The 144179-nt window shown below is 36.9% G+C and overlaps 7 protein-coding genes and 1 long non-coding RNA gene across 23 annotated transcripts; 3 read left to right on the top strand and 5 right to left on the bottom strand.

The window, feature by feature from the left end:
• Positions 1–34562: 34562 nt before the first annotated feature.
• On the bottom strand, positions 34563–37774 carry LOC110907332. The gene is made up of 2 exons (XM_035974065.1): positions 37648–37774; positions 34563–35293 (listed from the first exon to the last, which is right to left on the bottom strand). The coding sequence occupies exons 1-2, from the start codon at positions 37772–37774 to the stop codon at positions 34563–34565; spliced, it is 858 nt and encodes a 285-aa protein (XP_035829958.1).
• Positions 37775–41596: 3822 nt separating this feature from the next.
• Positions 41597–44183, top strand: LOC110907333 (protein FAR-RED IMPAIRED RESPONSE 1-like). Its single transcript, XM_035974064.1, has 5 exons — positions 41597–41746; positions 41861–42309; positions 42468–42663; positions 42878–43114; positions 43581–44183. The coding sequence occupies exons 1-5, from the start codon at positions 41597–41599 to the stop codon at positions 44181–44183; spliced, it is 1635 nt and encodes a 544-aa protein (XP_035829957.1).
• Positions 44184–53393: 9210 nt separating this feature from the next.
• On the bottom strand, positions 53394–65869 carry LOC110909355 (chromatin modification-related protein EAF1 A). 2 transcript variants are annotated; one of them, XM_022154380.2, is made up of 22 exons: positions 65579–65869; positions 63614–63773; positions 63489–63543; positions 63304–63398; positions 61916–62669; positions 61085–61204; positions 60853–61008; positions 59660–59851; positions 59232–59312; positions 58961–59018; positions 58389–58867; positions 58261–58314; positions 58112–58169; positions 57852–57940; positions 57716–57769; positions 57532–57612; positions 57254–57391; positions 57063–57182; positions 55619–55722; positions 55315–55521; positions 53941–55234; positions 53394–53750 (listed from the first exon to the last, which is right to left on the bottom strand). In XM_022154380.2, the coding sequence occupies exons 2-21, from the start codon at positions 63742–63744 to the stop codon at positions 54040–54042; spliced, it is 4221 nt and encodes a 1406-aa protein (XP_022010072.1). In that variant the 5' UTR covers positions 63745–63773; positions 65579–65869; the 3' UTR covers positions 53394–53750; positions 53941–54039. The 2 variants fall into 2 exon arrangements, with proteins under 2 accessions (XP_022010072.1, XP_035830327.1); XM_035974434.1 differs by having other exon boundaries at positions 53958–55234.
• Positions 65870–83112: 17243 nt separating this feature from the next.
• LOC110909356 lies at positions 83113–87849 on the top strand. 15 transcript variants are annotated; one of them, XR_004860274.1, is made up of 9 exons: positions 83194–83320; positions 83409–83738; positions 83941–84081; positions 84159–84197; positions 84323–84396; positions 84626–84745; positions 85367–85450; positions 85546–85625; positions 85728–87849. It is a non-coding gene; the product is annotated as an uncharacterized LOC110909356 (long non-coding RNA). The 15 variants fall into 15 exon arrangements; XR_004860271.1 differs by having other exon boundaries at positions 84482–84745; XR_004860269.1 differs by having other exon boundaries at positions 84323–84745.
• A 14372-nt stretch (positions 87850–102221) lies between these two features.
• LOC110907334 lies at positions 102222–103417 on the bottom strand. The gene is made up of 3 exons (XM_022152329.1): positions 103102–103417; positions 102734–102997; positions 102222–102547 (listed from the first exon to the last, which is right to left on the bottom strand). Exons 1-3 carry the CDS (start codon positions 103415–103417, stop codon positions 102222–102224), a joined length of 906 nt encoding a protein of 301 aa, XP_022008021.1.
• A 23541-nt stretch (positions 103418–126958) lies between these two features.
• Positions 126959–128795, top strand: LOC110909357 (small ubiquitin-related modifier 1). The gene is made up of 3 exons (XM_022154382.2): positions 126959–127223; positions 127820–127969; positions 128531–128795. Exons 1-3 carry the CDS (start codon positions 127128–127130, stop codon positions 128591–128593), a joined length of 309 nt encoding a protein of 102 aa, XP_022010074.1. The 5' UTR covers positions 126959–127127; the 3' UTR covers positions 128594–128795.
• A 3244-nt stretch (positions 128796–132039) lies between these two features.
• LOC110909358 (DNA-directed RNA polymerase subunit 10-like protein) lies at positions 132040–142056 on the bottom strand. The gene is made up of 4 exons (XM_022154383.2): positions 141805–142056; positions 141671–141729; positions 140171–140265; positions 132040–132275 (listed from the first exon to the last, which is right to left on the bottom strand). Exons 1-4 carry the CDS (start codon positions 141838–141840, stop codon positions 132250–132252), a joined length of 216 nt encoding a protein of 71 aa, XP_022010075.1. The 5' UTR covers positions 141841–142056; the 3' UTR covers positions 132040–132249.
• Positions 142057–143291: 1235 nt separating this feature from the next.
• LOC110907335 (uncharacterized mitochondrial protein AtMg00860-like) lies at positions 143292–143654 on the bottom strand. The gene has a single exon (XM_022152330.1). The coding sequence runs from the start codon at positions 143652–143654 to the stop codon at positions 143292–143294; it is 363 nt and encodes a 120-aa protein (XP_022008022.1).
• Positions 143655–144179: the final 525 nt, after the last annotated feature.

Here is a 144179-nt window from a genome sequence, read left to right as displayed (position 1 = left end):
CTGACCTGTAAAGCCGTTAAGTTTGATTGGGGACCTAGACAAGAAGAAGCTTTTAAAATTTTAAAGCACCGATTGACGAATGCTCCAATTTTAGCCTTACCCGAAGGAACAGAAGATTTTGAAGTATATTGTGATTCTTCAAAATTAGGATTTGGATGTGTGTTGATGCAACGCAAAAAGGTAATTGCGTATGCTTCCCGACAGTTGAAAAAGCACGAGGAAAACTATACGACTCATGATTTAGAATTAGGAGCTATAGTTTTTGCCCTTAAGATCTGGAGACACTATCTATACGGAAGTAAGTTTACTGTTTATACAGATCACAAAAGCTTAAGGTACATATTTGGGCAAAAAGAGTTAAATATGAGGCAAAGAAGATGGATGGAAATCCTAAGCGATTACGACTGTGATATTCAATATCACGAAGGAAAGGCAAATGTAGTCGCAAATGCCTTAAGTCGTAAGTATCAGAAGAAGCAAAAGCGAGTCCGTGCTCTTAGATTAAATCTACAAGTAGATTTAATGGAGCAATTGAAGAAAATTCAAGAAACCGCAATTAAGGATGATGCTGAAGAAATGAAAGGATATACGAAGGAACTGGAACAAGGAAATGATGGAATTTGGAGATTCCACAAGAAGAGAATTTGGGTACCTAAGCAAGGAGAATTAAGAAATAAGATTTTAGAAGAAGCTCATAAATCTAGGTATACCGTACATCCAGGAAATAATAAAATGTACCAAGATTTAAGAAATAATTTCTGGTGGATAGGTATGAAAAAGGATATAGCCAGTTATGTATCGAAATGTCTTACCTGTTCACAAGTAAAAGCAGAACATCAGAAACCTTCAGGATTACTACAACAGCTAGAATTGCCTGTATGGAAATGGGAACTCATAACAATGGACTTTGTTACTAAATTACCCAAAACCAGAAAAGGTAATTGTAACAACTGTCAATAAAACCGGTAATTAGGTTAATAATTATCAAATAAGAAAACCTTAATTAAGACACCCAAGTAATTTGGCATAAACCCTGAAATTTCCGGAATAATCGGAAGCAGGATCAGGGCCCCTAAAACTTGAGGGGGGCAAACCCTCGTTGGTAATTATCTTAATAAATTCGTTGCTCAGTTCTGATTTGTTAAAATTGTTGAATCACCTAAGCTACAACCGAACTCAGCTAGGCTAGGAAGTAGGCTGCACCCTTTACGGACCGTAAAGGGATAGCCTTACGGACCGTAAGCAGACCGGGTTCCCTTACGGACCGTAAGGAGTTAGTCATACGGTCCGTAAGCGTGTCGAAATTTCTGCTATAAATAGCCGACCTTGGCATGAAAACTGAGAGGTTACAACGACGTAAATAGCTTCTGTAGACGTCGAGATAGCATTGTTATACTACAATCACACACACACGATCACGAAACACTGCCGCAATCAGGGTAATAACTCGATCGCTATTACGATTCAACGTCCGATCGATTATAACTATCCAACGATAGTCCGGGTGCTGCTCAATTGAGCTTGTACTTTGATTATTCGTCATGATTTCGACTTGAATATTAGAGTGCTGTCCGAATTCGGACTATGCTCTGTTATTCGTTGTGAATCCGATTGAATTATCGAGTATTGCACTGATTAATCGTTGTGAAGGTTTAATCTCGTGAATTGACGTAACTGCTGTATTAGTTACTAACCTGTCTGTGTGTGCATTGTGTTAAACTAGGTATAATCAAGGCAAATCAGTAGGCTTATCTATTTGCTCGTTAATCTGCAAAGTGAGTCATTCTTCTTTTTAAACTGTTTTCTCACAGTTTGTGAGTAAGTATTACAAAACTTCAAAGTTATTTTCAAGGTTATAATTACAGGGATTAAGTCTTTGTAATCACCAAATTACAGTCGGTATGTGGGGTATTGTGCACATTACTATTTTTATCACTCTAGGTGAGTGAGCCTGATATTCGTCACTATTAGGGGCGACGGGACCCAATAGTGGTATGACCACAGTCACAGATCTGGTCGAGTGACAAATACCCATTCTTGATAATTGGTTGATAAAAACATTGTAATCGCCCTTAATACTGTAATTTATAACTAACAGGTCGTTTTGGAAAACTGAATGATTCACTCAGTATTTCCCCGCTGACAAAACCTTTTTCAAACATGTTTCAGGTGATCTGTGTGATCCAAGAAAAGTGCAGTAAAGCACTATCAAGCTCAGAAAAGTGGCTCAGTGTGAATAAATCAACAAAACGTGTTTTGGAAAATAAAGATTTCTGTGTGAAATCAACTTATTGTAAATTATGGGATTTATCCCTTAAACTTTGTGTAATATATTAAAAAACGAGCATTTTCCGGTGAAAAGATCCTGTAATAAAAGACTTCCGCTGTCGCATAATAATACCACGGGTACCATTGAAATCTGGTCCGCGGCCCCCGGCTCTGTCCAGGGTAGGGTCGGGAGCCGTGACAGAAGGTGGTATCAGAGCTAATAATTAATAACTATTGAGCCACTGATCGAGCCGCTGATTAAGCCTAATACTAAATTAAGTATTTGACAAAATACTTAATTCTACTAGTTGTTATTCTGTGATTATATGTTTTATTAACTGATTATTTGATAGTTACAGTATGGGTAAACAAAAGCTGTCTACTATCTACCACAAACTAGATGTTGCGTCTTCTTCTGAAAACCCAGTAAACTTAGAAGAAGGAATCTTTGTCCGCAAGGCAAACTACGAGAATCCTCTTTCCCCAGAGAAAGGGGATTCGATACTTAAAAAGAGTCAGGAGAAAAAGAAACCCTGAACCAAGAGAGTTAGGTTTAACCCAGAAGTCCAAGAATTTGGTAATAGTGTACCTTGGGAAGATAAAATAGACGGGAAATGGGCAAATCTCTATATGCTAGCTACTGTAGCAGAAAATACCAACCTCTAAATTTCCAATGAATCGAGTCTAATAGAAAAATCACTATCGCGTAAATAAATAAAATCCCAGTGTGTTTATTTCCGTTGTTTTCTGTATAAATTGGTATGCAATAAAACTTCAGTGTTGTTTGTTAAACTTTGTTCCAAAGTTTTAACATTGCATTTTGTATTTTGCATATATACTATGCAGCATGAGTGAGATATCGGAAGCATTTCAGAATCTCAACTTATATCCAGTGCCTATCGAAGTCTCTTACGACTTTACTGGTTATGTTGCTGACATAGAAGAACCTGTGGAATTCCAAGCTCCACCGCTGGAAAAAACCAAACCTAAAAAGAAGAGAAGATATGTAGGGTGGAGGAAAGTACGCCGTAGGAAACCAGCAACTAGGAGACTCCCTAAAATAGAAAATCCTGTGATCATGAGCAAGGGAAAAGAAATAGAAACTGGAGAAAGTTCGAAACCACCAGAAAAGGAAATAGGAATAGATCTTAAGCAAAAGGGAATAGAGATTGGCGAAAGCTCTAAACAACCAGAAGAAATTACGTTCCAAGACGAAATAGACCGTCTCTTAGGAAACTGTGAGGTCATAAGCCCAATCTGCACTAATTTGTACCCTTACCCGGCTACAGTCCAATTTCCCTTAAACGTAGCACCAGCTATTCCTGAACCTTTAATCCACACCCGACCACTAGGCGAACTGGAGGAATGGTGGACAAACGACTGGCAATTCCAAAACATAGTCAATAGTCCTTATAGTTTCCTTCCACAATTCGATCCAGAACCAATCCCGAATCCTCCCATGAGTGATGAAAACCTAGCTGAACTCCGTCAGTTCGGCGAAGAACTGATAGGTACGGGTAATAGGATCAGGGAAATGGGAGAGCATCTAACTTGGAAGTACGACGAGAGGGAACATCGTTATTAGAACTGTCAGTCAAACTACAAGAAGCTGTATTATATAATAGTATAAATAAGAAACTTAAAACCTTGTAAAATGGGCAATAAAACTCTGTAAGATACGGTGTGTACGGATACAATAACAAAAATGAAAGTCGAGAAATCGACAATTTTGGTTATACTTGTATGTTGTGATAAATTATGTGTTCATCTGTGTTAATTTTGTTATTACTAAGTTAGACACTAATAATTCCTACTAATTAGCAGATGGAAAACGCTAACAATGAACCAATTAATGAAGTAAATCAATCTGAGCAAGAACAGGAAGATCAATATATAACTCGACAAGATATCGAGCACTTTATCGCCCAAGGGATAGCCCATGCTATTCCAGCAATTGTAGCTGCTGTTCAAAAACCTGCCGAACCACAACAATTAAATCCTAGTAAACGTACTCTGGAAGATAACGGCAGTAACAACATAAATGGAGGCGGCAATCATAACGATCATGATCCGCAACAAGTCCCACTTCTAAAAAGAATAAAAGCTGCAACGTCTGGTTGCACTTACAAAGAGTTTCTTGCTTGCAAACCCGCTGAATTTGCAGGTAACGAAGGGGCAACTGCAACACTGCGTTGGTTAGAGAAAACCGAAGCAGTAATTGCAATAAGCAAATGTGCTGAAGAGGATCAGGTGATGTATGCATCAAATCTATTCAAAGAAGAAGCGCTAGAATGGTGGAACACGGTCCTCCAGGCAAAAGGAAGAAGGATAGCCTATGTCATGAGTTGGGAAGAATTTAAGAGTCTTGTAGAAAGAAAATTATGTCCCGAATATGAAAAAGATCAAATGGCAAACAAATTCCTAAGTCACCATATGACAGGGGTAGATTACCGGGGCTCTACTTCGACATTCTTTGAATACGCAAGGGTGGTGCCAACACTGGCTTCGCCAGAACCGGTACTTATTTCTCGTTACATCTGGGGGTTAATTAGTGAAATCCGAAACATCGTTAAAGCTGCGAGACCTCGTACTATTGACGATGCGGTAGAATTAGCTAATACCCTAACGGATGAGTTGGTACGCACAAGAGAGGAAAATCGCAAGAAGGAATTAGCTCAAAAGATTACCCAAGGATTTCGTGTGGATAATGCCAAGAAAAGAGGAACGGGGCAATCTTCATCATCTCCTTTCTGCAAAATTTGCAAAAAGAAGCATTATGGACAATGCAACATGGTTTGCAATTTTTGCAAGACAAAAGGTCACCGGGAAGAAGACTGCAGGAAGAAAACAAGAATTTGTTATAATTGCAGAGAAATGGGACATTTCCAATTTGAATGTCCTAAATTAGCTAAACCTGTAGCCAACCAAGCCAAACCAGCTGAAGGAGCAACCAAGAGAAATGCGCGTGCATTCCAGCTAACCACTCAAGAAGCCGAACTCATTCCAGATGTGATAGCTGGTACGTTCCTAGTACATGATGTGTTTGCCAAAGTATTATTTGACTCTGGTGCGAACCAAAGTTTTATAAATACTTCATTTTGTCAAGATCTTAAGTTACCTTTAACCACTCTTAGGCAAATCTTCACAGTAGAAACCGCAGAAGGAAATTCTGTGAAAATAAATAAAGTCTGGCAAGAAGGAAAATGTCACGGCCCCCGACCCTACCCTGGACGGAGTCTGGGGCCGCGAGGCAGCTCCCGTGGTATTTAATTAATGCGACAGCGGAAGTCTTTTTACAATAGGATCTTTTCTCCGTGAAATGATCGTTTAATATATTACATAATGTTTTAGGGATAAATCCCATAATTTACAATAAGTTGATTTCACACAGAAATCTTTATTTTCCAAAACACGTTTTATTCGTTTATTTATACTGAGCCACTTCCCTGAGCTTGATAGTGCTTTTACTGCACTTTTCCTGGATCACATAGATCACCTGAAACATGTTTGAAAAAGGTTTTGTCAGCGGGAAATACTGAGTGAATCATTCTGTTTTCTAAAATGACCCGTTAGTTATAATGTACAGTATTAAGAGCGATTACATTGTTTCTATCAACCAATTATCAAGAATAGGTATTTGTCACTCGACCGGATCTGTGACTGTGGTCATATCACTATTGAGTCCCGTTGCCCCAAAAGTGACGGTTAACCCACAAAGGGTAAATTTTAACCCACATAGGGTAATAATAACCCACAAAGGGTAATAGTAACCCACAAAGGGTAATAAAGACAGTAATGTGCACAATACCCCACATACCAGCTTGTAATTTGGTGAATTACAAAGACTTAATCCCTGTATTTATAACCTTGAAAATAATTTGGAGTATTGTAATACTTACTCACAAACGGTGAGAAAACAATTTAAAAAGAAGAATGACTCACATTGCAATTTAACGAGCAATAGATACAATGCCTACTGATTAGCCTTGATTACACCTAGTTTAACACAATGCACACACAGACAGGTTAGTAACTAATACAACAATTACGTCAATTCACGAGATTAAACCTTCACAACGATTAATCAGTGCAATACTCGATAATTCAATCGGATTCACAACGAATAACAGAGCATAGTCCGAATTCGAACAGCACTCAGATATTCAAGTAGAAATCACGACGAATAATCAAAGTACAAGCTCATTTGAGTAGCACCCGGACTATCGTTGGATAGTTAGAATCGATCGGACGTTGAATCGTAATAGCGATTGAGTTATTACCCTGATTGCGGCAGCGTCTCGTGATCGTGCGTGTGTGTTTAGCCTGATTTCGAATTAACAGAACGTCCACAGTGAGTTTGTGAAACGTTTTAACATCACAGTGTGTATGCCAATGTCGGCTATTTATAGTCAAAATTTCACGTCGCTTACGGACCGTATGACCCAACCCTTACGGTCCGTAAAGGGACCGGTTAGCTTACGGTCCGTAAGGACCAACCCTTACGGTCCGTAAAGGGTCTAATCTACTTTCCTAGCCTTGCTGAGCACGGTTGTAGCTTAGATGAATCAACAACTTTATCAAATCAGAATTGTGCAACGAACTAAGAAGGATAATTATTAGTTAGGGTTTGCCCCCCTTGAGTTTTAGGGGCCCTGATTCTGATTCCGATTATTCCGGAAATTTCGGGGTTAGTGCAGAATTACTTGGGTGTCTTAATTAGGGTTTTCTTATTGGATAATTATTATCCTAATTACCGGTTTTAGTGACAGTTGTTACATTCTCCCCACCTTAAGAAAATCTCGTCCTCGAGATTTACTGGAAGAGATGAGGATATTTTCGTTTTATTTCAGATTCCAGTTCCCAAGTGTATTCTGGCCCTCTCTTTGAATTCCACTTGACTTTGACCAACACCAGTCTTTTATGCTTGAGGAATTTGACTTTTCGATCTTCGATCGCTAGTGGTTTCTCTATGAATTTCAAATTTTCATTTACCTCTATATCTTGAAGAGGCACTACCAGGGATTCATCTGCTAAACATTTCTTGAGACTGGACACATGAAATACATCATGTACTCCAGCCAATTCTTCTGGTAGTTGTAAACGATAAGCAACTGATCCGATTCGTTGAATCACTGGGAATGGTCCAACGTACCTTGGACTTAGCTTTCCTTTCTTACCGAATCGTACTACTCCTTTCCAAGGAGATACCTTTAAAAGTACTTTATCACCGATTTGAAATTCTAAGGGTTTGCGACGATTATCTGCATAGCTCTTCTAACGATCTCGAGCTGTTTTCAGTCTTTCCTTGATCTGGGTTATCTTGTCAGTAGTCTCTTGTACTATTTCAGGACCTGATAATTGACTTTCTCCGATTTCTGCCCAGCATACTGGAGTTCTGCATTTGCGTCCATAGAGTGCTTCGAATGGTGCAGCTTCGATGCTTGAATGATAACTATTGTTATAAGAAAATTCAATTAATGGCAAATGGCTATCCCAATTACCACCAAAGTCAATTACACATGCCCGGAGCATGTCTTCTAGAGTTTGTATTGTCCTTTCACTCTGTCCGTCTGTTTGTGGATGATAAGCAGTACTTAGATTTAGTCGAGTTCCCATTGCTTTCTGAAAACTTTTCCAGAAATGTGAAGTGAATCGACTATCTCTATCCGATACTATGGAGAGTGGGACTCCATGTAGGGATACTACTTCGTCCACGTATAGTTGAGCTAACCTTTCCATGCTAAAGGTTTCTTTCATTGGTAAGAAATGAGCTGATTTGGTTAATCGGTCTACAATTACCCAAATTGCATCATTACCTCTTTTGGTTTTGGGTAGCTTAGTAACAAAATCCATGGTTATGAGTTCCCATTTCCATACAGGCATTTCTAATTGTTGAAGTAATCCTGAAGGTTTCTGGTGTTCAGCCTTAACTTGTGAACAAGTTAAACATTTGGATACGTATTCGGCTATATCCTTTTTCATTCCTATCCACCAGAAATTATTCCTTAAATCTTGGTACATCTTATTGTTTCCTAGGTGCATGGTATACCTAGATTTATGAGCTTCTTCTAGAATCTTATTTCTTAATTTTCCTTGCTTAGGTACCCAAATTCGTTTCTTATGGAATCTCCAAATCCCATCATTTCCTTGTTCTAGTTCTTTTAGGTAACCTTTCATTTCTTCAGCATCATCTTTGATTGCTGTTTTCTGAATTTCCTTGATTTGTGTCATTAAATCTACTTGTAGATTTAATCTAAGAGCACGGACTCGTTTCTGGTTTTCATGATACTTACGACTTAAGGCATCGGCAACTACATTTGCCTTTCCTTCGTGATACTGAATATCACAGTCGTAGTCGCTCAGCATCTCCATCCATCTTCTTTGCCTCATGTTTAATTCTTTTTGCCCAAATATATATCTTAAACTCTTATGATCTGTATACACAGTAAACTTACTTCCGTACAGATAATGTCTCCAGATTTTAAGGGCAAAAATTATAGCTCCTAATTCTAGATCATGAGTCGTGTAGTTCTCTTCGTGCTTTTTCAATTGTCTAGAAGCATACGCAATTACCTTCTTGCGTTGCATCAACACACATCCATATCCTAATTTTGAAGCATCACAATATACTTCAAAATCTTCTGTTCCGTCGGGTAAAGCTAAGATTGGAGCATTTGTCAATCTATGCTTTAAAATTTTAAAGGCTTCTTCCTGTCTAGGTTCCCATTCAAACTTTGCAGCTTTACAGGTTAACTTGGTTAGGGGTACAGCTATCTTAGAAAAGTCTTTGATAAATCGTCTATAGTATCCGGCTAAGCCTAGAAAACTTCTTATTTCCGTAGCTGTTTGTGGAGCTTTCCATTTCGTAATGGCTTCTATTTTAGCAGGATCTACATGGATACCTTCGTGATTCACCACATGACCTAAGAATTGTACTTCTTGCAGCCAAAATTCACATTTCGAGAATTTGGCATAAAGCCTTTCTTTTCTTAACAAAGTTAAGAGAACGTGTAGATGCTCACAATGTTCCTCTTGGCTTTTGGAATAAATAAGTATATCGTCTATGAAAACGATCACAAATTTATCCAAGTATGGTTTACAGATTCGATTCATCATGTCCATGAATGCTGCAGGGGCATTCGTTAATCCAAAGGGCATGACTGTAAACTCATAATGACCATACCTAGTTCTGAAGGCAGTTTTCGGTATGTCTTCCTCTTGTACTTTCAACTGATGGTATCCGGATCTTAAATCTATCTTAGAGAAATACCTAGCTCCTTGCAATTGATCAAAAAGATCATCAATCCTAGGTAATGGGTATCGATTCTTAATTGTAACTTTATTCAATTCTCTATAATCGATACACATTCTCATCGATCCATCTTTCTTTTTCACAAACAGCACTGGTGCACCCCAAGGGGATGAACTTGGCTGTATGAATCCTTTGCTTAGCAATTCATCTAATTGCTGTTTCAATTCTAGCATTTCGGTAGGTGCTAATCTATAAGGTGCTTTAGCTATTGGTGCGGTACCTGGAATTAAATGAATTCTAAACTCTACTTCCCTATCGGGTGGTAATCCAGGTAATTCTTCTGGAAAAACGTCTGGGTATTCGGAGACTACGGGGATGTCCTGAAGTTCCTTATCTTTAGTGTTCATGATTACTGAAATCATATACACCATTTCCTGTTTTCTCGAATAATTAGCCAATTTCATTACAGAAATGAATTTCAGTGGCTTTCGAGGTTTATCTCCAGTAATTAAAATCACTTCTCCTGAAGGTGTTTGAATTTCTACAGCATTTTTATCACATAGGATTCGTGCATGGTTGGCTATTAACCAATCCATTCCTAATACTACATCGAATCCTGCCAAATTCATGGGTAACAGGTTTGCAGAAAACTTATGGCCTAATAATTCTATTTTTCCTTCTTGCCAGATTTTATCTATTTTCACAGAATTTCCTTCTGCGGTTTCTACGGTGAAGTTTTGCCTGAGAGTGGTTAATGGTAGCTTAAGATCTTGGCAAAATAAAGTATTTATAAAACTTTGGTTCGCACCAGAGTCAAATAATACTTTGGCAAACACGTTGTGAACTAAGAACGTACCAGCTATCACATCTGGAATGAGTTCGGCCTCTTGAGTGGTTAGCTGGAATGCACGTGCATTTCTCTTGGTTGTTCCTTCAGCTGGTTTAGCTTGATTAACTATTGGTTTGGCTAACTTAGGGCATTCAAATTGGAAATGACCTCTCTCTTTGCAGTTGTAACAAACTCTGGCTTTCTTCCGGCAGTCTTCCTCCCGATGTCCTTTCATTTTGCAAAAATTGCAAACCACATTGCATTGACCATAATGCTTCTTTTTGCAAATTTTACAGAAAGGAGATGATGAGAATTGCCCGATTCCTCTTTTCTTGGTATTACCCACACGAAATCCTTGGGTAATCTTTTGAGCTAGTTCCTTCTTGCGATCTTCTTCCCTTGTGCGTACCAATTCATCTGTTAGGGTATTAGCTAATTCTACAGCATCGTCAATAGTACGAGGTCTCGCAGCTTTAACGATGTTTCGGATTTCACTAATTAAACCCCAGATGTAACGAGAGATAAGTACCGGTTCTGGCGAAGCCAGTGATGGCACTACCCTTGCGTATTCAAAGAATGTAGAAGTATAGCCTCGGCAATCAACTCCAGTCATACGATGACTTAGGAATTTGTTTGCCATTTGTTCCTTCTCGTATTCGGGACAGAATTTTCTTTCAACAAGACTCTTAAATTCTTCCCAACTTATTGCATAGGCTACCCTTCTTCCTTTTGCCTGGAGGATCGTGTTCCACCATTCGAGTGCTCCTTCTTTGAACAGGTTTGATGCATACATCACTTGATCCTCTGTGGCGCATTTGCTTATTGCAATTACTGCCTCGGTTTTCTCTAACCAACGCAGTGTTGCAGTTGCCCCTTCATTACCTGCAAATTCAGCGGGTTTGCAAGCAAGAAATTCTTTGTAAGTGCAACCAGGCGTTGCGGCTTTCATCTTTTTAGGGAGTGGGGCCTGTTGCGGATCATGATTGTCATGATTGCCGCCTCCGTTTATGCTGTTACTGCCGTTATCTTCTGGAATACGTTTACTAAGAATTAATTGTGGTTCGGCAGGTTTCTTAACAGCAGCTACAATTTCTGGAATAGCATGAGCTATCCCTTGGGCGATGAAATGCTCGATATCTTGTCGAGTTATATATTGATCTTCTTGTTCTTGCTCAGATTGATTTTCTTCATTAATTGGTTCATTGTTATTGTTTTCCATCTGCTAATTGGTAAAATTATTAGTGTCTAACTTTAGCAAAGACAAAATTCACATAGATAAACACATAGTTCATCACAACATATAACCAAAATTGTCGATTTTCTTGACTTTTACTTTGTTATGGTATATTGTATATGCATCCGTACACACCATATTTCACAGAGTTTTATTGCCCATTTTACAGATTTTTAAGTTACTATTATACAACACGGCTTTCGGTGGTTAACTAATGGTTCTAATAGCGATGCTCCCTTTCATCGTACTTCCAAGTTAGATGCTCCCCTATTTCCCTGATCCTATTGCCTGTACCTATCAGTTCTTCACCGAACTGACGGAGTTCAGCTAGGTTTTCATTACTCATGGGAGGATTTGGGAGTGGTTCTGGGTCAAACTAGGGAAGGAAGCTATAAGGACTATTGACTATGTTTTGGAATTGCCAGTCGTTCGTCCACCATTCCTCTAGTTCCCCTAGTGGTCGGGTATGAACTAAAGGTTCGGGTATTGCTGGTGCTACGCTTAAAGGAAATTGGACTGTAGCCGGGTAAGGGTACAAATTTTCGCGAATCGGGCTTATGACATCACAGTTTCCTAATAAGCGGTCTATTTCATCTTGGAACGTAAATTCTTCGGTTTGCTTAGAGCTTTCTCCAACCTCTATTCCCTTTTGTTTCAGATCTATTCCTATTTCCTTTTCAGGTGGTTTTAAATTCTCTCCAGTTTCTATTTCCTTTCCCTTGTTCACAATCACAGGATTTTCTATGTCAGCAATGTAACCAGTAAAGTCGTGAGAGACTTCGATAGGCACTGGATATAGGTTGAGATTCTGGAATGCTTCCGACATCTCATTCATGCTGCATAGTATATATGCAAAATACAAAATGCAATGTTAAAACTTTGGAACAAAGTTTAAACAAACAAACACTGATGTTTTATTGCATTTTAGTTTATACAGGAAATAACAGAAATAAACACACTAAAAGTTTATTTATTTACTGGTTGGTGATTTTTTTTTCCTTACTAGCCCTAATTTATCCAATTTCAAAGATTTGCATTTTCTGCCACAGTAGCTAACATATAAAGATTTGCCCATTTCCCGTCTATTTTATCTTCCCATGGTGTACTATTACCCAATTTTTGAACTTCGGGGTTAAACCTAACTTTCTTGGTTCGGGGCTTCTTGTTCCCCTGACTCTTTTTAAGTATCAAATCCCTTTTCTCTGGGGAAAGAGGATTCTCATAGTTTGCTTTGCGGACAAAGATTCCTTTTTCTAGGTTCACTGGGTTTTTAGAAGAAGATGCAACATTTAGTTTGTGGTAGATAGCAGACAGCTTTTGTTTACCCATACTGTAACTAACAAATAATCAGTTAATAAAACATATAATCACAAAATAACAACTGGTAAATTTAAGTATTCTGTCAAATACTTAATTTAGTATTAGGCTTAATCAGCGGCTCGATCAGTGGCTCAATATTTATTAATTCTTAGCTCTGATACCACCTTCGCTGTCACGGCCCCCGACCCTACCCTGGACGGAGTCTGGGGCCGTGAGGCAGCTCCCGTGGTATTTAATTAATGCGACAGCGGAAGTCTTTTTACAATAGGATCTTTTCTCCGTGAAATGATCGTTTAATATATTACATAATGTTTTAGGGATAAATCCCATAATTTACAATAAGTTGATTTCACACAGAAATCTTTATTTTCCAAAACACGTTTTATTCGTTTATTTATACTGAGCCACTTCCCTGAGCTTGATAGTGCTTTTACTGCACTTTTCCTGGATCACATAGATCACCTGAAACATGTTTGAAAAAGGTTTTGTCAGCGGGAAATACTGAGTGAATCATTCTGTTTTCTAAAATGACCCGTTAGTTATAATGTACAGTATTAAGAGCGATTACATTGTTTCTATCAACCAATTATCAAGAATAGGTATTTGTCACTCGACCGGATCTGTGACTGTGGTCATATCACTATTGAGTCCCGTTGCCCCAAAAGTGACGGTTAACCCACAAAGGGTAAATTTTAACCCACATAGGGTAATAATAACCCACAAAGGGTAATAGTAACCCACAAAGGGTAATAAAGACAGTAATGTGCACAATACCCCACATACCAGCTTGTAATTTGGTGAATTACAAAGACTTAATCCCTGTATTTATAACCTTGAAAATAATTTGGAGTATTGTAATACTTACTCACAAACGGTGAGAAAACAATTTAAAAAGAAGAATGACTCACATTGCAATTTAACGAGCAATAGATACAATGCCTACTGATTAGCCTTGATTACACCTAGTTTAACACAATGCACACACAGACAGGTTAGTAACTAATACAACAATTACGTCAATTCACGAGATTAAACCTTCACAACGATTAATCAGTGCAATACTCGATAATTCAATCGGATTCACAACGAATAACAGAGCATAGTCCGAATTCGAACAGCACTCAGATATTCAAGTCGAAATCACGACGAATAATCAAAGTACAAGCTCATTTGAGTAGCACCCGGACTATCGTTGGATAGTTAGAATCGATCGGACGTTGAATCGTAATAGCGATTGAGTTATTACCCTGATTGCGGCAGCGTCTCATGATCGTGCGTGTGTGTTTAGCCTGATTTCGAATTAACAGAACGTCCACAGTGAGTTTGTGAAACGTTTTAACATCACAGTGTGTATGCCAATGTCGGCTATTTATAGTCAAAATTTCACGTCGCTTACGGACCGTATGACCCAACCCTTACGGTCCGTAAAGGGACCGGTTAGCTTACGGTCCGTAAGGACCAACCCTTACGGTCAGTAAAGGGTCTAATCTACTTTCCTAGCCTTGCTGAGCACGGTTGTAGCTTAGATGAATCAACAACTTTATCAAATCAGAATTGTGCAACGAACTAAGAAGGATAATTATTAGTTAGGGTTTGCCCCCCTTGAGTTTTAGGGGCCCTGATTCTGATTCCGATTATTCCGGAAATTTCAGGGTTAGTGCGGAATTACTTGGGTGTCTTAATTAGGGTTTTCTTATTGGATAATTATTATCCTAATTACCGGTTTTAGTGACAGTTGTTACAGAAAAATAGAACTATTAGGCCATAAGTTTTCTGCAAACCTGTTACCAATGAATTTAGCCGGATTCGATGTCGTGTTAGGAATGGATTGGTTAATAGCCAACCATGCTCGAATCCTATGTGATAAAAATGCTGTAGAAATTCAAACACCTTCCGGAGAAGCAATTTTAATTATTGGAGATAAACCCCGAAAGCCACTGAAATTCATTTCCGTAATGAAATTGGTTAATTATTCAAGAAAGCAGGAAATGGTGTACATGATTTCGGTAATCATTAACACTAAAGATAAGGAACTTCAGGACATCCCGGTAGTGTCAGAATACCCAGACGTTTTTCCAGAAGAATTACCTGGGTTACCACCTGATAGAGAAGTAGAGTTTAGAATTCATTTAATTCCAGGTACTGCACCAATAGCCAAAGCACCATATAGATTAGCACCTACCGAAATGCTAGAATTGAAAAAGCAATTAGATGAATTATTAAGCAAAGGATTCATACAACCTAGTTCATCCCCTTGGGGTGCACCAGTGTTGTTTGTGAAAAAGAAAGATGGATCGATGAGAATGTGTATCGATTATAGGGAATTGAATAAAGTTACGATTAAGAATCGATACCCATTACCTAGGATTGATGATCTTTTTGATCAATTACAAGGAGCTAGGTACTTCTCAAAGATAGATTTAAGATCCGGATACCATCAGTTGAAAGTACAAGAAGAAGACATACCTAAAACTGCTTTCAGAACTAGGTATGGTCATTATGAGTTTACCGTCATGCCCTTTGGGTTAACGAATGCCCCAGCAGCATTCATGGACATGATGAACCGCATCTGTAAACCATACTTGGATAAATTTGTAATCGTTTTCATCGACGATATACTTATTTACTCCAAAAGCCAAAAAGAACATTGTGAGCATTTACACGTTCTCTTAACCTTGTTAAGAAAAGAAAGGCTTTATGCCAAATTCTCGAAATGTGAATTTTGGCTGCAAGAAGTACAATTCTTAGGACATGTGGTAAATCAAGAAGATATCCATGTAGATCCTGCTAAGATAGAAGCAATTACTAAATGGAAAGTCCCACAAACAGCAATGGAAATAAGAAGTTTTCTAGGCTTAGCTGGATACTATAGACGATTTATCAAAGATTTTTCTAAGATAGCCGTACCTTTAACCAAGTTAACCTGTAAAGCTGCTAAGTTTGAATGGGGACCTAGACAAAAAGAAGCTTTTAAGATTTTAAAGCATAAGTTGACAAATGCACCAATCTTAGCGTTACCCGAAGGAACAGAAGACTTTGAAGTATATTGTGATGCTTCAAAATTAGGCTATGGATGTGTGTTGATGCAGCGTAAGAAGGTAATTGCGTATGCTTCTAGGCAATTGAAAAAGCACGAAGAAAATTATACGACTCATGATCTAGAATTAGGAGCCATAATTTTTGCCCTTAAGATCTGGAGACATTATCTGTACGGAAGTAAGTTTACTGTCTATACAGATCATAAAAGTTTAAAATATATATTTGGGCAAAAAGAATTAAACATGAGGCAAAGAAGATGGATGGAGATGCTAAGCGACTACGACTGTGATATTCAATATCACGAAGGAAAGGCAAATGTAGTTGCCGATACCTTAAGTCGTAAGTACAATGAGAAGCAGAAACGAGTCCGTGCTCTGAGGTTGAATCTACAAGTAGATTTAATGGCACAAATCAAAGAAGTTCAGAAAACAGCAATCAAAGATGATGCGGAAGGAATGAAAGGTTACCTGAAAGAACTAGAACAAGGAAATGATGGAATTTGGAGGTTCCATAAGAAACGAACTTGGGTACCTAAACAAAGAGAGTTACGAAATAAGATTCTAGAAGAAGCTCATAAATCTAGGTATACCATGCACCCAGGAAACAATAAGATGTACCAAGATTTAAGAAATAATTTCTGGTGGATAGGAATGAAAAAGGATATAGCCGAATACGTATCCAAGTGTTTAACTTGTTCACAAGTTAAGGCTGAACACCAGAAACCATCAGGATTACTTCAACAGTTAGAAATGCCTGTATGGAAATGGGAACTCATAACAATGGATTTTGTTACTAAGTTACCCAAAACCAAAAGAGGTAATGATGCAATTTGGGTAATTGTAGACCGATTAACCAAATCAGCTCATTTCTTACCAATGAAAGAAACCTTTAGCATGGAAAGGTTAGCACAACTGTACGTGGACGAAGTAGTATCCCTGCATGGAGTCCCACTCTCCATCATATCGGATAGAGATAGTCGATTTACTTCTCATTTCTGGAAAAGTTTTCATAAAGCAATGGGAACTCGACTAAATCTAAGTACTGCATATCATCCACAAACAGACGGACAGAGTGAAAGGACAATCCAAACGTTAGAAGACATGCTCCGAGCATGTGTAATTGACTTTGGTGGTAATTGGGATAGCCATTTGCCGTTAATAGAATTCTCCTATAACAATAGTTATCATTCAAGCATCGAAGCTGCACCATTCGAAGCACTATATGGATGCAAATGCAGAACTCCCGTATGTTGGGCGGAAATCGGAGAAAGTCAGTTATCAGGTCCAGAAATTGTACAAGAAACTACTGACAAGATAACCCAGATCAAAGAAAGATTGAAAACAGCTCGAGATCGTCAGAAGAGCTAAGCAGATAATCGTCGCAAACCTTTAGAATTTCAAGTCGGAGATAAAGTACTTTTAAAAGTTTCTCCTTGGAAAGGTATAGTACGATTCGGTAAGAAAGGAAAGCTAAGTCCGAGATACGTTGGACCATTCCCTGTGATTCAACGAATAGGACCAGTAGCTTATCGTTTACAGCTACCAGAAGAATTAGCCGGAGTACATGATGTATTTCATGTATCCAATCTCAAGAAATGTTTATCAGATGAATCCCTGGTAGTCCCTCTTCAAGAAGTAGAGGTAAATGAAAAGTTGAAACTTGTAGAGAAACCATTAGAAATTGAAGATCGAAAAGTCAAATTCCTCAAGCATAAAAGACTGGTATTGGTCAAAGTCAAGTGGAATTCAAAGAAAGGACCAGAATACACATGGGAGCTGGAATCCGAAATGAAGCGAAAATATCCTCATCTATTCCAGTAAATCTCGAGGACGAGATTTTTCTTAAGGTGGGGAGGATGTAACAACTGTCAATAAAACCGGTAATTAGGTTAATAATTATCCAATAAGAAAACCTTAATTAAGACACCCAAGTAATTTGGCATAAACCCTGAAATTTCCGGAATAATCGGAATTAGGATCAGGGCCCCTAAAACTTGAGGGGGGCAAACCCTCGTGGGTAATTATCTTAATAAATTCGTTGCTCAGTTCTGGTTTGTTAAAATTATTGAATCACCTAAGCTACAACCGAACTCAGCTAGGCTAGGAAGTAGGCTGCACCCTTTACGGACCGTAAAGGGATAGCCTTACGGACAGTAAGCAGACCGGGTTTCCTTACGGACCGTAAGGAGTTAGTCATACGGTCCGTAAGCGTGTCGAAATTTCTGCTATAAATAGCCGACCTTGGCATGAAAACTGAGAGGTTACAACGACGTAAATAGCTTCTGTAGACGTCGAGATAGCACTGTTATACTACAATCACACACACACGATCACGAAACACTGCCGCAATCAGGGTAATAACTCGATCGCTATTACGATTCAACGTCCGATCGATTATAACTATCCAACGATAGTCCGGGTGCTGCTCAATTGAGCTTGTACTTTGATTATTCGTCATGATTTCGACTTGAATGTTAGAGTGCTGTCCGAATTCGGACTATGCTCTGTTATTCGTTGTGAATCCGATTGAATTATCGAGTATTGCACTGATTAATCGTTGTGAAGGTTTAATCTCGTGAATTGACGTAACTGCTGTATTAGTTACTAACCTGTCTGTGTGTGCATTGTGTTAAACTAGGTATAATCAAGGCAAATCAGTAGGCTTATCTATTTGCTCGTTAATCTGCAAAGTGAGTCATTCTTCTTTTTAAACTGTTTTCTCACAGTTTGTGAGTAAGTATTACAAAACTTCAAAGTTATTTTCAAGGTTATAATTACAGGGATTAAGTCTTTGTAATCACCAAATTACAGTCGGTATGTGGGGTATTGTGCACATTACTATTTTTATCACTCTAGGTGAGTGAGCCTGATATTCGTCACTATTAGGGGCGACGGGACCCAATAGTGGTATGACCACAGTCACAGATCTGGTCGAGTGACAAATACCCATTCTTGATAATTGGTTGATAAAAACATTGTAATCGCCCTTAATACTGTAATTTATAACTAACAGGTCGTTTTGGAAAACTGAATGATTCACTCAGTATTTCCCCGCTGACAAAACCTTTTTCAAACATGTTTCAGGTGATCTGTGTGATCCAGGAAAAGTGCAGTAAAGCACTATCAAGCTCAGAAAAGTGGCTCAGTGTGAATAAATCAATAAAACGTGTTTTGGAAAATAAAGATTTCTGTGTGAAAGCAACTTATTGTAAATTATGGGATTTATCCCTTAAACTTTGTGTAATATATTAAAAAACGAGCATTTTCCGGTGAAAAGATCCTGTAATAAAAGACTTCCGCTGTCGCATAATAATACCACAGGTACCATTGAAATCTGGTCCGCGGCCCCCGGCTCTGTCCAGGGTAGGGTCGGGAGCCGTGACAGTAATGATGCAATTTGGGTAATTGTGGACCGATTAACCAAATCAGCTCATTTCCTACCTATGAAAGAAACCTTTAGCATGGAAAGGTTAGCAAAGTTGTACGTAGACGAAGTGGTATCCTTACATGGAGTTCCACTCTCCATTGTATCGGATAGGGATAGTCGTTTCACTTCCCATTTTTGGACCAGTTTCCAGAAAGCAATGGGAACCCGACTAAATTTGAGTACGGCATATCATCCACAAACAGACGGACAAAGTGAAAGGACGATACAAACCCTGGAAGACATGCTTCGAGCATGTGTAATTGATTTTGGTGGTAATTGGGATAGCCACTTACCCTTAATTGAATTCTCCTATAATAATAGTTATCATTCAAGCATCGAAGCTGCTCCATTCGAAGCACTGTATGGACGCAAGTGCAGGACCCCAGTTTGTTGGGCAAAAATAGGAGAAAGCCAATTATCAGGTCCAGAATTGTGCAAGAAACTACTAATAAGATAACTCAAATCAAGGAAAGACTAAAGACGGCTAGGGATCGCCAGAAAAGCTATGCAGACAATTGCCGTAAGCCACTAGAGTTTCAAGTAGGAGACAAGGTACTTTTGAAAGTCTCTCCTTGGAAAGGAGTAGTACGATTCGGTAAGAAAGGAAAGCTGAGTCCAAGATACATAGGACCATTTTCAGTAATGCAACGAATAGGACCAGTTGCTTATCGCTTACAACTACCAGAAGAACTAGCTGGAGTACATGATGTGTTTCATGTATCCAATCTCAAGAAGTGCTTATCAGACGAATCCCTGGTAGTACCTCTTCAAGATGTAAAAGTAAATGAAAAGTTAAAATTCGTAGAGAAACCATTGCAAATAGAAGACAAGAAAGTCAAGTTTCTCAAACACAAGCGATTAGTGCGAGGCAAAGTCAAATGGGATTCAAAGAGAGGACCAGAATACACTTGGGAACTGGAATCAGAAATGAAGCGGAAATATCCTCATTTATTCCAGTAAATCTCGAGGACGAGATTTTTATTAAGGTGGGGAGGATGTAACAACTCTCACTAAAATAAATACTTAGTAAGTTAATTATCTATTAAGGAAACCCTAATTGAGAAACCCAAGCCATTCTGCATAAACCCTAAAATTTTCATAACAATTGGAATCAGGATCAGGGCCCCTAAAACTCAGGGGGGGGGGGGGGGGTAAACCCTAATCTATATTTATCTTCAAAATTCGTTGTTGAAGTTGAAGTTAATTGTACAGACAACTCACCAAGGCTATCTAGGACACGAAACACCCTACCCTACTTTTGTTACCCGTCGCGCCACGCGACAGGAACATATGTCCCTGTCGCGACACGCGAGGGGGACAAATTTCGGGTATAAATAGGGGGCCTTGGGACTTGCATTCTGTTGTTGATTCGACGAAGAAATTCGTTGTATATGTTGAGTTATAACAGAAACAGTACACAACACACACTAATCTCGAAACGCTGCCGCAATCAGGGTAATAACTCGATCGCTATTACGATTCAACGTCCGATCGATTATAACTATCCAACGATTGTTTAAGTGCCGCTCAAATTGAGTTTATACTTTGTTATTGATCGTGATTTCGACTTGAATGTTTGAGTGCTGTTCGAACTCGGACTATACTCTGTCATTCGTTGTGAATCCGCTGAATTGTTAAGTATTGCACTTGTAAATCGTTGTGAGGGTTTAATCTCGTGAATTGTCGTAACTGTTGTATTAGTTACTAACCCGTTTGTGTGTGCATTGTTATTTAAATTAGGTTAATCAAGGCTAATCAATAGGCTTATACTCTGCTCGTTAAATCTGCAATATGAGTCATTCTCTTTTGATCAACTGTTTTACAAAACTCCAAATTATTTTTAAAGTTATAATTACAGGGATTAAGTCTATGTAATCACCATATTACAGCCGGTATGTGGGGTTTTGTATACATTACTTATTTCCCGTCACCATTGGACAACGAGTTAGCCAAGGGGTGATCTGACCATAGTCACAGACACCATTTGGACAACGAGATAGCCAATGGGTAGTCGAGTGACAAATACTGTGGGTAGTTGGTTGATATCAGAAACATTGTAATCACCCTTAATACTGTAGATTATAACAAATGTTTCGTTTTCAGTAAAATGAATGATTCACTCAGTATTTCCCTACTGACAAAACCTTTTTCAAACATGTTTCAGGTGATCTGTTGTGAGCAAAGAAAAGTGCTGTGGAGCACTACAAGCTTAGAAAAGTGGCTCAATGTAAATAAATAAAGAAACATGTTTTGAGAAATAAAGATTTCCCCGGGAAATCACCTTATTGTAAATTATGGGATTTATCCCTATATTATATAAACGAGCAGTTTTAATATTAAAAAGATCCTGTTTAAAAAGACTTCCGCTGTCATTTAAATCGATACCACGGGATTTCCTGCGTCGCGGCTCTGGACCGGGTCGAACCGGGGCCGAGGGCCGTGACACATAACAATATTGCCACGCCCACCGAGTGTTAGAACCGAGAGAGAGAGAGCCTCGATGAAGAGAATTGTCGTCGACCATAAGAGGAGGATTAGAAGGATTAGTGTTGCAACCAAATGTGTTTATGATAATAAAAAAAACATACGCCATACTGATTACTAAGAGGGATCGGGCTCGGTTTAGGCTCGTGGTAATTGGGCTGAGAACAAGAGAGGCCCATGTGTGCGACTGTGAGGGGTGTGCGACTCGGTAAAGTGTGTAATTTCATTTTCTTTAATAACTAATTCATATAACAATCAAACGAGTTTACATTGTGTACACATAATCATAATGTATACCAACCGACGAAACGTAACGATGCTAGCTACAAGGTTGTGGAATCAGATAGTGCTAACCTTGAAAGTTCGGGTTGTCACATCATCCCCAACTTGAAAGAAATTTTGTCCCGAAATTTGATAAGCAGTCTCAGAGAAGTGAAGTGATGGATCAAGATGAATATGGATTTTCCTCAAGTACCACAACATTGAAAGACAATACGACAAAGTTCAACAAAAATAAAGTAAGCTAATCTAGTATTTCAATATGCATTTCTAAGTTTTCCCTACTAGATTCATCATAATCATCATCATCATCAACCTGCAACATGTTAAAAGTATAGTTCAACACAAAAAGCATTGGCAAGTACACAAGTTTTAAGTACATAGCATAAGTATAAAAATGTTTAAACGAATCCATATGGCAAACTATGTTATCAAGATTAACATAAATCTAGCATGTGAATAATCAAGTCAAACCAAAGTTTAACGCAAGTTTAAAGTCTTAACATAACCCAACATTCACAGGCGGTGCGTTACTCCTATGGCGCTATACATGTTAAGGGTAGGCTTGATTGAAGTTAATGACAAGTTTAATCACAAAACGAATAAACCTAGATAAACGAATCAAGTATAACGTATGCATGCATGTATTGGATTGTTTGTGCATTGAGATAAGTATAAGTGTTTGTGATTTTAATAAGCTAACATGTTGCACCCAAAAATGTGTAAAACGTAAAATGGGTCAAGTGTACTCACGGTTTTGCAAAGCTTCCTTTGAAATCCCGTGAAGAGTTGTGTAAGTTGGAGGATGGAATCACCAAAGTCACCCTACATGGGGGGGGGGGAACGAAGGTGTGTAAGTTAATGGATTTAAGATGGAAGATTCGGATTTGGAATTTAAAGTACCAAAAAGTATGTATACGAAAGTATTGTCTAGTTCTAAGTACTCGTTTATGACACTATGTTATGTGTAGTTTCATGGGTCCCAAATTGCCCATTAGAATCAATAGCGAGAATCTTAGATCGTAGATATAATAGCCTAAGTTCATGACAACTAATCATTGTCCGACTATCATTACGAATCCAGCCATGTTCATATAGATTTATATATTTATATAGTTATAATAATAATAACCTAAACTAAGTCCAATCATAGATAACATGTAGTATCATCTAAGTCAAGTATGGAGTTTAAAACCTCCTTATATGATTCACCACTACACAAAATCATCACGAGGATGATTCGGAGGGTCATGAATTACAAGAAATAAATCTAACTAGTGCAAGCTCAAGTGATCAAGTAAGTCTTTAACCCGGGTGTGCCAGCACATCATGAAAAGAATTAACTAAGTGATGGAGGCTAGACGGGGCTAAGTTACTTTGATACTAGTAAAGAGTGGAACTAGATTGGAAAGCCCAAGCTTCCATGGTTCACACTTCAGAAGTCATGAGTTCATCATATGGAAGATGATGAATCAAGCTTGTTTTCATCACTCGGATTAGGACATGTACAAACTGAATTTAAAGAGTTTTGAACTCATAATCTTGGTGAACATCACCTCAACACAAACCTACAATCATAGACTAAGTTGTGAGCTTGGTGGGTACAAGATTCCACCAAGTTGTTATCAAGAACATGAAGATACAAGAACAATAAACAAAACAGAAAGTTTAACACACTTTGAACCTTAAATATTGTGAGGTTTCACCTATGATTACCAAGGTAATCTTGTGAAAACCTTCCTAGAGGTTATCTAAGTGTTTTAGAAGAAGAAATAAGTAAGAAATGGTTGAAGAAGTGAGCTAGAACTCACTCTGAATCACTTAGAACTTTCTGCCAAACTTCAGTGATTTTAGATGATTTAGAGAGTGTTTTGGGAGTGTTTAGGAGCTTGGAAAGGCAAAATGGGTGAGGGAGATGTTGTATTTATAGTTGGGGACATTAAGGTTAGAGTTAAGAGTGCATTTAAGAAGTTAGTTGGGGAGAAATGGCCAAAAAGTGACCAATGCATGTAGCTGGAACAACTTACTGCGGATCAACCCCCTTGGCGGGCCGCGGAGGAGTAATAGTGGGCTGTCGCGGGGCGCGACGCTACCTACCCGGCCATTTGTTTGTTTTTTTGGCATAATTAGTCCCTATGGTTTGATGTTAGGCACATATTATGGTATTTCAAGTAATTAAACACTAAATAAGTATAATAACCATGGATTAAGTATTTGTAAGTGTAAAATGATGTATATTCATATGTGAAGCGTATGAAGTCATGTATATACGATATTTGTTTGCAAGTTCATCATACATTTACGAGAATCATAAATAATGTATCAAGTCCATAAACGAACTAAAAGTATAAGCTTGAACAATTAAGCAAGTATAATTTGTATCAAAAAAGTGAATTTTATTACGATCAAATTCTCGGATTACAATGATACGAAACTAAATACGATAACACGAGATTACAAGTTTCCGAAAATATAAATATACGACAACCTTTCTAAATAAGAAAAGTTACAAAAGCGAGGCGTTACAGCCGGAGGGTGGCGGCGATACGGGTGGTGACAGTAGCGGTGGCGGTGGAGGCGGATGGTGGTGATGGAGGGTGAAAGAAGGAATGGAATGGAAAAAAACAAAAATGTGGATGAAATGAATTTGAGGGAATGAAATGTCTTATTTAATGGGTTATTCCATTATGTTGACGAACCAAACACATTTTTTTCATTCCCTCGCAATAGTCCATTCCATTCTACTTCTCCTTCCCGCATACCAAACACTACCTTAGAGTCAACGTGAATGCAAAAAGTGGAAGTAAGGACAAGATATTAAGGTGTTGTTTGTTTTTTAAGAGGTAAAATGTCTGCAGTCTGCGGACCACATCTGCAAACATCTATAGAAGAAGAGGTGGACCAAACCTCTGCAATCTGCAATAAAAAGGCTGTTTGTTTTTTAACATATGCAGACTTCTAAAATAAACTGGTGGTGGTGTACGAAAGGTGGTGGTGGGTGGTGGACGGTGGTGGTGGTGGTGGTGGTGATGGACGGTAGTGGGTGGTGGACGGTGGTGGTGATGGACGGTGGTGGGTGGTGGACGGAGGTGGTGAACTGTGGTGGTGATGGTGGTGATGGACGGTGGTTGTGGGTGGTGGTGTTTAACCCTCTGCAGACCTTAGAAGATCTTAAAAGTGGTTGCGCCAAGTCTGCACCAAGAAGAGCTCGCGCAGACTTTTTTAATGAAACGTCTTCGGAAAAACAAACAGTCTGCACGTGTCAATGTCTGCGCGTGGTCTGCACGGCGTAGACAGAAGAGCCTACGCAGAGCTTAAGATATGTAATTATACCTCAAATCATTAAAAGATTAATGTAATTTACTCTACTATATATAGAAAATATAGATATAAAAATTACAAGAAAGTAAAATTATAAATCGTCTATGTTTGGTAGGGTTGAGATTGTAGTATCCACATGCCAACAACTTTGTGCTTTAGAATGACTTGTGTTGTACAAATCACAATGACTTGCGTTGGGTCGTCCTAACTAGAATAAATATGTTTGGTAGGGTTGAGATTATAGTGTCCACATGCCAACAACTTTGCGGTTCACAATGACTTGTGTTGTACAAATCACAATGACTTATGTTGGATCGTCCTAACTAGAATAAATGTTGGACAAATCACGTAGAAGTTGTGGTAGTAGTGAGCTTGTGGTGTCGACACGTGCCAACCACTATGAGGTGACTTCCATAGAAAATGAGAAGAACAAGTGGATGTGTTCAACTTGTGTTAGAGGCGGGTAAGGTGTTGTTAGCGATAGTTAGGTCTAAATAAGTCGAGTTACTCGTAAGCTATTTGAGATCAGTTAGCTTGAATCAAATCGAGTTTAGATGAGCCTAACCCTGATTTCATTTATAACTAGGAGCACGTTAAATAACGAGCTCGAGCACGAACTTCAGATACTTAACTTGGGTAGGCCCACGAATCTAAATTCTCTAATATTTACATACATACAATAATTTTATTTTATATATTAAATATTATTACATATAAAGTAACCATAAAATATCGATCAAACTACGAATTGTTATAGTTAAAATGTGATGCATAATTGTTATATATGTTGGAAAAATTAGTTAAAAAGGAGATTTTAACACAAGTACATGCAGGGGCGGACCTACATGGTTCAGGTCGGGGTTTACGGACCCCAATTTTTTTTTAGAAAAAAGTAGAATCGGTACGTTAAATTTTTCAATGACCCCATAAAATAAATTAATTGGACCCCGTAGTATTAAAAGCAAAGATGGTGTTGTGGTAAATCCCCTTGTGTTCCAACAAATATATCCCAAGTTCAAGTCTTACATGTCTTGTTTTTTTTAGTTTATTTTTTCCATCAAAATTAAACTAGTGTTTTAAAACAGGACAACCACCCATTGACCCTCTAATTTGCTTCTTTAAAATGATAAATTGAATGTCGATTTTATTTAACACTTGATTACCAAGTAAAAGTTCCAACATATAATGTAGCGGTTTCATGTCCACTAAATGCTTCTACATTATTTCCTAGCATCGACCTGACTACGATGACCGACCTAAAAATTTTAATTTTTGGTTGTAAAAAAACCTTACACAAAAAATGGACCCCAATGAAAAAAAATCTTGGGTCCGCCACTGAGTACATACAAAAAATGGACCCCAATGAAAAAAAATCTTGGGTCCGCCACTGAGGACATGCATGCATACATGCAAACATAATATTTATTTATGGATTTGCGTTCTTCTTGATGTGAGCTTCACAACAAGCCAAAGTGTGTCAAACTTAAAGCTAAGATAAATAAGATATCGATGATTAAAGTAGTGAATTTGATATAAAACTTAAAAAGAAAAATGAATAAAAGTTGTCCCACATATGCCATATGTGAGTGGATAAACCATGGAATGGTATATAAGTGGGAGTCATTTTTGATATTGTTTTCTTAGCAACAAGGAATAAGTGAGAGCTAGAGGGTGTGAATGCGCATAACCGTGTGTTCGTAATTGATCAACTAGTTTGACATTTTAATGATGCATTTTGTACACCATATAAGTAGTCGTTTTTATGTTTATATGGTTTTTTCAATCTCATAGTACATGTGACAAACACAGAGGATTAGAATACATAAAAAACCTGAACCCAAGGGTACCCCGGTTCGAGCCGGGTATCCCCTAGATTTTTTCTTTTCTTTTTAGATAAATTATTTTATTTCTTCCTTTTATTTTCCTATTAATTTGCTTTATTTGTTTATCAATTACATCTGTTATTATTTTTCTTTTTACAGAATATAAAATTTTCTAAAAATTTTATACTTTTACTTTTATAGAAATAAAACTTATATTCTTTAGATTTATAAAACTAAAAATTATTAGTATTGTTTTCTGAAAATATGTTTTGTAAAAATTAGAAATTAATTTTAGGCAAATTGGATTCAAATAATCCAACTTGGCTGTTTTTGGCCAATAATAATCCCAACTAAGTTTATTCCCGCCAATGGTCCAACCTTTTTCATTTTGTATGTATAATGGCCCGCCGTTAACAAAACATAACGGAGTTAAGTTCTTTTCCAAATTACAAACCGAAGTTTTAGGTTTTTAACCAGAACGAGTATACGAGTCGATTGATGAAAAATTTACCTCGAAACAGTACTCCAAACAATGAAAACGGTGCTTCAATTCAGGTGTTTAAACTTCCAATTAGCAAACATCAAGTCATTTGGAGCATCGTTTTGAGGTAAGTTTTACATCAATCGACTTGTATCCTCAATATTAGTTATTAATAATTTTAAGCGAGTAATTATTTGCCCGTTATATAAAAATCAATTGTTTTTAAATAAATAATTGGTAATAAATTTCAACATCCAAACCCTAGATTCCCCAGATCATACAAATGGAATTCCTGATACCTTAAACCTAGTTTTAGTCATTCAATTTTAAACCTTATTGTATATCTATTATAATAGGGTAACATTTGGGTTTTCTCCAAACATCTTACATTTGCAGCTTGTTGGTTTGCTTGCACCCTAAGGTGAGTATACATAGCCCCTTTTTCTGTTTTAAACTTTAGGGTGAAACATGTGTCTACATTCACTAGTACTATTTGGTTTACTGCTATTAAACTACCCAATTCACAACTATGTGTGTATATTATTCTTATTGCTACTTGTCTTTAACATACTTGCCAATTTTGTTGTCCTATCAATGTTTGCAAAGTGATTTGTGCACTCTTATCTATCTAGTTCTAACTATAGTAGATTATAGCACTGTAAGTTGACAAACTCATCCCCAAAATTAACTAGAGATTGTTTGAAAGAACGTACTAGCAATTGTTGGGTGACTAGTGCACCCTGTTTTTCTATGTTTGAAGAGTGATTGGTGCACTCTTTACTATCATGTTTGTAGGGTTATTGGTACACCCTATGCTATCAAATTTGCTCAGTTTACAATGCTTATAGTTACAAGTTTGCTTGAGATAATACCATGACATGTGAATTGTTTAACTATGTTAACTATTATTCATAATTACTCCCTATGTTGTTCACCAACTTCTTTAAGTTGACCCTTTATTTTTCACATGTTTTACGGTGACCAAGTTTGAAGTTATGTTTACAAGATTTGCCTCGCTTAGGACGCTTTTAGACTTAGTTTTAATTTACTACGGATTTTGTATTGTTAATCAACAAGATGTCTTTCATTGTATGTTGTATACTTAATTTGGATTTAATATCTAAACTTTAATTAGTTACCATATGCTATTGAACAATCTTGTGGCGTGACGTTTTCGTCGTCGGTTGAGGTGTTACAGCGGCGGTGGCGGTCGAGATAGTGGTGGCAGTTGTCGGCGGTGACGGTGGTGGTCGCCGGATGGTGGCAGCGATAATGGGTAGTGGCAGTAGTGGTGGCGGTGGAGGCGGATGGTGGTGGTGGGCGGTGTGGTGATGGAGGGTGAAAGAGGGAATGGAATGGAAAAAAACAAGAATGTGGATTAGGGCTGCAAACGAACTAAAAGTTCGGCGAACAGTTCGTGAACCGTTCGGCGGGAAGTTCGTTTGTATCCGTTCGTTTATTAAACAAACGAACACGAACAAGAAACTCCGTTCGTTTAGTTAAATGAACAAACGAACCAAACGTTCGGCGAACAGTTCGTGAACCGTTCGGCGGGAAGTTCGTTTGTGTTCGTTCGTTTATTAAACAAACAAAAACGAACAAGAAATTTCATTCGTTTAGTTAAATGAACAAACATGAACAGAGGTCGTGTTCGTTCGTTTATGTTCGTGAACGTTCGGTAATGTGTTCATTTGTGTTCAATAGTTCATTAGTGTTTTTAGTTTTTATATTTATTTAAATACTTCAAAATTCCGATAAATTAAATATCTAATAAGTGTCGGTATATTATATATTCTGTTCATGAACGATTGTTTGTGTTCATTTGTGTTCATAAACATTAGTTTGTTCTCATTTGTGTTCGTCAACGTTCGTTTTTGTTCGTTGCCTAAAATTAACAAACAAACACAAACGAACACGAACAAGTTCATTTCCTTAACAAACAAACAAAAACATAAAATCTCGTCCGATAAGTGTTCATGAACGGTTCGCGAACACATATATTTCTTAACAAACGAACACGAACAAGGTCTTGTTCATGTTCGTTCGGTTCGTTTGCAGCCCTAATGTGGATGAAATGAAGTTGGGGGGAATGAAATGCCTTATTTAATGGGTGATTCCCTTACCTTGACAAATCAAACACATTTTTTTTATTCCCTCCTAATAGTCAATTCCATACCAAACACTACCTTAGAGTCAACGTGCAAAAAGTGAAAATAAGGACAAGAGACTAAGATTTGTAATTATACCTCAAATCATTGAAAAGATTAATGTAATTTACTCTACTGTATATATAGAAAATATAAATATAGAAATTACAATAAAATAAAATTATAAATCGTCTATGTTTGCTAGGGTTGAAATTGTAGTGTCCACATGCCAACAACTTTGCGGTTCACAATAACTTGTGTTGTGCAATCACAATGACTTGCGTTGGATCGTCCTAACTAGAATAAATGTTGTACAAATCACGTAGAAGTTGTGGTAGTAGTGAGCTTGCGGTGTCGACACGTGCCAACGACTGTGAGGTGACTTCGAAAGAAAATGAGAAGAGCAAGTGGATGTGTTCAACTTGTGTTAGAGGCAGGTAAAGTGTTGTTAGCAATAGTTAGGTCTAAACAACTGGAGTTACTCATAAGCTATTTGAGATCAGCTAGCTTAAATCAAATCGAGTTTAGATGAGCCTAACCCGAATTTCATTTATAACTATAACTAGGAGCACGTTAAATAACGAGCTCGAGCATAAACTTCAGATACCTAATTTGGGTAGGCCTGTGAATCTAAATTGTCTAATATTTACATACATACAATAATTTTATTTTATATATTAAATATTATTACATATAAAATAATCATAAAATATTGATCAAACTACGAATTGTTATATATGTTAGAAAAAATAGTTAAAATGTGATTTTAACAGAAGTAAATATATACATGCATAATTGTTATATATGTTGGAAAAATTAGTTAAAAAGGTGATTTTTAACACAAGTACATGCATGCATATATGCAAACATAATATTTTATTTATGGGTTTGCAAGCTTCACAACAATCTAAATCTAAAGTGTGTGGAAATTAGAGCTAAGATAAATAAGATATCGATGATTAAAGTAGTGAATTTGATTTAGACGTTGAAAAGAAAAATGAATAGAAGTTGGATTAAAATAGTGAATTTGATATAGAGCTTAAAAAAAGGTGGGCGCCAATGAAGAAACACCGAACTAATTCTAGGATTGATTAGTTTGGTTTATGTTTCTACCATAAGGGTTAATCTTCTTACCACTTTCTGCTTCTTAATGATCCGCTAATCCTGCAAAACAGAACAACATTAGCTCGTTAAGAGGGGAATATGGGGGTTTCCCTCTTAACCAGACTCCGGCGTGAGAATAAGTAACTGTTTTGAGGATATTAAAGTTTGTAGATGGTGAGAGTAGAGGGAATAGAATGTTTAACCTGTGAACTCAGGTATCTAATTTATAGCCGGAGAGGTGTATGAGGAGATGGGCTGATGGGCCTTGGGCGTAAGGCGACCACTTAGAGGATATGCTCTTTGTCTCACTGGCGTCGACCGTTAGTGGCTTCTAGAAGTTCTCCGGTGCTGGCGCACCATGAGTGGAGCCACGTGTCACTGTTGTCGGCCTTGTTGTCCCTCTGCCATCAGCAGGTAAGTGGAGATCGTGGGGCAGGTGTCTCTGCCCTGTGATTGGTGCCACGTAGGCGTCCTTGTGTACTCTCTGTCTCCTGCGCGTTAGACGATCGAGCAGAGCCTGGAGGACGCGGATTTGCCTCTTTCTTCTGCCACTTGTACCTTTATGTCTTCTGAAGTGGCCCTGCGCCATAGTCCTGCGCGACCCTTGCTGAACACGTAACCAGCCCGCGCAGGGTATGGGTGGTTCAAGGCTCTAATTCAGAATGCTAAGTGTTGAAGTCGGTGTTCTTTCATGTTTGGACGTCGTGCGAGGTCAGTCTTTGGTGAGGTAACCCGCGCGAGTCTAAAATTGAACTGCTTGTTAAATTAGGAGTATGGTCCGCGCACACCTTGGTAGACGGTTTGCACGGCTTTTTGGGATCATACCCCTTGAAAAATGAAAAAAAGTTGTCCCACACATGCCATATGTGAGTGGAGAAACCATGGAATGGTATAGAAGTGGGAGTCATTTTTGATATTGTGTTTTTAGCAACAAGGAATAAGTGAGAGCTAGAGGGTGTGAATGCGCATAATCGTGTGTTCGTAATTGATTAACATACTAATTTGACATTTTAATGATGCATTTTGCATCACCATATAACTAGTCTGTCTTTATGTTTTTTATGTTTTTTTTTCAATCTCATAGTACATGTAACATGTGACAAACACATAGGATGCAGAATACATGTGACAAACATTTGGGATGAAAAGGATATTTGAGGTCCCGACATATTGAAAAGCCAAAAGCAGCATGCAACTATCATGTTAAAAAAACAAAGATATCATTTTCCTACTTTTCTTTCTCTATTATCATTTAAAAAAAATAATGTATTTTTCCTTAAATAATTTATAATACTCTATAAAAATCTAAACATGTAATTTTTATTGTCTCTTAAAATATACATTTTATTCAGAACTAAATTGTATTAAATATAGAGTTAAATGCTTGGTTGGTCCCTGTGATTTGCAAATATTGCAGATTTGGTCCTAGTGGTTTAATAATTATAAAGTTGATCCCGGTAGTTGTAATTTTTTCACTCAGGTGGTCCTTATCACTAACACATGTTAAATTTTTCAGTTAAATATGTATAAAATGACAAACACCTCTAAACAATTAAGAATACAAAAAATACATAAATTATAATTATTAATAAATTCAAATGATCCCATTTCCTACCCCAAACTTCAATCCTTCCTAACCACCATAATCACCCATTTCAGGTGCCAATAAAACCTCCACCACCACAACTGTCTCACCTCCACCACCGGTAACCTATCACAACCATCATCAACCCACCACAACCACCTCGACCACCGTCTCCCACCACCACCGTCGTGAAGCCAGATCCGATGCTCGCTTTAAATGTTGTTTATCGTATTGAAGAGCAGTGTGAAGTTTATCGAGAGAGAGATCCGATGCTTGCTTAAATGTTGTTTATAATTTTGAAAACTTGATGTATTTTTTATCTTTAATTTTGTATAGTTAAGAAAAAAAATAAAAATAAAAAGTAGATTAAGCATATCTGAACAATGTGCACAAGTCAAACGGTCTGCACCTGGTCATGCAGAAGAAAGATTCTTTTTAGATACTTTTGCAGACATGTACAACTGTTTACTGCATCAATGTTTGAGGTACAACTCGCTAATCCACCGGATCTGAGTATCGACACGAGAGGGATGTGAATAAGCGAGCATCGGACTGGGTTGATGACGGTGGTGGTGGGTTACCGGTGGTGGAGGAGAGACAGTAGTGGTGGTGGTAGAGGTTTTATTGTCCACCTAAGGCATGTGTAGTCATAAAGCCCTTTTAGGGGCGTTATGCGACATATGGCATGCCACGTCACTCCGGGGCTTTATGGGGCGTTATGCAATTTGAGGCCGTAGTCATAAAGCCCCTATGTAATCATTACTCATTTTTTAATTTTTATTTTTTTAAGAGTTAAATGCTTGGTTGGTCCCTGTGGTTTGCAAAAATTTCATACTTGGTCCTAGTGGTTTACTAATTACATGCGTGGTCCCAAAAGTTTTCAAAAATGAACTCGGTTGGTCTCCTGACCTAACCTCTGTTAAATTTCTCAGTTAACTATGTGTGAAATGACTATATTACCCTTAAACAATTAAAAACCTAAAACTAAGAATTAAAAAATTAAAAAACCCACTGCATCATCTTCATCACCATCATCATCTTCATCACCAACCCTGTGAAAATCGACTTCACTTCCACTCTCAAAATTGTTGGAATCTCTGTGGCGCTTATCACACTCTAGCTCTTGCTGGTATGTATGACCTGCTACTATTCTCTAAATTCAACACCTCACGGCCCTGCCCTGCCCTGCCCTGCCTTTACTTACTCCCATCCCAATTTCTTCTATACCTTATCTCAGATGATGCTTCAGTTTGGATCTGGGGCTACAATTGTTGTATCTTACTTGTGCACTTCCACTATTATATATCAATCAATCATCGGTTATATACAACTCCAGATCTGTATGGAGGAGAACCAACCCAACCATTAGACAGATGAGTGATTTACATTTTTTAAAGTCTGCTGTTCTAAATGCTAGTAGTATTTCAAAGGGATGGAGGGAGGGATCTTTGTTTTGTGATTTGCATCCTTGACACTAAGGTATCTAATCTAGATGGTCAGCTTGGAGTTGATGGAGACAACTCTTTTGTTCCTTGTTTGGTGAAGATGCCTGAGATTCAAAAGCCACTTAAGGTAGGTAATGAAGATGATGATGGTGATGAAGATGATGCAATGGGTTTTTTAATTTTTTAATTCTTAGTTTTAGGTTTCTAATTTTTCAAGGGTAATATAGTCATTTCACACATAGTTAACTGAGAAATTTAACATAGGTTAGGTCAGGGGACCAACCGAGTTCATTTTTGACAACTTTTGGGACCACGCATGTAATTAGTAAACCACTAGGACCAAATATGAAATTTTTGCAAACCACAGGGACCAACCAAGCATTTAACTCTTTTTTTAATTCATTTGTAAGTTTTTTAAAAATAAAATTCATTTCATTAAATAAAAAAAAGTACAATAAAATTAAAAAAACATGAAACTAGAAAAAAAACATTAAACTAGCATAAAAAAAATTACACAATCAAAGATTATATTTTTTTTTCAATCTGCTCCTTTTGTGCCAACGCCATTTTCAAAGCTTTTCCCGTTAAGTGGTCATGCGGTTTGGAGTAGAACTCAAAGTCGTGAGCCCATTGTCGATCCCGCATAATCTCCGTAACTTCGCGGTTCTCCTCCAAACGTTTGTTACCGAGTTCGTGTATGTCTTGAAGTCGTTTGTTTATCTCCGAAAATGCGTTACTCATATCCGTTCCCATAGACATCGACGACGACTCGGGTTTTTTCGCCTGGCTTTTTCTTCCGGGCGGTCTTGGTAGCTCCTCCACCGGCTCGTCATCCGGAATATCCTCGTTCAAGCCGATGTTTCGAGCGTCGGAGGTTGGCGTTTCGGGTTCACCCGACTCGTTTGTTTTGGACCTCTTTGATGGCCGTGTATTTCCCGAACGACCACTTGGAGTAGATACGACGGCCCATTTGGGGCTATGGCGAAGGATTTGCCAACACTTCATGTACGGGAAATGGCCATTAGCATGCGTATACTCGACCAATGCCTCTTGCGTAATGTCTTCATCGCTACTTCCACTTTTCCATCCGGAATACAAGCGTTGGTACACGGTTTGAAAGTTTGTGCATTTCTTGTTTATATCGGTCCACTTCCCCGATATAGAGTCCGGTAGGCGGTATTCCTCTCCTCTACCCATGAGCTCGAAAAAGAGTTCTCGTATTCGGTTCCAAAATACGGTTTTACTTTGATTGTTTGCTACAAACAAAACAAAATAAAATGTTAGTTCAAAATTTAAAAAATAAAAACTGAAAATAATAAAAAACAGAAAAAAATAAAAAACAGAAAATAATAAAAAACAGAAAAAAATAAAAAACAGAAAATAATAAAAAACAGAAAATTAATAAAAAACAGAAAATAAAAACAAAACAGAAAATAAAATATAAAACAGAAAATAAAATATAAAACGGAAAAAAAAACAAAACAGAAAATAAAAAAACAAAACAGAAAATAAAAAACAAAAAACTGAAAATAAAAAAAACACAAAATAAATAAAAAACAGAAAATAAAAAACAGAAAATAAATTTAAAAACAGAAAAAAAAAATAAACATACATATGACCGGGTCCTCCGAAACATCGATGAAAGCACGGGTTAACGCATACTCCTCTTCGGGCTCCCACGTTATCAAATTTTTTTTTTCGCTCGGGTGTTGGTTTCCACTTTCTTTTTATGTGCCCGTTTTGCTTTTCCTTTTCCTTTTTGCGTCTCCGGTTGCGTATCCGGTACCTCGGGTTGCGTCTCCGGAACAACATCGGGTTCGTGTAGTGGGGAGCCGAAAGCTTGAGCCGACCCAAACGCTTGAGACGACCCCATCCCATCCGTGTTTTGATTTGGGTTCCACCCGTAGTGATTAGGGTCCCATGATAGCGGTTGGTTCAAAAGATTCATGAACCCGGGACTTTGTTGATTGTAATCGAGAAAACCGGAGCCGAAAGGGTTGGGTCTAGTGGGAACCGGCGCCACGGGGCGAGTAGGATTACCACTTTGGTTTGGGTCCGCACTAGATCGGGGAGGAATGAAGCCCCGGTTGAATGGATTCATTGTATAAAATATCAAGAATTCTAAAAAAATATGGAAGGGATGAGAATGTTTGAGTGTGTGTGGTAAAAAAAAATAGGAGAGGAGAATGATTTAAAGGAAAGGTTGAAAAATAAATTGAATTTTTTTTTTTATTAAAATGACCGTTTGTAAACGGTCAAAAATTCAAAATGGTTCATCTTCACGCCGCGAAAATTATAGCGCTTCAAAAAAATTTTTGGGCATAGCGCCCTTGGGGGTGGTGTTTCCGGTGCCATTATGGCGCTATAAGGGGCTAAAACGCCCCACTACGTTCAACCTAAAAATGTGTGATTATGGTGTAGGAAGGATTGAAGAGGAAGAAGGTAGGGGAGGGGAGGGTAGGGGTAGGAAATGGGACCCACTTGAATTTATTAATAAAAGTAAACTGTCATTTTGGTCCCTGTGGTTTGGTCACTTTTGTCACTTTAATCCAAAACTTAAACTTTTTGCATCTGGGTCCCTGTGGTTTCAGTTTTATTGTCATTTTGGTCCAAAAATGAAATCAGGTCATACTTACCTTATAAAATCCTGCTATTTTGTCATTTTCCGTAGGGGCAAAATGATATTTCTCTTTTATAAATAAATACCATATTTTATAAGACAAATATGACCTGATTTACCTCTGAGGAAAATGACAAAATTGCAGGATTTTATAAGACAAATATGATCTGATTTCATTTTTGGACCAAAATGGCAATAAAACTGAAACCACAGGGACCCAGATGCAAAAAGTTTGAGTTTTGAACTAAAGTGGCAAAAGTGACCAAAACACAGGGACCAAAATGGCAGTTTACTCCTATATATTTAATACAATTTAGTTCTGAATAAAATGTATTTTGAAAGTTCCAAAATTTATATTTGAAAGTAAAAGATATTTATATATTTAAGAGTTAAATGCTTGGTTGGTCCCTGTGGTTTGTAAATATTGCAAACTTGGTCCTAGTGGTTCAATAATTACAAAGTTGGTCCCGGTAGTTGTAATTTTTGCACTCGGGTGGTCCTTATCACTAACCAATGTCAGATTTTTCAGTTAAATATGTGTAAAACGACATAAACGCCCCTGAACAACTAAGAAAACTAAAAATATATAATTTATAATTATTAATAGAGTAAACTGCCATTTTGGTCCCTGTGGTTTGGCCAGTTTTGCCATTTTAGTCCAAATCTCAAACTTTTTACATCTGGGTCCCTGTGGTTTCACTTTTGTTGCCATTTTAGTCCAAAATTCAGAAACCCCAATTTTTCATTGTTGCAACCTGGTTTTTTGTCTTTTCTGAAAGGGCATTTTGGTCATTTTGCCTGCCTAACTACCCACCCCACCCTACCCTCCTTTTCTTCTTTCTCCTCTGCTGAATTGATTTTATTATCTCAAACCTTCATCTACACATCTACACAGAGAACGATTATCACATCTACCACCACCACCATCTCCCACCTCCCACCACCCCCACCACCACCACCACAACCATCCACTGCCACCTCAGTCTTCACCGATCTTCAACCATCCACCACAACCACCGGTGCCTCCAATCTTACCGACCACCACCACCACAACCATCCACTGCCATGCCGACTTTGAAGGTTTCGACTCCGACTTCGAAGGTTTCGAATCCGTCATCCTCCAACAACCGCTCTCCACCCTCCCCCGCCGCTCTCCACCACCTCCTACCACCCTCTCCACCTCCTCTGATCCCGAATCTGACTACGGTCCACCTGTTTCCGATTGGGATGAGGATGAGTTTGAAGGTTTTTCGGGTTTGATCTGGGTTGGTTAGGTTTTAGGTGGTTGATTTTGGGATTTGATCTGGGTTTTGCTTGTTTTGATCTGGGTTTTGCTTTTGATCTAGGTTTTGCTTGTATCTGGGTTTTGCTTGTATCTAGGTTTTTGCTTTGATCTGGGTTTTGCTTTGATCTAGGTTTGTTTTAATCTGGGTTTGTTTCAAGAAACAAGATCGGGTGGTGTTATAGAGAGAGAGAAGAGAGAGAGTCAGAGGTGTGTTTAGAGAGAGAGAGTGTGTGTGTGCAGAGAGTTTAGAGAGAGAGATGTGTTTTGAGGTTGTTTTTTTTATTTGTTATAATAACTCATAAATGACCAATTTGCCCCTGAACAAGAAGACAAAATAGGCAGCCTTAAACAGTTAAATAAGGGGTAATTTGAATTTTGGATAAAATGGCAACAAAAGTGAAACCACAGGGACCCAGATGTAAAAAGTTTGAGATTTGGACTAAAGTGGCAAAACTGGCCAAACCACAGGGACCAAAATGGCAGTTTACTCAAGTTTATAATTATAAAGTAAATAATAGAGTAAATTACCATAATTGTCCCTGAGGTTTAGGTCTGCTTGTCAATTTCATCTAAAATGACTTTGTGTGCCAAATAGCCTTTCACCTTTGGCATTTTTTGTCATTTTCATCCAAACCACTAACTTAGTTTACTTTATTCTGTTAAGTTGAAGGATATTTGGATGAAACTAGCAAATATAAAACCTCAGGGATGATTTTGGCAATTTACTTAAATTATTTTTAATTTCTTTTATTTAATTAATTAATTTTGTCACGTATATATAAAACAGAATATACAAGTGGTTTTTATAAAAAAATTAATAGTTTTGTCATAGAATTTTTATAAATTTTCATCCGGCCACTAACTTGGTTATTTTTTTCTATTAAGGTGAAAGATCTTTTAAATTTTATAAAGTAAGACAAAAATTAATTTCCAATTTGTGATATACATCAGTTTTATAAAAATAAAATCTACTTCAACCTCTAAATTTTATAAAAGTAAAATGCTAGTGACCTTATTGAAAAAGGTCAAATGAAATCATATCATATTTACCAAGTTTGTAATTATCTTCTACTCTTTTAAATTCGCTCCTGACAAAAACAGAAGTCACTGCCCTCCCCCCCCCCCCCCCATCAAACAACGTACCATTACTAAACCTTAAAATTACCCATCAAATAGTAAGTATAATGCCATGAACCAAAAGTTTCTATACTCAAACCACTCGAAATAAATATTAGTTAGTTACCCTTATAATCTTAATTAGATAAATATTTTATTTCTGCCAAAATATTTTTTAGGTGCTTAACACATTTAAAAATATATAACGTTTTACAATTTTTTTCTATCTCTACACTTCATTAAATACCAAAAGTTGTTATCGATTGTTATGTGCTTCACACTATTGATATTTATTTTATATATCATTTTCTCTTTAAAAAAACTGATCTGTATAAAAAACTGGATATTAATTTCTGTTTTAATTTATAAAATTTAAAACATCCTTCACCTTAACAGAAAAAATAAACTGAGTTAGTGGTTTGGATGAAAATTTATAAAAATTATGTGACAAAACTATTAATTTTTTTTCTAAAAACTGCATGTATATTATGTTTTATATATATATATAACAAAATTAATTAAATAAAAGAAAGAGTTAAATGCCCGGATAGTCCCTGTGGTTTGTCATTTTTTCACCTTTAGTCCCAAACTTTCTAAAATAACAGCTTTAGTCCCCAACTCTTCAATTTTCGTTCCCGGATAGTCCCTGTGCCTAACATCAGTTAGTTTTCTCAGTTAAGAGGGTGTGAAATGACAAAAATAAAATTTCCTTAAAAAGGGTAAACCACAGGGACTATCCGGGCATTTAATAAATTAAAAAAAAAAATCTATTAATAAGTCAAATTTCAAATTGGCCCAACAACCTACCTCACCCTCACCCTACCCCTTATCATCTTCTTCTTCTTCAAGTATTTTGCTGATGAGATCAGAAAAAGATGTTAATAACTGGAATTTTGTCAAAGAAGTTATGATTGAAGGTTTACAAAAGGATATAAAAGCCAGGGGATTTGAGGGTTATTAGAAAACGGAGACACGTCTAAGAAATCTATTGAAGAAAGAGCTTACGGAACAGTGGGTTACAGTTTTCTTTATCAGAATTGTTCGAAATATCTATGCTAGTGACTAATTCAGGCTGATTACGGATGATGAGAGAACATCAAAAACAAGTGGTTAAAACCTTGAAAAGAAAAGACAAGAAAAAATTGAGTTTAACTGTAGTTTAATGTGCGAGCACAAGATCATAGTCTTCTATTTAACTAACCAGTTAATTAACTATAAATCGTTAATTAACTCAAAAAAACTATCGTGGATGGGTCATCAAACTGTTTACAATCTAAATAACTTGTCTTTTGTTTTGAACGGCCTAACTAGTCTTATGTGAAGTGAAAACTATCAAATTCAAATATGTGCCAGCAATCCAAACTTAAGAGGGTGTTGATCCAGTGGTGGTGGTGGTGGTGGGGAGTGATGGGGGCGGCAGATTGGTTTAGTTTGATGAGTAATGATTTATGTGAAGATCTAGATTTGATTTGCAGGCGGTTGGGGTTGGTTTAATCTGATTTGTAGGTGGGTGATGGATGTGAGAAGAAGAAGATGATGATAGGGGGTTTAATCTGAAAAATGTGAGAACGGTGAGAACGGATCCTGGCCCAACACGTGGCAGGGGGCACTAATTGATATGCAGGGGTCCGATTGTCCTTTTATACGTTCCCTTCTTATTCGCGTTATAAATCTGTTTCAAATTAAAACTCCAAAGATTTCGTATTAGCTGTTACCTCCTTTGCAAGCTTTCTCAGATCTATGGCGTTTAACGTGGATTCTGTTCGACAAAGTAAAATTCGATGACGTTTCCTATTTTTGTTCCAGCAAATCATGCAACAGATATGGCATTTTGTTCTTTTATGCTTGTTTTATTGTTTTTTTTTTCAAATTAATATCTCATAATGTGTTGTATGATTTCAATAGCGTTGTTCATGTATCCAATTTATTCGCGTTTTAATTGGTAGTTAAACAATTAATAAGAACTGATAATTGGAGTTTTCATCATTAATTTTAATTGTCGTTTGGGATCTACTATATTTCTTATGTTTTTACGATCATTGGCGTTTTACACCAGATTAGTTTTGAATATTATTTAGTAGTATTTGTAAACATCAATTATTACTATTTGTTAATTCGTGTAAACATCAGTTTTGTTAACTATGGCGTTTTCATTATGATGTTATATTTTTGTTAATTATTTATGTTGTTAACTGTTTTAATTTATTCATCTCATGGTGTTTTCATTATCACGTCGCATTAGTATTGTTAGTTCATTATTTTTGTTAATCAATAAAGTTATGGTGTGCGTATTTTGGCGTTTTCATCATGGCGTTTACAAATTATGTGTTTATTATGTCTTGCTTATTATTCAATTAATGGCGTTTTAATCTATAATGTTATTATGAGACATTTTCTATTTTTAATGGCGTTTTTCTGAAATTTTTTGTTCCTCACTGTGTTTTCTCAGACGAAGTTGCTTCCTCGAGTCAAAGATTTTGCCCCAAAACTGGATTACCATTTATCATTCCTGACGTTAGTGAAGAAATAAAGCCCACAATGGACATGGTATTCACAAGCCTCGATGATTTTTATTCAATGTATGTTAAGTATGCCAAGGCTTGTGGGTTTTCAGTCAGGAAAGGGACTGAAAAGATAAACTTCAAAGGTGTATTACATATTAAGTATTACATGTGTACGAGAGCTGGGGTATATAAGGACAAGAAGGTTGATACGTTGGACCCCAATCAAAAGGAGCATTTAGTGCGATCCAACTTTTCAAAGAGGACTGATTGTGGTGCATTGTTATGTGTAATTTTTTAGGCTGGATCATGGAAGGTCTATAAGTTTTTCGAGGAGCACAACCATGATCTTGTTGAACGTCCTGATAAGCATTTTCTTCCAACTGAACGACACCTCACTATGCTCCAGAAGCATGTTATACACAGCATGTCTAAGTTGAATTTGGGTCCAGTCAAGGCGTTTAATGTTATGAAGACATGTTTTGGCGGTTTTGAAGACGTGGGTGCAAGTAAAGTTGAATTTAAGAACTACAACAGGCAAATCAACTTGTTTATAGGGGAATACGACGCCGATATGGTTGTGAGACATTTGGATGAAAAAAAACATTCCCAGCCTAATTTCTCGTACGATTACTTCACAGACGGAGACAATCGTTTGAAGGGACTTTTTTGGTGTGACGATCAAGCCAAACGTAATTACCACGTGTTTGGTGATGTGATTTCGTTTGACGCCACGTATCGTTCCAAAAAGTAATATTTTATAATTCAACTTCTTCTGTTCTTTTTTGGCGTTTTATGAGTTTGCATGCAATGGCGTTTTTATGAGTTTACATGCAATGGCGTTTTATGAGTTTACTGCAATGGCGTTTTATTATTGTTTCAGTTCTCATTGCGTTTTCATATTGAAGATACATTATGGTGTTTGTACCGTTCACTGGTATAGACAATCATCACTGCAATGTTACATTTGGTGCTGCATTATTGGCGTCGGAAACTGCTGATACGTATACTTGGTTGTTGAGAGTTTTTCTAAAAGTTGTTGGTTCTCAACCAAAAGTTGTTGTCACTGACCAAGATCCAGCAATGAAGAAGGCTATTTCTACTGTATTTGTTGGCACGAGGCATCGGTTATGCATGTGGCATGTGATGCATAAACTTTCTCTGAAGGTTGATATGCTTACTTTTACCTTTGGAGTTTTAGGATACACTGCGTTTTAAAATATATGGCGTTCTGTACCTTGTTACTGTTTTTTAATTAACTTTTGTCTTTGTGTAATATATATGTTTTTTATGCATGGTGTTTTCGTGCTATACATAGGTTGGTGTTAGGCTATGCAATTCCACCAATTTCAAAGAATGTATTTGTGGTGTTGTGTGGACGGATATTCTTACACCTGAAGAGTTTGAATCAGAATGGGAAGTGGTTATCAGAGAGTTCAATTTAGCAGATAATGATTGGCTATCTGATATTTTGCACTCAGGGAATCTTGGATCCCTGCATACTATGGAATGGAAGAGTTGTCGGGCCTTATACGAACGACATCGAGGTCGGAGAGTGAGAATCATTTTTTGGTCAAGTGTTCAATTCAAAAGCTACTCTTGTTGAGTTCATGACTCATTACGAAACTGCAATAGAAGCACAGCGTCACACGCACCGGAAAAATGATCATGAATCTTGATACAAACGACCCCAGTTAAAGAGTAATTACCAAGTGTTGGAAGGCCAAGTTGCTGACATATACACAAAAAATATTTTTTGTGACGTTCAAGGTGAGCTAATTGGAATTGCGGATTGCATAAATCAACGTTACGAAGATTAGTCTGATGGGTTTGTTAAGTTTTATATAAATGACTTTCAGCAGCCTTGTACATCCTTATTTGAGGTAAACAATGGCGCTTTGTTTTTTATATGGCGATTTATGTGCATGGCGTTTTATCATATCCATTTGTGTTTTTTTTATTTTTTTAGACAAACATTCTATGTATGGCGTTATAGAGATATTGTTTTTGGCGTTTTTCAGGTAATGTACCGTAAGTCTGATTGCACATGCAGTTGCTCATGCAGGCGTTTTGAGCAGTTTGGTTTGCTATGTAGACATATATTCTATGTTTTGAGAAGTATGGACATTAAGGAATTTCCAATACAGTACATTTTGAATAGATGGCGCAAAGAGGCTTCCCCAAACTACTCTCCCGAATACTCAATTAGTCGTGAATATATGACCGAGCTTGATCCTGGTGTGCAAAGTATGATGCGAGATATTATTTTTTCAACGGAATATACTTTGAACCGTTTATCTGGTAATAAAGGGGAGCTATTCTTATACAAGGATCATGTTCAATCTTATATGAAGAAGGTTCAAGATATGCAGATTGTTGCTCCTCCCACTAGTACTAGAGATAGATTTGCTGAGATAACCGGTAAATATAAAAACGACAAGAATCCGATAAAAGTCCCTGTTGAGTATAAATCCAAAGGTGCTTGTTGTCGGAAGCGCCTGAAATCTAAACAGGAGATAGCAATCGAGAAAAAAAATCAAAGTCGAAACCCGGGGCCAAAGAAAGACAGTGTCAGAACTGCAAAGGCTATGGACACTATGCATCGACATGCAAACAGGCCGTAATTAAAAGAAGATCGACAAGGTCTTCGAGAGCCAGTGAAGAATTGTTGATGCAGACTTTGTGTCTGATGCTTGTCGAATAGATTAGTTATTAGTTTACGCTGAATTTGTAATAGTTAGTGACACAGTCAAACGAATGTGTATTGACCTGCTCATTTGAAGTGGTCAAACGAGAGGGTTGTATGTTTGACCGTGTGGGTTTTGCTAGACAAGTGGGTTTGGGTATAAATACCAACCCTTTGTCATTTGCAAAACTTAGAGAGAAGGGGAGCTCATTTGAGAGTTTCCTGTGAGCTTCATTGTGTGGGGGAGAGATCACCACTTGGTCTCTCCCCGGATGTATACTCCTTTGGTATTAGTTCGGTTGTCTTGTAACCGGGCCGATTTGTAATGTTCTATTACCGATTAATACAAAGAAGGTTGGTTATGCATCTCTAATCTCTCCCGTCTTGAACCGATCTCACACTAATCACGGTTTCGGTCTCGAAACACGGTCCTACAATTGGTATCAGAGCCATGGTGCCCGATTTAGTAAATCTAACCGTTTACTAAGTCACATGTTCTCTAGATCTGTGATTTTAGTGATTTTTGTTCAAGAAGAAAAGTTGGGTGAAAATGAGAAAAACTCAGATCTGGACCCGAATATTCAGATCTGTGCTGAAACGAGTGTTGGGTTTTATGTTTTTCACTTCAAGTTATCATCATCAAAAATCATATACAAAATGTTTTTATACAAATCTGGGAAGTAACAGTACACTCTGTTCTTGATGTTCTTGGCGGCTGCTTAAAGAAACTAGGGTTTCTTCATACCCACTCCCGACGAAACTGACCCCATGACGAAACACCACCTCCACTTTCGTCGTCCCCCAAATCAGTTTCGTCTCTCACACTTAAAATCCTGTTTCGTCGATCACACATCACCCATCTGTTTCGTCGCCAACATCAACATCAGTTTCGTCGTCATTCTTTAAAAGACTTCTGTTTCGTCGGACCAGATCTCCCTTCTGTTTCGCCGCTGCCCAGGCTGTTCGACTCGCTGGTTTGACTCGGTATTCAGGGAAATCAAAGGAGGAAGTAACTGCTATCAAAATTCAAACCACGTTTCATGGGTACTTGGCAAGAAGAAGCAGTCCGACATGAAGATGATGTCTGGTAGATGTCGGCTGATAATGAATTTGGGGTTTTTGGGATTGTTGGATGCTGTGTATCGAAGAAGAGAAAGACAAAGAGAAATGAAATTAGCGGCTGAATTGTTGTTTGTTCTGATGTATGGGTGGAGGCTGCACACAAGTTTCTTTGAAACAGGGAAGATGATGCCTGTTTCTTTGAAGGTGGAATCGATTGGAGTTATCACAGAGGAGAAGAAATAGAATATAAGATAGCGGCTGGTGAAGCACATAGGGTTTTTTTGTCGAATATTGTTTCTGTTGAGCCCACATAATTGATCAGCTATATTTTTTTATTGGGCCATAAATGTCGACAGAAATATTATTTTGGCAGGCTAGGTCTTCTATTGGGCCCACCTGGAGCAAAGATGATGAATTATTTGCACAGGAATGTTGGAATGTTCTGGGAGCCCACCTGCATAACGATCCAGCTTGTTTTTCTTATTTGGGCATTTGATGTTTATTCAGACATTTAATTATTAATTGATACTGGGCTCTAAAAGTGTCAGGTATGGATTTAAGTTTGATTGGGCCATGATCGGTGTAGCATAAATTTCTGGGCCATGCACATGGTGTCGATGTGGGCTTCTAGTGATTGGGAATGTTTGCCATGTACGACGTACTTATTGATCTCAATTTTATTTTGGGCCCGCAAATAAAATACACTAACATTTTTTTTTGGAGCCTAAATTTTCTTTGCATCAAGATGAGACTTATCTAGGGCCGCATATAACGATGAGATGAGACATGGAGTCGAGGACCCGTTTCTCTTCGTGAGTTGCAAAGTGTGGTTGGTTATTCGCAAAGTTTATCTGAACCGCGCTTCTAAATTTCAACGTCAAAATTCGTACGGGTTCGGGAGCGCGCGAGATGATGAAGCTTGATGAAAACTTGATTTTTGAAAAATGTGGGGTAGTCACGGTTACCGATGCAAACGTCAAATTTTGGTGACTTAACTACTATGGGCCAAAAACAAAACGGTATGTTCACTTCCGCACGTCAATGTTTATGATTGTTATCGGTTATTCGATAATGTTCGAAAGCATTTTGTTTATTGTCATATTCTCGCATTTGAAAACGAACGTATGAACCTGGAATGTCAATACCGGTCCTAACGAGTTCACAAAGTCTTTGGAGGGATACAAGTCGGATCCTACGGGGTACTAGGGGACGTTCTTATTCAACTAGAATATGCAAAGAAGAAAGTCGTTTTCGTGATTTTTCAGAACCGAGAACATTCAGTGAAGATTGACGACAGTTCCGCTCAGTGGAGGGAATTGGTGAACATTTGACAACAGTTCCTTTAAAGTGGAGGGAATCTGTTAAGGTTTAGAGATCTTACCAAAGAAATGGGGGAATAAAAATTGTAGTATGTTGAATTTCTTCGGTAAATTTCTAAACACAATCACAGGTGGTAGAGTTTGTGATTTTCTGATGATACAAACGGTTCGGCGTGGAATGTTTTGCACAGACACATATTTGAGGATTTTAATTAATTCTCCAGCTAGCGTGAAGGGTTTTGCACGGAAACATACAGGTATCTAAAGTCGACAGTTGTTTCAAAGCGCTGTTTACTGAAGACCTGGTGGAATCTTTATGAAAGCTGATGGTTCAAGACTGAAGACCTGCAGGATTCGGTTTTGGGTTTGATGTTTCTTTGGGATTTTACAGGGATCTGGGGGTAACTCAATTCGTTGAGTTTGCAAACGATGTACTTGGTCTAGCTGACTTCCTGAGTACTGATGCTGAAGATCCGTAGTGCATTACGTGGTCAACTTCACAAAGGCGAGACAATGAGATCTGGATGTAGTTCAACTAAGCATGTTGGTTGAGCTTGCAAGGGATACACTTGGTCTAGCTGACTTTCCTGAGTGTTGATGCTGAAGATTAAAGTGCATTACTTGGTCGATTCCACAAAGACGGTTTACAGAAGACAGTTCACCAGAAATCTCTATCAATGTAGTATGCTTGTATGAAATAGAGTTCTTATGACAGATCAAGACTTGATGCAGTTCTTAAAGAATGGAACCCTTATCAAATGCCGGTTGGAGTATTGGAAGATCAGCGGAAGATCGGTCAATTGAGGAAATTGCACAACACCCAACACGGATACGCGTACTTTAAGGGGGAAATGTTTTACAAGGAGCATCAAGATACTACTTACCTGGATCATCGGTCAAGGGGGAATTTGTTAACACAGAGAAGATGAATACTTGACTGAAGATCGATTGCAGTTGCATTTTCAGCATTCGACAGCAACGGACAAGGGGGAATTAACTCTCTAAAAACCCTCGTGCATTCCTTGAAGAAGAGGTGTACGTCGAACAGCCTCCAGGTTTTGAAGATCCTATCCATCCCGATCGGGTTTGGTTGCTCAACAAAGCTCTCTATGGTCTTCATCAAGCACCGCGAGCTTGGTATGCAACCTTATCTAATTATCTGCTGGAGAATGGTTTTCGCAGAGGTCTTATCAATTGTACTCTTTTCATCAAAGAACAAGATGGAGATCTTCTACTGGTACAGGTATACGTTGATGATATTATTTTTGGTTCTACTAATGATGTCTTGTGTAGGAATTTCGAGTGCATTATGCAGGATAAATTCGAGATGAGTGTTATGGGGGAAATGACCTTCTTCTTGGGCCTACAAGTGCAACAAACTGATTCATCCACCAGACTAAATATGTTGGTGACATCTTGAGCCGGTTCCAGATGTCTGATGCAACGCCCATTGGTACCCCATTGCCACTAAATCACGGAATTACTCCAGACTTGAAGGGTGAAGCTGTTAGTCCCTCATACTACCGCGCGATGATCGGATCTCTTATGTACCTCACAGCATCAAGATCAGATATAATGTACCCAACGTGCTTGCTAGCCAGATATCAAGTCAATCCAAAGGCCTCACATCTTGCAGCTGTAAAAAGGATTTTCCGTTATTTGAAGGGTTGCCCTGACACCGGTCTATGGTACCCTTGGGATAATAACTTTGACCTGATCGCTTTCAGTGATTCTGATTTTGGCGGATGCAAAATCAACGGCAAATCCACAACGGCTGGATGTCAGTTTTTAGGAAATCGCCTAGTCACATGGCAGTGCAAGAAGCAGACTTGTGTCGCTACATCAACATGCGAAGCTGAATACATTGCTGCCTCAAGTTGTTGCTCCCAAGTCCTTTGGATTCAACAACAATTACACGACTACGGTTTTGAATTCCTAACTACTCCTATTTACGTTGATAATTCTGCTGCATTACAGATCACTAGAAATCCTGTGCAGCACTCAAAGACCAAACACATCGAAATCAAATATCACTTCATACGTGATTGCTTTGAGAAAAGGCTAATCGATGTTGTTAAGGTCCACACCGATGACCAACATGCCGACCTTTTTACCAAAGCATTTGACAAATCAAGATTTGACTTTTTATTATTGGTAAACGGCATTAAGGTCAAGCAAGAGTAAAACCAACATCGGAAAATCATTTTTGTAAATACCTTTGTGTTTTAAATTTGTCTTAGTTTATTGAATTTATTGAATTTAGGGGGAGTAAATCAATCCAAAAATTTGAAAATCCAAAAACATCGAAAAATTTAAAAACACAAAAACAATAGAAAAACAAAAATGAGTTTCCTGGCGAGAAAAAGAGAACATGATAGTACATCAGTGGTCTATCCAAACCTCTTTAAACCTTAAATGAAAAACGATAAGCAGCTCTATAAAAGATGTATCGGTAGGCTCACAATCATTTTAAAGTGTGCAGGGTGATATAAATCTTAAACCGACTGAAGACCAGGTGGGAACCATTCATTGGCATATGGTCTTAGTACCGAAATTTCGTTTGATAGATTGCCGAGGTTCTGAGATATTCGGTCTTTATACTGCTTATCATCTGGGTATCATGGTTGTATCTTTTACCAAAAATAACAGAGACGCAAGTCTAGATCTTCCATGATGCTATACATACGTGTACATATTGCATTCGACCTCAATAAGTGATCAACAATCACATGTCCAAACAAATAAGTGATAAAATATCACATTTATCCGGGAGTCAAGTTCGTCTCTCTGCTGTATGAAAGTACTGACCTGTTTACGGACTTGCTCCTGTGCCCTCATGCATATGAAAATCAAGTTCCTCATCAATAAGTGATTCTATCACATAGGGCTTGTTTTCAAATCAAAATAAGTGAGAATCTCACATCATATACGGTCAAACAGATGATAATCGGTATACTCACCGGTAAGATGAACCCTCATGCATTCCTTGATACGGGAATGTGTCGTGATGTGGATGAACACCGGTCGGTAAGTATAAATCATACCTTAACGTATCCCCTCGCCATGATTACATCTGATAAGTTGAGCTTTTGTGGACAACAATACTGATAATTGTTATAGGATGCTTATCTTAATGTTAATTAATTGAACAACAAGAGCGTTTTGGCATGACTGTACACTGATATGATTCTCTTACCCTCGAAACCCGCAAGAAGAATGTCTGTATATATTTATTTACTGCTTTCAGTCTTTACATTTGAAATATTCAAAAATACCAAAAAGATTTTAGGTGTGTTTTAATATAAACTTTCTAAAAGCCAAAAAGATTTTATTTCTATTTTATTTTCGATCGTACGATGTTGGATCTCGAGTCTTCGTTACCTGAAACCTAAACGAAAACCGAATTGACTAAATCTTCATAAACGGTCGAAATTTGCAAGTTTTTGAAAGTTAAACTGAAATTGACAAATTTATTAAACTTTCAAACTGTCGGACGGTGTTTGATTGAAACATGGTCATACGTGTGTCATTTGTTTATACTAACTATATTCCAAGCAGTTGTTCTCATTACGCGTTTAGATTTCTTGCAGGTGCAGATTCTAAAGGCAAGGAGAACATGGTCGATGACAAGCTTCGGAATGAAGACACGACGTGAAGGCACTCAAAAGATGAAGATGATCGAGTTGCCGCTGACCATCATCAACACCACAAGGATCTCAAATTATAAAGATCAAGTCATTCACGAGCATAACTCAAGGGGGAGCTTATGTTAAGGGGGAGTTTGTCAACACACCTCCTACATGATACGGGGAGTTTGTTGATACACTTTCTGCTTTCAAGACGTGAAGACTTTGAAGATCCTCCGACATAGAAGACACGAAAGGCGAATCTCGCGAGTAGCGTCCAAGGGGGAGTTTGTTGATACATATTTGTGGACACGACTCGCGCATCGAGACTTGGATATGACACGACCTTCCTCAGTCGTGTACATCAAGATCAAGAGCAGGCCAAACATTCAAAGGATCATAAACCTTGATCAATGGGCTGATATCTACATGAAGAAACACTTGGGCCAATAATGATTTGGTGAAACACTCTTTGGGCCAAAGCCCATTATTGATGAAACACATTGGTTGTTGACCAAACAAAAGTGTTTCATCAAAAAGGTGTTTCATCAAAAAGGTGTTTCTTCAAAAAGGTGTTTCATCAAAAGTGTTTCGCCAAGAGTCTGTTTCGTTGTGTCTGTGTGTATAAATAGACTGTCACTAGTCTTAAAACAAGAGAACACAGAAGAGAACACATTGTTGAGAGCACACACACACTAGAGTTTGAGAGAGTTTGCAAAACACATTTGTAAACATTGAGCTTGTAACCGAACCTTTCATACGTATTAATACAGAGGTGTTAATCGGTGAATCTTGCGTGTCGTGTATTTGCGTGTTCTATCTCGGTTTGCCTTTCCGGTTGGATTCCGCACAACCGGGTTGGTTTGTACACAAGGATTAGGCGACTAGATCCTCCTAGCCGGACCTACAAGAATAGTTTGGCGTTTTGTATTTTTCATTATTACAGAACACACACAAATTTCAGTTTGGCGTTTTACATCTCTTATATATCATTCTTTTTTTTCTACCTATTTGTTCATAACATACTACTTCGAAGTTACATAACAAACAATATAAGATGGGACAAGCAAATCAAACGCCACTAAATAAAACTACCATAAACCTCTAATTTTGGTCATGCTAAACTCAATAATATTTTGCTAAACGAGATGGACAACATTGTTAATCCTCAGTCAAGAAAGATGTCTAACAATGTTGTCCACCCCGTTCAGCTAAACTTTATTGAGAACAAAACTGAATCTTCAAGAAATGACGTTTTGCTATTTTGTGGTTTTTGTATGTTCTGGCGTTTATATTGAGGATTGACTCAATAAGATTTTACTCAATGAGATGGACAATATCCCCGCATAAGGATTTTGCCCATCACATCGAGCGAAAGTTTACTGAGAAAATAGAAAATAGTGTATCTCAAAGAAAGGTTGATTGGAAACTTTGATATTTGGGTTTTTTGGCGTTTCTAAGATAAATGGTATATAGGAAAATATGGCGTTTGGGGTTTGGTGTGGTTATTAGTAGGTCTGAGAGGTTGTTTATATAAGAAGTTTTTGGCGCATATTTTAGGCGTGATTTTATTATAATAAATGCTAGTAATTAAGTTCCGTAGTTTCAGTTACTGTTTGTTCAGCTTTATCGGTTAAAAACAAAGTTTGGCGTTTTATATCTAATGGCGTTTTAGATTAGGATGATGTGTGCTATGTAGGTCAAGGCAGGATTTTTAATGGCGTTTTATTCATGAGTTTGACGTTTTGTGTAGAGAAGTCAAAAGACTTTTTTACCCTTAATGAAGCGCGTCCACTTGATAAAAGTGATGTTATTTACGAAAACGCCATTGTGTCATGTAGTCCATAGATTGTTTTGATCTAATGATCCATAAATGTTCTCTCCATTCTCACACTTTTCACCGTTTTCTCTAAATCCTGACCCTATAAATATATATTTGTGCATGATATTATAAATTACCGATATCTCACCGCAATAAAAAATATCTCAAATATCGGTTCTTGACCAATAACCGATATTTTTCCGCATTAACTGCATAGCTTGCCAGTGAAGGTGGAGAAATTTGTGTTTCCCGCCGATTTCAGGGTGCTTGATTTCCGTGAGGACGATCATGTCCCGATCATTCTTTTAGTAAATTTAGACCAACAATATTTGAAATAATATCATGGGTTTACAAATTTTTAATCTTAAAACCTTCTTTAAACTTTTATCATCGACCGACTTTTAACCTTTTTTCATACATTAAAATAATATCATGGTTTTACGAATTTTTAATCTTAAAACCTTTTTTAAAACTTTTATGACCGGCCGACTTTTAACCTTTTTTCATACAAAACGGAAATTTAAAACTATTTTCATTTTTTTTAAAATTGATAAATTCTCTTTTGGAGTGAAGTACTAGTTTAATCTTACTATGTAAAGTAAAGGTTTAAAAATAAATAATATTCATCAAAATTGTTTAATCATATGTAGCTAGAATTTCATCAATGTAAGCATTTGATCCCCTTCGAATCTTACTTTCACTACTTTCCTATCATAACCTACCCAAGACAAGCTATGGTTTACCTAACCCTGTTAGTTAGCAAGACATAAAGAGATTAAAGATGCTACTTCCAGAAAGACACTCAGATTTATAACAAGCAACAATAAAATATAGTAATTTAAAGCCACCCAATACAAAAGTGAAAGCGTAACATAGTAAAGCGATGTAGACATATCATAAAACAGCATATACACATATGTATCAAAAGACAATTCGCTCAAAGTCCACCTAAAGTGTAGAGAAGTCTACACCCCTAAGAAACACCTGGCCACATGTAAACTCTCCCTAAGAGTCTTTAACCTTAACCTGCATCTTTACAAACTTCTATCCTAGACCTTGTCCTCAAAGAAATGCAACCCTATCAAATCAATGCTTAATCCACTCATCTCAAGTCAATATGGGTCTGCCTCTACTCCTCCCCCACCACAGTGAAGGTTTCCACTACTCCAACCAGCGCCGTTGCCTACCTCCTCTTTACATGCCCAGACCATCTCTATCTTACCTGATATGCTAATAATTAATATATATAAACTTAGTAAATATAAAATTAAGTAAAGAATACTAAAATCAAAGCAAGACATATTTGTTCTTTTAGAGACTTGCACTAAATGAAGCTTTTTAATGACATTGATGATTGATCCAAGTATACACTAAATGAACTAGTATTCACAAAAATTTCCCCACGCTTCCGCCAATAACAATAACTACGCACCTATTACAAAAAAGGGTACTAATACATAGGGCTAATCTAAGGGTTCAAAAAGATTTTAAAAAAATAGTAATAATAATAATAAACAAAATGCTTTTTTTAACCGGAGATGGAGGTCCTGTACACAACTCTTTATCACCCTCCATCTCCTCATGACTTTACACAAAACACCCAAGGGTTAGCCCTGTCAACATTAGTTAAAATTTTAGCCTATTTCCATCTTTTGCCTGACGGAATTGAGCTTCATCTGCAAAAATTAATGAAAAGCAACATTTAGCAGTCTGCAAAACTAAAAATACGTTATTTTACTAACACTGGTTTAGCATGAGAGATATAAGATACCATTGAATACTAGACATATAACATATGTAAGGAAATATTTTAAAAGCCTGTGCCACTGAAATCATGTAATTGCAAGAATAAATGAGGAAACTAACCGGTAATTTGCTCTTACATGCGAATGACAGCCCAACCCAAAGGGTATGCCCCATAACTACTTCCGATCTACAGCTAATAGGTAAGTTGGGAACTAGTAGTTATGAGGGTTGCTGCTGCTGCTGCTGCTGCGGTACCCCCGCATCATGTTCAACAAGATTAGGCAAGTTGTCTGACGAAGTCTGCCTACGAACGGTAGCCTGGTTCATGGATGGTCCAGATGGCTCACTCTCTGCAGGTGCAGCTGAAGAAACAACACGGGTCTCAGTCTTACTACTATTTGCATCATTACAAGGTGGATTAGGAATTGTGACAGCTGTACTTGGCTGAGACATTGGTGACTCAGCTTGCTTGGTTGTAGTCTGGTCAGCCATGTTGACTTTCCGATTAAGCAGCAATAGTTTTTGAGCCGTTGCCTGTTTTTGATTAGCCAACTTCTGATTTAAGTGCAGTAGGTGGTTGGATGAAGCCGAAACCACCGCTGGTCCCGCTGGACCATGATTTTGATTCTTGCTATTATCAGATGAATCCAACGGCCGTTTTAACGTCTTTTGTTGAGGTACTGATTGCTTGCCAGCAGATGAACTTGGATACAAGTTTACGTTTGGGCCACTTTGCGGGGCTTTCTCTGTTCCCGAAAAGCCATTCATAAGCTTAGCCTGCTGATGTGGATGTGGTCTCTGCTGCTTAACTAACTGGTTACCACTCGTTTGAGCGTTCCTCACAAGCCCAGGATGCTTCGGGGTCATGGACGGTGAAACGGACACAGGTGGAGACGTAGATCGTGCAGCAGCACTACTTTGCGGAGATGAAACAACAGGATGTTGAGACTCTTGTGGTTGTACATGATGCATCAATTGCTGCTGTTGCAGTAAGCGTTGTTGCTGAAGTTGTCGTTCTTTAGCTAATCTCATTGCCAAAGCCGGATTCGCATGATGATTTAAAGGTCCTTGAAAATGATGTGGAGCCTGTTGTGGGGAAATTGCCCGCATCATATGCGTAGAATCACATGGCCTCAACATCGGGTTTCCGGGCCCAGTGTGCATACTGGAAGAGCTTGGTGTTGATGAGCCAGAACTCAACATAGTTGGTCTAGTCATTTTCATGTTTCTGTTAACCGCAGACATGACACCCATACCATTTCCAGCAGGTAACATGCGGACCCCACGGTCATTCCCGGGTGGCAAACTGGATTGTTGAGCGTTCCTTGCAGATAACATTTGACCGTACTGTTGCATTCTTTGCTGGTCATCTACTGACAATGACCCTGCTCTAGGGACTCCATATCTTCCCTCCCTATAAAAAAACAAAACGTTGACTAAAAGTCAGAACTTGATACCAGATTACTAGGGGCATGAAAAACTTAACAGGATTACCTAACAGATGGATTAAGTTGAGCAGATGCAGACGGAAGATTACTACCATGAACCGGGTTGGATGAACCTGGTGCTGAGGTGGAACCAGGAAGAACTGGTGCAACAGGGCCATGGTTCAGAGCGGGTAACCCCCCGCTATGAAAACCCTGATAGCCAGCTGGAAGAACGTCTGGGCTGGATGAGATTGCTTCAGCGAGTTCAAGAGGCCTTGACGTGAAATTTAAAAAGAAAATGGTATTAGGGGATTCAGGAACAAAGCAAAAATTATGATGAGAGGTAAACTAGAATAAAACGGATAACTCACGTAAGAACAGGCCCACCGTTAAGGTTATTAGGAAAGACTTGAGAAAGAGCAAATGCATGAGAACTATGAGGCTGCTGCACCTGTTTTGGATCCTGATTATCATTCTTTGCAGAAAAAAGAAAGAAAATATGTGAGTCAAAAATTCAACCTAGAAATAATAATGTTAAGTTCAAACAAAATGCAAAAATATTAGAATTTGTAATGACTTGCTAGAGCTACTAATTTCTTGATCAACTTATTAGGTAAACTAGTGGGTTATCACCGGCGCTCCGCAACGGGTGCGAAACGTAGATAAAAAATAAGCAAATCGCGAGAGTTAAAGTTGTTTTATGTTTAAGGGGATAAACATGTCATTATCGAAGTTGAGGGCTAAAGTTGTTTATTATTAAAGTCGAGGGACTAAAGTTGTTCTAGTTAAGGGGCGAAACATGTCGTTAATAAAGTTGAGGGGCTAAAGTTGTTTATTATTAAAGTTGAGGGGCTAAAGTTGTTTGATGTAGTTAAAGAGCTGAACATGTCATTATTAAGTTGAGGGGCTAAAGTTATTTATTATTAAAGTTAAGAGGCTAAACATGTCATTATTAAAGTTGAGGGGCTAAAGTAGGGGTGTGCAGAATTCGTTTCGAATTCGAAAAATTCGAAATTCGTTTAAATTCGATTCGATTATCAAGAATTCGTTTCGATTATAAGAATTCGAATTCGATTCAATTCGAGTTAAGTAAATCGAATGCGAATCGAATACGAATTTATAATTTCAAATTCGATTCGATTCGAAATTCGAATAAAAATTATACATTTTTATTTATTATTTTTATATATAATACATATATAACTTTTATTAGGCTATACTATAGATTATTTTCAAATTTTTATCCAAGTATTAAAATTACCCATTACCAAATCCACTACATGGCCCATAACTAAAATCTAAGTAACAAATCTATCAATAGATTTCTAAGCGTAAAAATATTAACTTGTAATATGGAGTGGTTATTCCCGACTTCTCGTTTTGAATTTTAGACTTGTGGTATTTTATTTGAAACTTTTTAATGTGATATCGTGTTTTATGGCTGTTTTAAAATTTATGTTTCATTTTGAAAGTTTTTTTTACATGCTTTAAAGAATCTGAATTAAATTGAATATATTCGAATTCGATTCGAATTCGAATTTTTAATCGAATACGAATTGGGTTTTTTATTCGAATACGAATTCGAATCGAATTCGGTAGGTTTTAATCGAATTCGAATCGAATACGAATTCAAGGAAAAATAAAAATTATTTGAACAATTCGATTCGAATAATCCGAATATTCGATATTCGATTCGATGAACACCCCTAGGCTAAAGTTGATTAATGTCAAAGTTGAGGAGCCAAAGTTGGTTGATGTGACAAAATAGCATATTTATAGTATATATAATATAATTATTATAATGTTGAAGGTCACCTGAGACCTCTTCCTATAGTGCTGTTTTTGTCCAATCATAATAATTTTCTCAAAGTGGGATTTGAGTGTATCCTCTTCCATTGGTCCCTGCAACCGCTGAAATAACTGTCTTGCACTGCCCTGAATGAGATATATATAGCTCAGTTATGGATGTTAATGAATGTAAAATACATAAAAAAAATGAATATTGCCTCCGGAATGCCAGGTAAAGTAGATGGATAAGGTTGAGAAGACCCTGAATCCTCGGCACTATCAGCTCCGTCACCGTTATTCATATCCATCAATATTTTGTGGCGTTCTTTGCAATCCTTCGACTTGCGAAATATGCACTGCACAAATTAAATTTATTGACGTACGTATAATTACACCATGAAGTATTTGATATAACTAATCAAGCTAATAAAACACTTGCCGTATAATTACACCATGAAGTATTTGATATAACTAATCAAGCTAACAAAACACTTACCTTGAATTGCAAAGTGCTGTTAATGGCATCACTTATAAGCTCCCAGTTTGGCCCCATATCATGTACCAGCACAACAAGGGCCTGTGGAGATGAGAGCATTCTATATGACATCTTACAAACAACACCTAATTCTTAACAAAGAAAATATAGTAGCGAGACAGAAAGGGGAACCGAAAAACTTAACCTGATCTTCAAATAATGACCAAGCACTTCCGGAACCTGACTGCCTAACGGGGTTCTGCAAAAACGTTATTTGATTAACCCATCATGCAAAAGAATCTAGACTATTCTACAGCGTAATAAGAAGTACTAGAGAATACCTTAAGTGCTTTGACTTTTCTACCACGATCGCGCACCAGTGATTTCACGAACTTGTTTGAGTTGGACATGTTACTCATTTGAGAAACCGCTAGAAAGAAATTGCACAAGACAAAGGAGTAAGATAAATATCGAATAAATGCCTCATCAACATATAAACCATTATACAAAGACCGTCATATGTAAATGGGAAAACTATGTTAGAAATTAATTGGTTTTCCGTATTACCAATGAGGCACAAATGAGAAAGAAAGAAGCATACCACTACTTCCATTTGAATCAAATTGACGTGCATCCAGTCTCCTTCTTGAGTGATCCTTCTGCATTTCAATGCATGTAAAATAAACTTAGATGTTGGTTATAGAAATACATCAAAAGACTAATTTATTGAAATAAATGTTGAAATTCTACCTGGTCATTCTGAAAGCTAGAATCATGTTGCCAACGGTGCTCAAATGTGGGTCCCTATAACAACATAAGATACTTTAGTCACAAGCAGCGAAACACAACAAGGACTGGATCCAGTAAACGTTACATACAGAATGTTTATCCTTCTTTTTCTTTTTAGGTCTATTCGAAACTTCCAAGGAGTCAAACTGTAATTGCTTTTCATAGTCTCCAGCGGACTCAGCTTCCAAACTGTTCGGAATATGGGCCCCACCGTGTAAAATACTATGTTCATCCTGAAAGGAATTGGTATCAGCACTTGAAGCATCTGTCCTGTTTGATGCATGTATGTGCCCAGAAGTCCCTGCGTTATACGGACTTATAATCCTCTGCCGGGATGCAGTACGAACACGTTTTGTTGGAATTGTAACATTTAAACTACTGCCATATCGCTTCCTTTCTACAGATTGCATGAATGACACATCATCACCCGCTGCGTATGATCTTGCACCATATGAATTGAAGTTTGTCCTTTGTTTCTGAGCAGCCTTTGTAGATTTGCTACCGTCAAATCCACCTGGCGAATAATACGTATTTGTTTCTCCCTCATCCTCTTCAAATGCATCGTTATCTTGAGAGATTGAAGTACACATACGGTTAAGAGTTTATTAGTACAATTTGTAAACAAGGTCTAGAAAAGTGGAAAGTAGAAAGTCTAAAATACCAGCAACGGCATCATAGCAAGATGTATCCACTTCCTCTTGCATGCTAGTGCCAGTTCTCTAAAGAGAGTAAAAAAAAATATCACTAGTCAACCAAAGTCAAAGGGAAAAGCATAAAAGAACAAACAAAGATATCATATATATCAATGGCGACATGAACTTAATTAAATTCTTACTGGCCACTAAACTGTATGCTATTCCAAAATATAGTCTACATATAAACTCAAAACTGTAGCAAGGATAACATGCCATCATTACTTCGCGTATTTTTACCTCAAAATGTAACATATGAGAATCAATAGCTTTTCTGTAAGCCTCAATCGCACCAGGTGGCACTGTATAAAAGAGGTTCTCCTGCATTTGAGAAAACCAGTATTAATACAGATAAACCAATCTACGCAAATATGCCAAACATTGTTACATCCATTTGAAAATCCTTCACAGATTGGTGTTGAAGTATTAGAGGGAGTGTAGTTAATCTCCGTGTCATTCTGTTTATGTAGCAACAGCTAGAAGTGGCAAAATGAGTCAGGTGAGTTAACTAGTTAAGTAAACATGTCAAAACATGTTAGAGATAAAATATAACCTGAATTGACACTCATAAATCAAAGTTGCCACCTCTAGCTATAGTTTATACTTTATAGTTTTTTTTTTTTTAAAAAGGAAAAAATGGAGTCAAATGTTGTGTAACGTGTCCATACTTCTGTCAAATTATCCTCCCATGAATGGTCCATGATGCCTAGATCAGATATAATATCGAGAGTCACGGGTGCTCGAGTTTCATTGCACTGAGCTTGAGAGCTATTATACTCCATGAACCTCGTTGCGTATCTCAGAATCCCAACTGCATGATCTTTTTCATTGCAGTGCGACTCTGGTCCCTTGCGTTTCACCTGTCAAATGTAAATACATAAGTTTTCAACTTAATTTGTAAAACATAACTAGTTTTTTTACACGCCGCGCGACGTGATAAATTATAGACTACAATCAAACTGACTCATTTCGAACTAACTTTACATCGAAAGGTAGAGTAGTCCGAATTCATACCGTTGAATGAAAATGAATTATGTTTGACCCGACTTGTTTCAAAACATAATTTATGTCAAAACGTAGTCCAACTCAAAACGTACCGACTCGTTTTCAAACAAAAATTGCGTTAAAGCGTAGACGAACTAGTAGTTATACCAACACGTACATAAAATAAAAGCATAAAAAATTAGTTTTAGGGTCAAATGAAAACGTATTATATTTGACCCGATTTGTTTCCAAACAAAATTTATGTCAAAGCGTAGTCCAACTCAAAACATACCGACTCCTTTTCAAACAAAAATTACGTTAAAGTGTCGATGAACTCAAATTTATACCGACACATACATAAAAATAAAAAAGTAAGAAACTAGTTTTAGGACAAACTCGAAACTTTAGAAACTTGAGGGAGTCAAAATGACATGTCCAAAGTTAAAAGGTTGCTTTTGACGTTTCTTTTTAAGGTGATATAAATATATAATTACTCAGTAAATCCCACCAATAGCAAAGCTAAGGTAGGGTCTGAGGAGGGTAAGATGTAGACAGCCTTACCTCTACCCCGTAGGAATAGAGAGACTGCTTCCGGTGAGACCCCCGGCTCGATAGCAGTTTTGCATCAAGCCTTGGACATAAGGCACATAACACTCAGCAATTGAGACAACTGCCGATTAGTGCATGTACCCCCTTGTTTTTCGGCTATCAACGCCACCACATGATGCATGATTAACCATCCCCCTCTTTTAACGTTATTTTCACGAAATTAGTAAAACAACATTAAAATTAGTGCACTTTCACTTTTGCCCCCCGAGCGCCCACACATATATACATTATATACATAATTTAGGATATAAATTGAATATTTTAAGACCTGTATCATATGCCAGAACTGCATGACAGCTTCTGCCAACGTGTGAGAAAGTTCCTTTTGCTTCTGCAGTGAAATTTGTTGTCGGAATCTTCCCTGCGACGCAAAAGCTACTCTTCTAGAAATTTGAGCAGCTGCGGTTACTTTCCAAAGACGTTCCTGTTGATAAAATAATAGGTTTAATAAAAGAACGAAACATGAATAGGTTGACTATAATTTGTACCAGCAAACCAACCTGAGCAAAATCATTAGCTAACCATGACATTTCCTCAAGAACAAAATCCCAATGTGATTTTAGACGCTTCTCCACATGCATAGTTCTCACAGATAATTCAGCTATCCTCTTACGTTTTGCCTGTTTATAAACAAATTTCAAATCAGCTATTATTAAAAAAAAAAAAAAGAAAAGAAAACTAGTGGCTTACCACCCATGCTTCACACCAGGTTCCAAACGTACATAAAAATAAGAAAATCGTGAATGGACATTTTACGTGATGATAAAAAACCACGTCACGACAATATATTTGAAAGTCGCATAAAAGTTATGTCGTTGTATACCAAAGCTAAGTTATTTCAACAAAGTTACATAGAAAAACATATATAAAGATAAGCTAGCCGGACGCGCATTGCAATGCGTCGGTTTAAACATAGATTAAAAAAAAAAAAAAAAAAAACACGTCGCAATGGTGTATTTAGATATGACTGTCGAGCGGTGTAAAAAAGTGAACGGTTCAAAAGGGTTTAAAATAATCGGTCGGTTTAAAAACAATGTTGCGAAAAATAACTCACATGGAGCGTTACGAAACCATTAAAAAAATTCACGTAACAGAATATTCAAATTCAGGAATTGTGGTGTAAATCGGTTAAACAAAGTAAATTATAACTTTGCTAAAGTTAAGGGGCCAAATGTTATACTTATTAAAGGTGAAGGGTGTAAATGAAAATTGTTCACTAAAAGACAATAATAACACTATTGTTAAGCACCCATAAAATGTTATATATAATTATTTATGAGGCTAGAAACAAATGTATTAAGCTCAAAATACATGAAGATAAAGAAACCAACCTCTATAATTCTAGCTTCTTCTAAAACTGAGTTTTCGTGCTCTTTTGCTGCCGATTTCAAGTTGTCTTGAGAGCATGTATTTTGCTCTGCTCCATCAGTCGAATGGTTGACCGTCAAAGTAGCGGGCGGGTCATTAGCATTTCCATCTTGAGAAACGGGATCGGGTCCCACAACAGATTCAGATCCTTTCAATCCTTCCTCTTCCTTAATAGTACGGTGATCATCACTTCCAATCAGATCAATATTTAATGCGCTATCATGCTTTTCCGCACCTAAATCATTACTTCCCAAATTTTGTTCCATTGGCTTAGTGGTATGCAGACCATTCCCATTATAGTCATCAAAATGTTGTCCGATTGGTACACTTTTTGTCTCTTCGGTATTTCCATTGGTGGGAACGGATTCAGGTTCTATAGAAGCCGTTGTGAGTGGGGCTTCCGCACCGTCAGATTTTATAGGCAAACCATCTAATTCATTTTCTAAATGACTGATAGAATTTTTTAGAGCCACATTAGCATCATGTGTTAATCCTTTATAATCCCTGGAAGCATGTCGAATAGGATCACGATTTGGGCGAGACCTAATCCTACGTTTATACGACTTTTTGGGCAGTTCTAAAACAGCGGTATCGCCTGATTCTTTCAACAGCATAAGATTATCAGCACTGTTTGGTTCAGGAGCCCCTAGTCTACCGCTACTTTCAACAGAATCTCCATGAGGTGAAGCGGTAATCGCAAAACTACCTTTTGCTTCACTACAGTCCATAAGAAAATCATAACAAAGAAAAAGATTATCAATAATGACGATACAAATGGTTAAAAAATAACCAGTAATTTTATTACACCGCAGTAGGGATGCAAACGAGCCGAGCGGCTTGCGAGCTGCTCGAGCTCAACTCGAGAAAAAACTCGAAACAAGCCGAGCCTTATCGAGCCCGAGCCGAGCTTGAGCCTAAAATAAAGCTCATTTATTTATCAAGCTCGAGCTTGGCATGTGAAGCTCGTCAGGCTCGTCAAGCCTTATCGAGCCTTTGTGTAATATTAGTTTATTAATATTTAATTTAATAACATGTACCCCTTATTAAAGTTGTCTAGTAAACGAGCCGAGCCAAGCTTACTTAAACTTGTTTACGAGCCGAGCCCGAACCTAAAAAAATAAGCTTGTTTAGTAAACGAGCCTGAGCTTCACTTATCGAGCTCGCGAGCCTAAACGAGTCTATTACGTATATTACTTTTATTTAATATATTTATTAATAGATAATAAACGAGCCGAGCTTGAGCTTGAGAAACTACCAACGATCCGAGCTCGAACTCTCATAAGTTAATCGAGCTAGAGCCTGGTCGAGCTCGGGCTCGGCTCGTTTGCACCCCTACACCGCAGATACAGACCTCGTCACAAACTGCTCAGGGTGCCCTCTTAAGGATGTGGATTGGAAGCTAACTGATGTTGCATTCACAGGTTTTAAGTCTAACGGATCTCCACCCTGCATATAGTAAGCCATTTATCACCTATTCACGCTCAAAAATGCTGTAGCATGAAGATAATCATAATGTTAATAATCTCGTCAACCTACTTTCTGTAAAAACTCTAATTCTCTTCTAAACTTCTCGGCAGTGGTGAATGTTTGCCTGCAATAAAAAATGATTCGTTATTATGTTCACCTATGTTTTGCAGTATACAGAAGAGTGCCACTGTTACCTGAGTTCTGCTTGAGTTTTCTCAAGATCTGATGATTGCTGCAGAGACGGTGTTGAAGAAATTCCAACTCCTCCCATGGAATTACGCTCAGCATTGACTACAAGCGCAAATCCTGAAGTACATTCATGCATAACCACTTAAAGCGCCTACAGGTTTGTTCCTGCCATTGATTCAAAAATTTATTCAAATACCATAAAGAGAGAGAGAGAGAGTTGAATAAAAACGAAAGGTTTTAAATAACGTGTAGAAGACAGACGATTTATGTATACCAAGGAAAAGACGCAGCATGGTGATCTGCTAAAAGTTGTTCATACTTGACCAGCATTGGGATTACATACAAAACTTACTTTCAAGAATGTCTTGGAAGAAAAGAAATAAATAAATAAAAATGTCTTCAGAGCAAAATGACCATGGTTGTAAAAATCCCGACAAGCATCCAATCAATCGCCGATCAATCGCTAGTCGGAGGTTCACCGAGTAATTTTCCTCTAATCGGCTAATTAATCGCTAGACGGTCAACGGCGGCCCTAGGCAGTCTTAATCGGCCAAAAAACGACGGTTCCGGACAAATTCCGGCCAATTATGGCCAAATTCTGGCCATTTCCCGGTCAAACCTTGTAAATTTCGGTGATTAACCTTGTCTACTTAAAAAAATGAGCTGATGAGAGGTTAACACTTGTCTTGCTAAAAAATACACAGAAAAATGTGTGTATATATATATAACTGAAGATCATATATAAAAATCACAATCTGCTTAATCCCGATTAATCACTAGTCCGTACCCCACCGGCCAACTAGCGCCTAGCGATTCTTACAACACTTAAGGATGCTAAAATGATAGGACGAAATGTAATTAGTAGTCAAGATAATGAAATATATATGACTAAGTGAGAATCATGGATCTAAGTTGAGAGGCAGTAGGCACCAAAAATCATGAACTGTTTACCCAAACATGTAAAACATGAATAAGGATAAAGTGAATTAAAGCACACTTTTGATCATAGGCTACACGTCTTATAATAAACCTAAAGTAAAGAATCAAACAGTTCAGAGACCAGAACACGAGCATCCTTACCATGTTCGCAAGTAACCTACATTCAATATTCTAGTACACTACCACAACCCATACCATAAGGGTTGCAAAGTTATAGTGTTGTTACATGGTCTTAGATGCAATGCATCTTACGAATTTTAAGAACAGTCAAACATAACCCTAAAAATCAAAGCACTAGTAGGTCACAAGAACTATCAAGGGATGCCAACAGACATCACACATCCAACCAACATTTACCACAATAGATGACTGATACTAGCCTACTAGTCTACCACTTACTAGGTAGGTATGAACTACAAAGAAACCTCTGTGCTAGTATTTTGAGATATAAGCTAGAACCAACAAGTTACGTATAACGTATCCCTGATGGCTAAATAACTGAAAGGATTCATATATTAAAAAAAATGGATGTTATTTATGATACCCCGTGGAAACTCGATTTTATTATTAAGGAATACATCGCCACCAATACCAAAGATTACTAAACAGGACCAATTTGGAAATAATCCAACGAATCCAAGCAACACGATCTAACAGTTGATCACACGTAACCTAGGTCCAGTTAGTCATTCATAGTGCACAAAAGAGCAGACCACTTCAATTCACATCAGTATAATACAATCATTCTCAACAAGTGCTAAGTATATACAGTACATGCCAACGAGCAACCGCAATAACAAACATTCAAATCTCAACAGCATGCTCCATCAACATATGTTGCATTTAACTGACACCTGGCTAAATTTCACACATGCATTCAATCAAAATGCACCAATACAACACTGCAATCACATAACTACACATTCAATGGCCAGTGATCAACTCATAACACAATTCTCCAATAATTTCAGTTCTAGGGTTTACACAACATAAAACATTTCATGAAATTCTAGGGTTTCAGCGAGAAATACCTGAATTGCGAAGAGCAGTGCAACAATATCCAGCTTAGAAACGTTTCCCCTATACTCCTGGGTTCTGATATGGTGTATAATGGATCAATTTCGAAATTGGAAACAAATTGTGCCCTAGAAAATATAGGACGTGAAATGAATCGACTTAAAGCCCTATTTTGAGAAATTATTGTAATCACTCAGAGATTATAGATATACATGATGCATATACATGTTGTTGGTGTGAAGATTTGTGTGTATATAATGTTGTTCGTCGTTCTGGTTCGTCTTCAAGCTCGTTTTTGTCTGCAAAAAAAAAAATATTTCTTCGTTTCTGTAAGTAGTGGGCTGGACATGCAGACGTTGACGAATGGGCTTTCTTTTTGGTATTTGGGCTTTTTGTTTACCTTTTGTTTATGAAAAAATAAGAGGCCCAAACTTAAAAGATATTCTTCTTTTTGGTATTTGAGCTTTTTGTTTACCTTTTGTTTATGAAAAAAAATAAGGAAAGAGGTGTTGTAGTGTTTTATTTTGTGTAAAAACTAGTGATTAAGGTCCGTGTGTTGCGGCGAGGTCGTTCAACCGAACAAAAAGTAGACGTAAAAATATTGACCCACACACGCACACTATAACGTGTTAACTCGTCAAATCTAGACTGAAACGTAAGCCATTAGCGTAGAAAAAATAACTAATTCAAAACTTTACAAAACCCACGTAAACAAAGGAAATAGAAAAACCTTAATGACATGTTCGTCTATGCTTAGATGGCTTATATATATTATCACACACAACTCCGTCATAAACGAAACTTACAGTGAAATGCATATAAAAATAACTATTACTTAAAAATGAATGGTAAAAATTGAAATAATAAAAAACAACTATTATTGGTGTGGATTTGAATTAATATATTATATAATTAATAATAATAACAATTCAATAAATTTTTAAGTACATCGTTTATAAAAATTCAAACTAAATCATAAAGTCGTTATACAGAGAGAATTTGGTTGGTATTAGTTCAATTTGTTACGGTAACGGCACTAGATATAGCAACCGAAAGAGAAAAGTCAAAAGATAAGTTTGGTTTCTGTAACACCCATTCTTATTATTCAAGGTTTAACGTATATTTTACGAAAAACAATCATGTAATTAAGATTACATAAACATTTGGAAATACGGGTTTATTAAAACTTTTACAAATCATAAGTCATTTGACATAACGTGATCAGATTCGTCGTTTAAAATTAATGACGATGCAAAGTGCGGAAGCGTGTATCTTTATCGTGTTCGGTTCTTCGATGAGCTTGGTCATCTTCCGGCATTCTAAATGTACCTACATTTCATAAACATGAAATGCTTTAGTCATACGGGGATTTAAAATGTGTCTAAACAAATCCGGTAATGATAGTGGAAGGAAAAAGAATCCCAACATTAAACTCTTGGTCTAAAAACAAAGATTTCCAACTGGCCTCCACCATAACTTACGGTGGCACCGTAAGTTACGGTGGCCCCTGGTTTGACATGCCCCTACCGTAAACCAGTAGGGGGCTGCCGTAAAACTTTTCAGCTCCACCGTAACTTACGGTGGCACCGTAAGTTACGGTGGCCTCTGCATTCCAGCTTTCCATTTTGCCGTTTATTGACACGAAAACTTTCGTATCTTTCAATCCGCTTATCCGTTTGACCCACCGTTTCTTCCTACATGATTGTAATTTGACCCTTCATTATATGGAGTCAAAATCCAACATCCGGATTAACAAAATTTAAGACTTTTAAGTCTTCGGCTTATTACCATTTTTACCAAATTTTGACCCGTTCGCGATTTTATCAAACAAACATGTTTATTTGATCCTTATTCTCATGATATTCATAATATCAATAATTCCTATCATATTAGGTTTAAGTCACGGGTCTCTTACGTATCATAAACCCGTTTATGCTCATTTGCGTATTTTGACCCGTTAAGGGTATTTAGACATATTTTGAGCATGAAACGCTTTCATTCGTTTCTAGCGTTATTATACAACATTTCTTATCAAGTAATCTTCCACCACAACTATATTTGTGGTAGACTTAATGAGGTGATCTATATAATCTGAGTTTTTCTCGTCGGATTGCTAATTTACGACAAAGATTCATATAGAGTCATTTGACCGAAGATTTACATCTTTCGCTTCTTACACTTATTCCAATTATTTATTTGATCATAAAACTCGTTTCAAAACTACCTTTAAAGGTCGTTTGTCGAAATTAGCTTATAAGGGCGTTTTAGTCCATTTAGCCAATCATTTACGATGAAGGACTTTTGAAAGTATATTAGACCCATAAACCCTCTTTTAACTTATGATATTGTTTGAAAAGTCATTAAGCTTCCCAAACGCAATGTTCATTATAACAAAACATTCGGTTTACTTATCAAGTAACCAAATGTCTATGTTGACTACTTTTAACACTCCTTGAACCACATGTTCTAAATGAGTGTTACACTATTTCACGTACCTGGCGCGGACCAATATATTGACCCGTTTTTAATACCTTGCTTTTATAATTGCAAATTCTTAGCGTTGTGAATATCCATTTGACATTTACTCCTGAAATAATATAACTCGACAATAATCATTAGTCGTTATTGTCAAAAGGCGATACCTTCACCTTTTGACCCATTTGGTCTAAGTGACCGATTTTGTTGGCTAAATGATATTTATTACCATCTCATCTACATGACTCGCTCTGGTTTACACCGTGCGGTCATTTCACTTATTAATCGTTTCTTAACGATTTTTAGTCTATCATGGCTTACGTCCTACCGTGTCTTTCAAAACCAATAGTTATGGTCAACGCATGACCAGTTTACCGTTTTACCCTTATTGTTTGTTTTGGTTTACCCTATAAGGTAACCATTCCAAAAGTTCATTTTTTTTCCATTTGTCATAAAAAGATCGAATTACCGATTTAACTCCTTTTAAACCATCAACATGATTTCTTATTATGCTCGACTATCTTGTTCCGTACATCTACACGCCGGAACATCATACCTCGATTTTGTATTTATCTTATTCGTAACTAATACGATAAGAGAATATTCTGAAATATAAGACTAGTGTAAGCTATACTTACCTTGCATCCGAATTATGCTTTTCCGTCATTCTTGCTTCGTTTGACCCGCTTCCTTCCCCAAACCTTCACCTAGCTTGCCAAGCGTCAAACTATCATTTTAATTGTAAGATGGTTAGGTTAGTCATAATCATTTACGACTATTCCATCCTACTCTTCTTATATCGAATTTACCATCCGATCATACACTTGGTCGATTTGACTTTTTAAAGTCAATCGACTTATCAACTTATTCATTGCACATTTTCACTCTAATTTCAACACTTTAGTTTTCATTTAGGCATTTTAACAAACACCTAATGTGCATACATTGTTTTTACACATTTTACAACTAGTTCATAACTAGTTATTTCTGCTAAACATAAACATAAACATAATTTCAATTCTATTATGTCTAGCATGCATACCATTCTCAGATTCATCTCATGGAAATCAATTAACACCATTTTAATAGTCATAATTCTAGGGTTCATCTTACTTCTACAAAACCCATTTAACACATAAATGGAATATCATGAAATTCACAATTGTGAACCTCAATTCAACAAGTAAATGTCTAGGGTTTACTCCTAGACATAAAATCATTCCTAATTTCATCATTGGATCATAATCCATGAATTTATTTGCAAGTAACCTACTTGTCTCGAATTTCAACTTCAACCAATCTAGGTTTTATGACATACCTTGTGATCCCCATGACTTGGTGATCGTTTCTACGCGTTCATGCATCGATTTGGGTCTTGGATTGACCTTCAATTTGGTAGATTTGTTGAAGGTTAGGGTTTGGCTCCATGGGGAGCTTCCCCTGGTCGTACGCACACACACACACACTCTTAGTGTGTGTGTTGTGTTTTATTATTTGTTTTAATTAACTAAACTTTTCCAAATATCTAACTTTGGTCCCTCTTGTTTTGTTAATTATTAAGTAGGTTATAACCTACTTATTTACAATCCATATTCCCTCTTATTAACCGGGTCAAACATTCCTAGTTAGCTTAGCGGGTTCGGGAATATTTATGATTAAGTTTATTTTAGGTCCCGTCAACTCGGGCCTTTTAAACACTTTATTTATCCATAAGCCTTCGTATAACTTTTATTTAATATTAGGATAATTTATTTAAAAACCTAATATTTACCGGGTTAATTTTTACCACTAACGGTATTTTACTCGTCGTCACTATTAACGTGGCTTGATTACCAAACTCGTTTTTGGGGTGTTACAAGTCTACCCCCCCCCCTAAAGAGGTTTCGTCCTCGAAACCTTTCTTACATAGCTCATCGAGTTTTAAACTCAAGGCATTTGACCTGAGTAATCTTTTAAGCATTACTCCAACTTTAACTGATTGTTAGTATTACTAGAAGAATATGGTAACATCTTTCTGGTTACTAATTGTGTACGTATCTGATGTGCAAATTATGGTCTATTAAAAGCTAACCTAATCTAGACACCCTAGTTTTAAATTTATAAAGTAAGACTCTCTAAATGCTAGACCACTGACATGCAAGTGTATCTATCGTACGTAGTAAAGCCTAATGAAGTCCGAGTATCGAACCCACGAGACACTAGCGACGCTAACTAGACTCTGACTCACCTAATTACTTAACTGGTTTATTTTATTTGATTGAATTTTGGGGTTTTAACTAATTAAACTAAAGGAATCAACTAAGACGAACTAGACTATCTAGACGCAGGCTGAAGGCTACTAAGGTGAAATCAAGGATGAGAAAGTACTACCCAGGTTTGGAATCCTATTCGTGACTATCGGTTTTCTCTCGGCAATGGTAACTATGATGGAACCAAGTTCTAACAATACGACACTCTAAGACTAAAGATAAGTTGAATCTCCTCCCGGTCTCATCAACTTCTCCTAAGGTCCTAAAGGTCAAATAAAGCTCAATGGTATGGGTTGGATCACCTCCCGGTCTCTCCAACAATACTAAAGTACCCAAAGACTAGATCTCCTCTCGGTCTCACTAATCACAATACACCCTAGAGTGTATTGGGTAACCTAAAAACACTTGACAAGACTTAGGAAAGCAAATAATACTAGGGAACTTAGACAGATCTCCTCCCGGTCTCACTGCACCTAAATACCTAGCACCAAAGACAAACCTAACTATCTATCTCCTCCCGGTCTCAAGAATAGGTAGAACACTAAATTCCTTTAAATTATCAAATAATGTTCCTATGGGATACGTGCACCATAAACCATAAACCAGTTACAAACACAAAGTAGGTAACCTAACATGCATCTATACATGAAAGACATTCACAAAGACACATGAGGAACAATTATAAGATAATAAATTAGAATAAAGCACGCGCACACATCTAGCCAAAAATAATTAGGTCTTTTACTTTAATATTAATCCATCACAAAATTACCAAAAGCTGACAAATTACTAATTGACACGAATAATCATCACAAACCCGGGTAGAAAAATAACTAGCCAAGAATCATAGTCATAAACAATAAAACACAAAGTCTAATTAAAAACTGTAAAGCTAACTCGTTTGTGAACCCAGACTCGAATCTTGAACCGTGACTTGAAACTCAAACCAATCCCCTTCTGCTCTGTTGAATTCTCTTTTCGATTTGCAGCTCTAGTCGCGTCTGATGTTGCTGTCGTCCTCCATTGTATACGAAAACAATACTAATCTATATAATCCCTCCAAAGTTGCCATCCACAGTTATGCCCTATTCTTTATTCTTTTTTTTTTAATTCACGGCCCAAACAAACTCATGGCAGCCCATTTACTGTATCACATTTAATTGCACAAGCCAAGACTAATCCACTTTGACTTCTTTGGTTATGCATCTTGAATCTCGAGTTAATGGTCAACCTACCAAAAAGATGTCAACAATTCTTTTTTAGTTTCCTTTGATTTCCATAACAATAACCATCTCGTTTAACCACATTCAGTTTTCATATGTAAATTGCATTAGCATTAGCATTAGCAAATTTAACAAGATACTTCATGTGTATTTATTATTACTAATCAATATTTTTCTTTTAAACGAAATATGCCATTTTAGCTCGTTTTCTTTTGGAGTCATTAAACTTTTTGATATGAACTAGAAACGAGTAGATTTTAATAAAAAAACAACCATAAAGCCACTCGAAAGTGTAGGAAATATTGACATAAAATATGTATATTTTAGAGCACATCAAATATCCCGACACTTAAACCTTTTTCGTCCCAGAAAAAGACTTATGCAAACGGAATCAGAGATGGATAAATACTTGGGTCAAAAACTTATTTATACTTGTTAAGATCAAAACTTGTGTTAGCTGCGATTGCAAATATGCTTGTCCCTTTAAACCCAAACTCAGTTCTAAGCCCCTTATCATGCAAATTTAATTCAAGTGCGGTCAATCTACCTAGGGTCTCACTCTAGAAGCTACGGTCCACCTAATCCCGCCTCAAGCTTATAGAACAAAAGGAACGATCACTAAACCAATTCCCAACCGTCTTATATCAAAACCAAGAGAATTTAAAATCAAATATTTTTTTTTCTTTTTTTTTCTTTAATGAGCGTAGACGTTGCTTTCCCTAACCCAGAGGCATTCCGGCTGTAGAGTCGCTATCCCCAACTCGGATTACTTAGGCTTCGGTACTTTTTTTTTATTTGCAAGTTCGATTTCACACATCCTAGAGGTGATCCGGTTGTAGAGTCGCTATCCCCAACCAAGATTACATAGGCTTGCGCTACTTTCATTTAGTTTCTAGCTCATTTTTTCTATTTTTTTCATGATTACAAATTCTAACGGTTTTAACTTATAACGGTGTTCTTTATACTCATATAGGCGGTTTCAATTTCCCATTTTCCCTAGATGAAAACCCACTAGTAGACCGACAATTAAGGTAATATTAACTCAAAGGGACCTAAAACCAAACCGGGCCTATTCACATATCCCAAACTAGACACAAGCTCGACTTAATTAATCTCATATTATCATTATTTGAACTCGAACAAAAACCCATCTTTTCTATCATTTTCCGTATTAATTTTGCAAACTTCTTTATTCAAAAGACCTTTTTTTGATTTTTTTAATATTTTTTTTGATTTTTCAATTTTTTTTTTAGTTTTTTTGAATTTTTATGACTCAAGACTCTTCTAACTAGACACTAAACGATAGTTTCCCATCCCCACACTTAAACTCTACATTGCCCTCAATGTAGGATGGAAACCGATTCAAAAAACTAAAAATAAATAAGAAATAAAAAAAACTAAGGGCAAATTGGAAAGGACTTAGCTGGTTTTATAATCGCGTAAGCTCCAAAACTCTCGTCCAATCCAGCTCGATCGTATAGCATTTCGGTCGCGATCGGCTTTGACACTGACTGAAATGCTCGGTAAATGCCTGATATCTGAAAAGCAGCTCCGAAATCACCCGAATGGAGATTGAGTACGGGTGGTACAATTCAAACCTGCATAGACAAAAACAAACAAAACCAAAGGGCAGTACCGACACTAAACAAAAACTGACTCAAAAACTACAACTCTATACAAACTCTATAAAACCTCCCCACACTTGAATTTAATCAGGAGGTTTCTCCTTTATCCAACCTCGGTCTAACCCGTTTAATTCTAATTGCTCATCGTTATTTATTAAATAGTTAACGATGAAACTAGAAAATATTTTAGGACATTCAAACGGGTCAGACCACCAAAATTTAAATTTACCTGGACCAAACCTGATATGATGCATGTAATGAGGAAGATGGTTGTCGCTGCACTTCAGTTTCTCCTTATGCTTCTGTTTGCACCATCTTTGCACCCTCACGATATGTTGATCCAAGTGTTTTCTTCGTGCCTTCTCCCGTGTTCTTGTTGGTGTGGGTGGCAATCCAACATCTAAAACGTTTACGGGCCAGTTATCCAACTCTTCAGCCACTTTCTCTTCTTTTACGTTTGGTATTTGTTTGATCTCCATGGTTGGCTTCTTTTCAAGTAATCTCTCTAGATATGCTAGATCACCAACCGGGTCAAATTCTTCATCTATAAGTGTTGGTAAACCAACCAACTCATCACCAAACTCATCCTCCCAAGATGGTATATGCATCCCTCTCTCATTTTCCATCTTGTCACGTGGCTCATCCACGTCTTCCCCCTCATCATCATTCCAGAAGTCGTCATCAATGGGTTCAGGACCGTAATACCATGGCGTGGAATACCAATTAGGTGTCACGCCCTGTTGAACCGGAGGTGGGACTGATATGTCCATTGTCGACTCCAGTGCTATATCAGACAACTCTAGATTATTGGGAAGTTCCTCTCCAACCTCTTTTAGCTCTACTACTTCTTCTTCTCCCCCATAGCTCTCAAAGCCAATATCATCATCATAGTATTCATCCCAATGTTTTAAAAACCGGTAAATACCGGCCGGTTATACCGGTATTACCGTTTTCGAATTTAAATCCGGTCCGAAACACCCCGGTAAGTAGGAGAAACGGCATCGACTTTGTACCGCCGGTAAAATCAGGTATACCGGTTTGAACCGTTATACCGGTACCGGCTCAGGTCTGGTTTTGGGTTAGGATTTTACTTTTTATCGGCCCATCTTCATCTTTACTCTCAACTTTAACCTAACGACTTTTAATATTTTATCTCCATCAATCAAAACTCAAAACTTGATTCAGCAATCCATCATTCATGACTTGTTCCAAACTTCCATCACTCCATCATTCGTTCCAGATTTACATATACATCCAATTTTGGATTATTTTTTGAGTTGATGTTGTAATTTATGGAATTATACAGTTAACTAGTTAACCCAGTTGAACCGCCCGGTACAATCCGGTTCAACCGGTTAAACCATTTTTGTGCCTAATCCGGTATGATTAAAAAACCGGATTTTAAAACATTGATTCATCCCATGTAAAGCGTATTGTACTTTGATTTTTCTTCTGATTCACGTAAATCGGACAACCTTCAAACCAGTGTGTTCCACCATAGTGTTGACACCTTAGATCCACATGTTGGTTCATGCTTTCCTTAATCATTTGACTCAGTGTCTCGATCATTCGCTCAAGAATGGTGAACATTTCAGGAAACCTCGGATCTCCTTTGTCCTGTGCTGTTGTCGTTATCTGAGCGAATATTTGACATGATTCCACAAACGCCCAAACATGGGTAGGGTACTCGCTATGATAACCTGCCATGAAGAGAGTAGCAAAAACAACACAAAGTAGAGAGGAAAGAAAAAACAAACTAACTAATAAAAAATATTTACAAAAATAAATACTCGACACACTACTACCAGACACAAACCCTAAGACTCAAATTACAAATAAGACCAATTAAACAAATAAGATCAGTCAAAGCTATTAACGCAATCGCCTAAGTGTCCCCGGCAACGACGCCAAAAACTTGATGTGCAAATTATGGTCTATTAAAAGCTAACCTAATCTAGACACCCTAGTTTTAAATTTATAAAGTAAGACTCTCTAAATGCTAGACCACTGACAGGCAAGTGTACCTATCGTACGTAGTAAAGCCTTATGAAGTCCGAGTATGGAACCCACGAGACACTAGCGACGCTAACTAGACTCTGACTCACCTAATTACTTAACTGGTTTATTTTATTTGATTGAATTTTGGGGTTTTAACTAATTAAACTAAAGGAATTAACTAAGACGGACTAGACTATCTAGACGCAGGCTGAAGGCTACTAAGGTGAAATCAAGGATGAGAAAGTACTACCCAGGTTTGGAATCCTATTCGTGACTATCGGTTTTCTCTCGGCAATGGTAACTATGATGGAACCAAGTTCTAATAATACGACACTCTAAGACTAAAGATAAGTTGAATCTCCTCCCAGTCTCATCAACTTCTCCTAAGGTCCTAAAGGTCAAATAAAGCTCACTGGTATGGGTTGGATCACCTCCCGGTCTCTCCAACAATACTAAAGTACCCAAAGACTAGATCTCCTCCCGGTCTCACTAATCACAATACACCCTAGAGTGTATTGGGTAACCTAAAAACACTTGACAAGACTTAGGAAAGCAAATAATACTAGGGAACTTAGACAGATCTCCTCCCGGTCTCACTGCACCTAAATACCTAACACCAAAGACAAACCTAACTATCTATCTCCTCCCGGTCTCAAGAATAGGTAGAACACTAAATTCCTTTAAATTATCAAATAATGTTCCTATGGGATACGTGCACCATAAACCATAAACTAGTTACAAACACAAAGTAGGTAACCTAACATGCATCTATACATGAAAGACATTCACAAAGACACATGAGGAACGATTATAAGATAATAAATTAGAATAAAGCACGCGCACACATCTAGCCAAAAATAATTAGGTCTTTTACTTTAATATTAATCCATCACAAAATTACCAAAAGCTGACAAATTACTAATTGACACGAATAACCATCACAAACCCGGGTAGAAAAATAACTAGCCAAGAATCATAGTCATAAACAATAAACAAGTCTGAGATATCAAAAACATCATGTTCATAAGTCTAAAAAAAAACAAAAAGTCTAATTAAAAACTGTAAAGCTAACTCGTTTGTGAACCCAGACTCGAATCTTGAACCGTGACTTGAAACTCAAACCAATCCCCTTCTGCTCTGTTGAATTCTCTTTTCGATTTGCAGCTCTAGTCGCGTCTGATGTTGCTGCCGTCCTCCGTTGTATACGAAAACAATACTAATCTATATAATCCCTCCAAAGTTGCCATCCACAGTTATGCCCTATTCTTTATTCTTTTTTTTTAATTCACGGCCCAAACAAACTCATGGCAGCCCATTTACTGTATCACATTTAATTGCACAAGCCAAGACTAATCCACTTTGACTTCTTTGGTTATGCATCTTGAATCTCGAGTTAATGGTCAACCTACCAAAAAGATGTCAACAATTCTTTTTTAGTTTCCTTTGATTTCCATAACAATAACCATCTCGTTTAACCACATTCAGTTTTCATATGTAAATTGCATTAGCATTAGCATTAGCAAATTTAACAAGATACTTCATGTGTATTTATTATTACTAATCAATATTTTTCTTTTAAACATTTTTCTTTTAAACGAAATATGCCATTTTAGCTCATTTTCTTTTGGAGTCATTAAACTTTTTGATATGAACTAGAAACGAGTAGATTTTAATAAAAAAACAACCATAAAGCCACTCGAAAGTGTAGGAAATATTGACATAAAATATGTATATTTTAGAGCACATCAGTATCTCATACATCATAGTGCACCTCGAAACAACGTAATCTCGTTATTTCCACTAGTTTAGTTAAATTAGCGATTCCCATCGCTTTCATATATTCTAAAATTCTTTATGAATCCGTTACTTTGGCCCATTTAAAGGTCTTTAATGAAATCTGTCACTTTTCGCAACGATTTCTTTTGTTTTCAATTTTATTTATTCGGTTCATTTATACCGATTCCACCGCTTACAAGCAAACCAAATTTATTTAAATGACCTTGACGGGTCTCACTAATTAGACTTATTAGTCCAGTTACTTTTTACCGCTTGCTTGGTTATAATGTGATTCTACTTCACATTACATTTCTTGACCGTGATTGTGTTACATCATGTTTAATTTATATCAAAATTTCATTTTCGAAAATGTCACTTTTCGAATATATCGTCTTGCGCCTATCAGTGTCAAGACTTATATCTTTCATGCTTACTATTTAAATTCCTATCAGAATTTATGTTTGTAAAAACATTATTTCTTACTAAAACCAAAGTTTTAGTTTTAGGATCTTCTCTTTAACTTTTGTCAATTATCCATACCAGGATATTGACAGTCCATAATTTATCCTTATTTGTTATATCCCATTACCGGGCTCATTATTTTCTTGCATTTAACGCTACCTTTATCTGGCTAGCGCTCATTTGTGCCATTCGGCGTTATATTGTATTCAAGATGTTTGACCTATTAATGTGAAATCCATCACTTATAAACAATCAACTTTATTCTTTATTCAACCCATTCGACTTCGAATAGTTGAACATATTTACTCACAATTTCTATATACGAGATTTTATAGTCATAACTCGTAATCCAAGTTACTTTGATTTTTCAACCCGCGTTCACGTCTCTTGGTTTACGCATGTGTTTAATTCTTACCCATCCACCGGGTGTTTTACCGAAGTCGTTATTATTGCAACCCTCCCAGTATGCATTAAGACCTCGCTTCATTTATATATTCCGACTTTGTCTTTAAGTTTGACGTTTTACAAAAACGACCCGTTAAAGGCCATATTTGCATTTTCCGGGTTCGAGTGTAAGTACACTCCCTCCCAATGCTTGTCTAAATCATTTTACATGCTTGCGTTTTCTGGGTTCGAGTGTAAGTACACTCCCTCCCAATACTTGTCTAAATCACTTTTCATGCTTGTGTTTTCTGGGTTCGAGTGTAAGTACACTCCCTCCCAATACTTGTCTAAATCATTTTACATACTTGCGTTTTCTGGGTTCGAGTGTAAGTACACTCCCTCCCAATACTTGTCTAAATCATTTTACATGCTTGCGTTTTCTGGGTTCGAGTGTAAGTACACTCCCTCCCAATACTTGTCTAAATCAATTTACATGCTTGCGTTTTCTGGGTTCGAGTGTAAGTACACTCCCTCCCAATACTTGTCTAAATCATTTTACATGCTTGCGTTTTCTGGGTTCGAGTGTAAGTACACTCCCTCCCAATACTTGTCTAAATCAATTTACATGCTTGCGTTTTCTGGGTTCGAGTGTAAGTACACTCCCTCCCAATACTTGTCTAAATCATTTTATATGCTTCTTTGTCCCTTCATTCGGGCTCATTATCCTGATGTAATACGCTTCCGTCACTCGGTTGTGCGTTTACATTATTATCAAACATTTTGCTTATCTGATTCATTTGGGTACTTTTTAATTAGTCCCATTCACTCCGCCCTTACTACATCGGATGTAAATGTGTCCGCTATAAGAAACTCGTGGTATCATATGCCACTACTTACTTGGCCAGAGTAAGCGATTTAACACATGACATACACGACCTTTTTATAGTTTTCACATCACGCCCTATGTAAGTAACGCCTCTATTCAGTTTCTTGGAAATTATATCCTGGATATGTATTTCTGTTCAGGTTTTTCCAAGTTTCTAATTTACCTATGCAACGATCATTCTCTACATGTTTGTTGCATATTGCTAATTGTACGATTATAATTAAAAACACGCACCTGGTAATGCTTGCCCCGACGGGCGTTTCTTGCCATTAACTTTGTTCGCGGTCGTTACGCGATTTAGTCCTTAGTGAGCATGCTCCTATCGTCATACTTCGGACCGTTCCTCTATCATATCCTTAATTTGTTCAACTCTTGTCATCTTTAAATGCAAGTGTCCTTCAATCAAGATATTCACAAAAGTTAGTAATATCAACTTCAATAATCGCCTGTATTATAATACAAGGCTTTTTCTACTATACACGTCAACGCGCGTATTTTTGCCAACCATATCAATCATTTAATTGGGGTAACGTGTATTACACGGTAACCCTATGTGTTGTCTACAACACTTTAATACGCTAGACCATTAGCATACATGCACTTACCGGATTTGCGATCAAGCCTCGAACCGAACACTATTCTTTGTCAAGAGCATAAGGTTTAAGTCCAAGCATGGTTCCTCCCCACCATACTCGAATCTCTTAAACCAAGGCTCTGATACCAACTTGTAACACCCGTTCTTATTATTCAAGGTTTAACGTATATTTTACGAAAAGCAATCATGTAATTAAGATTACATAAACATTTGGAAATACGGGTTATTAAAACTTTTACAAATCATAAGTCATTTGACATAACGTGATCAGATTCGTCGTTTAAAATTAATGACGATGCAAAGTACGGAAGCGTGTATCTTTATCGTGTTCGGTTCTTCGATGAGCTTGGTCGTCTTCCGGCATTCTAAATGTACCTACATTTCATAAACATGAAATGCTTTAGTCATACGGGGATTTAAAATGTGTCTAAACAAATCCGGTAATGATAGTGGAAGGAAAAAGAATCCCAACGTTAAACTCTTGATCTAAAAACAAAGATTTCCAACTGGCCTCCACCGTAACTTACGGTGGCACCGTAAGTTACGGTGGCCCCTGGTTTGACATGCCCCTACCGTAAACCAGTAGGGGGCTGCCGTAAAACTTTCCAGCTCCACCGTAACTTACGGTGGCACCGTAAGTTACGGTGGCCTCTGCATTCCAGCTTTCCATTTTGCCGTTTATTGACACGAAAACTTTCGTATCTTTCAATCCGCTTATCCGTTTGACCCACCGTTTCTTCCTACATGATTGTAATTTGACCCTTCATTATATGGAGTCAAAATCCAACATCCGGATTAACAAAATTTAAGACTTTTAAGTCTTCGGCTTATTACCATTTTTACCAAATTTTGACCCGTTCGCGATTTTATCAAACAAACATGTTTATTTGAACCTTATTATCATATTAGGTTTAAGTCACGGGTCTCTTACGTATCATAAACCCGTTTATGCTCATTTGCGTATTTTGACCCGTTAAGGGTATTTAGACATATTTTGAGCATGAAACGCTTTCATTCCTTTCTAGCGTTATTATACAACATTTCTTATCAAGTAATCTTCCACCACAACTATATTTGTGGTGGACTTAATGAGGTGATCTATATAATCCGAGTTTTTCTCGTCGGATTGCTAATTTACGACAAAGATTCATATAGAGTCATTTGACCGAAGATTTACATCTTTCGCTTCTTACACTTATTCCAATTATTTATTTGATCATAAAACTCGTTTCAAAACTACCTTTAAAGGTCGTTTATCGAAATTAGCTTAAAAGGGCGTTTTAATCCATTTAGCCAATCATTTACGATGAAGGACTTTTGAAAGTATATTAGACCCATAAACCCTCTTTTAACTTATGATATTGTTTGAAAAGTCATTAAGCTTCCCAAACGCAATTTTCATTATAACAAAACATTCGGTTTACTTATCAAGTAACCAAATGTCTATGTTGACTACTTTTAACACTCCTTGAACCACATGTTCTAAATGAGTGTTACACTATTTCACGTACCTAGCGCGGACCAATATATTGACCCGTTTTTAATACCTTGCTTTTATAATTGCAAATTCTTAGCGTTGCGAATATCCATTTGACATTTACTCCTGAAATAATATAACTCGACAATAATCATTAGTCGTTATTGTCAAAAGGCGATACCTTCACCTTTTGACCCATTTGGTCTAAGTGACCTATTTTGTTGGCTAGATGATATTTATTACCATCTCATCTACATGACTCGCTCTGGTTTACACCGTGCGGTCATTTCACTTATTAATCGTTTCTTAACGATTTTTAGTCTATCATGGCTTACGTCCTACCGTGTCTTTCAAAACCAATAGTTATGGTCAACGCATGACCAATTTACCGTTTTACCCTTATTGTTTGTTTTGGTTTACCCTATAAGGTAACCATTCCAAAAGTTCATTTTTTTTCCATTTGTCATAAAAAGATCGAATTACCGATTTAATTCCTTTTAAACCATAAACATGGTTTCTTATTATGCTCGACTATCTTGTTCCGTACATCTACACGCCGGAACATCATACCTCGATTTTGTATTTATCTTATTCGTAACTAATACGATAAGAGAATATTCTGAAATATAAGACTAGTGTAAGCTATACTTACCTTGCATCTGAATTATGCTTTTCCGTCATTCTTGCTTCGTTTGACCCGCTTCCTTCCCCAAGCCTTCACCTAGCTTGCCAAGCGTCAAACTATCATTTTAATTGTAGGATGGTTAGGTTAGTCATAATCATTTACGACTATTCCATCCTACTCTTCTTATATCGAATTTACCATCCGATCATACACTTGGTCGATTTGACTTTTTAAAGTCAATCGACTTATCAACTTATTCATTGCACATTTTCACTCTAATTTCAACACTTTAGTTTTCATTTAGGCATTTTAACAAACACCTAATGTGCATACATTGTTTTTACACATTTTACAACTAGTTCATAACTAGTTATTTCTGCTAAACATAAACATAACCATAATTTCAATTCTATTATGTCTAGCATGCATACCATTCTCAGATTCATCTCATGGAAATCAATTAACACCATTTTAATAGTCATAATTCTAGGGTTCATCTTACTTCTACAAAACCCATTTAACACATAAATGGAATATCATGAAATTCACAATTGTGAACCTCAATTCAACAAGTAAATGTCTAGAATGGATTTAGGGACAATCCCATTTTTCTCTAATCTGGTTCATCTTACTTCTACAAAACCCATTTAACACATAAAATCATTCCTAATTTCATCATTGGATCATAATCCATGAATTTATTTGCATGTAACCTACTTGTCTCGAATTTCAACTTCAACCAATCTAGGTTTTATGACATACCTTGTGATCCCCATGACTTGGTGATCGTTTCTACGCGTTCATGCATCGATTTGGGTCTTGGATTGACCTTCAATTTGGTAGATTTGTTGAAGGTTAGGGTTTGGCTCCATGGGGAGCTTCCCCTGGTCGTACGCACACACACACACTCTTAGTGTGTGTGTTGTGTTTTATTATTTGTTTTAATTAACTAAACTTTTCCAAATATCTAACTTTGGTCCCTCTTGTTTCGTTAATTATTAAGTAGGTTATAACCTACTTATTTACAATCCATATTCCCTCTTATTAACCGGGTCAAACATTCCTATTTAGCTTAGCGGGTTCGGGAGTATTTATGATTAAGTTTATTTTAGGTCCCGTCAACTCGGGCCTTTTAAACACTTTATTTATCCATAAGCCTTCGTATAACTTTTATTTAATATTAGGATAATTTATTTAAAAACCTAATATTTACCGGGTTAATTTTTACCACTAACCGTATTTTACCCGTCGTCACTATTAACGTGGCTTGATTACCAAACTCGTTTTTGGGGTGTTACAGTTTCTTACCAGTATCAACATAGGCTATAACAACCGGTTTTATGAAAACATTAATATCATCCTTTTATACGAATATTTTTAAGTTTTTTTATTTGTTTATTTTTTACTTTTAGATAATTTTCTAACTAAAGTGGGATAAATATTTTCATTTTTTTAAAGAGAATTTTTAATGCACTCATTTCTTACACCAATTTAAATGTTATGTAATGTAAGTATATACAGACCTGTGTATGTATAATTTATTTATATAATCCAATATATCTATATATATTAATAAATGAAAAGGATTTGGGCCATGTGGCAGGTGATGGTGGAACAATTTGCTGATGTGGCATGTTATGGTGAACGATTTAGGTGGGAAGCAATCTCAATGTTCCATTCTCTATTTTGGACACGGGATCCATTTTACATCGGGTCATCCATTACCGTGAATCCAGATCTAAAAATGGATCATATATATCATCTTTTCCAAACGACAAATTGTCCCTAAATCCATTTTTCTCTAATCTGGTTCTTCCTTCTTCACCGATCGATCTTCGAAAAACATAAGTATGTTAATTTCTTTTCCCTTTTTGATTTTTCTTTGTTATTGTGTTAAATACAATCTATTTCTTCCCTAAACCCTAGATGTCATCTATCGATCATATGCAATTATCTGCACTCAACCGAAAAAAACCATCTGGTAACCTTCACTTTGGTAAATGTTAACCTGTGTTATAATCTCAATTTTTTTATCTTCATTTATCCTCTTTTTTGTGAATGTTTTTCAGGTTACAGATTACTTTTTTTACTCGGTATTGCCTCTCTGCTTTCAGATCTACACAACTATGCTTCATATTTGTACTTTATTTTTCAATTCGTGTGTCTCTGTTATATAACCAGTCGATTTTAGGGTTTTAGGGCTTATTATTTTCGTTTCCATATTCTTTTGAAGATGTGTTGTTGTACGCTTTTGTGTTATGAGAATTATACCAAAATATTGTGTATTGGGATTTTAGAAGTAGAAACCCTAAATCGTGATTTCGTATAGAAAAACCCTAACCGAAACCATTGTTGCATCCTCTTTTTGAGAGAATTTATTCCAATCGATCGAAACAAAGGTATGTTTCTTTGGTTTTGATTTGTTTGTTTTATGATTCTAATCACTTTAATCATTTTTTTTTTGTTTCCTTCTTATAAAGCCTACATACTGATTCTCTACATAGTGTTTTTTGTTCTTCGGCGATTCATAATAGGTTTTGTTATGGTTTTGTAATATGTTTGGGTTGTCATTTTGTTGTTATGGTTTTGTTATGTGTTCAGGTTATCATGTTGGCATCTGAATTTATCTAGGCTGTGATTGATTCCATGATTTGTATGCTCCATTTCTCGGGTTTGAGGTTGAACTGAAGCGAAGAGAAAGGGATGGAGAATATGGTAAATGGTGCATTTGAATTTATCTAGGTAATTTCTCCTCCTTTGTTCTTGGCCACTCTAAATATTTTTGTATGTATTCAATAATTGTTTTGTGCTATTTGAAGGTTACACCCGTTCTTTTTTATTTCTTCATATCTTCAAAGGTAAACATTTAGATGGTAAACATTTAGATTTCTGGTAAAACCCTATCTTTTAGGAGGTTTCAAATAGTCCCCCTGAATCCTTTGCCGTATGTATTATGATTCGATTCTTAAACGATTTCAAAAAGATGTAAGTTCAACAATGGAAGCCTCAATGAAAAATCTCCTTCTCAAGCAAATCTCCTTCAGAAATAGATCAGAGGTCCTTGTTTCTTTCAATCAATTCTAAGGTTATGAAGTCGATATACTTTCATCCGATTATGATTGGTGCTTTTTTTTTCTTATAGATCTTTTTAAGCATCCACCATTTTTGTTGACAAAAACAATTGGTTTGAAAGGAGCCTCACAGTTATTAGACTGCTTATACGTTATAGTATGGTTATTTTGTTTATTTTTGTTTTGAATTTTGAAATATGTTTGTATAATACTAGGTTGGGATGCTGATTTTGTGGAATTTGAGATGTTAGGGTTTGTTAATTGACGAAGCGAATGGAGATTGAGCCAACAATTCCTTCGGATTTGCAGGCGACATTAGTAATACGGTTTTAAAGGTATATCATTGGCATTAATTTGCGATTTTGTTTCCCCTGTTCTTCAATTTAATATTTTCCGTATTAGTTCTTGATTTGGCTGTGTTCATACTACGGATTGCGGTCTTGCAATCAATTAATTCAAACTTTCAAACATCTCCTTAACTCAAATTTTGTATATTTATTATTCCCAACATTGCATTTTTAATATTTATTCTGTTTCAAAACTTATTAAATATATATGTTATTCCAACTTTTATACTCATTGTTCTATCTTTCTCTTGGAATGATGTTGATTGGTGCATCAATTTCAACATTTTGCTTTTTATAAGTATTTTTTAATGGTTTTTATAAGAAGCATTTATATCATGTGGTTGAGAATAAGTAATATTGTTTTAGTATCTATCTAACAAAAGGAAGTTGTGTACAAATCGGGTTGTGGTATAAACGAGGGATGTTTTCATTTTTGCGTGATTTTTTAAACTATTCGAGAACATAATTTTTTTCTAACATTAAGGATCATAGCAAGTGAAAACAATTAATTACATGAAAAAGTATAAAAACCCATCAAACAATTCTTCATTGGGATACTTTCTATGTTTTGATATATATTGTGTTGAAATTTGTTTTGTTTTCATGTAGAATTATCTAGAGGGTTTGTCATACTTGCTAAGGATTTCTCAGAGAAAGCCTTATGGATCAATGGGTAACGATGTAAAGAAAACTGTGAGTGTAATTTGTTGCCTTTTAGACATGTTAATAATGAAGAGTGACCTAATTGGCTAATTCTTTATTCTCATTTTTTTCTATTCTTTGATCAGACTGCAGCAGATGAAAAGGAATTTATTTTGGCAAGTCTGCCCGCTGATCAAAGGGAAAAAGGGTTGGCAATCTTTTTTGGGTGTGTCTATTTAATCTGCCCAAAATCAACTTTCTTAAATTTTTATTATCCTTAATAGTTTGCTTGTATATCTAAACATTGTTGGTTTGTTTTATTTCTCAGATTGATACAACTGCTATATCCCTGGCTCCCTGCATACTATAGGCAAGTATGACTACTCTGTTATTTTGTGTTATGCTGTAAAGAGTAAAGTTAAAGATTTTGTTAAATGGAAATGGGTCAAAGGGGTTGAAGGTCCCTTAGTGGTGTTTCATACTTTTCTCTATCGTAATGCCTTACGAGACGCCATATCGTTTTGCAAGTTGTCACCCTCACAACATCGTCCGGGCTTCCGTGAATGGGCCGATTTGGGTTAATACTCATCTTGACTGGGTCAGTCTTTCGTATAGGTGTAATAAAAAAGGTTAAAAAGGAAACGTGTCAAAGAGGTGACCCAAAGTGTAATAGACTGAGCTATTAGTTTTGACGATGGATTTATTAGGTAGTACGGTAAATGCCATGAAAATCTGTCTGATTAAGGTTTTAATCTATATTTTTCGTTTTTGGAACCTCAGCTATGGTTTTATTTTGTGTAAAGATAAAGGTCTTTTTTGGTTTACACTAATCTCTTTTATTTTTTCTTGGTTTTTGAGTTATTTTAGCGAAGTGGGTTCATAGACTTTTTGGGGTTTCTATGTTATACCTGATTGTAATTGTGGTAGCCCTAATTTGTTGCATTCGTTGTTTTTTCTTCCTCACTTTAGTTGATGTAGTCAAATTATTGATAGTGTTTAGGTATAGTTTGTTATATACTTTATTGATTGTGGTTGTGCACTTCTGCTACAATAACTTGGACCTGTGGTTTGTAATTCTTCATAAAAGACATTAAAAAGTATCTTTTAATAGGTAATATAATATACACACACATATATATATATATTATATATGTATATGTATAATTGGCAAACCATTGTTGTAAATTCATACTTCGTTCGTGATGTTAAGCGTTGTCTATGATGATTTATCTGAAGTGTTTTTTTCCCTTTTGGTGTGGAAAAGAAGGCTCTGTGAAATGTTGTTTTGCCCTCACATAGCAACCGGTTATTACGAAGCTATGGCAGATTTTCTTTTTCCCTCGACAGTTTATATATCCAAGGCTAATTGTTGTTTTGTTATGGTTTCAGTTGCCTATTTCGACTAACTTTTGTTTTATGAACCGAGTATTTAAGATTTACTCTATTAATTTTCATTTTGAAGAGGTTATGGTTTGTTCTAATTTAAGTGAATATGAGATTTTTACATGTCTTGGTGATACTTCTATGATGGTCATGTAAATGAGTTTGCTTTCACATTGAAACTGGTTAGTACGAAGCCATGGCAGATTTATCTTTTTTTCTTTGACGAATTACATATTTAAGCATGATTATTGTATTATTATTATGGTTTCAATTTTGCCTATTTCAACGTCCTTTGTGTTGATTCAAGTGACTCTTTAACCTTTCTGTTTTAACTTTCATTTTGGAGGGGGTAGGATGGTGGCTCATAGTCGTCTATTTTTAATTTATTTAGGCCACCTTTGGAGCTAATTAAATTTACATTTTCATACATCCTTTATGTTTCCAATTACTCTTATGATAATCTATAATTTCTTTTATCCTTTACTCTATTAGTAGTATATTTGTGGCTGCAGGGACAAGAGATGTTTCATTCATCTTATAAGGTACACTCTTAACGAAATTTGTTGTTTTGTCGTCGTATTTTAATCATGGATACAAATAAACTAACAATTAATGGAACAGTTTTCATTTTTTTTATGTATACAAGTTATGATGTCTCTTTTTTGTGTTTTTATGCAACATGGAACAAAATATGAGTTCGCAAACTGACGACCAGGTGCCTACAGTGAATGACCTTCTACAAAAGCTCCAAGGTTTGGTTATCGAGATCGGTGAAAGGCGAATACAAATAAAACGGAGGGTCGACAAGTTGGAAGAGGCATCACATAGTAATCAAATTGAAATTTCCAACCTCATTCGTGAGAATTGTGATGCAACTCCTATGTTCGTAAGATGGTCAATTAATTGGAAGAGACAACTGAAGAACTTTTAATTTTGTTTAAGTAATGCTTTGCCTCAATTGATAGAATCTTGGATTTAATTTTGATGTTTTTTTTTTGTTGTTAAAATTACAAATGAATCTCAGACATTTGCCTCAATCGATAGAATCTTGAATTTAATTTTGATGGTTTTATTTTGTTAAAATTATAAATGAATATCAGACATTTGAGGGGGTTATATTATATGTTAAATTTATTGGAACGATGCTCTTCGTGAGCTTTTTTAGCTGCGAAATATTGTAAGCATCTTTTACTCGACACAAGATGCTTCCCTTATATGATCAAAAACTGTGAAAATGTCAGAAGTTAAGGCAGAAAGATTATTTTAATTGATTGCTCTCTGGGCTTAAAAATAAGGTTTATATATCGACAATATTTTGAGTTTGTCAATAAGTAACTTATGTAATATGTAACTTTGTTTATTATTTATACACTTTGTGATAATGTAGATTAAATTTTCCGACCCGCGAAGTTCGCGGGTGATAACCTAGTATAACTATAAAACTGAATTAGTCATGAAAGTTTCATTGCTTTTACCGAAAACTTTATATTTTCACCTAATACAATTTCAAATAAAATATCATTTTATGATTAAATATATACATTTTGATTACAATCTCACCAAATTCATAGTTATTTATTGGCTTCTAGCTGGATTTCATGATCTAGTATATTTTGAATTAATTTTCTATTTTTAAAAACCATGTGCCCCGTGCCTTATTATGTGAACTAAAACCACTTAAAAAACCACTCACCCCCTATCCACCTGTTAATCTTCCCAGTTCTCACCATTTTTCTATATCTTGATACTGTCACTTTACACTCACTCACCTGCAGCTCCTTCACAACACTGCAACCGTGCCATCATCCCTACTCCCTCACCGGAACATACCTTAACGGTCATCACCAAGGCATCTCTAGCCCCCAACTCCTTCCATCTTTATTTAACGATTTCTTTCACCTACAACCGACATTAACATGTTCCGGCTACATAAATGACTTTCCGGTGACCCTTTAGGGTTCCAGCAAGTTGGTTAAGAAAGGGGACGCGACACGTCGTTTGCCAGTGAAACCACCGCTGCACCAAACAGTGTTTCTCTAGATCTCTTTAAAAGAGGGGATCAAAGATGGTGGAGATGGAATTAGCAAAGATGGGTGGTATTAGCATAGAGAAGGGAAATGGATGGTGGAGTGTTGATGTGGACCAATCAACACAGATGAAAATTGAACAGTAATTATGTGAGTAGAAGCAAAATTGATAATTAATAGAGAGAAAATAATTGGAACGCTTCGCAATCCATCACATGTCATCTCTCTAATTTGCGTATCAAGGGCATTTTTGTATTTTAGCTTAGAGTTGCTTTCTAAGAATTCCTAAAACCATGGAAGTAGTTTTAAATTCATGTGCTGATTATACAAATTCATGTGTTGCTCGTATATGTGCTAGTTATAATTATATACGTCTGTGCTGGTTATAAAAACTCATGTGTTACTTATATAAATTATGTGTTAGTTATAACTGTGTACGTATGTGCTAGTATATGTGATGATTATAATTATATATGTATGTGTTAATTATATAAATTCATTTGTTGCTTGTATATGTGCTTGTTATAATTATCAGTACATTTATAAACACACAATTTTGTAACTTTTTTAAAAAATGTCATTTTAAATATATATATATATATATATATAAAGTATATCGTACATTACGGCTTAACGTACTTCACGTACAACAACGTGCGTGATTTGTTCTATAACATGTGTGATTAATGTTTTCAATATGCGTGATTATTGTGTTTCAGCATGCGTGATTTTGAATTTTTGAATTATAACGTGCGTGATTTTAAAATGAACGTGCGTAATTAGTTGTCGTACGAGATGCACGTTAAGCTGTAATGTACGTTAACCTTCCTCTATATATTTATATATATATATATATATATATATATATATATATATGCTAAGGTTCATACGAGAATCACCTTTATTGCGAGAACCGCAAGAACCAATGTGAACACAAACTAAAATAGCTAAAAAAACCTAAAAAAACATTACCCCCACCCCCCCCACCCAAAACCTAACCCCCCCTCCCCCCAAGCTAAATGCTAAAAACTAACCCCCCCCCCCAAAAAAAAAAAAAACATGAAAAAAACCTAACCTCCCACCCCCAAAAAACCCCTAAACCCCCCTCCCCCACCCCCCATAAACCTGAGTGCTACTGTCTTCCAAGTTCAAAGCCTACCACAAGACTAAATCGCTAAACTAAGTGAAACAAGTGTCTGTCTTCCAAGTTCCAAATAATCAAATTGACAAATCGCAAACTTATTTTAGTTTCTGTTTGAAGGTTTGAGCAATATATATTGATTTTGCCCATATAGCCGTTGTTACAATGTTACCTGTGTTATTCAATTGATATTGCCATGCGATGATTAGCCCCAAATCTGAAAGCCTAAAGTCGCCCACCACCCTAATTGCGATGATTACACATCGGTTTACTCAATCGACGCCCTGATTTCACGTTTCTTTATTGCCTCGACTCATTTGCAAGTCTGATTCTTCGAACGTATGATTCATTCGTCGCGCTTTGAGTTTCTTTATGGATTGGGTTTAACGGACTGCAATATATGGACACTTGTGTCACGGCCCCCGACCCGGTTTTACCCGTTTCAGGAGCCGCGGGACAGAATTCCTGTGGTATTTAATTTAGGCGACAGCGGAAGTCTTTTTAAAACAGGATCTTTTCAATATTTCGAACTGCCCGTTTACATAATTTAGGGATATAATCCCATAATTTACATTAAGCTGATTTCACAGGGAAATCTTTATTCAAAACATGTTTCTTTATTTATTTACATTGAGCCACTTTTCTAAGCTGGTAGTGCTTCACGACACTTTTCTTTGCTCACAACAGATCACCTGAAACATGTTTGAAAAAGGTTTTGTCAGCGGGGAAATACTGAGTGAATCATTCATTTTACTAAAACGACCCATTTGTTATAATTCACAGTATTAAGAGTGATTACAATGTCTCTAATATCAAACCAACTACCCACGGTACTTTATCAGTCGACCCATTGGCCCACCTGTCCAATGGTGTCTGTGATTATGGTCATATCACCCATTGGCTGCCCCAATGGTGAAGATTATCAAGTAATGTATACAAAACCCCACATACCGGCTGTAACTTGGTGATTACAAAGACTTAATCCATGTAATTATAACTTTGAAAATAATTTGGAGTATTGTAAAACAGTTGATAAAAAGAGAATGACTCACTTTGCAGATTTTACGAGCAGAGTATAAGCCTACTGCTTAGCCTTGATTAACCTAATTTAAATAACAATGAACACACAAACGGGTTAGTAACTAATACAGCAGTTACGACAATTCACGAGATTAAACCCTCACAACGATTTATAAGTGCAATACTTAACAATTCAGCGGATTCACAACGAATGACAGAGTATAGTCCGAGTTCAGACAGCACTCAAACATTCAAGTCGAAATCACGATGAATAACAAAGTATAAACTCAACACTCAAATAATCGTTGGATAGTTTCAATCAATCGGACGTTGAATCGTAATAGCGATCGAGTTATTACCCTGATTGCGGCAGCGTTTCGAGATTAGTGTGTGTTTGTGCAGTATACAGATGATATCTCTTTGTGTAATTTGAGTTTTAACGTCGAATGAACAGCAAATTTCAAGTGCCAACGTCCCCTATTTATATCTGGAAATTGCTCCCCTTCGCGCCACGCGAAAGAGACATGTGTACCCGTCGCGTGGCGCGACGGGTCTACTTTCTAGCCTAGGTTGTTTCGTGTCCCAGATAGCCTAGATGAGTAATTTGTATGAACAAATTTCAATTCTACAGCAAATTTAAAAGATAAATGTCCACTAGGGTTTAACCCCCCTGAGTTTTAGGGGTCCTGATCCTGATTCCGGTTGTTTTAAAAATTTTAGGGTTTATGCAGAATTGATTGGGTTTCTCAATTAGGGTTTTCTTAATAGATAATTAATCTACTAAGTATTAATTTTAGTGAGAGTTGTTACATCCTCCCCACCTTAAGAAAAATCTCGTCCTCGAGATTTACTGGAATAAATGAGGATATTTTCGCTTCATTTCTGATTCTAGCTCCCAAGTGTATTCTGGTCCTCTCTTTGAATTCCATTTGACTTTGACTAGCACTAGTCGCTTGTGTTTGAGAAATTTGACTTTCTTGTCCTCTATTTGCAGTGGTTTCTCTATGAATTTTAACTTTTCATTTACCTCTACATCTTGAAGAGGTACTACCAGGGATTCGTCTGATAAGCATTTCTTGAGATTGGATTAATGAAATACATCATGTACTCCAGCTAGTTCTTCTGGTAGTTGCAAGCGATAAGCGACTGGTCCTATTCGTTGTATTACTGAAAATGGTCCTACGTATCTTGGACTCAGTTTTCCTTTTTTACCAAATCGTACTACTCCTTTCCAAGGAGAGACTTTCAAAAGTACTTTATCTCCGACTTGAAACTCTAGTGGCTTACGGCGATTGTCTGCATAGCTTTTCTGACGATCTCTAGCCGTCTTCAATCTTTCTTTGATTTGAGTTATTTTGTCAGTAGTTTCTTGCACAATTTCTGGACCTGATAATTGACTTTCTCCTATTTCTGCCCAACAAACTGGAGTTCTGCACTTGCGTCCATACAGTGCTTCGAATGGAGCAGCTTCGATGCTTGAATGATAACTATTATTATAGGAGAACTCAATTAAGGGTAAGTGGTTATCCCAATTACCACTAAAATCAATTACACATGCTCGAAGTATGTCTTCCAGGGTTTGTATCGTCCTTTCACTTTGTCCGTCCGTTTGAGGATGATATGCAGTACTCAAATTGAGTCGGGTTCCCATTGCTTTCTGGAAACTAGTCCAGAAATAGGAAGTGAAACGACTATCTCTATCCGATACAATGGAGAGTGGAACTCCATGTAAAGATACTACTTCATCTACGTACAACTTGGCTAACCTTTCCATGCTAAAGGTTTCCTTCATTGGTAGAAAATGAGCTGATTTGGTTAATCGATCCACAATTACCCAAATTGCATCATTACCTTTTCTGGTTCTGGGTAACTTAGTAACAAAATCCATTGTTATGAGCTCCCATTTCCATACAGGCATTTCTAACGGTTGTAATAATCCTGAAGGTTTCTGGTGTTCAGCCTTAACTTGTGAACAAGTAAGACACTTAGATACATATTCAGCTATATCCTTTTTCATTCCTATCCACCAGAAATTATTCCTTAAATCTTGATACATCTTATTGTTTCCTGGGTGTACAGTATACCTAGATTTATGGGCTTCTTCTAAAATTTTATTTCTTAATTCTCCCTGCTTAGGTACCCAAATTCGTTTCTTGTGGAATCTCCAAATTCCATCCTTTCCTTGCTCTAATTCCTTTAGGTAACCTTTCATTCCTTCAGAATCGTCCTTGATTGCTGTTTCCTGAACGTTCTTCAATTGTTTCATTAAATCTATTTGTAGATTTAATCTAAGGGCACAGACTCGCTTTTGCTTTTCATGATACTTACGACTTAAGGCATCTGCAACTACGTTCGCCTTTCCTTCGTGATATTGAATATCACAGTCGTAATCACTTAGGATTTCCATCCACCTTCTTTGCCTCATATTTAGCTCTTTTTGCCCAAATATGTACCTTAAACTTTTATGATCCGTATAGATAGTAAACTTACTTCCATACAGATAATGTCTCCAGATTTTAAGGGCAAAAATTATGGCTCCTAATTCTAGGTCGTGCGTCGTGTAATTTTCCTCGTGCTTCTTCAACTGCCTAGAGGCATACGCAATTACCTTCTTGCGTTTCATCAATACACATCCAAATCCTAATTTTGAAGCATCACAATATACTTCAAAATCTTCTGTTCCTTCGGGTAAAGCTAAAATTGGAGCATTTGTCAATCTGTGCTTTAGAATCTTAAAAGCTTCTTCTTGTCTATGTCCCCATTCAAACTTAACTGCTTTACAAGTTAGCTTAGTTAAAGGCACAACTATCTTAGAGAAATCTTTAATAAATCGTCTATAGTATCCAGCTAAGCCTAGAAAACTTCTAACTTCCATAGCTGTTTGCGGGACCTTCCAATTGGTGATTGCTTCTATTTTGGCAGGATCTACGTGAATTCCTTCGTGATTCACCATGTGTCCTAAAAATTGTACTTCCTGCAGCCAGAATTCACACTTCGAGAATTTGGCATAAAGCTTTTCCTTTCTTAACAAAGTTAAGAGTGCATGCAGGTGTTTACAATGTTCTTCCTGACTTTTGGAATAAATGAGTATATCGTCAATGAAAACGATTACAAATTTATCCAAATATGGTTTACAGATTCTATTCTTCATGTCCATAAATGCTGCTGGGGCATTTGTTAGTCCAAAGGGCATAACTGTAAACTCATAATGTCCATACCTAGTTCTAAAAGCAGTTTTAGGTATGTCTTCTTCTTGTACCTTTAATTGATGATATCCAGAGCGCAAGTCTATCTTAGAGAAATATCTAGCGCCTTGCAATTGATCGAAAAGATCATCAATCCTAGGTAATGGGTACCGATTCTTAATTGTAACCTTATTTAGTTCTCTATAATCGATACACATTCTCATCGATCCGTCTTTTTTTTTCACAAACAACACTGGTGCACCCCAAGGGGATGAACTAGGTTGTATAAATCCTTTGTTTAGTAATTCGTCTAATTGCTTTTTCAATTCTAACATTTCGGTGGGTGCTAATCGATATGGTGCCTTGGCTATTGGTGTAATACCCGGAATTAGATGAATTCTAAACTCTACTTCTCTATCAGGTGGTAACCCAGGTAATTCTTCCGGAAAGACGTCTGGGTATTCTGAGACTATAGGAATGTCCTGGAGTTTCTTACTGTTAGTGTTAATGATTACCGAAATCATATATACCATTTCTTTTTTTCTTGAATAACTAGCCAACTTCATTACTTAAATGAATTTCAGTGGCTTTCGTGGTTTATCTCCTGTAATTAAAATTACCTCTCCTGTGAGAGTACGGATTTCTACGGAATTCTTATCACAAAGGATTCGAGCATGGTTGGCTATCAACCAATCCATTCCTAACACTACATCGAATCCGGCTAACTTCATAGGTAACAGGTTTGCAGAAAACTTATGGCCTAGAAGTTCTATCTTTTCTTCTTGCAATATCTTATCTATATTAACAGAATTTCCATCTGCCGTTTCGACTATAAAGGTCTGCCTAAGGGTAGTTAAGGGTAAGTTAAGAGCTTGGCAGAATGAAGTATTGATAAAACTTTGGTTTGCACCAGAGTCAAATAATACTTTTGCATAAACGTCGTGAACTAAAAACGTACCGGCTATGACGTCAGGAATCAGTTCGGCTTCCTGAGTAGTCAATTGAAATGCTCGGGCGTTCTTCTTGGTTGTTCCTTCAGCTGGTTTGCCTTTATTATCTGCGGTTTTAACCAATTTAGGACATTCTGTTTTGTAATGTCCTGTTTCTCCACAGTTATAGCAGACTATGGTTTTCTTTTTGCAGTTTTCTTCACTATGTCCCCCAGATTTGCAAAAATTGAAGGTTATATTGCATCTTCCGAAATGTTTCCTTTTGCAATTTCTGCAGAATGGCGGGTTTGAAGATTGCCCTGTTCCTCTTCTTTTGAAGCGGTTATTATTATTACCCATACGAAATCCTTGGGTAATTTTCTGAGCCAATTCCTTCTTTCGATCTTCTTCTTTTGTGCGTACCAGTTCATCTGTTAGGGTATTTGCTAATTCCACAGCATCGTCAATAGTGCGTGGTCTCGCAGCTTTAACGATGTTACGGATTTCTCTGATTAATCCCCAAATATAACGGGAAATAAGTACCGGTTCTGGTGAAGCCAGGGTAGGTACCACTCTCGCATATTCGAAGAATGTCGAAGTATATCCTCGACAGTCTACGCCTATCATACGATGACTCAGAAACTTGTTGGCCATTTGTTCCTTTTCGTATTCAGGACATAATTTTCTTTCTACAAGACTCTTAAATTCTTCCCAATTCATCGCATAGGCCACCCTTCTTCCTTTTGCTTGTAGCACTATGTTCCACAATTCTAGTGCCCCTTCTTTGAACAGATTTGACGCATACATCACTTGATCTTCTTCAGCACATTTACTTATTGCAATTACTGCTTCGGTTTTCTCTAACAAACGCAGTGTTGCAGTTGCCCCTTCATTACCTGCAAATTCTGCTGGTTTACAGGCAAGAAATTTTTTGTAAGTGCAACCAGGTGTTGCAGCTTTCATTTTCTTAGGGAGTGGGGCTTGTCGTGGTTCCTGATTATCATGATTGCCGCCTCCATTTATGCTGTTACTGCCGTTATCTTCCGAAGTACGTTTACTGGGGACTAATTGTTGTGGTTCGGCAGGTTTTTGAGCAGCAGCCATAATTTCTGGAATAGCATTGGCTATCCCTTGAGCAACAATGTTCTCGATATCTTGCCTAGTCATATACTGATTTTCCTGATTTTGCTCAGATTGATTTACTTCATTAACTGGTTCATTATTAGCGTTTTCCATCTGCTAATGAGTATTGATATGCATTATTAGTATCTAATTATTGATAACAAAGTAAGCACACATAAACACATAAATTCTTACAAAACATATCTATACCCAAAATTGTCGATGCCTCGACTTCTATTTTGTTTTTATAGCTTATATATGCTTCCATACACTCTGTTTATCTTACAATGTTTTATTTCCCATTTTACAGAGTTAGATTTTACTACTACTATACAGACATATTTTCCAACCCCCTATCTTTTAGTCCACTGGCAGTTTCAGTAGCGACGCTCCCTCTCGTCGTACTTCCAAGAGATTTGTTCCCCCATTTCCCGGATCCTATTCCCTGTTCCTATCAGTTCTTCACCAAACTGTCGAAGTTCGGCTAAGTTTTCATAGCTCATTGGCGGATTGGGGATAGGTTCTGGATCAAACTGCGGGAGGAAGGAATAAGGACTGTTTATCATGTTTTGGAATTGCCAGTCATTTGTCCACCATTCTTCCATTTGGCCTAAAGGTCGTGTGTGGATTAGTGGGTCTGGAATAGCTGTTTCTAAGTTTATTGGGAGTTGGGCTGTGGCAGGGTAAGAATAGAGATTATTGTTGACAGGTTCTATGATATCACAATTTGACAGTAGACGGTCTATCTCGTCTTGAAATGTGATCTCCTCAGGTTGTTTAGAGCTCTCTCCGATCTCGATTCCCTTTTGCTTAATATCTTCCCTTATTTCTATCTCTGCTGGTTTAGAACTCTCTCCGGTCTCTATTTCTTTTCCTTTACTCATAGGGTTTTCTATTTTAGGAAGTTTCCTAGTGGCTGGCTTTCTCCTGCGCACTTTCCTCCATCCGACATATCTTCTTCTCTTTTTAGGTTTTGCTTTTTCCAGCGGTGGAGCTTGGAATTCCAGAGGTTCCTCTATATCAGCAACATATCCAGTGAAGTCGTGGGAGACTTCAATTGGTACTGGGTAGAGGTTAAGATTCTGGAATGCTTCAGATAGCTCACTCATGCTGTGTAGCATATATGCAAAATGCACAAAAATGCTAAGTTAAAACTTGGGAACAAAGTTTAACAAATAAACATTGAAATTTTATTGCACACTACTTTGTACAAAGGATAATTAGAAAGAAAACACACTCGGATTTATTTATTTACTGGGTAGTGGGAAGTGCTATTACTAGATTTAAGGTGTTAGTAATTTTTAAAGATTTGCATTTTCTGCTATGGTAGCTAGCATATAAAGATTTGCCCATTTTTCATCTAAATTGTCTTCCCAAGGTGGATTATTGCCTAATTCCTGGACTTCTGGATTAAACCTCACTTTCTTGGCTTGGGTTTTCTTTTTCTTCTGACCCTTTCTAAGTATTGAATTTCTTTTCTCTGGGGTAAGAGGATTTTCATAGTTTGCCTTACGGACAAAAATCCCTTCTTCTAAATTGGCTGGATATTTGGAGGAAGAGGTTCCCTTTTCTTTAGGTGTACTATCTAATTTGTGGTAGATAGCGGAAAGCTTTTGTTTACCCATACTGTAATTTTAACAAATAAATTAGTTAATAAAACATATATTCACAGAATAGCAATCAAAATTCCTAAGGATTTTCCAATCACTTTAATAGGCTTAAAATAGTGAGCTTAAATCAGAAAGCTTAAAACAGTGGCTCTGATACCACCTTTTTCTGTCACGGCCCCCGACCCGGTTTTACCCGTTTCAGGGGCCGCGGGACAGAAATCCTGTGGTATTTAATTTAGGCGACAGCGGAAGTCTTTTTAAAACAGGATCTTTTCAATATTTCGAACTGCCCGTTTACATAATTTAGGGATATAATCCCATAATTTACATTAAGCTGATTTCACAGGGAAATCTTTATTCAAAACATGTTTCTTTATTTATTTACATTGAGCCACTTTTCTAAGCTGGTAGTGCTTCACGGCACTTTTCTTTGCTCACAACAGATCACCTGAAACATGTTTGAAAAATGTTTTGTCAGCGGGGAAATACTGAGTGAATCATTCATTTTACTAAAACGACCCATTTGTTATAATTCACAGTATTAAGAGCGATTACAATGTCTCTAATATCAAACCAACTACCTACGGTACTTTATCATTCGACCCATTGGCCCACCTGTCCAATGGTGTCTGTGATTATGGTCATATCACCCATTGGCTGCCCCAATGGTGAAGATTATCAAGTAATGTATACAAAACCCCACATACCGGCTATAACTTGGTGATTAGAAAGACTTAATCCATGTAATTATAACTTTGAAAATAATTTGGAGTATTGTAAAACAGTTGATAAAAAGAGTGTGACTCACTTTGCAGATTTTACGAGCAGAGTATAAGCCTACTTATTAGCCTTGATTAACCTAATTTAAATAACAATGCACACACAAACGGGTTAGTAACTAATACAACAGTTACGACAATTCACGAGATTAAACCCTCACAACGATTTATAAGTGCAATACTTAACAATTCAGCGGATTCACAACGAATGACAGAGTATAGTCCGAGTTCAGACAGCACTCAAACATTCAAGTCGAAATCACAATGAATAACAAAGTATAAACTCAAATTGAGCGGCACTCAAATAATCGTTGGATAGTTTCAATCAATCAGACGTTGAATCGTAATAGCGATCGAGTTATTACCCTAATTGCGGCAGCGTTTCGAGATTAGTGTGTGTTTGTGCAGTATACAGATGATATCTCTGTGTGTAATTTGAGTTTTAACGTCGAATGAACAGCAAATTTCAAGTGCCAACGTCCCCTATTTATATCTGGAAATTGCTCCCCTTCGTGCCACGCGAAAGAGACATGTGTACCCATCTCGTGGCGTGACGGGTCTACTTTCTAGCCTAGGTTGTTTCGTGTCCCAGATAGCCTAGATGAGTAATTTGTACGAACAAATTTCAATTCTACAGCAAATTTAAAAGATAAATGTCCACTAGGGTTTAACCCCCCTGAGTTTTAGGGGTCCTGATCCTGATTCCGATTGTTTTAAAAATTTTAGGGTTTATGCAGAATTGCTTGGGTTTCTCAATTAGGGTTTTCTTAATAGATAATTAATCTACTAAGTATTAATTTTAGTAAGAGTTGTTACAACTTGGGCCTAAGTTGTTGAGTGTAATAGAGTTAAAATGGGCCTAGTATTAAGAAAACTTACAGAATTTTGGTGGCCCTTTAATCATGGTGGCCCTAGGCTTATGCCTAGGGCCATAAGCCCATTGGGCCGGCCCTGGGGAAAACAATATTAAAAAATCGATTTGTTTGTTACATGCTTTAATGATTTTTCCTATTTCATTTTATTGTCTTATAATAAACTAAAATATATAATAATAAAATAATCAAAATTAAGAGCAACCAATAATAAAAAAATATAGAACATTGTTCATGCCAACTTTCTTTTAATATGTGTACTAGCATTTTTTCCCGCGCTGCAAGGCGAAAGCTTAGTTCGTATCAGTTCTGGTCGTTTTGATACCGACACTCGTTATAACAATCGAAAGAAAAATCTAAAAAAATAAAGTCGTGATATGCCCAAAAGGATATATTGACACGTGTTTTACATCAATCGATAATCATAAAAAAGAATAACGGTTCTGCTACTACCGATATCGATACCAATTTGTTTGGTCGGAAACTATTATGTTCATCACATATTGATACTCGTATATTTTAGAAAAAATACACCGTTGGTCCTTGTGGTTTCCACGAAATTTCAATGTCGTGTACTCATAGTTTTTTGTTGCAAAATCAGGTATTAACATTTTAATTTGTTACAATGTTGAGTACTAAGACCAAACCCTTGTTAACTTTTTTGGTAAGTCTTACTAAAATGACTAAAATGCCCTTTAATAATTACAGGGTCTATTTTGTAATTAAATATATCTGATCACAGGGGCAATTATTGTAACTTATAAACTTTAGTGACTGTTTTATAATTTCCCAAAACTTGAAATAAATAGGTTTAAACTTGTCTTAAAGATCGAGGGCCTTTTTTGTTAATTGTCAAAAGCTTTTTAAAACTCAAGCAAACCAGCTGCCTTCACCGTTTACCAATCTATCTCTGGCGAAATTATCGCACAGTATGGTCGGCGACAGTGGGTCTCAACCGAGCAGTGATAACGATTACTCGGAAGGCGAGACACGCGGCGGAACAAACTTAGGTCCGACCGGATCTGGTGGTTTATGACAAAATGGAAGGCGGAGGGTGTCAGAGTGGGTTTAATCGATGGTGACAGTGGTCGTGAGGGTTCGCTTGGGGCGGTGAAGGGTTATGAATGGTTGCAAGCAATAGATTTGGAAGTGTTGAATGACGATGCAGGTGGGTCTCAAGGGTTGTGGTGGTTTGCGGCTGTGCCAACGGCAGTTCTAAGGTTCCGACAGGATCTAACGTGTGTTTCGTTTGTATGTAAGTAGCTTTGTTATTTAATAAAGATTATCACTTTCCTTTGATACTAGTGGGTTTAAGCAATTAAGCTTTCATTGTCATGCTCTGTTTTTTGTATTTGGAATTGTTCTTATGGGTATGGAGATTATGGTGGAATTGGGGGTTAGGTTGGTGCGGGAGTTGGGATTTGGTGGGGTCTGTCGACCGACGATCTTGATGAAGGGAAGAGTGAGTAGGGATGGCCTGATAGGATTGGTTTTATTTTATTAATTTATTTGTTTTAATAATTTACACAAACAAACTCTCAATAATGTTAACTACATAAAAGACATCTATTCAAATATAGTAGATTACAAAAATAAACCCTCTAGTTTTTAAAAGGCATTTAAGTCATTTTAGAAAGACCTAACAAAAAATATTAACAATGGTTGGCCTTAGTACTCAACATTGTAACAAATTAAAATATTAATACCTGATTTTGCAACAAAAAAACTATTAGTACCCGACGTTGAAACTTGGCAAAAACCACAAGGACCAATGGTGTAATTTTTTCTATATTTTATAATAAAAAATATGTTTTTTAATATTGTTACCGACACTCGTATAGTTTACTATACAAAAAATGTATTCTTTTGAATAACAAATCATAAATTAATATTCATCGTCAGCTTCGATTCGATTTAGTATGATAGCGACAAGTGTCCATTTCCAATAAAAATTATATCGTAATATTGAATAAAAATATACTTGCGGAGATAGGTTAAAAAAATGTTAACCGACGCAAGTTATTAAAAATCAAAATAAATGATAAATAACATGTTATTAAAATTTTAAAAAGAATACTTAAAAAATAGATAAAAAATTAAAAAGATTATTTAAAAAAATTATGATCATTATTCATCGAGACTTTAAAAAAATATACTTAGAGTTAGATTTAAAAAAAAAAGAAACTAACATAGGCAATGTATAAAGATTAAATTAACTTAAATGATAACTAACATGTTATTAAAAATTAAAAAGAACACTTAAAAAATAAATCAAATGTTAGAAACAATAATGTTTTAAAAATAATGATCACCATTCTTGGCGACTTTATATTCATATGCGTATATTAATAATACATCAACAACAAAAATCATACCCAGTAAAATCTCGTAAATAGCAAAGCTATTGTAGGGTGTGGAGGATGCGATGTAGGCAAACCTTACCTCCATCCCTAGAGATAGAGATATCGCTTTCAGAGAGATTCCAACTCCAAAGAGATAACCGACAAACAAACAAAGCACATTATAGAAACAGGAAGCTACCAATACCAAAAGGGGTTGAGAAAAAAAAAAAAATTAAACAGGTATAACCTGATATACAACACCTAGACATGAAAAGACCACCTAAGATACGTGGACCTAGGTCACTAACTCCAAAACTAAGACACGTCAATACCCTCACCTAAAAGTCCTTAACCTTAATCCTACGCCTCCAAGACCTCCTATCCTAGACCATGTACTCAGAGAGGTGCAACTCTAGCAAATCCTTCCTAATATGCTATTCCAAGTCAATTTAGGTCTACCTCTACTCCTTATGCCCTCTACAGTGAGAGTTTCCACTACCCTAACTCGTGCTGATGTCTGCCTCCTCCTCACATGGCCAAACCATCGCAATCTCCCCTCCGTTATCTTATCCGAAACACTAGCCACTCCTAGCCTCTCCCTAAAACCTCGTTTCCTATCCGGTCTAACCTTGTTTGGCCACACATCTAACTCAACATCCTCATTTCTGCTACCTACATCTTGCGTGCATGTGTCTTCTTGGTAGCCCAGCATTCTGAAATACAAAATAGCAGGTCTAACTGCAACCCGATAAAATTTCCCATTTAACTTAGTTGGGAACCTCCTATTGCACAAAACCCCAGTGGCCGCTCTCCACCTACACCAGCCAACCTGGATGCGGTGGGCTACGTCTCTATCTATCTCTCCGTCTCTTTGTATAAAAGATCCTGAATACTTGAACCTAGTTTCCTATGGAACCACTTGACCTTCAATAGTTATCCGAGTGTCGTCATCGTCACTTGCTTTGCTATAATCACAGGAAAAGTATTCAGTCTTAGAGCGACTAATCCTCAAACCCTTGCCCTCTAATGCTACTCTCCACTCATCCACCCTCACATTGAGGCTCTGCCTAGTCTCCGCAACTAACACAATATCATCAGCAAAGAGCACGCACCATGGTACTGCCTCCTGAATCGACTTAGACACCTCATCCAAAACCACCGCAAAAAGAAATGGGCTCAATGCAGACCCTTAATGAAGTCCTACCTCCACAAGAAATGAGTCACATTCCCCTACTGGTGCATAAACACTAGTTTCAGTCCTACAATACATATACATAATTATATTTATATACTTCCCCGGTGCCCCTTACATTTCAAACTATCCCAAATAAGTCTACGTGGGACACTGTCGTATGCCTTTTCCAGGTCAATGAACACCATATGCAAATCTCGCTTCTTTTCTCTGTACTTTTCCATCAATCTCCTTAGGATGTGTATCGCTTCTGTAGTCGACCGCCCTGGCATGAAACCAAATTGGTTTACCGTAATCTTAGTCTCTTTTCTAATTCTAGTCACAATTACCCTTTCCCAGTCACTTGTCCACCACTCCTCTACTTGATTTTGGAGTGGCTGTTGGGGAATAACCGGTTCAGGTATCATAGGTTCCATATTTATTGGCATCTTTGGTGGTATTGGCGTGTTTAGGTTAATTTCATCCATTGGCCTGAATAGATCACAGTTGACCAATTTCCTATCTAACTCCTCCCAAGGGGGTATTATCGGGGATTGGTTTGAACTTTCTCCTTTGGATCAACAGTCTTTTAGACCTTCTGAGCAACTGCTTTCTTCTTTATGCTTCTCTTCCAATCCAGTAACCTTTTTCTTTTCTTTGGTGGTGCTTTCGGCTTTCCCTGAGCTTGAAACATCATGGGTTCGTCATTTTCAGCTTGATATCCGGCCTGATTCTCTGCTGTTTCCATATCTGTTGGATTCACAAATATGTTCTGGAATGCATACTGTTAGTCAAAAAATAATGAAAACACGAACTCCGAAAATTGAATATATATAATATTGATTAGTGTCACAGATGTTTCACAGAAGCATTTAATCAATTTCCTGACTACTATATTTAAGTATTTTCACAATACGTAATTACCTTAAACTAGTGGCTCTGATATCACCTTATTATCACGACTCCCGACCCGTCCCCTGGTGCGGCAGTCGCGAGGCAGACAGCAGTGGTCTGGTGTTTATTATTTTGCAGCGGAAAAATCATCAGGACCGGGTGTCAGGAAAATTTATCAGAGTTTTCAAAACACCAAGTTTTCAATACAATAAACCGTGGGGTAAACCCCGTATTTACAGAAAGGAATTTCACTGGAAAATCCTTGATTTACTGAAAACACGTTTATTTCAGGTTTACATAGCCACTTATTTAAGCTAAAGTGTTTCACGACACTTTTTCCTTTCTTCACAGTAAGTTACCTGAAAACGCGTTTTAAAAACATTGGGTTAGTGAAAAATACTGGTGAGTTCATTTAGTTTGTACAAAAAACACATTGTTATAATTTACAGCATTAAGGGTTTTTACATTTGTTTATATCTATCAGTTACCCTGTTGCAACTTCTACAACTTGGAGAGCTTGGATCCTAGAGAGAGAAAGTGCAAAAGGTGATTAAAAGGTGATTAAAAGGTGCTGTGATTCGAGGTGATTCGAAGTGATTCAAAGTGATAAACGAAGCAAAAATCTAAGGAACGAAAAGCTCAAGAAGCATTTCGAAGATGTCGGAAATTGGCGAAGAGTTTTATAACACGTTCTATAACGCATTTACATCAGAAGATACTCCAGTGACACCAAAGAATGCTACAATCGTGATATCAGAGAGTTTGAATCATGATAACGTGTACGGAAATCATCAGAGACCACCAAAGCTCATGAATATCGAAGATTATCACTGGTGGTATGAAAGATTTGAAAACTGGGTGCAAGCTTATGCATATGATAGCTGGATTTGCTTAACTATAGGATATGAAAAACCAAGAAATGAAAAACGTGAATTAATCACACTTAAAGATTTCACAGCTGATGATAAAAAGGAACATTCAAGTGAATAAGAATGAAAACTCTACTTCAACAATCTATCAGAGAGGATATTTTCTCACTATTTCAGCATGGTGAAACGTCTAAGTCAATTTGGGAAGCGTTAAAGTTGAAAGCTGAAATATCAAGAAAAACAAAATATCACTGTTGAAGAAAGAGTTTGACTTGTTTAGTTGCATGAAGAATGAAACAGTTCGTCAAATGATAGAACGATTTTGTCATCTGAAGATTGAAATGGAAAGGTTTGGAATCCACAAAGAGAGAGAAGAGATGGTGGATAAACTTGTTGAGGAATTACCACATGAGGAAGATTGGAAAACCTATGTGATTGTGTTGAAAAACGATGATAAATTTGATGATATGACATTAGACAATCTGATTGAAAAGATAGAGGGACATGATCTGTTTATGCAAAAACAAAACAAGGTGTCTAGCTCTAGTTATCAACAGAATGTTGGTTTGTACTATCGCAGAGGGATGCTACAAAACAACGAATCTCCAAAGATCAAAACTGGTTATAATGTAGAAAAGATTGGTGACTCGTCAAAGAACAAATCTTCGAGCTATGATCCAGGATATCATTCTTCATCTGCATCGTCAAAATCTAATCCAAACTAGGATTGGAAAAATTCTCCACTTTTGAACAATGAGTTTGCTCAACAACACATGAGCTTCTTAGCCTCTATTATGGTATCTTACGAAGGTTTAATTGCAGGTAAGATCGGAAATCCAAACATGACGAAGGAGGATTACGATCAAGTCGATCCAGAAGAGATGGAACTCATGGACATTCGCTGGTGCATGGCAAGCGTCATCCGAAAAGCTCAAAGATTCATGGAGATTACTGGCAAAAGATGTTTGGAAGGCCCGGAAATGAAGATAGGTTTCGACAAGAACAAAGTCACTTGTTTCAAGTGTAAACAAAAGGGGCACTTCAAGAGAGAATGCACAAACAACAGAGCCGATGATAGTGTGAATCATTTCTATGAAGATTACTACAAAAAGGCCATTTATCATAAGAATAACGAGCAGCCAACCAGAAAGCAGATTGAAGAAGGATATTCTAAAGAGAAGAGACAAGTTGTTTTGTCACTACGTGATGAAAATGAAGCTAGTTTAGAATATGAAAGATCTGAAAAATCTATGTTTGAAAATTTTGATTGGGATAAATACTTCGATGAGACAGAAAGACCCAGAATCATAATTCATGATGATGAAGGGTATGATTGGAGTCAACATGACAAGGAAAATGGAAAATCCAAGGCCATGGTTGCTGAAATCAAACAAAGCCGTGAAGAAAGGCATGCTCGTCTTAGACTGGATGATGTGTATGATGCTTACAAAGAAGCAACACTAGCAGGCAGGTGGAGCAAAAAAAAAGGAATGTTATGTTGATCCTCAAGGAAACCCGACGGTTGATCCTAAGAAGGTTGATCTTGAAGCATTAGTTGCTGCTATACATACTGTAAGTGTTTGGTGCAAAGGCCTTGCGGAGATTCCAAGGTACAAGGAGAAGGTTGAAGAAGGCATTAGGAAGGTGATATATGCCAGTTTGGAGAAGAAGAAGAAGACGGTTGAGGAGATTGTGAATGAGAGTGAGAAGCTGATAAATGAGGTGAAGAAAGCTGATGAGAAAGCTGGTGAAGAGAAACAACAGGTGTTTGAGGAAGTTCAGAATCCACAAGCAAACGAAACCACAATGCCAATCACTAAGGTAACTACTCAAACTGATACTTCTGATCAAATTGATAATAAAGTTGAACAACAGTGCAAGAAATGCATGGAAACGTGCAGTGCTTGTACTGAAAAAGATGAAAAGTTTAAAATAAGAGACATAGAATTCACTAAAATAGAAAAAATTTTCAAAGATAAATGTCACGAAATGATTGAAAATGAAAAGTTTTTGAAATAAGAAAATGAAAAGCTGAAACAGAAATGTGATGATCTTGAAAAAGAAAACAAAATATTGAAAGAAAAATGTTCAACGGTCTGCAACGAATGTGTTCCAAAAGATAAAATAATTCAAGAGTTGCAAAAGGAATATGATGGAATGAAATTGTCATATCATACTGTAAAAGAAGCGTATGAAACTTTGAAAAGTAAAGTCAAAAGTTTAGATGATAGATTGTGTGCTTATCAAAGAAACACTAAATTTCTTGAAGCCAGATTTGAAGGAAAACAAAAGGTTTTAAATCAATATATTGATGATGTCGCTAAGCTTAAACAAGAATTGGCAGATAAAAAAAAGTTGGTCAATAAATTGCAAAGTTACCATGCGTCTTCATACATTCTGGAACGTATTTTCAACATCACACCCGATGGGAAAGAGTCAGAAAAGAACAAAAAGGGAATTGGGTCTGAATACCATCAGGTTCCACCACCGTTGGAGAATAATTATACATTCTATGATGGCGAAAAGGTGGAAAAAGCAATAAAAATGGTTGACCAGTTACCCGACAACATCGATGTGACTTACACCAAATCTGATGACATCAGTGATTCAGAGGTGGTCGGTAAGGTTGTTGAAAGTGTTCTAGCAGAGGAGTCTACCAAAACAGATAAGTCTGAATCACAAGATGAAAATGAGGGAAGTTTTCATGATAGTTATCTTAAACACTCAAAATCTGAAAAAGTTGTGAATGATGATTCAAAAGGATTGGTCTATACCATGATTGGATCAGACAAACTATTTTCGGATAATGAATTCCCAATTCAAAATGTGATTTCAGATAAAATCAACAAAGTCTTCAAAATGGTAGAGATTCAAAAGTCTGAAATTCCAAAATTTGCTGGAAAATGTCAGAAAACTTGTAGGATCGTGTTGTAACCCAAAAGAGTCAATCAGAAGAGCTCTCAATCTGTTTCAGAGGCGGAAACAAAGAAACAGACTTGTAAAACAGCTGAAATCACTTTAATTTGCCTTGTATATTGATTTAACGCAATTTACAACCAAACGGCACTTCGGCAGCACTTCGGTACCGGAAACATGAACTGTTACATCTGATTTCGCATGGAACCTATATATAGGCCTTGTAATTCCGCGTGAACATGTTTCAAATGAAATTAGTCTCATGCGAGACTTAATTCCGTATGAAATTACAAGACTACACTTTCAAGCGGAATTACTTGGTTCATGCGAAATTACAGATAAATCCTATTTCTCGAACTACGTGCCCTGATCTAACATACAAAGAATAAGACTCGATACAAGACGAAGTCGACAGACGCATGCACCAACAGACTCCCCCTCGAATGTTGACGAGTCTTAAGTGTCGAGTCTCAATGTCTTCAGTCTTTATCAATCTTCGGGCTCTTTCCAGAATCTCGATCTTCCTTCTGCTAATCTCCCCCTCGGATGATTCTCTATCAATCTTTGATCATCTTCAGAATCAAAATCCTAGCACTTGCATCTTCAGACTCTCTCTTTCTAACAAACTCCCCCTCAAATTGTACTGGGATCGTAGTCTGGCTTTTACAGGATCAGGATCGTGACCTGGATCTCTGTCTGCTCAGGGTCAGAAACCAAGCTATCCTGCACATCCTTAACCTCAAAATAAGATTTACAAATATAACAAGATTTTAATCTTTGATTACCACTTGTAAAAACATCATTCATTTTCAGAACAATTTACTTTCAATAGACTCCTTTTCACTTAAAAACTTTCCAATCACACTCTCCCAAACCTGTTCATCATGTTCAGCACTCGGAATTTTGAAAATCAGCTTTTCATCATTAGTTGTCGAAATTTTTTTTTGACTTTTCTAAACTTTATGCTAGAACACACTAAAAATCTTTTTGAGTTTTTTGAAATGAAATGTAGTAAAGAAATATTTACAGACACGATTTTTGTGAGTTTGTGTAAGAGGATCATATCAGTTTATGAAACAAATCACCAACACCGTTAAGCTTCAAACATTTTAAGTTCTAAACAATTCACTTAGATTGTCAGTATACTGATCCACTTAAATTTTCACACAAAGTTCAACTGTTTCAAGATACGAGATTAATGTCTTAAGCACTTAAACTTATTCGCGTGTCCCACCACTTGAATATACTCCCGTATCCAGATCCCAATATTCAGTCTTACAGGTGAGTATACCTAGATGATATCTGTAAGGGGTTAGAAGCAAAACCGTGAGAGTTCAGGCCAGAACTTACGTTCAGCAGAGAGATGACGACTCGACTTTTGGTGTGTCCCCTTTAGAGGATCTTTTCTTCAACAGCACATGATTAGCATTTTGCAATGTTTCATCATTTTTATGCTGAGGGTGAGCTTATATTTCAAAGCATATGCAAAGTATTATACGGGGACTAGGCTATTGCTTCCGCAAAATCAGAAGTCCCGGAATAATACCCCAGATATCACTGAGTATAAAGACCTAGTATCTCAGAAAGAGGGACCTTTCAAACAAGATTTCGGGGGTTACCCATATATTCAAGAAATGTTACCCACGAGATAAGCAAGTTTGAAATTTAGGTTTATATCTCGAAACAATCTACTAAATGTGCAAAAACCTACTGGCACATCCGCAGTGAGACCGTTTATTACATTTTGACTTTACAATTCTTTAGCGTGTTGTGATAGTCCACTGATGTACTATCATTTCCTCTTTTTCAACAAAACTCATTTTTTAAATTTATCATGTTTTTGGCTTTTTCTAAATTTTCTAATGTTTTTGGATTTTCTGAACTTTTCAAAATCTAATGAAAAATTGAAAACAAACTGTACAAGCAAAGTGACAACTGTTGAATCGCTTCATTTCGCCACCCACTTGGCATAAACAATCAGAACTCCCCCTTTCAACAAACTATTTTCCCATTATGATTTCAAAACACTTAAGTTTGTTTTAATCAAAATGGTTTTTCCGGAAAATTAGTTTTGTGAAACCCACTTGTAGATTCGGGGTTCATCATCTTGTTTTTCAGAAATACCACATGTATGAAGATTACATCAAGTTCAACTTAATGACTTTGATGAATCATTAGAAGGAATAAACCTCTCTTCCACATGTAGGAAGAAATATCACCAAAGTGGATTTCTCAAGAAATGTGCCGATTCATGCTCCACGCTTACCAACCTGGGAGCTCCGGCAAGTCAGGTTTTTAATCAAACATTATGTCCACCCAAGCCTGACCAGCCTTGGGTGATTTTGGTACACATCTATCCCACCAACATTTTGATTTGTAAAACTCTTTGGCACCTTTTACCTTTCTGTCAACCATCTTCCCAAAAATATGCTTGACTTTTCCATTGAAAGCCTTCTCAACATCAAATTCTCCTTTACCAGTGAAGAATTGATTTGAGATCTCAACCTTTCCAACTTTCGACTTCAGATTTTCCTTTGACAATGGAGGAAAATTTTCATCGTTCACCTCTGGAACGGAATTCACATCACTTTTCTCATTTTTCTCAACAAATGACTCCTCTGATTTTATGGAATCAGATTCATTGTCAGAAATACTCTCAGATTTAACAACCCATTTTTGCTTGTTCATATCACCTTTTCTTTTGTAAAACCGTTTTGAACTTTCACCTTTTTCAGAAATAGAGTTTTCAAACAGTTTATCCTTTCAAAGTTTGTTATGTCTTATCAACAAATTTCCTTCTCGAATCAAAGTTAGAAGAAACTCCCTGTTCTTTGTAGTTGGACTTGGGACAATTCCAAGCAATATGCCCAACTTCTTGGCATTTAAAACAGGTTCTTCTGTCAACTCTTTTAGCAAACTTTCTCACACTCTTCTTCACTTCAGCAAGAAACTCCTGGTTTGACTGTTTCTAGAAAGGTTTCTTTTGTTTATCCTCTGAGCTTCCACCTGCAACAAATTTTGTTTTTGGTTTAAGATTTTTCTCATTTTTATAATTTTCTGGAGAAATGAAACCAAGACCTTTCTTTTTGTAATTACCATTATGGTTTGGTTTCTTTTGAAAACCATAACCACAACCGTAACCCATTTTCCTGTTAATTCTTTGTTTAATTCTTGAAGTGTAAGGTTTAGGTTTTTCATCAAGATTTAAATCTTTTATTTCAGAAATGTTTATTTCCGTTAATTTGAAAACCTGTTTGATCATTTCAGTCTTAACACTTAATATTGGGAATTCTTCATCAGAAAATAATTTGTCCGAATTATTCAAGGTATATGCAACCTTAAATATTTCATCATACAAATTATTCTTTGATAACAAGAATTCTTTATTGTAAACCCTCTTGACTGGCGAACTCGGACTCTTTTCTGGCGAACTCGAACTCTCAGATTTAAACTCCGACTTTGACTCTTCATCCATATCCAACACCTGATCGACAACTTTCTTTACTAACTTAGACTCATGATCAGTGTCAGACGCTGTGAATGTGACATCAATGTTGTCTGGTAACTCATCAATGGTTTCAGACTTTTAACTTTATGTTCACTGCCTTTTTTAGACGCTCCTCATTAGGATTCCTGGGGGAATAACTCTTATAGATTGGAGGCGGACACTTGTTATACTTGACACTGTGTTTCTTTCCAGTATCAGTATCTTCAGTCTTTTTCTCCTTGAATGCCTCGAGACCTGCAACAGTAGGATATACACGATCAATCAAATACTCACATGTTGTATAACTCAACAGTAGTCTTTTAATCCTTTCACTCTCAATCTTTTCAAGTTCCACTTCTTTCTTCAACTGTGCACAATCTTCAATATACTCATTAATAACTTTCTGCTTTGTCATTAATGTTGAGTTCATTTTTGTCATAGCAGCTTCAAATTCTGATTGACTTTTTCAAACCATTTACTGTGTTGTTCAGGACATCATACGATTCCTTCACATACTTCACATCAGACAGTAAATCTTCTTTAATCTTCTCTAATTCAGCAATCTTCTTATCTTTCTCATCGCAATTCTTGCAAAATTCTGAACATTTCTCACAAGGTTTAGCAACCTCAACTACCTTTACAACCTCGACAATCTTCTCGATTTCAACGAGTTTCTCAACTTCAACAACTTTTTCTATTTCAATGATCTTTTCAACAATTTTCTCAACCTCGACTAATTTTTCTACTTCGACTATTTTATCTATCACTTTCTCCACTTCAACAATTTTCTCAACTATTTTCTCAGTCACTGGTTCAACATTTGTTTCTCCAGCTTCTGTCTTTGCCTTTTCATCAGCCAGCATTTTGCTGCTTCCAGTTCTCTCTTCAATCGGGCAATCTTCTTCTGATTCAGCATCTCCATTTTTTCTGCAAAAAACAAATTATGTAACACCCCAAAAACGGGTTTGGTAATTTAGAACCCGGTTAAGATAAAGGAATGGGTAAAGTACCGTTAGTAGTAAAAGTGAACCCATAAACAAAAATAACTAGGAATAAATTAGCCTAGTAGTGTCATGTATATAAGTAACAAGATGGTGAGTTTTAGTCCCATATGTAATCAAAACGAAATTTGAGGGACCAAAACCGTTAAGATGGAAACATGGGTTTTATTTATGAAAGTTTAACACACACAAACACACACTTCGTGTGTGTTCTAGATCGATCAGGAGCTCCATGAGCTCAAAACCCTAACTTCCATCCATTTCATCAAATTGAAAGGCAAGATGAAGCTTAAATTCATAACCGAGCATGGATTAATGATCACCTTCACAAGGGGGATCATAAGGTATGTCTCAAAAGTTGTGAGTGAAAGTTTTGAGTACTGATTAAACTCTCGTATGATTAACTTGCACGACACGCTTAGTTGTGTATATTAAGTAATACAGCATGAAGTGAAAGCAATGGTAATGTGAAATGAACGAAATGATTTAAAAGTAATGTAAAGGTATGCAAGGTACGAGTAACCGTAGAAAACGTAGAATGAGGTTAACGTTGGAGTTAAGCATGTAGGTGGGATTATGTAATAGTAGTTTTGTTATGGTAACAAAACAAAAGTTAAATGTTATACAGTGCATGTAGAGAATGTAATTTTTTTATGAGATAAAGATATTAGATCCGTTAAGAACGGGTCATACGAATGTATGTCTGATTACAAGTTGAAGGAGCATGTGTATTGGCCCGTTGTTGACAGGTCAAGGAAATGAAAATGATATGTGAAAGTATGATAAGGAAAGTATTGATTTATTAGGAAGAAGTCAATTATTTGAATAATTTATGAATCAAGAATGAATAGTCACCCATTTTTATGGTGTACCAGTTAGAGTTAAGCATATATGAGTATGTATAAATTACAAAGTAAGATCGTATAGTCGATGAAAACGATATGAATATCGAAATAAACAAAAAGGAATGTTATTAATAGGATGTTGGAATTGTTTCAAGTAAACAAAATGGTATATTGCACATGATATACGAGTATTAGAATGATGAATGAACCATTAGCTATGAAATGCGTTAGAAGCTAACGCTATTAGTGAAAGCGATACTAATAAGAACTCCGGGACGGGTTCTTGAAAATAGAAGATTGTAACTGAGATGGGCTAGTGGTCGTGTTGATAGGGCGGAAGGGAAAGGTAATTAGTGTTAATGGAAATGAGAAAGGTTTCGGGGACGAAACCTCATTTAAGGGGGGTAGACTTGTAACACCCCAAAAACGGGTTTGGTAATTTAGAACCCCGTTAAGATAAAGGAATGGGTAAAGTACCGTTAGTAGTAAAAGTGAACCCATAAACAAAAATAACTAGGAATAAATTAGCCTAGTGGTGTCATGTATATAAGTAACAAGATGATGAGTTTTAGTCCCATATGTAATCAAAACGAAATTTGAGGGACCAAAACCGTTAAGATGGAAACATGGGTTTTATTTATGAAAGTTTAACACACACAAACACACACTTCGTGTGTGTTCTAGATCGACCAGGAGCTCCATGAGCTCAAAACCCTAACTTCCATCCATTTCATCAAATCGAAAGGCAAGATGAAGCTTAAATTCATAACCGAGCATGGATTAATGATCACCTTCACAAGGGGATCATAAGGTATGTCTTAAAACCTAGATTGGTGATTATGTATGAAGTGGGTTATGTTGTAAATCACGAATTCGTATGAAATTAAGTATGAATATGTGTTAGAATCATCATGTAGAATATGGATTATGCATGGTTTGGGTTAATTTGATGTTTGAAAGCATGAATTAGGAAGTAAAGCATGAAATACTTGTACATTATGCATAAATTGTGGCATGCACACCAAGTGTTTGATGAAATGCCTAGGTGAGACTAATAGATGAAATGGTATGCAAGTAATGGATGAAATCGTATAATTTGGGGATATGATGTATTTAATGATAAATAAACATGAGAAATCTATTTTTAGATGGAATTCATGTAGGATTTGGTTGGCCATGTTATTTGGTAAAAGTATGCATTAGAATATTGTACTCTATGTTGAAGTGGTATGTTGTTTACTACATGTTTAAATAATTGCTTAATCAAAATTGATGAGTAAAAGTACTCTAAATGTGAATCATATGAGATCATTAGAACAGGATGATGTTAGAATGATGTTGGGTTGTTAAGCATAGGTCATGGTGTTAGTTGTAGAATTATGGTACTAGAATGAACGGAATTGAACATGTTTGGTGTGTGCATATAACTAGATGATCATGTGGTTGTATGCTTATTGCGTCGTGAGTATGAAATGCATATAGTGTCATTAGTATAGTCTACTATAATGACATAGATGTATGAGGTTAAGTCGAAAGTTCATATGATAAATCGTTGACTTTCTGAAAGTCAACTGTGCATAAGTAGCAATGTTAGACTTTTTGTCACAGTTGTAATATTATAGAAAGTCATATGACGCGTGTTATATCCATATGTGTTATATGTGATGATGTGATGAATTATATGAGTTTGAAAAGATTGACTTGTGGAAATATGCCTTATGCTTATTGGAATTGACCAATGAAAGTCAAATGTGAAACATGAATTTGATATGATCGTTTATATGTACAATCATGTATGCTAACAAGAATGTGAATGCGATGACATGAAAGTATAGGGATCATGTCAAGATGGATGGAAGCATGGAAGGCTAACGGGTCAAAAGGAGGCGAGGAAACGGATGCGAATATGGACACTTAAGGTAAGTGATTTCCGGGATCACTTCTTATTTATAAAGGAAGTTTAATATGTGGTATATAGGGAAACCAAGTAAGAATTTACAGGTAAGGGTAAGTACCAAGGTAAGTTCATATGAACTTCGTCTATCCTTAATGTAAATTAAGATGATAGTTTCATCGTGTTAATAGAATGTTCATTATGTTGCTGAATGTTCACCGTGTTAATGGAATGTTCATTATGTTGCTGAATGTTCATCGTGTTAATAGAATGTTCATTATGTTGCTGAATGTTCATCGTGTTAATAGAATGTTCATTATGTTGCTGAATGTTCACCGTATTAATGGAATGTTCAGTATGTTGCTGAATGTTCATCGTGTTAATGGAATGTGCATGATGTTGTTGAATGTTCATTGTGTTAATGGAATGTGCATTATGTTGCTGAATGTTCATTGTGTTAATGGAATGTGCATTATGTTGCTGAATGTTCATCGTGTTAAGGGAATGTGCATTTTGTTGCTGAATGTTCACCGTGTTAATAGAATGTTCATTATGTTGCTGAATGTTCATCATGTTAATAGAATGTTCATTATGTTGCTGAATGTTCATCGTGTTAATGGAATGTTCATTATGTTGCTGAATGTTCATCGTGTTAATAGAATGTTCATTATGTTGCTGAATGTTCATCGTGTTAAGGGAATGTTCATTATGTTGCTGAATGTTCACCGTGTTAATGGAATGTTCATTATGTTGCTGAATGTTCGTCGTGTTAATAGAATGTTCATTATGTTGCTGAATGTTCACCGTGTTAATGGAATGTTCATTATGTTGCTGAATGTTCACCATGTTAATAGAATGTTCATTATGTTGCTGAATGTTCACCGTGTTAATGGAATGTTCATCATGTTTGTTGGAAGTTAGTCGGTTATGTTTGTTTGTAATTGCATTGATTTATGTTGATATGTTTATAGATAAGGCTCAACTTACAATAAGTGAATGTGACATGTATGTAAGTACGTATGTGAAGACGTAATCATGTATGTATGTAAGTAGATGCGTATGTATGCAAGTAAAGGTATGTATGTATGTACGTAGTTATGTATGTATTGTATACGTGGTTTCAATACATTTAAGTATTGACCTTATTAACAGTGTGACTCGAGAATGAAATGTAATGCAGGTACATTATTGGAGTTTCGCCAAGGATTAGACACCCGGATGGAATGATTAAATCTAGAAAGATAACGGGATGGGAAGTATATGTGGATAGAACGTAACGAGACTACATGATTGAGAATCTTGTTTGTATATAATGTATGCTAATGTTGCGAATGTATGTGGTGGGTGCAGGTTGTACGAACCATAAATTATCATCACGAGGAGTAAAGATCAAAGACCGAGTCACAAAATAGATTGTACGGGAATGCTTGAGTATGTAATTTGATAAACATAAGTTATGCTTTTATTTTATTAAATGAGTACGAAGGATGCATATATTGTAAAAGAGTTATTTTAAAATGAACTTTCAAGTAAGTCAAAAAGTTTATAATGAAAGAAATTTTATGGTACGTATTTCCGCTGCGTCTTTTCAGTTAAAGCGTGTTAGGGTCCTAAAAATTAAAACTATCGGGATCTATACCTTTTCTAGCTTTGTTAAGATATTCTTCTTCATCATCAGTATCAAAATCACTTCCTATATCTGGAAAAATCGATATTCTTTTCGAACTAGATTTGTCTTTTTCTTCTTCAAAAACTCGGGCAACAAGAGCTGAACCATGTATGTATTTGTCCCAACTAAATCCCTCTACAACTTTTTCATCATCTTGATGAATAAGTAAAGCTTTCTTCTCTCCTTCTTCAATAGCACGAGCATGTGCAGTTTGCGGTTGTTGAGCAATCTGATGGAAAATTGATTTCTGATAATAATTGTTCTTTTCTTGATTCTCAGTTGCTTCTTGGTTTCTACACTCTCGTTTAAAATGTCCTTTTCCTTTGCAACGGAAACAGGTAACTTTTGATTTGTCAAATCCTAATGGAGAAGTAGCCAATCCTCGAAACTCATCTCTACCAGTAATTTGTTGAAACTTTTCAGCTCTTCTAACAGCACTGGCCATGCACCATTTAACATCCATCAACTCAAGTTCCTCTGCATCAATTTGGTCATAATCTTCTTTTGTAAGCATCGGATTTCCAATTTTGCCCGCAATCAAACTTTCGTATGATTCCAACATAGCAGCGAGTGAGGCCATGTGTTGCTTAGCAATTTCTGGAGACAAGTTGTGACCATTTTGAATGTTTAAGGTAACATTGCATTGAAGATTTGTAGAATTTTGTTGTTGAGGACTTGATGTTGTGCTGTTTGGATCAAAACTAGAAAATGATGAAGAATATCCACCACTTTGAGTTGTAGTGCTAACATTCGGACTAGAGGATCCATCAGCACTAAAACCAGTTTGAATCTTTGGACTGGGGGTAGTAACTTCAAACTTGTTTCCCCGATAACATAAACTGACATCTTGTTGAGCATTTGGATTCTTCATAATTGCTGTTTTCTGGATATCCAGCTCGTGCTCTTCAATCTTCTGAATAAACTGTGCCAGATTCATATTTTCAGATTTTCTCGTGTGTTTTAAGATCAACAAATACGTTCCCCACTTGTTCTGTGGTAATGCATCAGCAAGTTTATCCACCCACTCGTCATCATCTTTTGTTATTTCCAGTCTTCCCATTTCTAAAACAAGATGATAATATCTGTCGATGGTTGTTTTTGTTGATTCACCTTCGAAGGCTGTAAACGTATCAAATGATTTCTTCAACAATGCCTTCTTGTTTTTGATCATATCAGCACTTCCTTTGAACTTTTGAATCAATACATTCCAAATCGACCTTGCAGTACCCGAATGTTGAAGTAGCACAAAGATATCTTCTTTAACTGCTTGCTGAAGGATGCTGATCATCATCTTTTCACTTGTGTATTTCAACTTATCACCATCTGAAAAATCACTAAATGCTTTTTCAAGCCCATGTTCGTTTTTCGGTTTTTCGTAATCCTTTTCTAGTGCACACCATGCATCAAACTTGTATGCTTGCACCCAGTTCTTAAACCGACTCTGCCACCCTTTAAAATCTTCAATATACATCAGTTTCGGTGGTTTTTGGTAAGTTCCCGTCTCGTTCTCACTGTAAGGTGTTTCAGCAGCAGTAACTGGAGCAACGGGTGTCACAAACGCATTGTAGAATTCTTTTGCCATGCTTCGGTAACACGGTTATCAAAACAAACACTTTTCAAACGAAATTAATGTTTCACACGGTATCACTTCAAGCGAAATTATCTTCAAACGAAAATACCTGCACCAGAACTTCAAACGAGATTAAAATTCAAACGGAATTATACGTTTTAAACGAAATTAAGTAATTCCGTACAGAATTACTCAAATTCACACGGAATTAACTTTGGCACGGGATTATACACACGAAATACTAATTCCGTGCGGAATTAGATGCAGTTTGAAGCGAAATTAACTTCTCAAAGTATTTCCGTGCGAAATTAAGGTTCACTTTCAAACGAAATTATGGTGATGTCATCATGTTCGAACTGAAGTTCATGCGGAATTACTGATTTTATCAATTTTACTTTGAATTAAAGTCCAATATTCTCAAGGATTCATTAAAACACTGTTACACTTATGATATGTGAAATTCAGGTCATTTTAACCGTGAAAACTAGTTCAATGTGAAAAAGAAGGTGTAGAAGTGAGAAATAGAGGCTGTTTTGGTAAGAACTCCTCCTCCTGAGCTCTGATACCACTTTTAGGATCGTGTCGTGACCCAAACGAGTCAATCAGAAGAGCTCTCAATCTGTTTCAGAGGCGGAAACAAAGAAACAGACTTGTAAAACAGCTTAAATCACTTTAATTTGCCTTGTATATTGATTTAACGCAGTTTACAACCAAACGGCACTTCGGCAACACTTCGGTACCGGAAACATGAACTGTTACATCTGATTTCGCATGGAACCTATATATAGGCCTTGTAATTCCGCGTGAACATGTTTCAAACGAAATTAGTCTCATGCGAGACTTAATTCCGTACGAAATTACAAGACTACACTTTCATGCGGAATTACATGGTTCATGCGAAATTAAAGATAAATCCTATTTCTCGAACTACGTGCCCTGATCTAACATACAAAGAATAAGACTCGATACAAGACGAAGTCGACAGACGTATGCACCAACAAAACTTTTTATAACAAACCTGGTTACAAAAAGAAAAACATGAAGGCTGGGTTGGGTTATAAAAAGAAACAGAATTGGAAAAGAAATGTAACACCAGATTATCAGGAAAAGATGAACTTTGTTCATGAAACAAGTTCTGAAGAAGAGAAAGAACTCCAATTTAGACGACAGTCTAATGAAGAGTTCTATGCTCAAAAGAAAAAGCAACAACAACAGGTTAAAGATGTGTCCAAGAGAACATGCTTTAAGTGTGATCAAATTGGACATCTCAGTCGAAATTGTCCAAATCGTAAACCTGTTGGTGTTGAAACGAAAAAGAAATCTGATGTTGTGAATCAGAAGTCAACCAAGTTTGATTCAAAGCAAACTTGGAAGCCAAAAATGTCAAAGGCTGACTCACAACAAACATGGAAGTCGGTGACACCTAGACTTAGAACAACACAAAGTTGGAAAACAACGGTAGATGCAACAAAAACAAATCAGTTTTGGAAACCAAAAGTTGTGGTTCAAAATCAAAATGTTCAAAACGAATCACATTTTTACAAAAGAAGTGCTTCGAAAGGACAAACTTGGGTTGAAAAGAAACAAATGGTTTCTGTGAGTGATAATCGGAATGAAAATTTATTTGTGAAAAATGATAAACATTTTCCGAAGTTGAACGAAACATATTGTGTTGAAATGCCTAAGATCAAACAGACCTGGGCTAATTTGTTCAAGTAATTGAGTAAGTTTGAATGTGCAGGTGCTCAAGAACTTTGAAAAATACCAAGATGAAGATGAGAGCAGCCTGGCACGAGGAGAGGAGGCTGCTGGTCCCTGCGTTTGAAAACAGGAAGTTTGTTCATTTCTGTACATAAATAAACCATATTTCAAGACCCTAAAGTTGAAAATTTTAAAAACCAAAAATATGTTTTTTATTTTGTCAAAAATTTGAAAAATCAAAAATATGTTTGTTTTTAAATTTTGTCAAAAATTCAAAATCCAAAAATATGTTGATTGAATATGCCGAAACCCTCACGGCGGAACAAACATGATTAATTTCACAAGATTGAAAAACGGTTTTCAAACTGTAAAAAATCAATGTGTTGTAAATCATGGGGGTACGTTATATTTTTTGCAAATCAGTGCACGAAAAGCAGAAAATGGATAGCGAGACGAAGCTATCAGTATCGGTTTGTCAAATTTTCTTTAAATGTTTGAATTTTAGGGGGAGTAAAAATTTCAGAAAATCCAAAAACAATAGAAAATTTGAAAAAGCCAAAAACATGATAAAATTCATAAAGAGTTTTGTGTAAAAAGAGGAAATGATAGTACATCAGTAGACAATCACAGTACGCTAAAGAAATGAAAGTTAAATGTGATAAACGGTCTCACTGATGATATGTCAGTAGATTTTTACACACTTAGTAGATTGTTTTCGAGATATAAACCTAAATACTTACTTACTTCGTGGGGAACATCTCTCGGATATATGGGTAACCCCCGAAATCTTGTTTGAAGGGCTTTCTATTTCTGACATAAGTATGTCTTTGTGCGTGGTGATATCTGGGGTATTATACCTGGACTTCTGATTTTGCGGGAGCAATAGCCTAGTCCTCGTATAATACTCTGCGCTGCTTTATTCTTAAAGCCCACCCTCAGCATAAAAAATGATGAAACATTGAAAAATGCTAATCATGTGCTGTTGAAGAAAAGATCCCCAAACGGGACACACCTAAAAGTCGAGCGATCATCTCTTTGTCTGAACGGAAGTTCTAACCTGAGCTCTCATGGCCTCGCATTACCCATATACAGATATCATTAGTGTACATTCACCTGTAAGACTGAATATAGCAGTCTGGATACAGGAGTATATTCTGAGGTGGGACACGCGAATAAGTTTAAGTCCTTAAAACACTAATCTCGTATCTCGAATCAATTGAACTTTGTGTGAAAATTTAAGTGGATCAGTATACTGACAATCTAAGTGAATCGTTTAGAACTTAAAGTGTTTAAAGCTCAACGGTACTAGTGATTTGTCATAAACTGATATGATCCTCTGACACGAACTCAAACAAAAATATTGTCTGTAAATATGTTTGTAAATATTTCTTTACTGCTTTATGTTTTAGAAAAATACAAAAAGATTTTGATTCTATTTTATTTTCGACAACCGATGTCTGAATGCTGAGTTTCAAAATCTAAGTATGTTGATCGTGTTTCTGAAAATAAAACAAGTTCATTAATTTGAAACTTGTAGTTTTAAAATCAAAAATCAAAAACAGTTCGTGATATCTCCAAGGTCATTAAGTTGGACTTGGATGATTAACTGTGAGGGATTTGGATTCTTAGATTGTTAAAATCTGTAATAGAGCCAGTTTTCAATCATGTTCTCTAAAACTACCAAATCCATGAAGATTGTTGATAGAGAAAGAGAATCAAGTATTTCTGGATATATCTATATTATTATATCTTAAAGCCAAGATCTTGATTTAGAAAGTTTAAAAAGAGCCAGGTCACAATTCCTGGACAATTGAAGTTCAAAATGTTTTACTTATAAATGTTTGAGATTTGCAGATGTTGTACCAGACTACGATCCCGATAGCCGAGTCTAAGTCTGAAGACGAGCTCAACGCAAGGGGGAGCGTGCATTCAAGGTGCCAGGAAACTACCCTGAAGGAGCTTGTAATCGGAAAGCCAGGTGTCGATCCCAAAGCACGGAAGCTTGACGAAAGGGGGAGCCTGAAGAGTCTATTGAAAAGGGAAGCTGAAGATGAAGACAGATCCACGGGGATTCTGCTCAAGAGAGAGAGAAAGACAAATCGCTACGAGCTTGACTACGGATCGACCGCGGCAATATCCAAGGGGGAGTCTGTTGGTGCAGTAATGTCTATCGCCTTCGTCAATCTAAAACCGTAGCTGAAACTGAAGAAATCTAGGTTTATATTGTAATATTTTAATAGAAAAGGCAAGGTGGCATTTCTGTAAATAAGGAAACCTTCCTTGTCACCTTGGCCTATAAATAGAACCATTAGGGTTCTCATTTAGAACTTTTGGAGACTTTTGCAACTTCTACAACTTGGAGAGCTTGGATCCTAGAGAGAGAAAGTAGAGAGAGAAAGTGCAAAAGGTGATTCACGTGATTGTACGATTTCATATTTTTGAATAGAATCACAGATTTAGTATGTTCGTGTGTTCGGTCACGCACGTTCACGGATTCCGCACGTCGAACGTGTCATACGCAATCGTTTCGGAGTCGAAAACCAGTCCTAACATACCTCAAATCGATATTTGTCACTCGACCGGATCTGTGACTATGGTCATATCACACATTGGCTAACCCGTTGTCCAATGGTGAAGCTTATAAATTAATGTATACAAAACCTCACATACCGGCAGTAATTACAGAATACAAAAATATAATCACTGTAAGTATAACTGAAAAACATTTAGAGTTTTGCAAACCCTTTAGTAAAAAGAAAGAATGACTCACTTTGCAAGTTTAAGTTGACAGGTCTTGCCTACTGGTTTAGAGCTGGTATACCTAATTAAATACACAATGCACACGTATTAGTGTATTAACTCAATTCAACTTTGACGATAATCAGGAGATCAAAACCTACAACGAATGACAAAGTATAGCCGGGTACCGGTAACACTTAAACATCCGTTGGATTGGTTTCATTTGATCCGATATAGTACCGTGTCAGTGATTAGAATTATTACCCTGATGTCGGAGCAGCGTTCGGGGATTTAGGGGCTTTTGTGAAAGAAAAAGAGGTGCGAAAAGTAGGACGACATTTTAAATGATCGAACTGAGCAACCTGAACTAGTCCCACACTGCTGCATATATACACACATTTGGCATCCCCCGCGCGTCGCGCATGGCTCCGAGAACCCTCCCGCGTGTCGCGGCCGCGTCCATCTAGGCTAGACTAGCCTTGTTTGCTCGTATAGGCTGGCCACTTGTCATTTTCGAGTCCCACGTGTCCATACACTCTTCCGCGCATCATGGGGGTTTGAGGGGAGCCTCTCGCGTGTCTCCGGGGTCCCTGTTACAAGTTTCTTTGATTTTTACATCAGGTTGCACCGTACAAGTTCGAGGTGTCAGTCAGGGGTCCTTAAAATGTATTTTGGGAATTGTTACTTGTATTTTGAAGATCGTTACATTTTAGGTTATAAATGCTCAGTTGCATCAGGGAAAACCTTAGTCAAAAGTTATTACTACTATTAGTTAGCATTTCTCTTAGCTAGTACTGAGCATAATTAATAATCTATACTACCTTATTAAGCAAACTAGGTTTTCTATCGTTATCGTAATTTTACGTTGTGTACACATCTTCAAGCAACATGTACAAGAGAGCCAAGCTATTTTAGATGGGCTAAACTTGCCCATTGTCAAAAAAAATAAGACACTTTAGGGGTATTTTAGGGATTTTGACACATATGTAACCTATAATGTTAGGGTGACATGTGAAAAGTCTAACTTAATTGATTATTGATTAAATTTATTGTAATTTCCATAAATTAGAATGAATGCGCATGGATTTTGTAATTTAAAAAGTAAGAGTTGATGTAAGGTTTTTTTTATCAAATTTTATATGTTTGTCATCTATCAATTATCAGTGTTCTTGTAAGTGGTTTAACTTTAGATAATGCTAATCCATATGTTCATTTTGTTTATATATTTTACTTATAAATGTCAATCAAATTGCTTTCAATTTCAAGATAGTTAGTTTATATAATTGTTTAAAAAACTGCCATAGAAGAAAAATTGGTGATAAAAATGTTTTGAAAGACTGCTAGAGAAAGTTAATTCATATTAAACTCCATAAAAGCCATGGAACCAATGAACCATTAATGCATATTGTTTATTACTAAAACTGTTGCAATTGATCATTTCCCATGATTAATTTCTTTGTGTACGTATGGTAACAGAAAGTTTATAACCGATGGAGGTTCTCATTCATTCTCATTAAATGAAAAACTACTGTAACTTATTTTGGCACTTTAATCTTGAGATTTAAACACCCCAAATCATTGTGGCTCATCATATTAGCTGATCAAATCCTACCAGCACTCTCTCCTTCCTCTTTACTGCTGCCTAGGAACATCTGATCTGGTCTCTCTACGATCATGCAAATATTTATGTTTATATTTTAATGGAATGCTAACTCCAAATTCATTTACAGTATATGCATCATCTTTAAAGGAATTTCCAATTGAGTTCTTTCAATCTGTTGAGACATATGGACCCCTGTTACTATTGGGCTAAGTTGAGATCATCAAGTTTAGTCTAGACTCTAACTGTGAAACTACCATCTTTTGCATTATAATATAGCATCATCATACTGATTTGTTATTGCTAATTTTATATGGTTTTTGTATTCTGAATGATATGGTTGGTCTGTGGAACTTATAAAACCAGGGCAAGAACCATTAGCCAATTCGGTGCAAAGTAGTGGTCTCAGATCTGCACTTTGATTAGATGTGATATCCTGCCTGCTCGTTTAGTTAATTTCATATGAGGGAAATTGGGACATGAGCTGCAAGATATGGATGCAAGTAGTGGTGGCAAGGTGAGTGGGTTAAATAAGTTGTGTAATGGGTTAAATGTGTTTAGGCGCTGAGCTGGCAGAGGTTAATCTGTTAACCCTCTTTCCTTTCAGTTCTATCATTATTAATATTGATCAACCAACCTATCTCATCATAACCGAAGTTTTAAAAACATTATTCTCACTACCAAGTGACCTGTATTGTCAACTCCGCTCGTAACCCACGGATTTCCCACTATAAATAAAGTGCAGGCCTGTTGAGCACTCCTCTTTGGATCAACATCATAAATTCCCATGAAAATTTTTTAATATCAAATTTGCCCATCCAAAAATATAGTCGGATATTGTCAAATATAGGGATGAGCTCGGTATCATACCGATACCGAACCATACTGGTACCTAAATTACCAATCCCGAAAATCACCCAAAATGGATACTAATACTGAAAGTGCTCGGTACGGTACGATTAGAGTGACGAATTAGGTTTTATAAGTGAAAAACTTCATGCTTTAACGTCAGCATTTGTAATAGACATTATAATTGGATTGGTATCAGTCGGGACACCCGCCGCAACGCATGAGCATTCCCACTATTCTCAATAGTAATTTGCCATTATTTAGTAACTACTACTATTTATTAGTAGCTACTAAAGATCATTTCTCATTCAAGTTTTACCATCCATACAAATCCCAAATATCTTCTAATAAAGCTTCAATAAAGAAAACAAACTTTTAGATCCCCATAGGAGCTCAGGCCCTTGGACCCCAATCTCCCGTCAAGGCACCACCCTGAAACCTTAATGGTCTAGGGCTTCGCTCCTTTGAAACTTGAGGTTCCTTCGTGTTCGAAAACATAATAGCCTTTAACGAACATGTATCCCACACCTCTTAACTCATATCAATATCTCATTTGGAAATAAAGTGTACCCCACACCTCCATACTAAAGTGTTAATGAAACCAACAATAGATGAGACCATTTAATGATTCTCAAATAGTTGGTATCTAAGACCATGGGTAATGGTTAATGCCCCTTAAGGGGCATTTTTTGTCACATCACCATCATAATGCTTCATGTAATGGTTAAGACTTCATAATGCCCTTTCATTTATTAGTTTCCTTATTTTTTCTCTTTATTGGGCATTATTCTAGAAATGTCCCTCCCTCTTCATGCCCCTATAATGCACATAAGGAATGGTGTAAGGGTATTATCAAAACCTTTCACACCCTTATAAAGCCCCATTACATATGGTCTAAAAGAGCCCTCCTTGTGTTGATATCATCATTAAGCTTCTCTCAACATTTTTCTCAACTTTATTTTTTGGCGCTTGAAGAAGATGTTCGTTTCAAACCACTAAAACTTAATGAAGAGTGGTAGGTAAATAGGCAACAAGCTGCGCTTTAACTCGCTTTTGAATAGTAAACTCGATCTTGCCGAAAACAAGTTTACGTTTCTTCGACGTCAACAAATTATTGTGCATGACCCATGCATCGCTAAAAAGATTGCTATTCGGGAGTCCGATTTTGGGGACGACGCTCTACATGCAGGACCGTTCCAACATTTTGGAGGCTCTAAGCGAACTACAAAGTCGGGGCTCTATTGAATTGATATAAAGAAAATTAGCAATTGAGATTGAGATTTGAGACATTGAATAACCATAGCGATGATTTTTCCTAATTTCGCCCAATCCGCAATTAGTTTCACATTCATTTTTTAAAAGATGTTGCAATTAACGAGGTTTGTTGTGTTGTTGCGCTGCTTTTAGATTCTGAAATGAAGCGTGCGAGGACAATGTGGACTCCTGAAGTAAAATCCTAAAATTTGTCCTAGAAATTAATGAACTCCAATCAAAAGGGGAATCTCCCATTCAAATTGGTTTGATCTTTCCCAATCATTTGACCGGAACGATGTAAATAAAATAATATTTGGAGGCCCTTTTTAAGTGGCCCAAAGATTTAGCCTAGATTGATAAGCCTAACGAACCGGCTCTGTCATCTACAGAATAACATATGATCAATTTGAAGAGATCCAGATGTGCCTTATCAGAAAGATTTCATAAAATATTTTCAAATAGTCACATATTCTATCCAAAAAAAAAAGATTTCATAAAGTATTTTCAAATGGTCATATATTCTACCAAAAAATAGTACGACCACAACGACAAGAATCAGAATTACCTTTCTAGTGGTACAAACCTTCTCAACTTTATAGCACGATCAATTTCCTTTCTAGTGGTACTTTCCTATCTGAACATAAAAAATAATGAGTTGATAACGCATACAAGTACACGCTCAAAATATTATATAGATACGTGGTCAAGATTAAAAATTCAAAGGAAGTTATACGGAACCCAAATTGCATTTAAATATAGTTTTTTAAAAAATCCTTATAAACCGCCATTATCTGATCGGCACAGAACCAACCAACCCATCCTTTTCATCAATAAACCCTAGAATTCGATCAGAAGAATAATGTCGGGTAACGGAGGAGAAAACGGATTAGGTCAAGAAGACGACAAGAAGCCTGGGGATCAGTCGGCTCACATCAATCTCAAGGTTAAGGGTCAGGTATTCATTGTTTTACTTTTAAGTGATTTTCTTGAGGAATTTAGACTTTTATTGGTTTAGTGAAATGATGTGTTTGATTTATGAATTTGTTAAGTGTTAAATTGACGTAATTGAAAGTAGATGAGTATAACTTTTTCATAAATTAATATATTTTTTTTTAATTTACACCAAATTAAAGATGATAAAAGTATCTTTAATTTGGTGTACTTTTTTATAAAAATATGTCGTATGAAAAAGTTATTCCAGTTTGAAAATTTTCTATATGTTTTCCATCACGATTTTCAAACGGGTATAACTTTTACAAATGCGCAATGTGGCTTAATGCTGAAAGGATTTTCAAAGCCGCTACAACAGCCTCGATTTCGGTGAGAAGTCTCGGAGACGCTTCAGTCGGCTAGTTTTGCAAATTTGACTGGTCAAAGGCCCGTTTCGTGATTTTCCCTTTTATTATTTGTTTGTTTTGTCATTTATGGAACATGATTTTAATTATTATCTATGAGATCAGGTAGTTGTGTCAAAAGGAGGCCACCATTCCTCTATATTTTTATCCAGTTATTTGTTAAATGTATGGCTTCATTATCTGTTGCTTCCTGCAGGATGGGAATGAGGTGTTTTTCAGGATCAAACGCAGTACCCAGCTCAAGAAGTTAATGAACGCCTACTGTGATAGGCAGTCTGTCGAGATGAACTCTATTGCTTTTCTGTTTGATGGGCGACGTCTTCGACCCGAGCAGACACCTGATGAGGTAATATATTAACAGCTGTAACTGTTTTTCTTGTTTATTTGAATATTTCAAACAATCCGGTCTTGTTTTCCAAACATGGGTTTCAACTTTCAAAATATGTAAATTTTTTTGTTGGGTTTATCTGTCTTTATTTGATTTTTGTTTAAATGTATAATAATGTATTTGATATGGTTACAAACTTGGTTTAAAAAGGCGAGCTGGAAAACGCCCCAGGGGCTTGAGGCGGCGTCTCATGTGCTTTTGGGTCAAAATTTGGTAAAAAGGTTACGGTGTTTAGGAGGCTGATATGTAAAATCAACCAAAGGGGTGAACTGGTGAAGAACTCATGAAATGTTTACTTGATGAAAATGTTGATATGTAAAACAAATGAGAGAGACGTAGCTCCTGGTTGTAAATAGAGCCGATTTGATTGTACATAGGGCAATGTCTCGTGCCTCGGCTTTTGGGACATAAACACCTTCAATGTCTCACGCATTTTTAAACCAGATTACAAGAGCTATATTATAAAAATAATGACTGCAATCTCTTTTTGAGACTGATGATTGTCTTGTTATGATGCAGCTTGAGATGGAGGAAGGTGATGAAATTGATGCAATGCTGCACCAGACTGGAGGTGGGATCTAGAATGCTTCTTTCTGAGATGAGTAGCTGTGTAGAGAAGTAGGTTGAATATGAGTTATTAGCTATGAAGAATAATACCTTAAAGAACATATGGACCGTGTGTTATGCAGGTAGTTGGTTTGGATGACGGATTTACTTGCCAGTTGTTCCTAGTTTCTGTATTCTCGGTTATCTTATATGTTACCATGTTTATGCTGTGCGTTTATATCTTGGCTACTGCACATGATTTTAAGATCTGCCAAACCCAACATATTATACACGTTCAACCGTTAATATTATAAAAAAGTTAACAAAAAGATAATATGTATAACGATCAAAACTTTAAATAACTAATGAGTAGTCGAAGATCAGATAAATTTTAAAAGTGCAAAGATTTTAAAACATAAATATTCTAAAACATGTGACAGACACGACATGATAACTATCAATTCAACTCAATCACAACCACAAGTAACACATTTCAACCACTATTCACTCATAGCTTCGCATGTCGTAGGATCAGTTTTGCTATTCAAAAGGGGTTGTGACACAACTTGTTGCCCATTTAGATGTGACAAACACGACATGATAACTATCGAATCATTTTACGACAAATTGCATAAATCCGCTTTAACTTCAGCTTCCATTACACCTCTACTCATATTCCCATCAATTTCAGATGTTAATTCCTTATGTCATGGGTGGCCTTGGGGGTGGACGAGGAGGACCACCGGCCAGGGCCCGATATTTCGAAGGACACATTATTTAAAAAAATACGCGATATGTGTATGTATAAGAAAATTAATAGGGTATACCCATACAAACACCAACATAGGCCCCCTTACAAAACTATTCTTATGGTGTAGATTAGTTATTAGTCCATTGGTGTTAGGTTTAGACCTTTAGTGAGCCCAATACCCAACAGTTGTATGAAAAACTAGTTTTTAATATATATTTCGTTAAGGCCTACAGGCACGTTTTTTTGAGCACGAACAAGGTATACAAATTCTCAGGGCCGGCCCTGCCTTATGTGCACTAAAAATCATATGTCATGCGTTAGAATCTGATTCGGTTAGGTACGCTTGCTATCCGGTATCGAGTTTCAAGGAGATTAATAGCTATGATGGCCCTAGTTTATGCTCTTTAAATTATGATCTAGTTGTTATACTTTTAATAAATTGGGGGTGCCAATAGGGATTTTAGGAAGATTCTAGAATTAGGGCCAGTGGCTTGGGTTTTCATTTTGGACAGTCATCGTCCGGTTCATTTGCATAATCTTAGCGATCGGAATGATAGAGTAGTTGTGCTTTTGAAGGGGTATGGTCCCAAATCTCATGCCGACCATACAAGTTAACTCAAGGCGCGCGCAAGTTGGTTTTTGTTGTTTCCGATGCAATTGATGCTTTATAAAAATGGCAATGGCTATTTTGATGAACGAGTTTACTCAATTGTTTAGTCTCATGATGTTCCAAGTTCTAGATGTAATATTTTTTAATTTTTGTATGAAATAGCTACACCTTGTATGTATATTCTTCAACATATGTTTACTTAGACCATGTCAAAGTAGTCAATGGGTCAACTTGGGTATGTTCAAATTAGTCAATGTGTTAGAATGGACAGCCATAAACTATTATAAAACTTGTAAACTTAAAAAGGGTCTCAATGAGTTACTACTACTCGTTACCATTATTTGTCTTCGCCACCTACTCATTGTCTCTGGCAACGCCACCACTACTTCACAGACATGCATGCCACTGCCGTCTGCCACTCCACCACTTCACTGACATGCTCATTGTTGCCTCTACCGCCATCACCATCTCCACCGTCACCACTACCCATAAGTTAAAAAAAATATAACAGATGAACCTATTATTGTACTTTTTTTTCTAAAACAGCTAATTTTATCCAGATTCCACTTTTGTAAGAATCCATTTTGGCCCTTGATACTTTTTTAAAGCGACATGCGTTGACCTAGGCTTATTTTGTTCAGAACCCATTTTGACTTGAACTCGTTCTTACCTAACCTGTATTGACCCGTCACCTGGATCGCCCGATTTGTCTAGTTTTCCAAGCTTATATGTATTGTTGTATACATAACACCATAGTTGTCAAAGGTGCAACACCAAACGTCAAGTAGCAATCCATGCACGATTCCGACGAGTTTCCTGCCAGATTCCGGCTAACAACCGATCTAAACTCGTTGAAACAAAAAAAAAACAGCGTGAAAAGCATATTTGGGAGTAAATAGAAGGGTGGGTAGAAAGAAGATTTAGCTATGGGCAGATTCGGAGATTTCAGCAAGTTTCTAACGCCAACACTAGACAAAAATAGGCTAAAAACATATTCGAACGTAGATAGAAGATTGACTCGAAAACAAAGACAATAGGTTGCACCCAAAGTGTTTCAGATTTCGCTCACCGTGTAAACCACAATCGGCATTAACTTCTAACATATTGTTACTTTTTTATGTTTCCCATGTATGTTTCTTACTTTTCTCAGACTCTTGCATTTTAAGCGCCTTGCGCCTTCAACAACACTGCATAACACTATTAAAAAACCGCATCCACAAATAAGATACTACATGTGAAATAACTAACTTAGGAGCTGTTTGTTTACCTTTTAATTGCTCTATTAAGAGGCAAGCCTCTAAATCGGTCAGATGTATGGGTGTTTGGTTCACCAAATAACCACATCTTAATGAAACCATTCAGATCTGAATTGTTCAGCTACTTTTGAGATCTGAATGAAACTTATGACAAGTATACCCTTCATCTAAAAAAACATGTTGCTCTCCCTCAACCTCTCATCTCATCTCACGCCGCACACTCCCTCCCTCCTCCTCCCTCCCTCCTCCTCCCTCCTTTTGCGTTCACACCACAGCCACTGTCCTCCTCGACGACCACCGTCTTCCTATCGCGCCGCTCACTCACTTCCTCTTTCTTCCTCCTTTTGCGCTGACACCATAGCCACCGTCATCCTCCAGACGCAACCACCTCCAATCGATGACCTTTAGCCATCCTAACCACCAGCCTCCTCCAATCGACGACCTTCAGCCACACTAGTCACCGCTCTCCTCCTCCAATTGACGACCATTAGCCTCCCCCACGTGTAACAATCGGTTGTTTTTACCTTTCTTTAAACAATCCACAAATCTTTATGTAGTTTTTTTTTTGGTGTGTTTTAAATTATTTAAACAAATGGCACAAAACAGCTAGGATTAACCGGAAGTAAGAGGGGTAAAAAAGTCATTATACACACTCATTCAGAGATCCAACCAAACACCACATTACCAGTTCAGCACTTACCAGTTCAGAGCTTCTTACTCATTCAAACCTCTTAATGGTTCAGCATTTAACCAGCCAGAGGTTGCCAAACAACCCCTTAAGATATCATCCAATCACATTTAGCTGACCTGACCCGATCACCCTTTGCTTACATACACACATAAACCACATCCACAAATAAGATACTTGGTATGCATGCAAACTATTGCAACGTGATTAATTTAAAGAGACGAACAAACATGTCATATGGTGAAACAACCTTCAGGGCATTACTTACTAAATACATACTACATGTGAAATAACTAACTTAAGATATCATCCATAACGCAAACATACGAAGAACATTCATCCATGAGATAACTATCCACAAACATCCTCAATAAGCTTCAACTAGCTTCAATTGGTGTCGGATTTCTCCAATGCTGAAACAAAATGCCATATTGGTTATTAAAAAATGATAGAAGAACAGATTTACTGCTTTTATAAAAGAACAAAAATAAGAAATGCTTTCAACAAAACTAAACAGCCTTTTACATGGTTGGTTGTTCCTGGTAGGGGTGTTCATAAAATGGTGCAACCGACCAAACCTTCCAAACTAAAACTCGTAAGGCCGGTTTAAGATTCATAGGGACCATCCTTGTAAACTAGAGGGGGCAATTCTGACCCAAATAGCATACAATGGGTCAGTCTGGGTCATTTTTAGATTATATTGGGTGAATTTCGGTGAGGAAGTTTAGACAAGGGGGTCTGATAGTAACAGAATTGACAAAGACAAGAATAGGCTAGCTTTATTATAAGAACAAAGGGATAGTGGCCCGATTCGAGAGGGGCAAGGTCTCCAATTACAATTACTAGAAAATCGATAACAACTTCAATACTGAAAATGCAAGGCTAGCCTATTATTTATGCTAACGATTCCTGGAATTAAGGGCTGTAATCACTCCTAATTTCCAGGAGAATCATTAACCAAATTTATTGAATAAAACCACTGATTGATTTGACCGAGTGGATTAAACCAACTTCCAAAAATATAATTGAACTCCTCCAAATTAGCAGCTGCAGTTTTATTCTTTTTTCTAGAATATACTTTTAATGGAACTTTATCATTACTTCCCTCCCGGTAAAACGCCTTGTCCTCAAGGCGGAAGTCTGGGAATTGTTCGGCCATTAGATCATAAGTTTCCCAAGTTGATTCCTCAACTGGACGATCACGCCACGATACCAACAGTTCAAGGATAGGCTGACCAGCTTCCTGAACCCAGCGATGAGTGATAATAGAGCTTGGTTGCAAGTCAACTTCCCAGTCTTTGGTGATGGGTAAGGGAACAGTCGGACCTGAAGAAAAGGAGCCATGAGCCGGTTTAAGCATTGATATATGGAAGACAGGATGGATTTTAGCTTCGGGTGGTAATTCCAGCTCATAAGAAACGGACCCAACTGTTTTTTTAACACGATATGGACCAAAAAATCTTGGTGAAAGCTTCTCGTATCGACGTTTGGCGAGACTTTTTTGACGATAAGGCTGAATTTTCAGAAAAACATAATCACCAATCTGAAACGTGAGTTCCCGTCGCTTCAAGTTTGCTTGATTTCTCATTCGATCTTGAGCTTTTTGGAGGTTTTGTCGAAGGAGTTTCAGCATATCATCCCGATCAATTAATTGTTGTTCTAGCTCTGCATTTTTAGTCTCCCCTGCCACGTAAGGTACCAACGAAGGCGGTTCCCTGCCATATACAATAGAAAATGGAGTGGTACCTGTGGACGTGTGGTACCCGGTATTATAAGAATATTCTGCCCAAGGTAAGTAAGTACTCCATTTAGTTGGTTGTTCACTCGCAAAGCAACGCAAGTAAGCTTCCAGACAACGATTTAGAACTTCGGTTTGTCCGTCCGTTTGAGGGTGGTAACTCGTGCTTAGTTTTAGCTTAGTTTGGCTCAACCGGAACAATTCTTGCCAAAAGTTGCTAAGGAAAACGACATCTCGATCAGAAACAATCGAGCGAGGAAACCCATGAAGTCTTATTATTTCTTTGCAGAATACCGATGCTACTCCCTTAGCCGTGAAGGGATGAGACAAACTGAGAAAGTGAGCATATTTGCTCAAACGATCCACCACGACTAAAATAGTGTCAAAACGACTTGATGGGGGTAACCCAACGATAAAATCCATAGAAATATCCTCCCAAATTTGATTGGGGATGGGTAAGGGCTGAAGTAAACCCGCCGGTGATAGAGTTTGATATTTCTGTTGTTGACATATCACACATTGTTGGACAAAGAGTTTGACATCTTGCTTCATCTTTAGCCAATAATACCGAGAAGAAAGTCGTTTGTATGTTTTTAAAAACCCCCCATGCCCACCGATTGGGGTATCGTGGGCTTCTTGTAACAGCTTAAGTCTTATAGAAGACTCCTCGGGTATTACTAGGCGTCCCTGGTAAAACAACATCTGATCCACAAGAGAAAAATCAGTAGCTGCAAATGGTTCCTCTTGCAATTTTTTGATCAGATTGCTTGTAAATGGGTCAGATTTCAGCTTTGTTTTAATATCAGACATCTCGATACAGTAAGGGACCATGAGTGTCAATAACTCTCCTGAATGAGGTCGACGAGACAAAGCATCCGCACCCCGGTTTTCTTTTCCAGCCTTATGAACAATCGAAAAGTCATAAGGCAAGAGCTTAAGTAGCAACCGTTGTTGATCTGCAGTTGTAATGCGTTGCTCAAGTAAAAACTTCAGAGTATAATGGTCTGTGCGAATGAGAAAATGTCGACCGAGCAAATAATGACTCCATTTTTGCACAGCCATAACTAACGCCAACAACTCTCTATCATAAGCCGATTTAAGTCGGTTAGACGGGGAAAACCCTTTGCTGAAATAAGCCACTGGATGGTCTTCCTGTGATAAAATTGCACCCACACCATCCGACGAAGCATCACACTCTATAACAAAGGGCTTTGAGAAGTCGGGTAACCTTAAAACGGGCGTAGAGAGCAGAGCTTGTTTCAGATCATTAAAGGCTTTAAGGGCTGCTTCTGACCAAATAAACCCATCTTTCTTCGTCAATGCGGTGAGGGGTCGGGCTATGAGACCGTAATTACGCACAAAACGCCTATAATAACCAGTTAACCCGAGGAATCCTCTCACCTCCTTCACTGTTGATGGTACGGGCCACGTCTTAATTGCTGCTATTTTCTCTTCCTCCATACTAACTCCCTTCGAATTGATCAAATGACCAAGGAACACAACTTGTTCTTGGCCAAAACAACATTTCGATAACTTCGCAAAAAATCGATTGTCATGAAGTAATTTTAGGGCCTGTTCCAGATGGGACTGATGTTGTTCCAGGCTTGGACTGTAAATTAAAATATCGTCAAAAAATACGAGTATAAAACGTCGTAAATAAGGACGAAATAGATCATTCATGATAGCCTGAAATGTGGAGGGAGCATTCGTCAAGCCAAAAGGCATGACCTTGAATTCATAATGACCTGAATGAGTACGAAAAGCTGTTTTTTCAACATCATGGTCTGCCATTCTGATCTGGTAATAACCTGATCGCAAATCGAGTTTTGAAAATACCGTGGCGCCATACAATTCATCAAGTAACTCATCAATATTAGGAATAGGATATTTATCGGCTACAGTTATTTTGTTGAGGGCCCGATAATCGACACACATTCTCCATGCATTGTCCTTTTTTCTCACGAGTAACACAGGACTTGAGAAGGGGCTGGTACTTGGTTGTATAAAACCGGCGGTCAATAATTGTTCTACTTGCTTTTCGATTTCAGTTTTTTGGGAATGGGGGTAACGGTAAGGCCGTATATTAGGTGGGGTTGAGTTGGGAACAAGAGGGATTGAATGGGTTCGTGATCTAACCGGGGGTAAGTGTTGAGGTTCCTCAAAAACAGTGTTATATTGATTAACAATAGGCTGTAGTGGGGTTGGTATGTGGGGTGTGATTTCTTGGTCAATGGCAAGGTGTTGAAAACTAGATGATTTTTGGGGTCCGGATGACACACCTTGTAATTTATATTGCTTCCCGTCTATTGAAAAAATCATAAACATCTCCTTCCAGTTAGCTTGAACCGTATTCAAGGTGGCTAACCATTGAATTCCCAAGACTAAATCAGCTCCACCAAGAGAGAAGGGGTGGAAATCTTGAGTGATCTTGAGATCATTCACCTGTATAGACAGATTTTTGCAAATATGGCTGCACCGAATCACGTCCCCGTTACCGATTTGGACACCAAATGGTGCTACCGGTTGTGATGCTAACTTAAGTTCATTTACCAAGACATCAGAGATAAAATTGTGTGTAGAACCCCCATCAATTAGAATTAAAACTTCAGTAGAATGAAGCATACCGTGGACCTTCATTGTAGTAGGATGAGGTTTCCCTAAAATAGCATGCAAACTAATTTCAGCAGTTTCCTCTTGTTCTCCACCAGAATCTGGCAGATCTGTTTTGTTCGAATCCTGCATATCCTCCTCCACTTCTATCACCTTAAGGGTGCCGGTTTTACATCGGTGACCTGGGCCGTATTTGTCGCCGCATCTGAAACATTCTCCTTTCAAAAACCGGTTTTGTTTTTCTGCCTCGGATATCCGAGGGGTAATTTTTGGCTGGGCTGATGTTGGGGTCAGGGTGAAGGTTGTTTGTTTGGGGTCCGATGGAGGTGTTTTCGAGGTCCAAAGGGTGTTTTTTCCTGGTCGGTGCAAGGATAATTTAGATTCAAACTCCAAAGCCAGGCTCATGGCATTATATACCGTTCGAGGTTTGTGAATTCTGACATCGGACTTCAGTTCATCTTTGAGACCATTCAAGAATACCCCTAAGAGACAATGATCAGGCCAATTTGAGACCCGAGATGACCTCTTAGCAAACTCCTGTCGGTATTCTTGAACCGTTCCTGTTTGCTTGATGCTACAAAGGAATTCATCCGGATTTTGGAATTCTGCTGGTCCAAAATTTCTGGTGAATAATTGAACCAACTCCTCCCAGAAAGTGATGGGTTGGTCATTAGAGAGCCATGAATAGAGGTCTAAGGCATCACCCTCAAGGTGCATGGAGGCAACTTCGACTCTCTCCTCATCAGGTATGTGATAATATCTGAAATATTTTTCAGCTTTTATCAGCCACCCGCGAGGATCTCCGCCACTGAAAGTTGGGAAATCAATTTTGTTATAGGGTCTACCGTGCTGTCTACCCCTCCATGAACTTTCCCATTCGTCATTCTTGCTTCCACGAGAGTGTTCTCCTGCTTTCAGCGCTGCTATATCTTCTTTCATCGTGTCGATGGATTCCAATTTTGCTGCTATGGCTGCTAACTGAACGGCGATGGCGTCAGTAGAGTTGCTGCCGTCACCTGTGCTATTCCGGGTCTGCACCATATTCGTTTCCCGGCAATGGAACCAAATGATAGTAACAGAATTGACAAAGACAAGAATAGGCTAGCTTTATTATAAGAACAAAGGGATAGTGGCCCGATTCGAGAGGGGCAAGGTCTCCAATTACAATTACTAGAAAATCGATAACAACTTCAATACTGAAAATGCAAGGCTAGCCTATTATTTATGCTAACGATTCCTGGAATTAAGGGCTGTAATCACTCCTAATTTCCAGGAGAATCATTAACCAAATTTATTGAATAAAATCACTGATTGATTTGACCGAGTGGATTAAACCAACTTCCAAAAATATAATTGAACTCCTCCAAATTAGCAGCTGCAGTTTTATTCTTTTTTCTAGAATATACTTTTAATGGAACTTTATCAGGGTCAAAGTGGGTTATTTAAAAAATAAAAAGTTCTATTTACGGGTCACACAGGGTTGAGAAATTAGGACGGGCGGGTCAGTTAGGGTTGAAAAAAAAAAGAAAGCACGGGTGAACAATGGGTCATCTTCTTCAATCTGATTGAATCAATCATAACTTCCCATCAACGCCTCCAGTCCTCTGCCTTCTCTTCCGCCACAGACCTCCGCCATCTCCTCCACCACAGACCTCCGCCGTCAATACATCATCTTCAATCTTCAACCTCTCCTTCAAGAAATCCTTCTTCGCTCGTTAATCTCTCGGTCTGCATCAACGATTTCTTCACATCGAATTGGACACAGGTTTAAAACCCTAATCTTTGCTTCTTCTGTACCAAATTAGAGTTGAACTTGATGTTTTCTGCGTGTTAATCAAACTGGGTTTTCATTTGTTCGAAATGGGTATGCCATGATTCTTGTTAATTTGTGTTGATTTTGTTGAAAAATGTTAAAATCACCCTCCTTCCCGTTCTAGAGTAAATATTGATTATAAAATTGTGAATTATAGTTTGATTGAGTTGTATATGATACACATATAATGATAATATTGGATCTAGAGAAAATATTTTTGTTGTTTGATTTTCGTGAATGGTTTACTCTAGAAACTTGATAATAAAATTGTGAATTTTTTTTGGCAAGAATTTATCAAAAGTAGAATGGAGAGAACATCCCGAATTTGACTGTCCACCGGATGATTCTGGTAACCAGGAAGTGATAATCATGGCAATGGAGAGATCCATGAAGAAACACACTGATAATGTTATGCGGTTTCTCGAGGGTCTTAGTTCGCGGTTATCACAACTGGAGTAGTGTTGTTATATTCTTGATAAGTCGATTAGGGAGATGCAGTCTGATTTGACACGCGATCAAGGGGAGTCGGAAGTGAAGCTTAAGTTTTTTGAGAAACATGTTCAAGACATTCATGATTCATCGATCGGTGCAGATTTTGAGGGATAAACAAGAACTTGCTGATACACAGAAGGAACTTGCTGCAACTTGCGCAGAAAGAATCGTCATTGTCGTCTTTGCAGCAAAATGAGGAGGGATCTTAACAACACACGATGTTGAAGAGGCTGAAGTTAATAATAATCAAGAACAGAAGGGATGGAAGAACATCCATGGTCATGTGTTCAGATTCCCAGAACACAAGTCTTTGTTTGCTGCAACTCTTAATTCTAGCACCCAACTACTTGTATTGTTAGTAATTCCCAAACACGGTTTTTATGCTATATTTTAAGAACATACATATAATGTTATTTATTTAACAATCGGTATCATTCGCAGCATTGCAGTTATTCTTATTTTAGGTTGTATTTAAAGGACTCTCTTTGCATCCCAAAACTCATTCCTTCACAATTTTCATACAAAAAAACGTATAAAGATCGTAAAAAGAATTGAACAACTAATTTGGGAATTGGGAGGTAACTATGATGATGATTTGGCCCGTAGTTACCTTTTGGATTGACCTGTGGGTTTAGCTCTTTGGTCACGGTTGAGTGCTAGAGGCTCTTTAGAATGGTCTATCACTTTGTTTTCTTTGTCTACACTTCCTAACACACTTGTTATGGGTATCCCACTTTTGAAAGGAATGTATGGTGTTCTGGTAGCTTGATGGTTCAGATTGTGGTGCTTCAGTGTATCATTTGGTAATTTTAATCAACTTTATTATCTCTTTTAGTTATTATTGTTGTTATTATAACTATAGTTTGAATGTTTGTTAACGTTCTATTGTTATTAGTAAGTTAAGTTTTTCATTATTTGGATAGAGTTATCATTACTTTTTATTATATTTATTATTGAACTTTATCAGTAGTTAGGATAGATTTATTACTGTGTTTGTTTTATGATAACTATTAGTTTATTAGTTGTGATGAAATTATAAAAAAATGTTTTTAATATTCAATAAGCTTCAGGAGGGGAAAAAAACTGACCCGATCTGACCCAAAACCCGTTCTGACCCGGACCCGACCCGACCCGAAACCCGTTCTGACCCGGACCCGTTTCGACCCGAACCAAAACAACCATTTTTATAATTGACCCGTTTTGACCTGAACCCGTTTTGACCCATGACCCAACCCGACCCGTTTGCCAGGTCTATTGTAAACCAAACCAGTTGATTAAGCTTTATTTATTTTTTTCAAGCTTGGAAATATGCAGTAAAGTGTACGTATGTGTATACATGATTCTCATGAATATCTTTATAATTTTCAGTTTTTTTAATACAGATTAAAAAACTTGAAAAAATAAAACTCGGTTCAAATTGTCAAACTACTCTAAATGGCAGGTTTGGTCGGCCCACCCAACCCAGCCGGTACGGTTTATGATTTTTTTGAAGCCATAGTGAACGGTTTGGCCAAAAACTTGAGTCAAAACTGGCCGAAGGAACGGTCCCTGGTCCCCATAAAAGGAAACTATGAACATTGATTTGTCAAAAACTGGGTATTTGATTGTTGTGCATCGACTATCAAAGATGAAATAAGGATGGAAAGAGATATTACTATTGTAGTTGAGAAGCTTTTCAATGAGATCAACATGAGTCATCAACATTCTTCTGCAACAATAACGAACCAGCCCCAAAGCATCGAGAGCATCTCTGCACAATTCATGTACCAAATATTGATATTTCAAAATGCTTCCTTAACCACTAGCCACTAGCCAGTTACCAAAACGTAAGACCAAGTAAGCTTAATATAAAATACACAATTAAACCTATGAACAGCGACATGTTCAAGACTAGTATAATGCGGTTTCTTTTTAAGTTATCACTCCTTTTAATAATTGCCTATCGATCTAAATAAATCATTCCTATATTTAACAAATCAATATTATATGTACGCACTTTTTATCACCCTGAATTGGTATGCCTCAATTAAAAAAGTGATATTCACAAAAATTTATCCTAACACGACTGCACCAGATAAAATTTGTTTTCTTGCATAAAATTTTTAATTGGGCTGCTAAACATAACACATGTATTTGCGGGTTTACGCAAACACAACCTGTTTGACCAAATTTATGTTTGAATGTTAATACTTTATTTTTCTTTTTTAACAATCATGTTTAAACTATGTCAATTAGTTTTTAAACTTTCAATTCAGACATAAAAGAATACCTAAAAAGTTTCAGTTATTACATAAAACACATTCTAAAACATAAAACAAATTTACAAATGTGTAAACGGGTCAACCCACAAACCATCATGTACCATATATTGGAATTTCAAAATATTTCCTCAGCCACTAGCCAGTTACCAGAATGTACAAACCATGTAAGCTAAAAGTATGCATCTATGGGATAATGCTTGCTATAATACACAGTTGAGCTTATGAAGCCTATGAATAACGACATGTTCGAGACTAGTATAATGTGGTTTCTTTGAAGTTATCACTCTTTTTATCACCCTGAACTGGTATACCTCAAATAATAAATGCGCAGTTTTCAAGAATTTATCCTAACACGAGTGCACCAATTCAAACTTGTTTCTTCTTGCAGGGCGTGTTTGATAGGGCTGCTAAACAGACTGTGTTCGCAGGTCAAACCCGATACGAACCCAAAAATCGGGTCAGACACATGAAACAAACACAACACGTGTGTGTATTCTTGGGTTTACACGAACACACCCCCTTTGACCCGGTTCATGTTTACATATTAACACTTTATTTTTTTAAAACAATAATGTTTAAATTATGTCATTTGATTTTTCAACTTTCAAATTCTGACATAGAGAAAATACCTAAATAGTTTAAGTTATTATATTAAACACATTCTAAAACATTAAACAAATGCGTTAAGCGGGTCAACCCACAAACCATCAGGTTGACACAAACACAACCCAGATCTTTTAAAAATCAAACAAGAGCACGGTGACCACAAATATCCATATACACAAGACAAAGACAAAAACACAAACACAGAACAGTCCTGTTTCAACGATCAGCAAACCCTAAATTATTATGTTACTGTCGAACAACTGTTTCATTAAGAAGTCAAGAACTCACCCTTCAGTGTAATCAGATTGGAGAAGGTCAAGATACGTGTCCCATTTGTTTCCGATGACCTGAAAACACAAATTCGTGAACAAATCAAGATCGTTCGGGGAGACTTGTGATTGTAGAGAAAAGAAAGGTGTTACCTTGCCGCAGGTGAAGCAACGAACCGGAATGATCATCTTTTGCCCTAGTTTCGCCTTCACAAGTTCAATTGATACGACGGAGTGATGATTTTAAGGTTTATATAGCCCGCCCGGTTATGAGGCTAACCCCTAAACCTCTAAATTGCACTTTGAACTCCTTTCTTTCATTTTTTATATTATGGCACCCAACCCAAGTATATAAACCCTCTAATACATGGAATTGGAGAAACCGATGTTTGCCCGCACTCGAAAATATCAAGATTAACTGCTCTCAACACCCAATATGCGCGGTGTTCCAACTCAATCGGTAGATAACAAGCCTTCCCATAAACCATCCTAAAAGGTTTAGTACCTATAAGAGTCATTAATGCGGTATGGAAAGCCCATAATGCGTCATCTAACTTATCAGACCAATCCACTTGATTATGTCTGACAGTTTTCTCCAAAATCCGCTTAATACCCCGGTTAGTGTTCTCTACTTGTCCACTCGTCTGTGGATGATAGGCAGTCAAAAGTTAGTGAGTGACACCATAGCATTTCAATGTGTTCTCTATCTGGGTGTTACAAAACCTCTATCATCGATAAGCGTCGTGGGGTACCAAAGCAAGCAAACAATTTCTTAATAAATCTTACTACAACCCTCACGTCATTTTTAGGCAAGGCTCAAGCCTCCACCCATTTCGACACATAGTTTATAGCAATGAAGATGTATCGGTTCCCTTAAGACATCGGGAATGGGCCTATGAAATCAATACCCCAGATATCAAAAACCTCCACTATCTGTATAGGATTTTGGGGCATCTCATTTCGGGATGAGATATTACCTACCCTCTAACAAGCATCACAGCTCCTAACCAACTCATGAGCATCTCGAAACACTATCGGCCAATAGAATCTGGAATCCAGCACCTTCCTCGCGGTGTAAGAAGCTCCATAATGTCTCCGGTAGGCCCCTTTGTGATAATGTTTGAGAACCTACATACGCTCCTCTCCAACAGTGCATCTCCTCACAACCTGATCAACTCCAACACGAAAAAAGATATGGATCATCCCAAAAGTAATACTTCGAGTCTGCTATCAGTTTCTTCTTCTGATAGAAAAACATCTCGTGTTGTATCACTCCCAACTTCACATAATTCACTATATCTGTATACAAGGCATTCCCTCATCCTCGAGTTTCACAAACATCAAACTCTCATGAGTAAAACTATCACCAATCTCATCCTCATCACTCTCAGGACTATCAACTCGGGACATATGATATGCTACAAAAGTAGAATCCACCAAATCAATCTCGGTTTCGCGTCTTTCTTTGCGAACAAATGCCTCAATGTCGCGTGATCGGTGTAGACGATAACTTTAGAAAGAACAAGGTGAGCAAAAACCACTGTCAGGAGCTCTTTTTGAGTGGTGGTATAATGCTCTTGGGCATCATTTAGGGTCTTGCTTGCGTAGTAAATCAGATGAAATCGTTTCTCTCTACATTGTCATAGAATAGTTCCAACCGCGAAATCACTTGCATCACACATAAGCTCAAAAGGAAGGCTCCAATCGGGAGCGATAAAAATCGGCGAACTCACTAATTTTTCCTTAAGAAACTCAAACGCCCTCATGCACTCCTCAGAAAAATCGAATGGAACGTCCTTCTCTAACAACCGGGTCATAGGTCTCACGATCTTAGAAAAATCACGGATGAAATGATGGTAAAATCCTGCGTGGCCAAGAAAACTACGAATAGGCTTCACAGAATTCGGCGGTGGAAGTTTAGAAATTATTCTGATTTTAGCTCTATCGACCTCAATACCCGCTCGTGAAATCTTATGACCCAAAACTATGCCATCCTTCACCATGAAGTGACATTTCTCCTAGTTCAGCATCAATTAATTTTTGTGGATTTTGTAATGTTAAAACAGTCTCACAAGTTTGATGTGTCAATAGGCTCAGCATACATTAATAGCTTTGTAAAATGATATAAACTAAATGATAGCCGATTGCAATGGAAAACACAGTTGAAGTATAGTACTTAGTTTTGTCCTTCGTGACTGCATGCATACACAATAATCGTCGAGTTTAAAATAGGTCACTATGTGAGCTTTCACTACTTTCTGAAAAGTCGTCGTTTTTTGTGCATTTCTCTTTAAAAGATTTCTACTTTTTTATTTCTTTATTAGGTTTAAGCATTTTGACTTCCTCTACGCATATTCGCAAATATCGACCTGGAGGTTATTGCTTAAACGTTTCTATTTTGTTTTTCTTGGCTTTCCGTTCAAGCCTTGGACTTCCTCTGCGTATACCATAAAGATCGACCTGGTTGTTAAGGCCTGAACCTTTAAACTTGTGTTATTTCTTATTTTTCTCAAACACTGGACTTTCTC

The sequence above is a fragment of the Helianthus annuus genome, chromosome 6 (assembly GCF_002127325.2).
Source record: "Helianthus annuus cultivar XRQ/B chromosome 6, HanXRQr2.0-SUNRISE, whole genome shotgun sequence".
NCBI lineage: Eukaryota > Viridiplantae > Streptophyta > Magnoliopsida > Asterales > Asteraceae > Helianthus > Helianthus annuus.
This window is presented reverse-complemented; position numbering and strand designations above follow the sequence as displayed.

Bases quoted from the DNA above. Each gene is read 5' to 3' on its own strand.
- LOC110907335 (XM_022152330.1), bottom strand. From the start codon at position 143,654: ATGGTGAAGGATGGCATAGTTTTGGGTCATAAGATTTCACGAGCGGGT.
- LOC110907333 (XM_035974064.1), top strand. From the start codon at position 41,597: ATGGACATGGTATTCACAAGCCTCGATGATTTTTATTCAATGTATGTT. The intron at 41,747-41,860 runs GTATATAAGGAC...GTAATTTTTTAG, and splicing joins ACATGTGTACGAGAGCTGGG to GCTGGATCATGGAAGGTCTA. The intron at 42,310-42,467 runs GTAATATTTTAT...TTCATATTGAAG, and splicing joins GCCACGTATCGTTCCAAAAA to ATACATTATGGTGTTTGTAC.
- LOC110909355 (XM_022154380.2), bottom strand. From the start codon at position 63,744: ATGCATGAATGTACTTCAGGATTTGCGCTTGTAGTCAATGCTGAGCGT. The intron at 58,868-58,960 runs GTATTTTAGACT...CAATCTCTCAAG, and splicing joins TTGCTATGATGCCGTTGCTG to ATAACGATGCATTTGAAGAG. The intron at 55,723-57,062 runs GTGACCTTCAAC...TTTTCTGCAAAG, and splicing joins ACTATAGGAAGAGGTCTCAG to AATGATAATCAGGATCCAAA.
- LOC110909357 (XM_022154382.2), top strand. From the start codon at position 127,128: ATGTCGGGTAACGGAGGAGAAAACGGATTAGGTCAAGAAGACGACAAG. The intron at 127,224-127,819 runs GTATTCATTGTT...TGCTTCCTGCAG, and splicing joins ATCTCAAGGTTAAGGGTCAG to GATGGGAATGAGGTGTTTTT. The intron at 127,970-128,530 runs GTAATATATTAA...GTTATGATGCAG, and splicing joins CCGAGCAGACACCTGATGAG to CTTGAGATGGAGGAAGGTGA.
- LOC110907332 (XM_035974065.1), bottom strand. From the start codon at position 37,774: ATGACGGATTCGAAACCTTCGAAGTCGGAGTCGAAACCTTCAAAGTCG. The intron at 35,294-37,647 runs GTGAAGACTGAG...TTTTGTTTGTAG, and splicing joins TGGTGGATGGTTGAAGATCG to CAAACAATCAAAGTAAAACC.
- LOC110909358 (XM_022154383.2), bottom strand. From the start codon at position 141,840: ATGATCATTCCGGTTCGTTGCTTCACCTGCGGCAAG. The intron at 141,730-141,804 runs GTAACACCTTTC...TTGTGTTTTCAG, and splicing joins GTTGCTTCACCTGCGGCAAG to GTCATCGGAAACAAATGGGA. The intron at 132,276-140,170 runs GTAATATCTCTT...ATTTTGTTTCAG, and splicing joins AAAGCTTCTCAACTACAATA to CATTGGAGAAATCCGACACC.
- LOC110907334 (XM_022152329.1), bottom strand. From the start codon at position 103,417: ATGGAACCTATGATACCTGAACCGGTTATTCCCCAACAGCCACTCCAA. The intron at 102,998-103,101 runs GTATATAAATAT...GACTTCATTAAG, and splicing joins ATGTAAGGGGCACCGGGGAA to GGTCTGCATTGAGCCCATTT. The intron at 102,548-102,733 runs GTCAAGTGGTTC...ATCGGGTTGCAG, and splicing joins CACTCGGATAACTATTGAAG to TTAGACCTGCTATTTTGTAT.